The sequence below is a fragment of the Catharus ustulatus genome, chromosome W (genome assembly GCF_009819885.2).
Source record: "Catharus ustulatus isolate bCatUst1 chromosome W, bCatUst1.pri.v2, whole genome shotgun sequence".
Classification (NCBI taxonomy): domain Eukaryota; kingdom Metazoa; phylum Chordata; class Aves; order Passeriformes; family Turdidae; genus Catharus; species Catharus ustulatus.
In genome coordinates this window covers 4822-149000 of record NC_046261.2, presented here as the reverse complement: position 1 = coordinate 149000, position 144179 = coordinate 4822, and the positions used below count along the sequence as shown (strand labels likewise).

At 47.0% G+C, this 144179-nt stretch overlaps 2 protein-coding genes and 2 long non-coding RNA genes across 7 annotated transcripts; 1 reads left to right on the top strand and 3 right to left on the bottom strand.

Annotated features, from left to right (window-relative positions):
* Positions 1–50861: 50861 nt before the first annotated feature.
* LOC117005028 lies at positions 50862–52603 on the bottom strand. Its single transcript, XR_004419745.1, has 2 exons — positions 52423–52603; positions 50862–51425 (listed from the first exon to the last, which is right to left on the bottom strand). It is a non-coding gene; the product is annotated as an uncharacterized LOC117005028 (long non-coding RNA).
* A 39278-nt stretch (positions 52604–91881) lies between these two features.
* Positions 91882–96225, bottom strand: LOC117005068 (predicted GPI-anchored protein 58). The gene is made up of 2 exons (XM_033076304.1): positions 96220–96225; positions 91882–92448 (listed from the first exon to the last, which is right to left on the bottom strand). The coding sequence occupies exons 1-2, from the start codon at positions 96223–96225 to the stop codon at positions 91882–91884; spliced, it is 573 nt and encodes a 190-aa protein (XP_032932195.1).
* LOC117005026 (protein fem-1 homolog C-like) lies at positions 96016–119334 on the bottom strand. 4 transcript variants are annotated; one of them, XM_033076251.1, is made up of 3 exons: positions 119260–119334; positions 117562–118273; positions 96016–97568 (listed from the first exon to the last, which is right to left on the bottom strand). In XM_033076251.1, exons 2-3 carry the CDS (start codon positions 118103–118105, stop codon positions 96259–96261), a joined length of 1854 nt encoding a protein of 617 aa, XP_032932142.1. In that variant the 5' UTR covers positions 118106–118273; positions 119260–119334; the 3' UTR covers positions 96016–96258. The 4 variants fall into 4 exon arrangements, with proteins under 4 accessions (XP_032932142.1, XP_032932140.1, XP_032932143.1 ...); XM_033076249.1 differs by lacking the exon at positions 119260–119334 and adding an exon at positions 119104–119224; XM_033076252.1 differs by lacking the exon at positions 119260–119334 and adding an exon at positions 119143–119197.
* A 57-nt stretch (positions 119335–119391) lies between these two features.
* Positions 119392–141044, top strand: LOC117005067. Its single transcript, XR_004419763.1, has 3 exons — positions 119392–119491; positions 119577–119760; positions 140791–141044. It is a non-coding gene; the product is annotated as an uncharacterized LOC117005067 (long non-coding RNA).
* The last annotated feature ends 3135 nt before the right edge of the window (positions 141045–144179 follow it).

The following is a 144179-nucleotide window of genomic DNA, read 5'->3' as shown; positions in this document are numbered from 1 at the left end:
TCGCCCTGTCGGCGGGCCAGCCACTGCCGGCGCTGGCAGGCATACCGGCCGCCTCGCCGCTGCGCTGTTTACGTAGTCGCCCTGCCGGCGGACCAGCCACTGCCGGCGCTGGCAGGCATACCGGCCGCCTCGCCGCTGCGTTGTTTACGTAGTCGCCCTGCCGGCGGATCAGCCACTGCCGGCGCTGGCAGGCATACCGGCCGCCTCGCCGCTGCGCTGTTTACGTAGTCACCCTGCCGGCGGACCAGCCACTGCCGGCGCTGGCAGGCATACCGACCGCGTCGCCGCTGCGCTGTTTACGTAGTCGCCCTGCCGGCGGACCAGCCACTGCCGCCGCTGGCAGGCATACCGGCCGCCTCGCCGCTGCGCTGTTTACGTAGTCGCCCTGCCGGCGGACCAGCCACTGCCGGCGCTGGCAGGCATACCGGCCGCCTCGCCGCTGCGCTGTTTACGTAGTCGCCCTGCCGGCGGACCAGCCACTGCCGGCGCTGGCAGGCATACCGGCCGCCTCGCCGCTGCGCTGTTTACGTAGTCGCCCTGCCGGCGGACCAGCCACTGCCGCCGCCGCCGGGCTCGCTGGCCCCCCTCTCCCGTCAGCACCGCCCCGCTGCCGCGTTCCCTAGCCCTGCCGGCGGGCTACCGCCGCCGCCGCCCGGCTCGCCGGCCGCGCCGCGCCGCGTTCCCTAGCCCTGCCGGCGGGCTGCCGCCGCCCGGTTCACCGGCCGCGCCGCGTTCCCTAGCCCTGCCGGCGGGCTGCCGCCGCCGGGCTCGCCGGCCGCCCCCTCCCGTCTGCACCGCCGCCGCGTTTCCTCGCCCTGACCGGCACTGCAGGCCCCCGCACCGCCGGGCTCCCCCATGCTGCTGGCCCCGATTCTGCTGGGCTTCCCCCGCTGCCAGGCAGCCCCACCCGCCGGCCTTCCTGCTTCTGCCATGCTCCCCTGCACTGCTAGCCCCAGTTCTCCCAGGCTCCCCCGCCCTACTGACCCGGCTCTGCCGCCCCCCTGCCCCGCCCTGCTGGCTCAGGCTCTGCCGCCCGCCCCCCACACTGCTGGCCCCACCTCTGCCAGGCTTTCCCACCTCTGCCGGGGCCGGCCGGGCTCCAGCTTGGCTTGGGGCTGCCGCGGGCTCTCACTTCCGTGTTGGCAGCTTTTAGAATTTTGTTAATAGATTAGCCGCCCCGGAATATTAGCCGCACTTCCGGGTTTCCACCAAAATTTTGGTCAAATTGGTGCAGCTTGTATTCGTGAAATTACTGTACTCTAAAAGTCCAGTCCCACTTTTTAATGGCAGGGTCTTCTAACACATTCCTTCTTGGAATATGTGTGGAGGTTCCTCACTTGAGTGGGGACACCCCTCAAGATTATTCCTCCAGGTTGAGAAAAAGAAGTTTGGCCAGCTACCTGGTGCCAGCTTCTGGGATGGACAGAGTATGTGTATTTTCCCAAAACCTGATATGCATGGGAATGTGTACGTGTAATTTGCTGGAAACTTCAACCTGGACAAGTCAGTAAGTTTTACAGTTAAATTTTTGTCATGGTTTAAGCCCAGCTGGAAATTAGGCCTCATGCAGCCGCTCCCCTCCTCCCATTCCCTCTGGTAAGAGAGAGAGAAAAGGCAGAGTTTCCAAGTTTAGATAAGGACAATTTATTAGAAACATCAATGAGATAAGAAAAGGAACAGTAACAGCAACAATACTATTAATAAATGTATGCACAAAAGAGATTGATTTACATACAAAAAGTGCTTACTGAGGGATCCATATGACCTGACACCATGAAGATCTCCAAACAAAGACAAAATTCCACACCCCCCCCACGCTCCACATGCACCTTTTTCTTCCTGACCACAAGGCACACCCTCTTCCTTCTCAGAAGTGAGAATCCCTTACTTTCGTCCCCCAGTTGTGATGTAGATGGTATAGACTAACAACCTAGGAACACCCACATGCCTCCAAGGTCCACCCTCTCATGTCTACTGCAAGAAAATTAACTATGTCCTTGGCCAAAACAAGGACAGTTTGGCAATTAATTTACAGCTAACACCAGAAATCGCTGCATGTGCTGCATTGTATTTCTACTGTTGGCTGTAAATTAACTGCAAAAGGAAAAGGAAAATTCAGAGCTTGCAGCGGTTCAGTAAAACCTTGAAAACTTTTGAATTCTTGCAGATTCAAATCTATAGCCAGCTCATAACTTACAAATTTCAAACCAATCTGCACTAAATTAGTCCACATACACAACAATTAATGAATTTGATTCCCAGTGTTTTACTGACAGGATAATACTGATAAGATAGTTGCCAGTTAAAGAGGAAGAAACGTCATTACTTGTCTAACTTGCCTGCAGTGGACTTGCATACAAAGAATTGGGATGTTAGACCAAAGGGCTAATGTCTGGTTCATTAGGATCACCTAAAGCATTTGTAAGGAGCCAATAAATAACTTCCTTCATACAGAGGAAATCTCAGCTAGTGTGATAACAGAGCAGCCTTCTGACTTCTGATGCTAGCCATGCCCTCTTCTTCTGTTTATACCAGTGTGGAGGATGTAATAGATTTTCTGGAGAAAGGATGTGAACAAAACAGGAAGATAAGACATGGGTCTGTCAATGTCAAAGCTGCAGTTGCCCCGTGGACTTGCACTGGTATTGGGCACGGAACTCCCTACATAAAACAGATGTAACCAGCACTATCTGATGTGAAGAATCAAGGCAAAAAGTTTTATTTTAAAGAAAGTCCACACAGTATCATGACTCAAAAGGGAGAGTGACAAGGTCAAATTGGCAGGTGCACTGGTTTGAAAGCAAACTAGTGGGGGATCCCAAGTCAGAACTAAAATTTAATAGGAAAATCAAAATAAATGAAATAGTACAGAAATGCTGACTTAAACTGACAGTCAGAATACAACCTCACACCCTGTTTTTAAGGGTGGTGGTAGCAGTCTGATTAAATGGTGGTTGCAGTCCTCCTGGAGTGACAGATGTGTTTCTGTTGAGGCAGTGATCCTGGAGAAGGGTGTAGTTTTCCTCTGAAGGTCCAGTGGTGGTGTAGATGGGTTCGTTCTTCCTCTGGGAATCGAGTGGAAAAAGGCTGACCTGTTATTGGTTATATCCAGGTAGGAATGCTTGGTTCCTCCCCCTGGGTGGAGCATTTCACAATGAGATGATGTAATTTTATCAGTCATGCAGTGAGACTCGATGGCCCATTAACAGAAGATATCCCCCTGGAGGGAGGATGGGTCGAAGAGTTAAAGAACACTGCCTCACCTGGTTTAAATTGATGGTAATAGAATACATATTTTTAGTTGTATCTTGCATTGCAACCAAAGACAGCAGGTTAGAAATTGTGAGCAGTCACATTTTAAGAGGCTTAGCCTACATAGACACCTACCGCATGTGGCAGGACCTTTCACCCCCTGATACAGCAAAAGCTTATCTACTTTCCCACATGGTTAAGTCAGACTGGAATGATTTGTCATGTGATTAATTATTTGAGCTGAAAACTTCCTTAGCCAACAATAAGCATCCTGTCTTGGCATGAGAAAGGATGAATCAAAAATAAAGTGACTGACAGACAAGCATTTCCACAACTTTAAAAGACTACTGTGATTTTCATGAAATCAGAAATCTCTTATACACACTCTGAGTGTGTGGAGAGTTCTCCTTGACATAAAGATGTTCACGTCAAGTTACTTCCCAGGGGTTGAGAGAAATTAAAGAGATTCCCTGCACACCACTATCATTTGGCACCATTTGACAGCAGAAACCTGTCAAAGGGAGGGTCTTGTCTAAGGTCTCCCCTCTACTGAGAGGATAAAGAACTGGACACTGCACGTTTCAATATGAATCAAGCAAGTGCCACTTTATTATTCTCTTCTAACCCTAATATACAATTTCTCTACCCCTACACACAATCACACAAATATTCATTGGTAGAAGCCTTCTTGCACAAGGCAAACATGGGGACTTTTCTACTTTTCATTGGTTTCAGAGTTCCTTGGTATTCACCTATCACCTTCAGCTCTTCTTGTCTTGCCCCTTGTTTTCTTCTTAGACCGCAGCTGTTTTTCTTCTTATGTCTCTTTCAAGGGCAAAGCTACAGTCCTACCTCAGGCTTATAAAAACGTTCATATCCCTTTCCTGACTCATTCACTACATGTCCATTTTTCTCTAAAAACATTCCCATACTCTACCATTCATAACATTACATAGAAATACTTACTATCTCCCAAGTCTGAGCATGAGTTTCCAAGATCTCCAATATTTGAAGTCTTGTGACTCTGCCTTTGCAATTTCATTAAACAGTGAAAAGAGAAGGGCATTTTTTTGTGATGCAGCAAAGTGCATCACAAAAAAAAAAAAATTGAGGTGATACCTGTGGCTTGAGTCCTTTCTCTGACCCCAGGGGTAGCAGGTTTAAATCCCATTGCTGTTTCACTTGGCACAGGGATTTCCCACTGTGGAAGGGGGTTTCACAGTAACTTGGCACAGACATTTCCAGGGTGGATGTCTGTAGGTACTCTTAAAGATCTGCTTCATACAAAATTGCATAAATATTCACACCTAAGAGGGCAAGGGTGACTGCATAGAATGTCACTGTGTCACTGCAAACATCTGTGCCATCCTTGGGGCTATCAGGTGTGGGAAACCACCAACAGCCAGGAATGGGGCTTTATTAAGGTAAGTTTGCCAGCAGCCAACAGGAAGTTTGCCATCACTGCATGCTAGCCCAGTGATTCTAATGTAGATTTCTGAAACATCAAGGCAGATCTATTATTTGCCACAAAGTACTTAGATTTTATTTAAAGAAGGCTTGTGACTTTAGACTGTCTAAACTCACCAGTCAATGTGGTTTATATCTATGTGCCGGAGTTCATCTTTCTCAGTTGTCTGGATGGGGGAATTTGTGCAGAATGTGTTCCAGTTCCTTACTGGTTTTGTAATGCCCCATCCTGCTCAGCAGGTTTAGGGGAAGGTAGTTGGATTTACTCTGGGGAGTGCCCAGGAGAAACAACACAATTCTCAGGAGGTTCATTAACAAAAAACTTTTGTTTGCAAACTTTAGAGCATCCAGACAAGATAAGACACTTGGCAAGGCTTTGACTGGATTTTTTTTTTTTTTTTGTCCAGTTTACAATCTATTTCAAGAAGAAGAAGGTAGGAGAAGAAAGGGAAAGAAAAAGGAGAGGTAGATAGTCACCATCCTAGGATACAGCATGGTCTTGGTAGCTTTTAAATCCAGGGTAGTGGAATGCACCACGCAGCACACATCTCACCATCTGTCTTGGTTTAAAAGACAAATGTCTACCAAGGAAGGCAGGAACCTTCCTGGAATGGAAAGAAGACACCTCCCTCCAAATTATTATAACTTCAAAAATGATGGGGCTTCCAGGCAAAACCAATCCCAAATGGAGGGGAGGTTGCACCCACTCCTCAGCCAAGTCTCGGGTCAGTCCCAACACCTCTAATGGCATTATGCCGCAATTCCTGAAAAACCCCCAGTGGGAAAGCCCACCCTCCAGCTGAAACTCAAACCCTGAAAGGCCTCCATTGGAATGCCAGAGCTACCAGCCACCTCCCTTTGTGTCTTAATCACTGTCTATTCACCTAGAAAGGCACCCCCTTCCCCCCTTCCAGTGTCTCCCTGGTAAAAATGGAAAAAAAATCACTGAAAAACCTAAACCCACCACATCGTGCTTTTGTTGGCTCCAGTTGTTGCAAGATGTGGCATATATAAAACTTTCTTAAGAAAGGATGTTCTTTAATGTTTGATCTTTGCATACTTTCAAGCCTGAACAAAAAGAAGGGAGAATTAATCCATGAAACAGAGATCAGAGAACAAATTCTAAGTGATGTCCATGTGTTAAAAAAACAAATTACTTGTTGGCAGAATTACCTTGTTAAGGTTTAGGGCTGGACATGCTTCAGTGATCTCAGACCTAGGGGGAGTTTAACAAAGCTTGGGAAGAAGGATGTACCACTGATAGTGGGCACAAAGAATGCAGAACTTATGGGCCACAAGAACATTTGGTAGAACTCCCAAGAAAAGGAAGAAACTAATAAAGTCAACTCAGCAATTCTGCTGAAATCTGTTCCAACTGGGTAAAAGGTAATTCCGTCAGGGGGAGATCATGACCGCTGATGGACAGACCACTGACCCAAGAAACCCACTGACTCAAAAGAAGAGAAAGACTGAGCATGTGGGTTAATTAGCATGAGATGCAAGAGAATCATTAACCAATAGAAGACAGAATACTAGTTAATAAGAGGACTATGTAGCTTGTGACAAATGAACACCAGTTCCTTTATGTGAGAAATGACCCCTCACTTTTAAAATTTCAGAGGTTTCTTAAACCTTAACAAAATACAACAAAAAACTGAATAAATAAAAGGGAGGCACCAGGAGTGTGTGACCATCTACAAAATGGTTGCTCCACCTTTTAAACCCCTTGGGTTGTGTCAGCCAACCCTGGCCCCTCCCAAAGTCTGTCCATCGACTCTTCTTTGCCATCCATTGGTGAAGACTACTTTCTTGCAACTTGATTGGAGGTCAGGTGTTGTCATGCCACACCTCCTTAGCAACAAGCCTTCTCTATTCCCAACTGCCCCGTGCAAGGGGCACATGTACATGCCCTCCCTTTACAAGTCTTTTACAAACAAGGCTGTCTGGTGGCAACAATACCGAGGGGGGAAGGGGACTGGGAGAACAAGATATCTAAACAAGACCACGATAATGTAACCATACACACAATATTTATCCCTTAATTGCGAGAGCCAATCCATCACATTACCTATCTAAAACACTTTATTTGCTAAAATGTATAAATAGTAAAAAGTTTTGATAGTTGGGATGCTTGACTTGCAGAATACCACACCCAGACTTGCACAACTCTGAAATAAATAATCAATGTCTCTCTCAAGTGTGTAATTATTGACTTGTTGCACAACATGTAACAAAACCAATTTTGGTGAACAATAGTTTTTGGTGATTCAGATGGGACAATGTTTGGCCTTGCCGAGATCGACTTGCTGGTTACGAGTGCCAGGGGGGCAGCTCTCTGGAGTCCAGTGCTCACCAACCTTCTGATTGGGGACTCCATGAGTATTCTCCCCCTCCAGGAGTGGGCAAGCAACTCAAAGGTGCAATGCATGAAAAGAGAGTACAAAGGTACAAAAAGAGAGTACAAAGGGGGGAGGTGATATAATATTGTGGAATTTGTATTGTGTAGTGACAAGCCAGAGTGCCAGTTATAGCAGTTTATGACAGGAAATGGCAAGTACTCTGTTGGAGTTTAAATCAATCCATCATTAAATAATCTCTCTCATTGGCAACTGAATAGTTTCACAAAAATCTGTCTTTTGAAAGGGATAAAGCACTTCTTAGTATTTATAGCAGGATTAGGGTAATGACATAGAGGTGAAAGTTTTGGAACCCAAATTCCAGCTGCTGAAAACTTCCACTACTTCCATGTGCTTCACAAGAAATAGTTCTATTTCATGTTAATGCTCTTTACAATTACTCTTTATTATTTATTCCTTAAGATATATTAAGTAACCTTGGAACAGCTGCAGTACAAGTTGTGCTACTTCAAATATGAAGTCTATTACTGAAATTGTTCTAAATTTTGATTGCTTAAGTTTTTTACACTAGACCAGGTAATTAATTTTAAAAAGAAAAGAAAAATATTTGATGTTAGTTTAACAATACCAGTCCATTTTGTCCATCCTCCTATTATTCCATTACTTTTTCCTCTCCATCACACACACAGTTCTTTAATTTGTGAGGAATTAATTTGTGAACAAAAATGCTCAAAAAAAAGAACATTATAATTCAATTATTCAAAAGAGCATTATTTGTTATTCCATAAAATGAACCCACCATGACTGATTTCTTGAAGTCCTTTAGTATTGCTTGCTGTAAAAATCTTCTTGCCATGCTATTATGTGAAACTACAGAACAAAATACCCAACTTTCTAGAGCTATTATTTTTTTATCTCATTGCTTATGAACCCCATTGTAGCAAATGTGTCTTCCTTGAGGTAAAATGTTCTCTGTAGTAGTTTCACAGCAATATAAACAACCTTTTAAAGATGCAGTTCTTAACACAACTGATATTACATAGAAAAATTGAGTTAATTTTTTTCTAAGTTCAATTGTTGTCCCCTAAAGCAGAGTTCTTTAACCTAGTGTTCAAGAGCAAATCAACACACAGAGTAAAGATATTTGATTTTATTACCTTCCTGCAGAATAGGGTGCCAGATATCTAGCACAGCCAGCACACCTTTTAGGAAACAAGAACAGTCTTTTATACTGAAAGGTAATGAAGAGACAATGATACAGAAACAGGTGATCAATCACTCACGCTTATATAGCAAAATTCTAAATGTGATGGTCTTGGTCCAGTTCATTATACTATCATTTGCATATACAAATTTCCCTGGGTGTGTTTTTTAACATTATAATTTATTTACCAAAATATGAGTATTGGTCTAATACCGATACTCAACTGTGACGGACAAAAGACTCTCTAACAATTTAAAGTTAGAAAGGGTATGTTTATTCAGCGCTGGGCAGTAGTGTGGGGTAGCCCCCTAATACGCACTGTGAAATTACAGGTGGTCACAGAGTCTATTTATTGACAAAAGGTTTAAATAAATACATATTCATAATACCAGCCCCTCCCATCCCCTGCTTCCTATGGTAATTAGCTTGAATGGCTATTAAGCATGTGTGGTTGGCTTCTTGAATTAAGTCTGGGGTCGTTTTTGTGGGGAGGGGTCTTAGAAGGAGGAAGTAAGGCGAGTCTTCCTCGCCCTGACTTTTTTATTAATGACAATACAAATGGCTTTTGGGGCAACTCCAGTTTTGCAAAGAATGAGTTTCTGGTTGCAATTGTTCGTGTTCTTTGGACCTAACTACTAGTTTCATCCTTTCCCATTGCAAGCACAGCTGAACAAACATAAATTGACAGGCAATCAATTATTTAAGTTTCAGGTAACTATCTCAAGTCCAGTTTCTTTTAACTTTTAACTAAAATCTTAATTTCTTTAAGATTAGTGTTTCATAATAATCTAAAGTAACTTGAGGTTATATTTTCATTCTCTCAGCTACCACCAGGTTACTATTTAACCTTATACTTTATTGCAGTTTCTGCTTGAATCTATTTGAACAATCAGCTGTCAACAAAATAAGAGTTTATAGTATTCTGTTCCTGGGGACTCTTCACTGCTCCACTGCTCTGGCACCCTGTTGCCATGGTTTCAAGGTCAACCCATAGTTGCTGTGAAATTTTTGAGGAATTTTAACTTCATCTGATATCACAATGACTTCAGTAAAGCTCAAGGGTTTTTTTCTTTCATGTAAAGTATTGCATGTATATCTGATTTGTTATATTCACACAATCACAATACAAATATACTATTGCCCATATTTCCCATTTCATATGTTTGAGATTATCACTTTGTTCAGACTCTAAACAAAAATAATAAAAATTGCATACACTCACCACTGTGTATCTGGTTAGTCACCTACACAGAAGAGCTTTTACTTGTTGATAAGATCAGCTGTTTTCTAACCATTAAATCCTCTCACAGAAAAACTGTAGAAAGATATAAAACGTTATATTAGCTTCAGATGATAAGAAACCAGAGCAAAAAATCAACCATAAAATAACAACAGCTAGAGAAACACACCCAAGTTCTCAGGAGAGGAGGGGGAGAAATCAAGACATAGTTTGAGACTTTGATTTTAAAGTTGGAGTTTAAGAAGAACAAGAGGAGGTTTAAAAGGCATTCCTGGACACAGGAAGTCATGGGAACATCTACTGTGGTTGAAGAAAGTTTTTACTTTTAAAGGCAGCCTTGGTCACCTCTGCTAGAGAGATAAAAATGCCATTGTTTCTGCCCCATACATCAGTGATCTCAGGGTCAACAGCGCTGTCACATAGAGGTGACTTGGTACTTCCTGATACTTCAACCACAAAACCTCCTCAAGAATAAGTAGCCCAGGGACGATAATGTCCAATGGGAGGGGATTTGCCTATTGCTAGGAAGTCTGGATATCACAGCACAGTAAATACAAAAAATACACATTTCCCACTGATTGGAAAAGGATAATTATAGGTCCCATTTTAAAAAAAGAAAAATAAGGAAGACCAAGGAACTGTAGACTGGTCAGACTCACTGCAGTGCCTGGCAAGATCATGGAGATGCTCCTCCTGAAAACTATGCTGAAGTACAGTAATTTCATGATTATAAGCTGCACCATTTTGACTAAAATTTTGGTCCGAACCCAAAGTGCGGCTTATAATCAGGTGCGGTTTATATACGGACAAAGAAAGAAAAGTTACTGTTTTAGTTTGGAGGACAGGTGTCTGCTGAGAAAGGCAGGAGTTTCTCTTGGAAATGGAGAATGTAAACCCCCTCCCTCCAAATTATTATAATTTTGAAATTAAACAGCTCTCAGGCAAAGATATGGGAATTAGGAATAACAGTTCTTTACTAGGGAAATTAAAATAGAAATACAGTACTACAAAGAAACAAACTCCAAACCCTGACAAAGTCAGAGTACAACCTGACACCCCGTCAGGCAGGGTGTTGGTAGCAGTCCCATTAAATGGTGGCTGTAGTCCTTTTGTAGTGACAGATGTGATTCAATTGAAGCAGTGGTTCTGTAGAAGGTGTAGTTTCCCTCCGGAGGTCCAGTGGTGATGTGGAGAAATCCGGTTTTCCTCTTGAGTCCAGTGGAGAAAGGGGTTACCTTAGTGTCCCAAAACCTCTGTTTTTATCTTGGTAAGAAATGTTGGGCTCTTCCCCCTGGCTGGAGCATCTCCCAATGGGATGAAGTAATTTTATCAGTCACAGAGTGGGACTCAATGGGCCATTAGCAGAAAATAACTCCCTGGAAGAAGGATGGGTTGTGAAAAGATAAAGAACAATGCCCCGTCTGGTTTCAATGGATGGTCCATTAGCGGAATATCTCCCACGGAGATAAGGATCACTGCCCCCAATCCTCAACAGATGATGATAGATCTTTTATCACATCCTGTATTGTAACCCAAGACAGTTACTGACACCCGGACGTGCGTCTTATAATCAGGTGCGGCTTATATATGGACAAAGAACGAAAAGTTGCTGACACCCGGAAGTGCGGCTTATAATAAGGTCCGACTTATAATCATGAAATTACTGTATATGGAAAATAAGAAAGTGATTGGCGACAGTCAACATGGTTTCACTAAGAGCAGATCGTGCCTAACAATTTTGGTAGCTTTCTACAATGGGATTACAGCATTGGTAGATGAGGAAAGAGTGACTGATATCATCTATCTGGACTTATGCAAAGCATTTGATACTGTCCCACACAACTTCCTGGTCTATAAACATAGATTTGACAGATGGATGACTTGGTGGATAAGGAACTGGCCGGATGATTGCACTCAAAGAGTTACAGTCAACAGCTCAATGTCCAAGTGGAGACCAGTGATGAGTAGCATTTATTGGGGGTCGGTACTGGGACCAGCACTTTTTAACATCTTTGTTGGTGACATGGACAGTGGGATCAAGTGCACCCTCAACTGTCAAGATTGTCATGGGTCTAGGTCTTCAAAAGGCAAGAGGCAAGTTGTTGGTTGCTGTAAAGTTGTTTATTGTAATGGCACATCAGTCTCAAAAGACAGATTCACAAGTGTTAAAGTCCGTGCTAAAAGCTTTCGGCATAGAGTCCAAATTAGAAGTAGAAGCAGCTCTCTGGTGCAAGGTCCCGAAAAGAGTCAAAGTTGCAGCAGCAGCTCCTATCTTCTTCCAGGCAATGATGATGGCGGTGAGCAGAGAGGGAGAGAGAGAGACAGTCTCTCCCCAGTGCACGGATTCTTATCTACAAATTACCCAATGATCTAATAACACAAATCTGAAGCATTTATTTGAAACCTGTTAGAATTCTACTTCTATTATACAAAAGTGGTGTTAATCCTTATGCATAGCTTGCGCATATAACATCTGTTCTATCTGAAGAATGTAAGCAATATTCTTACTATATTTTTGTTATGTCTAGAACTATGTTTATTGATCTGTCACTGAAGCTTGTTTTTGAAGCTTTTTTTTTTTTACACCAGATTCTAAGGTTTTTGCTCTTTAAGACACTTAAAACATTTTCTTACTTAAACGTACTTACTTACTTAAACTTACACCTCTATTTAATGCATGAGTGGCCTAATATAATTTATCTAAAGGTTTTAATCCGATTTCTGCACTCTGATCTCTCTCTGAGGAACTGCTTTACACACTCCAACACTCAGCAAATTTGCCAGCAACACTAAGTTGCATGGTGTGGTCAACACGCAGGAGAGAAGGGATGGCATCCAGAGGGACCTGGACAGGCTTGAGAGGTGGACCTGTGTGAGCCTCATCAAGTTCAACAATGCCACGTGTAAGGTCCTGCACCTAGGTTGGAGCAATCCCAAACACAAGTACAGTCTGGACAGACAATGGATGGAGAGCAGTCCTGTGGAGAAGGATTTGGGTTTTTTGTGGACAAAAACCCCAACATGTCTCAGCGATGCATGCTCACAGCCCAGAAGGCCAGTCATATCCTGGACGGCATCAAGAGAGGCATGGCCAGCAGGTAACAGAGGTGATTCTGCCTGTCTACTCTGCTCTTGTGAGATCCTACCTGGAGTACTGCATTCAGTTCCGGGATCCTCAACACAAGAAAGATGTTGACCTGTTCGAACAGGTCCAGAGGAGGTCACTAAGTTGATCACAGGTTTGGAACACCTCTGCTATGAAAATAGGATGAGAGAGTTGGGGCTGCTCACCCTGGAGAAGACAAAACTCCGGGGAGATCTTTTGGCAACTTCCAGTACCTAAAGGGGAGCTACAAGAAAGCTGGAGAGGGACTTTTTGTAAGGGCACTGTTGTTGTAATGCTGCACCCTGATGCTTTTAGAATGGTATGTCCCTTTAACCCTGTAACCCCTGCAAGACCGATGGACTGACCCCCTGCGACGGGATTGGCAAGAAGTCAATATCCCCTCCCCCTTTCCTGACCCTTGAAACCCCCCCGAACTTCTTATCTCTGTCTTTTTCTCCTGCTCTGTCCTCATGGAAGCCTAAGAATTAAACTATCCTTGAGATAAAGAGCCTCTAATATCTCATCTGTTCTACATGATAGCACCCCAGGCCAGCTCTGCAGAGTATTTGAGGAACTGGGCAAGGCCAGGGTGTTGTATCACACTGTCATGGGGGGAGTGGGACCTTTAGACAAGGTTTATTACAGAAGTCCTTCTGCTGAGTCATGAGGTGCAGGGTGGGTTCTAATCTCCTTCTGAGAGGAGTCTAGGGGCATTTAGATAGAATCTCAGCCCCTGACTTTTCCAAAGGTTTAAGTAATTTCCTCCCACAGCATTAAAAGATGGAAAATCAGGTATATTTATAAATAATTGTTTACTATGAAAAATTATTAGACAAAATATCTTAATCAGAATTATTTACTACACAGCATAAAAGCTAAATCTACTAGTAGTATAGGATAGGATATGATAGTGCACTATAGCAAATCAATTACAGTAATTTCACAATTATAAGCCACACCATTTTGACTAAAGTTTTGGTCCGAACCCGGAGTGCGGCTTGTAATACGGAGCAGCTAATATGTGATAAAAAATTCTGAAATTTGCCAACCAGAAATGCACGCCGGCAGCGGCCCCGGCAGGGCAGCATCGGGTCAGGGGGAGCAAACGTGGCGGTGGCAGGACTGACAGTGTTGGGCCAGGGCCAGCCCGCCTGACGCCAGCAGTGCAGGCGGGGGTGAGTGAACCGGGCAGCGGCAGTCAGCCCCGAGTAGCCCCGTCGAGCGGCAGCGCCAAACTGGCTCACTCGGCCCTGTCGGCAGCCCCAAGCGGGCCGAGCCCGCTCCGAGCCGAACCAGTAAACCCCGTGATCCCGCAATTCTGTGCTAATTGGCAACTTTGTGAAAGTTGCACAGGGATCCTTGCTGCAAACGAAAGTGCGGCTAATAATCCGGTGCGGTTTATTTATGGACAAAAATCAAAATGTTGCCGACACCCGGACATGCGGCTTATAATCAGTGCGGCTTGTAATCGTGAAATGACTGTATATTAAAACAATTGTATTCAAGCTAGCAAAAAAAAACCAATTACTAAGTAGAGATTGATGTTACTCATCCATATCAACACTCATGGTCAGGCTCCTTTCTCTTAACCTCTAGGAGTATCCTTGGTGGGTGTTCCCTTCTGTCATGATTTGAAAGAAAGGCGTCTGCTAAGGAAGGTGGGAACCTCCCTTGGAATGGAAAATATGACCCCCCTCCCTCCAAATTATTATAACTTTAAAATTAAGGGGCTCTCAGGCAAAGATATGGGGAAAGGAATAACAGTTCTTTACTAATATGTATGTGCATGACAAGGCAAACAAACAAAACCAATGACAGCCACAACAAACAAAAGAAAGAATAAACCTGAAAACACAGTAAACAGTTTCTTCCTACTCTTTAAGCAATTTCCCCTTTAGTGTAGTTATGGTCACGGTCGACAGGGTCCCTGGAAGGCTCCCGACCAGGCAGGGCAGGTGCGATGACTCCCCCTTGACTGCAGCTATCTTTTCTCCATGTGGGCAATGGTGGATGCAGCTGACAGAAAGGGATGGAGAAGGGGCTTCCTTTACAAACCCCCAGGAACAGTTGATCCCGGTGCTCCCTCTGGATAGCAAAAAGGAGCTGCAACAGGGACCTCACCGTAGCAAGCTGGGAAGGCAGAGATGAGCATAGTCCTGGAGTGGTAGATGAGATATATCAGAAACTCGGCAGCTGTAACTGGAAACACGGGGAATCCAGGCAGGCATGGAGTGTGAGTTGTCGTGTAGCAAAGAAACTTTAGAGCAGTGACAGAGAAAATGGTGGAGGTTGGGCAATGGCCACCCGCATCCTGAACACAGCCGAGAGAGACTCCCTTGGAGGGGGAGGTAGCTTGGGGATTATTATGTTAGGTTTGTGAAAAACACATTTTGCTGTCCTGGTAAAATTTAAAAGGTTTAATAAAAAGACAATAGGAGACAAACATAAAGCAAAGGGTTAAAATGACTGGATGCTTGGTAAGTTGCCAGGAGCACAGACTGCTTTGGGAACTCACCTTTAAATATACTTTACAATACATCAACCTGTTGCATAGTCATAGTCCTTCATGCATAGTCAAACTTTTTCTGTGAACTGTTTAGCATGGTCACTCCTTGGGTTCGCCTTTTTAGAGCACGTGTGTTTCTTAGCTTGTGGTTTTAATCCTCTTCTTATCACCTTTTAATTTGGGTGGTGGTCCCGGTCATTTACAGCCAGTGAGTGTTGATAATTGTCGTGTCAACTGCAGGGTTCCCATCACATGTTCACGGGCTGTTATCTCAACTAAACAGGTAGTTTAAGCATACTATCTCTGAAAAAAACTTATTTCTAACTTTTGCTATTAGAAGAAAAGAAGTCTATATTCATACAGAAAAGCTATTTTAACATTATACATATAGTATTTATCCCAATATTTGCAAGAAACCAACAATATGTCATGCACTTATAACAATACCCCCCGTCTTTCTTTTTATATGTCATTTGGCTTGAGCATTATTCCTTGTTTTCCTTGAGTCCAATACTGAGTTGGTTCCTCTGGAATCCACCATGTCAGTGTTCCATTACTTTGTATCTCTTACAAGGAGTATTTCCTACTTCCTTATGAAAATTTTCCCCAGTGCAGCAGAGACATTCTTCCCCAATCACTGTTGAACTTAAAATCCACTCTTCTGGTCACCTTCCCCCCTTGGTATTTGTCTGGTTCCACTTAAGGAGTTCAATTCGGTCTAAGCTACTGCCTTTCCATGGCCATTCTTCTGACATCAGACCCCCCCTCCCTCCACAGTCCCAACAGTTGGTTACGTTAAGCTCCTTATTTTTTTCTCCTAACTCTAAAAATTGGTTCTTTCCCAGTCTCGAGATATCTATCTCTTTTTCCAGTTGTTTTTCAAGTCTTGCATAAAAATTTTGAAGTGAAATTGGCACAATTTTAGGCTGTGGTGCTATTTTTCCTTTTATATTTACTAACTGTTGTTTTACCAAATCTTGGGCCTTACTGTCAATAATATATGTGAAACAAATCCATTTTTCTCCTTTTGGACATTCACTTTCCAATTGGTTATCGCTTATTCTGAGATTTTCTGCAATCCAATATTTTTTGCCATTTTGTTCACAGGTACAGTAATTTCACGAATACAAGCCGCACGGACTATAAACTGCATCTCTGGGTGTTGGTAAACATTTCGTTCTTTGTCCATAAATAAACAGCACCTGAGTATAAGCCACTCTGTCATTTGCAGTGAGGACCCGCGTGCAACAAAGTTGCCAATTAGTAACAGAACCGCGGCATGGCGGGGTTTACTGGCTCGGCTCGGGCTGTGCAGGCTCGGTCCGCTCGGGGTTGCTGACAGGGTCAGGTGGCCCAGCCCGGCGCTGCCGCTCGGCGGGGCTACTCGGGGCCGGCTACCGCCTCTGGGCTCGCTCGCCCTGGCCCGGCGCTGCCCCGTGGTGGCAGGCGGGGGGGAGCCCCCCCCGCTCCCGCGGCGGCGGAGGTGGGCGGGGACGGAGCCCCCCACCTCCTCCCCGAGCCACGGCGATGGTGGCACGGGGCCCCCGCCTCCTCCCCGAGCCATGGCGATGGCGGCACGGGGCCCCCGCCGCCTCCCCGAGCTGCGGTGATGGTGGCACGGGGCCCCCGCCTCCTCCCCGAACCATGGCGATGGCGGCACGGGGCCCCCGCCTTTCCCCCGGGCCGTGGCAATGGAGGGAAGGAGAGAGCTCTCCCACATCTCTCCCCACCCCCTGTGCTGCCTGCAGGGAGCCAGGCTCCACCTGCGGCGCAACAGAGTAACAATTTGTAACAATCGCGAAATGCCGACTTTTACTGGCAGGTGCTCGGCTCGGCACCCTGGCTGGCACTTCTGAGGTTGTAAATGTCAGAAAATTATTCACATATTAGCCGCTCCTGAGTATAAACCGCATTTCTGGTGTGGGAGAAAAATTTTAGTCAAAATGGTGCAGTTTATATTCGTGAAACTACTGTACTTAATTTGGATGGGTTATAACAGTGGTTGTTGACATGGGTCTGTGTAATAAGGAAAGAACATCAGGTTCTTTCTATGTACAGCTTCCTGTAGCATCTGTAACATGGCCTTGCCGACCTCTGACAGGGAAAAGGCAAAAAATGAGTGACAGAAAAAGGAATAATAGAGGTCCGGTATGGCTTATACCTCCACCTCCCATGCCTATGGGGTTGCAGCCCACAGCAGGTGTTATGATCTTCTCAGTAGCAGATACAGAGGCCAATCCGGTCTTGTCCTCTATTTCCTTGTTACTTGCTGGTTTTGACACTCCTTAGCTGTAGATTCCTACTGTTTCCTCAGCTCAGGTATTCCCCAGTCAACAGGCATTAGAAACTTCCATGCACAAAATAAAGTCATTATTTCAGTGGTTCTTAGTTTTTATCTGGATAGGGACAAGATTTGGTATTCAGAACTTCCTATAATGAGACTGTTAATTGTATGTACTAGAACATCAGTTTTTCTACAATTTAGACCTTTACACTTAATTCAGTGAGTATGTCCAGTATTTAGGATGTGTGCCATTGATGGAAGTTGTTATTTGGGTCCTCCCAATTCGTTACCAACTGGTCCTCACTTAAGAGTCAATTTGGTGTCACCGGGTTCAGATGTTATAGTCCACTCCTTAGGTTTCTTCACAGATCTTTTGATTCTGCTAGTGTGGATCCACTCGCATTCCCTGGTCTGGATAGCAGCTTCAGTTGTCAGCAGTACCTGAAAAGGGCCTTCCCAGTGTGGGGTTAAAGATTGTTCTTTCCATGTTTTCACCAGTACCCATTCCCCTGGTTGGATATTGTGGATTTTAAAATCTAGGGGTGTGGTTTGAGGGATTATCCCTTTTGACGGCAAATTTTCAAGGGTTTTTGCAATTGTGTTGACATTAACACTCTTTTCCCCTACTTCATAGGTGGCAGTTTCATGTTGGGTGGTCAGAAAGGGTAACCCAAACATCATTTCATAAGGTGACACTCCTAGGTCAGACCTAGGTTGTGTTTGGATGCTCAATAAAGCCGAAGGTAAACATTTTACCCATGACGTGGATTTCAATCATCAATTTTGTTAGAGTTCTCTTTAAAGTCTGGTTCATCCTTTCTACCCGACCTGAACTCTGTGGTTGCCATGGGGTATGTAATTTCCACTTTATTCCCAAGGTTTGAAATATTAATTGTAGGAATTTTGATGTAAAATGTGTTCCTTTGTCCGAGTCTATTCTATAAATCATTCCATATCTGGGAATAATTTGTTCCAAAAGGGTTTTACAGACCACATTAGCTGTCGCTCTGACAGTGGGAACAGCTTCCACCCAATGAGTTAGATGGTCTGTTATTACTAATAAAAACTTCCATTTCTGTACTTGGGGAAGTTCAGTGAAGTCCACTTGAATACTTTGAAATGGTCAGAGTGCTAACTCACGGCCTCCAAAGGTTGTTTTTCTCATTACATTTTTATTTACCTTTTGACAAATTATACAGCTTTCAGTTACTTGTTTTGGTAATCCAAAAATCCCAATATACCCGTAATTCCTTAGGAAGTGATCACACAGAGTTTGAGTACCCCAATGAGTTTTTTGATGCATATTTTCTAATATTTTTCTAGTAAGTGCCTTTTTAAGTAATTGCCTGCCATCGGAAAGTTTCCATTTCCTGATTCATCTGACTTTCCCCCTATCCTACTTAATTCCTTTTCTTCTGCTTCACTGAATTTTGGATTTTCTAATTCTTCCCTTTTTGGAGTCGAAATTAGCATAATCTTCTCGACCCTATTTTCTGCTGCATCTTTATCTTCTTGATCTGCCAAGTTATTTCCCCTTATTGCTGAAGTCATTCCCTTTTGATGTCCCTTGATATGTACCACAGCTATTTCCTCAGGAAATTTTAATGCTTCTAAAACTTCCAAAATGAGGCCCTCATGTATTAATCCCTTTCCTTTTGAATTGAATAACCCCTTTTTTTCCCCAAAATTTTCCAAAATTGTATACTACCCCAAAAGCATATCTTGAGTCAGTATATAGTTCCCGTTTTATGTTTTAAATAGTCCAATGCTCTTTTTAGAGCATATAATTCACAGATTTGAGCTGACCAATTGGAAGGTAGTTGTCCTTTTTCGATAGTTTGCATATTTTTTTCCATCAATTAAAGCATATCTTGACATCCTTTTTCCTTGTAAGCATCTGGAGGAACCATCAACATATATTCTTTCCCCTTCCAAGAGGGTCTGTTCTGCCAGATCTTCTCGAATCTTTGTTTGGTATTGGATAATTTTAAAGCAATTATGTGTCAAATCACTTTTTGGTTCTCCATATAGAAATTGAGTTGTGTTTAAACTTTTATTTATCTCTAATGTTAAATCATCACTGTCTATTAAAATTGCTTCATATTTTAACATTCTAGAATCTGTTGACCATTTTTCAGCTTTCTGGTTTAACACATTTTGGACTGCATGAGCTGTACACACAATCAGTTTACTTCCAAAAGTAAACTTACAGCTTTCCTTCACCAGAATAGCAGTGGCTGCTATAGCTTGGATACATACTGACCAGCCATGGCTTACTGAATCCAACATTTTTGATAAATAGGCAACTGGTCTTTTCACTCTTCCCCATTCCTGATTCAGAACTCCATGAGCTGCCCCATTTTCCACATTCACATACAAATGAAAGGGTTTTTCCAATGAGGGTAAGCACGAAGTCAGTACTGAGGCTAATTTTAACTTCAGTTCTTCACATTTACTATTATCTTCACTAGTCCACTTTACATTATCTCCCTCAGTCAATTTTCCCTACAAAAACTTTACTGCCTGTGTGTACCCTTCAATCCATATTCTACAATAGCCCAATAATCCAAGTAGCTTTCTAATTTCCCTTTTTGAAGAGGGAGGAGGAAGAGACAAAATTCCTGCAATCCTTTCGGGGTTTAGCTTTCGGCTACCCTTGCTTATTAAATGCCCAAGATACTTTACTTCTGATTCCACAAATTGTAATTTTCCTTTTGATACTCTTAATCCCTTTTCCCTGAGAAAATTCAAAAGTTTTATAGTAGCCTCCCTAACTTTAACTTCAGCTTCCCCGGATAATAAAAGATCATCCACATATTGGATAATTTTTATTTCAGGAGGAGTGGGGAAGTTTTGTAATATTGCTTCTAAAGTTTGTCCAAATAAGTTTGGAGTTTCTGTAAAACCCTGTGGTAATTTTGTCCACCTTAGTTGCTGCTTTCTCCCAGTTTTTGGATCTTCCCATTCAAGTGCAAAAATATCCTGGATTTCTTCTGCTAATGGGCATGCCTAGAAAGCATCTTTGAGGTCCACCACACTAAACTACTGATGCTGGGGTGGGACTTTACTCAGAAGGGTATAAGGGTTTGGTACCACAGGATAATGGATCTGAGTTCTCTTGTTAACCTCCCCTAAGTCTTGTACTAATGTATATTTCCCATCAGGTTTTTTACTGGCAGAATAGGGGTATTATGAGGAGACATACAAGGTTCCAATGTCCCATCCTTTATTAGTCCCTCTATCAATGGCTTTAAGCCTTCTCGCCCTTCTAAGGATATAGGGTACTGACGTACACGTATGGGACATTCTTCTCTCTCAGTTGTGGCCCTTATGGGGTCAATATCCATCCCCCCCCATTTCCTTCCCCAGTCCACACTTCTTTATTTATTTTATCCTCATCCTCTTGGTTAAGTTTTAAAATTTTAGCTTCCATTTTCCCTTCTTCTGGTATCACCCCTATTCCTAGCTTTACCTGTAAATCCCTCCCTAATAAGTTGCTGCCTGCCCCAGGAACCAATAAGACATCTCCCAGCCAAATTTTTGTTTCCCCCTCAATTATTACATCTTTAATGATAGGCACTGTGAAATCTTCTCCTTTTGCCCTTGTTACTTGTGCAGTGTCTTTACTTATATTGCAGCCTTTTGGGGTTTTTAATAGGCAGGTTCTTTCTGCCCCTGTGTCAACCACAAATTCTAATTCCTCCCCCTGAGGACCCACTTTTAAAGTTATCACAGGTTCTAGATGGTATTTGTCCCCCAGAAAATAGAGCCTATGACTCCCCTATTCTTCTTCTGAACCCATCTCCCAGAAGATTTTAAGATTCCTTTTTTTTGTGAGGACACTCTTTCTTGTAGTGCCCCTCCTTCCCACAGTAAAAGCAGGCATTAGAATGCCCCTGAGATTTTGCTTGTACTGGGATTCTCTTTTTTCCTTTAAGACCTGATCGTTTAGGAGTGGTGTTTGGGGGCTTCAGATTTCTCTGGAAATTACTTTCTCTCATAGTGGCTACCATAACTTTTGCTTCTATTTTGGTTTTTTCTTCATTTCTCCAGATATAAACCTTTTGAACTTCCCTTAATAATTCATTTAATGATCTATCATGCCAGTATTTTATTTTCTCCAGCTTTTTTCTACTATCTGGCCAGGCATGAGTGACAAAATTAACTCTTAATAGAGCTTGTCCTGGTATTGTATCAGGATCTATTCCAGAATATTGTTTCATACTTTTCCGAAGAAGTTCCAACCATTCTGTTGGTGTTTCATCTTTTCCTTGCTGTACTTCAAAAGTTTTTTTTGACATTTTGCACTTGGGGTGCTGGTTCCTTTATTCCTTTGATTATCAAATTACGATAATCATTCATATGTTCTCTCCCTGACTCCTCATTTTGATTCCAATTAGGAGGTACTATTGTCATTTTCTGGTCCCCCGGTGGTCCTTGCTGGTTTTCCCTTTCCCAAATCTCTATTCCAGCATTTCTAATCATCTGTCTCTCATCTGGGGAAAATATTATTGTCATTATTGATTGCATCTCTTCCCAAGTAAAAATATTTGGGCCTAAAAATTGGTCTATTTGTTCAGCTGTATCTATGGGATATTCTAATAATCCTTTAATTTCCCTTTTAAATTCTCTAACTTCTGAAGAATTTAAAGGGGAGTTAACAAAACCTGTTCCACCTCCTCCCATAGGAACTTCTTGTAATGGGAATATATTAATTTTTTCTCCCCAATCTTTTTGTTTACTGTCCCTTATATCCCTCTTTTCTAGTTTCGGGGAAGTATCAGAGGAAGTCTGCCGTTTAACGGAACTTCTTGTATTTTGGTATGGCCCTTCCCCTTTAAGAGAAGAGGCGTCTTGGACATCGAGGCAATCCTTGCTAAGGGAACAGTGACAAGGGCAAGCGAGCCTGAGTCCTCTGAGGATGAGGAGGGGGTGTAGGCGGGGACTGCTACCGGAACCACCGGCGGGGCAGAGCCTTCCAGCGGAAACCAGACTGGGGCACTGACAGCCACATGGTTCTGAGCGGCGGTTTCCAGCGTGGACAAAGCAGCTGGACCGGGGACAGCCGGGAACGGGGCAGCAGGGATGGGAATGGAGCTACCAAGCTCAGGACAGGAGGGCATCTGGCTGCACTTCTCTTATCCGAGGGTTTCTCTAGGAGGGGCAAGAGATACCGTAAGATTTGGGCTTATAAAAGAAGGGGCTGTGGCAGCTGCTAGCGCTCTCTCTCGCGCTCTCTCTCTCTCTCTCGGCTTCGGAGGAGAACGGTCGGAGCTGCTGCTTAGAGGAGGGAATTCGCTGCCACCGCTGTAACCCAGCCCAGTCCTTCTTCTACCATGGGGTGAGCCTCTGCTCGTGAGAGCAGCCACTGAACTGGAACCTTAGTAACACCTACCACACTAAAGAGGGGCTTTTCACCATCTGCTCGGGTGCCTCGGGAAACCCTGGGATCCTGATCCCGCCTTTCCCTGCCCTGATCGTGGCAGGGCTGCCACTGCCCTGCCCCCGCTGCTTCTTCGGCACTGCTCTGGGTTTTCGCTACACTGTAGGCCTGCACTCCCTGCCTACTGAGACGTCCTGTGGTTCCCACTACAGCTGCAGACCTTCTGATACATCTCGTCCATCACCCGGGGTTTTTGCTCATTCCTGTTGTTTCAGCTTGCTGGTCCCAAGCGTCCTGCTGGGGCACTGGGATCCACTGCCCCAGGGGGGTTGTGAAGCAAACCTTTCTTCTATCCCTTCCCGTCCTGGTCAAGTCTGCTGTCCTGGTTTAGAGGACAGGTGTCTGATAAAAAAGGCAGAAGCCTCTCTTTGAAATGGAGACTGTAAACCCCCTCCCCCCAAATTATTATAATTTTGAAATTAAGGGACTGTCAGGCAAAGATATGGGTATTAGTAATAACAGTTCTTTACTAGGAAAATTCAAGTAGAAATACAGTACTACAAAAACCAAACCCCAAACACTGATAGAGTCAGAGTACAACCTGACACCCCATCAGTGAGGGTGTTGGTAGCTGTTGTGACCCACTACTCAAGATGTATTAAGAATGGTATGTCCCTTGACTCCTGTGACCCCTGTAATACCTATGGACTAACCCTATCTCCTCTGCTTTACCTTATTGGCAGGATACCAATCCCCCCGCCTCTTCCTGACCATAGAAAAGACCCCAGTCCTTGGGAAACTTCCTCTTTACCCCCTGGAAGCCATGAAGAAATACACCACGGAACCCCCTGGGAGAAAAGAGCCTCTGTATCTTTCACCCTTGTTCATGCTGCTCTGGTCCCAGGCTTGCCCTGCTACAGATTTACCAGGGTGTGGGGTGAGTCTCGGACAGAAGTAGCAATTGGCAGACCAACGTGGGGCTTTTCACTAGAGAGCCCACACAAGTGACTGGGAGTCCTATTACAGAAATTCAGTAAGTCCACGGGCAGGTCAATTACCCTGAAGGCAAAAAACTGCTTTTACAGTAATTTCAGCTTGCAGGGACAAAATTGCGAACTCACCTAGCCCAGGGCAAGCAATTTCTGAACGGGGACCTAATCTACAGCCAGTACCCGCTGGAGAGGGTGAGTAACCCCACGCAACAAAACACTCGCAGCTCCCTCTGTGGGGGGGGGTCACAGGTGTTCGTTTGTGTGGCAACGGAGTGCTGGGGGGAGCGAGCTCAGAGTGTGCACGGTGGCCCGGGGCCGGACCACGCGCAGAGATTGGTAGAGACACGCAGGCACAGGGCGTGTGAGCGGCCTGGAGCCAGTCCGCCATGCGGGAGGCTTTGCACACCAGGATCAGTCCCAGAAGCGGCGACAGCACCCCTGCAGCAAGCATGGTCTCCCGGCAGGGGAGGGAAAGACGGCGAACAGCGGCACCCCCTTCCTTCCTCCCTGCAACGAGCAGGAAAGACCAAAAGCCGCATTTTTCTGTGTTTTAACTGTGGATTAAGGGTAGATATTAGAGCAGATTGCTTTGAAAAATGGGCATACAACAGTCCTCTCTTCAAAAGAGCATGATTTCCCAGATTAGGGAAATCTTAAATTCTGGAGATGTTATAATCTCTAAGAAAAGATTATTTCATTTTGCTAGCTGGTTGTCTGTGGAAAAATCAGATCTTAATTTGGAAGATATGAATTCGGATCTATTTTGGAATGAAATTGGAGATTTGTTAACATTAAAAGTGGAAAACGGAGATGAAAAAGTCTCTATATTCCTCCCAATATTTTTACAAATTAGGAAACTTTTACTTCAAACAGAAAACAACAGACAGTAGCAGCAAAGCACCCCGGATTCCCCTTCCCTTTCTCCAAAACCTTCTAACCTAGAACTGGAGGGGACTCTTGGGTCACCCCGGGATTTGCAGGGCACTTGGCTAGACTGTAGCAACTCTGGGCCCCCAAGTCCTCCCCAGCACCCTGGATCTGATGATGTGTCCAGCCCTGGAAGTCAAAACCTGGAAGAAAATGATATACCATCAGCAGTTCCAGTGGTTTTTCTTGGTAGGAAAAACAGCAAGAGAAGTTACTAGTCTTTGTCCTATCAAGATAAAAAGGAAATTTGTAAAGTCCAAAGAGTTTGGCAGAAGCAGTGAGATTTTTAAGGGCATGATGCAAACAAAATTTAGTTCAAATGAGATGGTACCCAATGATACTAAGGACTTGTTCAGATGTCTGTTAACTCTCTCAGAGTATGATCTGTGGCAAAGATCTTTAAGAGTGCTTCTGCAGGAGCTTCAACAAAGCCCCAATAGTGCAAAAGATGAGGATGATAATGATATTACACATGAACACCTGTGTGCAGAAGGCGAATGGCATTGCCCAGAGAAACAAAAATGGGTATTAATCAAGTTTGTTTTGGATAAGATCTGCCTGGTAGCAGAAAAAGCCTTCAATCAATTACCTACTATTGAAGTTAAAGGTAGCTATGTTAATATTAAACAGTTTCCTTCAGAAAATTTCTTGCAGTTTCTGGACTGTCTTCGTGTGCAGGTGGAAAGACAGGTACCAGACCCAGTCGTGCAAGCTGAATTGATCAAGGAGATGATTCAGAGGAATGCTAATGAAGCCTGCCTCAGGGTCATATTTAACCTTCCCCTCGAGCCACCACATAGCTTAGCACAGATGATTGAAGCCTGCACCAGAAAAGCAGAACTGTTCAGTGCACCAGAGAGGAACCCAGGACCAGCACAACCAAAGTCGACAGCAGCTGTAACACCAGGAACAAGAAAACAACCGGTGCCGACACAGGAGCTGCAGCATGTCACCTGCTTCCAGTGCAAGAAGACAGGACATTATGCAAGAGACTGTCCAAACAACCAGAAACAGAAGAAGACCAACAAACAAAAAAACTAGGTTTACAGTGCGTGCCTGCCATAAATACAATAACGCGCAAAGATATAAATACAGCGGGCTCCACACTGGCAAAAGCCTCTCTCTTCAAAACAAAGGGGGAGGATGGGACAAATGGTGTGGGACTTCAAGATAACATAAATGTCAAATGTTGAATTAACAAGGTTTGGCAGCCTCTTGGTTGTTTCAGGCTTTTAACTACAAAATGTTTTCATTTCAGGTCAGCAGAGCGGACAATTATTACAGTGGACCCGCCTAACACTTAAGTGGACGTGACGTTATTGCATATGGAATTGGACAGTGAGTATTTTGTTATTGGGGACACAGCACATACACCCCTGGAGATTGAGTAACTACCCATGTCCTTGAAGGGAAGCATCTCCTGCCTCATTCTCCTAGCACGCTGCCCTCAACCACCATTCTACCTGGTCAAGGGGCAAATCCTCGCCCAGGCCATTCCTGTTCCAAAGGAAATCACAGTAGAAGGAAAATCACCTGAAGTCTATTAGGCAGAAGTGGTAGGTGAGAACAAACCATCTCTGGCTTGCAACCTGACCCGTGTTTCAGACCATGTCCATGTGGAGGGGGTGCTGGACACAGGGGCAGATGTGACGATCATACCCGAAAGAATGTGGCTGTCACATTGGGAATTGCAACCCGTGGTAGGCAAAATCCAAGGTTTAGGAGGAGTCAAATTGGGAAAGATATCAAAAAGCATTGTACAAATTGAGGGGTTGGATGGAAAAGTGGCTAGTGTCCGTCCATTTGTAACAGACTATAAGTGCCCCCTGTGGGGAAGAGATACCATATCCCAGTGGGGAATGAGAATGATTTTTCCTAAAACTCCCCAGGATTTTTAAAGACAACCACTGAGGAGCACCCTGCCCAAAAATTGACATGGCTGGATGATTCCCCAAGATGGGTAGCTCAATGGTCGATGAGTAAGGAGAAACTCAAGGCGCTGGAGGAGCATGTAGCAGAGCAATTGGCAAAAGGTCACATAGAAGAAACTACAAACCCTTGGAATTCCCCGGTGTTTGTAATTAAGAAACCAGGGAAGGATAAATGGAGGTTGTTACATGATCTCCAGGAAATAAACAAAATTATAGCTGACATGGGATCGCTTCAACCAGGGATGCCCTCCCCAACGATGCTTCCTCAAAATTGGAAATTGGCAGTCTTAGATATTAAGGACTGTTTCTTTCAAATCCCTTTACACCCAGCAGATGCTCCACGGTTTGCCTTCTCTGTTCCTACCATCAACAGAGAAGCCCCAATGAAGCGCTACCACTGGAAGGTACTCCACAAGGCATGAAGTGTAGCCCATTCATATGCTAGTGGTACGTGGCCTCATTGCTGTCCCCGGTGCATGCTCAGAGAAAGGAAGCTATCATCTTACATTATGTAGATGATTTGCTCGTGCGTGCCCCCAATGACTCTATACTCCAACACACACTTGACCTTGTGGTTAAGGTTTTAACCTCTGCTGGATTTCAATTGCAGGAGGATATATCCAAAGGATGCCACCTTGGAAGTACCTGGACCTGGAAATCACTGCAAGGACCATTGTCCCTCAGAAATAGGACATTAATTGTAATCCAAAGACCTTAGCAGATCTCCATTCCTTGTGTGGGTCTTTGAATTGGGTTAGGCCCTTGCTAGGTCACACTAATGAGGACCTAGAGCCCCTTTTCAATTTATTGAAGGGGGAGAGAGAGCTGGTTTCTCCCAGGGAACTGACCCCAGAGGCAAAAGCTGCAATCGAAAAGGTACAGAAAGCTCTAGCAGAGAGGCAGGCTCATCGCTACAAGCCTGAACTGCCTTTCAAATTCATAGTCCTGGGAAAACTGCCAGACTTACACGGTTTGATATTCCAGTGGATCGAGGGGCAGAAAGATTTGCTCTTAATCATAGAGTGGGTATTCCTCTCCCACCAAAGATCCAAGACCATCACAAAGCCACAAGAACTTATCGCTCAACTGATTTGGAAAGTTAGGATGAGACTGTATGAGCTGGCTGGTTGTGACTTTACATGTATTCACCTTCCAGTCAAACTCTCTGAGGAGGGAAGGAACTCCCCTGAGAGGTTGACAAAGGAGATGTTTGAGCACTTGCTCCAGAGCAATGCCAGTCTCCAGTTGTCTCTGGACAACTACAGTGGAAAAATATCAGTCCATGCCCCGTCTCACAAGCTGTTCAATGAGGAATTCCACCTCATTCCTCGTGAGGAGTCGAAGACCACTCAAAGCTCTCACAGTGTTCACAGATGCATCCGGGGCTTCCCAGAAGTCGGTGATGATTTGGAGAAATCCTCAGACTCAGCATTGGGAAGCTGATGTTGAATTTGTGAAAGGATCGCCTCAGGTAACTGAACTGGCTGCAGTGATGAGAACTTTTGAGAAGTTCTAGGAGCCAATCAACTTGGTAACCGACTCAGCCTATGTGGCAGGGGTAGTGTCCAGGGCGGAGCAGGCAGTGCTCAAAGATGTCGACAATGAGCAGCTTTTCAGGATGCTGTCAAAATTAATCTATTTGTTTTCCCATAGAGAACATCCTTTCTATGTGATGCATGTGAGGTCACACACCGATTTGTCAGGTGAGATCGCAGAAGTGAATCGTCAGGCAGACTCCCTTGCAACCCCAGCTGAAGAAGCACGCCTCCCTGACATCTTCCAACAGGCAAAGCTGAGCCACCAGCAATACCATCAGGATGTGCCAGGTCTGATCCGTCAGTTCCAGCTAACATGGAGTCAGGCTCGGGCCATTGTGGCCACCTGTCCCAGCTGCCAGCTCCAGGCCATGCCATCGCTAGGTACGGGGGTTAACCCTCAAGGCCTTGGCAGCTGTGAGGTATGGCAGACAGCCATCACACACATTCCCAGTTTTGGTCGCCTCAAATACATTCATGTAAGCATTGACATGTATTCATTTGCGATTTATGCCTCTGCCCACGCAGGAGAACGAGCTGTGCACGCCAAACAACACCTAGTGCAAGCCTTTTCAGTACTGGGCATCCCTAAGGAAATCAAAACAGATAATGGCCAAGCGTATGTGTCCACGAAGTTTCTGGAATTTGTCCAGCAGTGGGGAGTGGAACATAAGACTGGCATCCCCTACTCCCCCACAGGCCAAACTGTGATTGAGCGTGCATACCAGACGCTCAAGCATGTTCTGGCTGGACAGAGCAGTTCAACTGTGTGGATGTCTCCACAGCAGAAGCTCTATAAAGCCCTTTTCACGATCAGTTTTCTGAACTGTTCTTTTGAAAACATTAATCCACCTGTATTTCATCATTTTAACAGTGGTAAACAGTTCAAGTTGTCTCAGCATCCACCAGTTTTGATTAGGGATCCAGAAACCTGGGAAACCAAAGGTCCCTATGAGCTTGCGGACGTGGTTATGAGTGCATATCCACTCCCTCAGGCCCTCGATGGATTCCCCAGAAATGGGTGAAGCCTTTTGTCCCCAAACATCCAGCTCCAGCTGAAGGGGAAGACAAGCAAATCGCAGCTGCTTCAAAAAGAAGACGCTGCCGGAAAGAGGAAAGGGAACCTACATAGAAGACTACCTTCCAGCAGATTCAGAGACTTTTAACATGCTTTAAAAATCATTGTTTTTTTTCTAGAGAATACCTTCCTTCCACTCAACCCTGTGATGAACCCCATCCAAGTTGTCATCTTGTTAACAATGAACAGTCTGGCAGCTGCATGGATCATCCCTGAACCGTGTCAAAATGTCTGGGTGACCCTGGCAAACACACTTCAACAGGAAAACATATTCCTGTCCACTGCAGTGGCAGAAAGCCCTATGTCCACCTGCCTGGTAGGAGTTCCCTTGAAGGCTGGAGAATATTCAGCCAGTTTTGAAATAGAGATGCCAAATGAACTTCCCGAGTCACACACAATTTCATTATACAAACCTCATCGGCAGCAAGCAGTAATGAGTAAGAATCCTATAGAGGAACTGCTGCCAAGTTTGCCCAAAGCAGCTCAGGAACCTCAGGAATTAGAGTTGTTAGGTTCCTATCCAGCACAATACTGCATTCATTTTATAATCTTTCCAAAACCTTCTGACACCAAAGAATTCCACAACATAAGGCAATACAGACAGGAATTCATGGTCAAAAGGTGGTGCAATATTCTGAGTCATATTGCAGTAGACACCCCATCTCTAACAAGTCCCAAGAGCCTCCCTGAAGGGTTGTTCTTGATTTGTGGAGATCGGGCATGGGCGAGATTGTGATTCTGAAATTTTTCATTGGGCCATGTAAAAAGAATTGCTGTATCCCTGTTTCTTCCATGGGTTTCAGCAGTTGACACTATGGATGAATTGGGCCACCTAGAGTTTTGGGTAGTTAAACAGGCAAATTTGACATCCACTGCCATCAGCTCCCTACTAGAAGACGAGGAAATTACCAGGCAGGCCACACTCCAAAACCATTCTACCATAGATTTTATTCTACCGCTACATGGACATGAGTGCCAGGAATTTGAAGGACTTTGTTACATGAACCTGACCTCGAAAGCTCCTAACCTCCATGCTGCCCTCCGAAATATGAACAGCTTAATCGGACACGTGAAGCAAGAATCTGAAGATTGGTTCGATGAACTGTTCAAAGGCTGGGGACTCACTGGGTGGTGGACTTCTATAGTTAAACTATTTTGTTATTCTTTGTTGTTCTTTTCCTTGTAATAATGGCATTCAGGATCCTACGTCACTTGGTTTTCAAGGCCATTAGTGGTCTCATTCATTCTACCTCAGTAGTTAATCATATAGAGATGAAAACCCTGAAACAATCTAACTCTCCCACTAACTGCAAGTGGTGGGAAAGATCATAATTTGAATTAAGATGAACCTAGTATCCTTCCTTCATCTTTTAAACAAAAAAAGGTGAGATGTTGTAACCATGTACCCAAGATGTATTAAGAATAGTATGTCCCTTGACTCCTGTGACCCCTGTAATATCTATGGACTGACCCTATCTCCTCTGCTTTATTTTAATGGCAGGATGCCAATTCCCCCACCTCTTCCTGACCATCAAAGGACCCCAGTCCTTGGGAAACTTCCTCTTTGCCCCCTGGAAGCCATGAAGAAATACACCACGGAACCCCCTGGGAGAAAAGAGCCTCTTTGCATCTTTCACCCTTGTTCATGCTGCTCTGGTCCCAGGCTTGCCCTGCTACAGATTTACCAGGGTATGGGGTGAGTCTCGGACAGAAGTAGCAGGTAGCAGTCCCACTAAATGGTGGCTACAGTCCTCTTTAGTGACAGATGTGATTCACTTGAAGCAGTGGTCTTGTAGAAGGATGCAGTTTCCCTCCGGAGGTCCGGTGGTGATGTGGAGAAGTCCGGTTTTCCTCTGGAAGTCCAGTGGAGAAAGGGCTACCTTTGTGTCCCAAAATCTCAGTTTTTATCTTGGTAAGAAACGTTGGGTTCTTCCCCCTAGCTGGAGCAACTTCCAATGGGATGAAGTCATTTTATCAGTCATACAGTGGGACTCAATGGGCCATTAGCAGAAGATAATACCTTGGAGGAAGGATGGGTTGGGAAAAGATAAAGAACAATGCCCCACCTGGTTTCAATGGATGGTCCATAAGCAGAATATCTCCCACGGAGATAAGGATCACTGCCCCCACCCTCAACAGATGGTGATATAATAGATACCTTTGATCACATCCTGTATTGTAACCCAAGGCATCCGCCATTACCACACGGCCCCCGAGCTTGCACCAGAGCTCCCCCTGCAACCACAGGGGAATCAGCACACCTGCCCTACCCACCGGGAGCCTGCTGGCTGTGACGATCACTACACCAAAGGGAAAAGTGCCTGTTGCTGAGAAGGTTTTTACTGGATTTCTGGTTCTGTTTGTTGTTGCTGCCATAGTTGTTGTTTGTTTGCCTTGTTATACATACTAATAAGGAACCGCTATTCCTAGTCTCATATTTTTGCCTGAAAGCCCCTTAATGTCAAAGTTATAATAATTCGGAGGGAAGGGGGTTACATTTTCCATTCCAAGGGAGGTTCCTGCCTACGTTAGCAGACACTTGTCTTTCAAACCAAGACAAAGAGAAAAGTGGTAATATGTTTATTGATATAAAATAGCAATTTAATAAAGTCTGATAATGAATGTGACAGTGGTTTAACAAGATTTGATGGCAAGGTACTTAATTATTTACTGCATAGAGGACAGAGTAATACAAAACTATCAGGAAGATATCCCATTGAGAGTTGCTCCAGCCAGGGGGGAGAGCCAAGCCTTTCTTACCTAGATAAAAACTGAAATTCTAGGACACGGAGTAGCCCTTTCTCTACTGGACTCTAGAAATAAACGACATTTCTCCACATCACTACTAGACCTCTGGAAGGAAACTGTACCTTTTACAAGATCACTGCTTCAACCAAACCACATCTGTCACTGCAAGAAGACTGCAGCCACTATTTAACCAAAGTGCTACCAACACCCTGCCTGACAGGGTGTCAGGTTGTGCTCTTTGTCAGGGTTTGGAGTTTGTTTCTTTGTAGTACTGTATTTCTATTTTAATTTCCCTAGTAAAGAACTGTTATTCCTAATTCCCATATCTTTGCCGGAGAGCCCCTTGATTTCAAAATTATAATAATTTGGAGAGAGGTAGCTTACATTCTCCATTTCAAAGAGAGGCTCCTGGCTTTCTTAGCAGACACCTGTCCTCCAAACTAAGACACAAAGAGTACAACCTGACACCCCATCAGGGTGACACCTGTCAGTCAGGATGTTGGTAGCAGTCCCAATAAATGGTGGTTACAGTCCTCCTGCAGTGACAGATGTGGTTCAGTTGAAACAGTGGTCATGTAGAAGGGTGCAGCCTCCCTCCGAAGGTCCAGCAATGATATGGAAAACAAGTCCAGTTTTCCTCTGGAGTCCAGGGAAAAGAGGGCTACTTTGTGTCCCAGAATTTCAGTTTTTATCTAGGTAGGAAAGGCTGGGCTCTCCCCCCGGCTGAAGCAACTCCCAGTGGGATGAAGTAATTTTATCAGTCGCACAATGGGACTCAATAAGCCATTAGCAGAAGATAAATCCCTGGAGGAAGGATGGGGGGTGCAAAGATAAAGAACATTGCCCTACTGGTTTCAATGGATGGCCCATTAGCAGAGTATCTCCTACGGAGATAAGGATCACTCCCCACCTGGTCACAACAGATGGTGATAGATACTTTGATCACATCCTGTATTGTAACCCAAGACAGCAGGGCTGGCGTGATTGTTACTAATTGGTTACTTTGTTGCACACGGATGCTTGCTGCAAGAAAAAGTGCGTCTTATACTCCGGTGCGCCTTATATATGGACAAAGTTTGGAAATTTGCTGACACCGGGAAGTGCACCTTATACTCATGAAATTACTGTAGTTTCTTCAAACTTGGCTTGAGTTAGACCTTGACGAGCACTATGGTTAGGTGGGCACATTGCCCAGATTAGTTCTTGGCTACTGTGTTGTTATCTGTCTCCCCTGAATCCACTTTTAGTTGAATGCAGCCATCACAACCAGACACATCCATTTTGACCATCACTGGTGGTTATCAATTGAGCAGGTATTAGAGACTGGAAATATTGATATCTCTAGACATTTTGGGGTGGATGTGTGTGAGGGAAGGGGCAGGTTGGGCCTTGCTCTGGTGAGGCAGTGCATTGCCCTGTACACCCCCACTCCTAGAGTCTGTATGCCAGACCAGCAGTGTCTACCAATCATGGACACACTGGACACAGTGCTCTACACTCCCCTAACCAACTCCTGAGTGGCCAAATGACTGGAAGTCCCACCTGGGAGAAGGGCCCACGAAGGTCATGGGGGTGTCACATCACAGCTAGTCTGTAGCTGGGCAAAGAATTTGGTCATAAATAAGAAACGCAGTTCAACTAGCCTAGTTCCCTCAGCCAATCTCATTTAGCCCTAAATGCAGATGTATCATTGGTCAGAGAGCTGGGCAGTGTTAAGACTTCAACCAATCACATGTGTAAGCCCAGGAAATTCAAACCCCCTATAAAAGGAGTGGCCATAATAAACTCAGTGCTGTTAGTTGAGGACGCTTGGTGAATTCATGTTGTCTTTGTCTCCAACCTATGACCCTAACGTAATATGTGGTCACCCCAACATGATGACAGCAGCCATTGTGTGTGCACAACGGAGGAGAAAGATTAGCATGCAGGGAGAGCCACCAGAAAAAAAACAGCAAAAAAATGCTGAAGAAAAAGTTAGAGGCCTGTGGGGAGAGCCATCCAAATATATGGAGAGCAGAGTTGTTTGCAGTGGAAAGCCCCCAAAAATCTGGATTTTCCTTTGTAAATACCCCTTGTAAATAGAAAACGGTGCCAAAGACATGGGAGGATGGTTTTCGCTGGAAGAAAACCCAATTATGAAGGTATGGACTTTTTTAAAATTTCAATGGGGAGTAAAGCATGAGCAACAGGCTTTAGAAGCCAATATGGACGTTCTAAAACCCTGGAAGCTTGTTTAAAACTGACCAGAGTGGTTGAAATCCGAGCAAAACACAGGGACAGCAGTGAAGATGTCACAGACACCACATGCTGAAATGCCCTCCAATGACGCAGAGCAGAGCAAAGGGGCACATGAAAAACCAAAGGGGGAGCAGCCATTATTTGCCAGAACTCCCCCGCAGTCAACTACATGCATCCTCAGAATGCCTGGGACTGCCTATGGCACGGTTGAAAGACTAATCTTTGGGCTCCATGTCCCATACTGCCGGTAACGCCTCGGGGAGACAGACCACCAAAAAACCCCAACATGGTGGATACCATGCACTCTGGACGCATGTCACCCAAGATGGCAGACAGCACATGGAGAGAGAGTCACACACCCAAGATGTCCGTTGCCACGTGGCACAGGATTTGTCCACTCAAAATGACAGAGCACGGAAATCAGACTGGAGGGAATGAGATACCGTGCTGAACATGTGGAGGCAGAGGCTGGAATCACCTCTGTCGTGACTCCTGGGATTCCATCCAGTGCATCCACCAGACCCTGTAAGCATTACAGCGCCAGAAGCCAGAAGAGAGTTCAGCAACCAGCAGCCCCGCCACTGGGATGGCTCCAGCAGCTGCGTAGAGCCACTGGCACCCAGGACCTCAGACTGCTGCATAACACCGCACCCACAGTTGGGACTCGAAAAACCTGAGAAACACTGAGGCAGCCAGCACCACGGTCAATGCCCAAGAGGTTGGGAGACCCAGCCGATGCAGGCAGTGCCTGGGACTGCAGGACAATGCATCATGCAGACTGCGAGTGGCTCCAAATGCCAGCAGGGCAGAGTGGAGTTGCCCACCACCAACAACAGATCGCCTTGCCTGGCAACGACCACAACAACTATATCAACTACTTCTACACTGTCAGCAAATGCTTGCAAGTCTCCTGGGACTGGGGGTGGCCCTTCCTAGCAGCATGTTTCCCTCTCTGCCTGCCCTCTGCGAAAGCGGAGCTACAGCAACAGAGGTGGTCGAAGGGGGAGCATACAAAGCTGCGGGGAGCTGCAGAACAGAGTGAGGTGGTGGCAAAGGTAGTAGGAGGGGGGCTGTTGTAACCCAATACCCTACTGCTTTAAGAATGGTATGTCCCTTTAACCCTGTAACCCCTGCAAGACCAATGGACTGACCCCTGCGATGGGATTGGCCTGAAGCCAAGGCTGACCCCTCCCCTTTCCCGACCCTTAAAAACCTGAGCCCTCCATTGAAACTTTCTCTTTATCCTCCTCTCCCGCTCTGCTCACATGGAAGCCTAAGAATAAAACAGAATATCAACCCTGGGATAAGAGCCTCTAATATCTCGTCTGTTCTACATGAAACAGCACCCCAGGCTAGCTCTGCAGGATATTTGAGGTGCAGTGCAAGGCCCCCAGAGTGCTGTTTCAGTTGGCGCCCAGTCCGTGGTGTTTTTTTAAATTAAAACCCACGTGAGAGGCTGTGACCCTTGAAGGGTTAGGAAGCCGACGGGAAGTCAACTGCCCTGTGGGTGAAACTTGCTTTCTAGCAGGTCTAGCTTACAGGAGGGGAATCTACAACTCATCCAGCCCAAGGGTGAGCAGATTTCAGAACAGACTACAAAGTACAGTTTTTCAGCTCCTTGGCCCTTCGCAGAGATTGGTAAGTATAAATTTTCCTCCGTGGGGAGGGGGATTTTGAGGTGCTTTCTCTGTAACATCGAGGTGCCGGGAGCTGGGCTGCACAGCGTCCTCCCTGGGGGTTTTGGAGCTGTATGCAGCCGGAGACGCTGGTGGGGTTAGCAAGGCCGCCTTAAAACAGTTTCTGTCGTGTGTACAGTATCACGCCAGACAGCTGATTTCAAAGAGAGGCGCCGTTTTTTGCTGCAGCCTGTGATTCTCTGTGGGGGGAGGTGCCAGCTTTGCCGGCAGCTAGTAATCTTCTCTTACTGTGTTTTAACTGTGCATTGTAGTGAGATATTAGAGTAACTTGCTGTGGAAATATGGGCTCCCAGCATTCTAATTTGAAAAAGAGCATGGCTTCACAGATTAGAGAACTTTTAAAGACTGCAAATGTGAATATTACTAACAGAGAACTAGAAAGGTTTGCTAAGTGGCTGTCTATAGAGAGATCTGATCTTAATTTGGAAGATATGAATTCGGTTTTATTTTGGAATTAAATTGGAGATTTAATAACTTTAAAAGTCGAAAATGGAGATAAAAAAGCCTTAATATTCATCCCAATATTTTTGCAAATTAGAAAACTTTTACTTCAAACAGAAAATAACAACCAGCCACAACAAACTGCTTCAGAGTCAACCAGTTCTTCTATCTGTCCCTCTGCATGTAATATTCCCTCTTCACCTAAGAAATCTGACTCCTCTGTCTCTCTAACTCAGGCTATCAGCCACATGTCTCCTGCTGAAAGCAGACCCCAACATGGCTCCAGCCACATGGCTCTCAACTCTTCTTCTTCCCATAATACTCCTTCTCCCCTGCTAACACCCTCAAACCCCTCCCCAAACTCATCCTGGCCCCTGGGTATTCAGGGCAATTCCCACTCTGATCAGGTGTCTGATCAGGTGTTGAAATCCCTTCCCCCAAGCTATCAGGCAAGCACAGAGGGGGGTGGGGGTGGGTGTGGGAGTACTGGTTCTACAGGTTCTACAAGACCTCCCTCTGAGATAAGACCCTCGGCTCCGCTCATTCCTCAGGACACTGTCTCTGTAGAGGCACATAACCAACAGATAACACAACCCAGAGAAGAGGGAGGGGTAGTGCCTATCCCTAAAACCCTGGATCTGGAAACTCAGATTCTGTCTGTGGCTCCTGTCATTTATATGGGTAGGAGAAATGGCAGGAGAACATATCAGCCACTGACATACCAAGATAAAAAGGAAATTTGTAAGGTTCAAAGAGAATTTGGCAGACACAGTGAAATGTTTAAAGGATTTTTAAGAACAACATTTAGTTCTAATGAGATGGTACCCAACGATATTAAGGATTTATTCAGATGTTTGTTATCCCCTTCTGAATTTGATTTATGGGAAAGTATTTGGAAAAGATCTTTAAGAGTGCTTTTGCAAGAACTACAACAAAGCCCAGAAAGTGCAAAAGATGAGGATAATAATGATATTACACAGGAACTTCTCTTAGGTGAGGGAGAATTTGAAAACCCTGATAAACAGGCATGTTTATTAACTAAATTTGTTTTGGATAAGATCTCTCTAGCAACAGAAAAAAGCTTTCAATCAATTACCTACTGCTGAAGTTACAGGTAGTTATGTTAATATTAAACAGTTTCCTTCAGAAAGTTTCTTGCAGTTTCTGGATCGCCTCCGTGCACAGGTGGAGAGACAAGTCTCGGACCCAAAGGTGCAGGCAGAGATATTAAAGGAGATGGCTCAGAAAAACGCTAATGAATCATGTCGCAGGGTCATACTTAGTCTTCCCCTTGACCCACCACCTAGCTTAGCACAGATGATAGAAACCTGCACCAGAAAAGCAGAACTGTTCAGTGCACCAGAGAGAAATCCAGTCCCAGCACACTCACGATCTGCAGCAGCTATGACACCAGGACCAAGGAAGCAACCGGTACCACCACAGCAGCTGCAGCACATCACCTGCTTCCAGTGCAAGAAAACAGGACACTATGCAAGGGACTGCCCACACAGCCAGAAACAGAAGAAGACCAACAAACAAAAAAACTAGGTTTACAGCGCGTACCCACCATAAATATCATCACACGCAAAGATATAAATACTGCGGGTTTCACTTGGGAAAAAACCTCTCTCTTTAAAAATAAGGGGGAGGACGGGACAAATGGTGTGGGGATTAATGATAGAATTAATGTTAAATATTCAATTAGCAAGGGTTGGACGCCTTTTGGTCGTCTCAGTCTTAAGACCACTAAAGGTGTTTATTTTATGTCAACAGAGAGGACAGCAATTACAGTGGACCTGTCTAGCACTTCACTGGACCTGACGCTGTTGCATTTCGAACTGCGCTGTGAGTATTTAGTTATGGGGGACACAGCACACACACCCTTGGAGATGGAATTACTTCCATTATCCAAGAAGGAAAATGTCTCAGGTTTCGTTCTCTTAGCACGCTGCTCACAACCACCTTATTACCTGAACGAGGGGCAAATCCTCGCCCAGGCCATTCCTGTTCCAAAGGAAATCACAACAGAAGGAAAATCACCTGAAGTCTATTGGGCAGAGGTGGTGGGTGAGGAAAAACCCTCTCTGGCATGCAATCTGACCCATGGTTCAGACCATCTCCATGTGGAGGGGGTGCTGGACACAGGGACAGATGTGACGATCATACCCGAAAGGATGTGGCCGTCACAATGGGAATTGCAACCAGTGGCAGGCAAAATCCAAGGTATAGGAGGAATCAAATTGGCTAAAATATCAAAAAGCATCGTGCAAATTGAGGGGCCGGATGGAAAACTGGCTAGTGTCCGTCCATTTGTTACAGACTATAAGTGCCCCCTGTGGGGAAGAGATACCATGTCCCAGTGGGGAATGAAAATGGTAATCCCCAAAAGTCCTCAGGATTTTTAAAGGCGGCCACTGAGGAGCGCCCTGCCCACAAATTGACATGGTTAGATGATTCACCAATCTGGACAGCTCAGTGGTCGATGAGTAAAGAAAAACTTAAGGCACTGGAGGAACTTGTAGCAGAGCAATTGGCAAAAGGACACATAGAAGAAACTACAAGCCCTTGGAATTCTCCGGTATTTGTAATTAAGAAACCAGGGAAGGACAAATGGAGGTTGTTACATGATCTCCGGGAAATAAACAAAATTATAGCAGACATGGGATCACTTCAACCAGGGATGCCCTCTCCAACGATGCTCCCTCAAAATTGGAAATTGGCAGTTTTAGATATTAAGGACTGTTTCTTTCAAATCCCTTTACACCCAGCAGATGCTCCACGGTTTGCCTTCTCTGTTCCTACCATCAACAGAGAAGCCCCAATGAAGCGCTACCACTGGAAAGTGCTCCCTCAAGGGATGAAGTGTAGTCCTTTCATATGCCAGTGGTATGTGGCCTCATTGCTGCCTCCAGTGCGTGCTCAGAGAAAGGAAGCTATCATCCTACATTATGTAGATGACTTGCTTGTGTGTGCCCCCGATGACTCTATACTCGAACACACGCTTGACCTAGTGGTTAAGGTTTTAACCTCTGCTGGATTTCAATTGCAGGAGGATAAAGTTCAAAGGATGCCACCTTGGAAGTACCTGGGCCTGGAAATCACTGCAAGGACCATTGTTCCTCAGAAACTGGACATTAACTGTAATCCAAAGACCTTAGCAGATCTCCATTCCTTGTCTGGGTCTTTGAATTGGGTTAGGCTCTGGCTAGGCGTCACTAATGAGGACCTAGAGCCCCTTTTCAATTTATTGAAGGGGGAGAGAGAGCTGATTTCTCCCAGGGAACTGACCCCAGAGGCAAAAACTGCAATCGAAAAGGTACAGAAAGCTCTAGCAGAGACGCAGGCTCATCGCTACAAGCCTGAACTGCCGTTCAAATTCATAATTCTGGGAAAACTATCACACGTACACAGTTTGATATTCCAGTGGATCGAGGGGCAGAGAGATTCACTCTTAATCATAGAGTGGGTATTCCTCTCCCACCAAAGATCCAAAACCATCACTAAGCCACAAGAACTCATAGCTCAGCTGATTCGTAAGGCAAGGATGAGACTGTATGAGCTGGCAGGTTGTGACTTTACATGTATTCACCTTCCAGTCAAACTCTCTGAGGAGGGAAAGAACTCTCCTGAGAGGCTGACAAAGGAGATGTTCGAGCACTTGCTCCAGAGCAATGCCAGTCTCCAGTTGTCTCTGGAAAACTACAGTGGAAAAATATCAGTCCATGCCCCGTCTCACAAGCTGTTCAATGAGGAATTCCACCTAATTCCTCGTGAGGAGTCGGAGACCACTCAAAGCTCTCACAGTGTTCACAGACGCTTCTGGGGCTTCCCAGAAGTCGGTGATGACTTGGAGAAATCCTCAGACTCAGCATTGGGAAGCTGATGTTGAGTTTGTGGAGGGTTCGCCTCAGATAGCTGAACTGGCTGCAGTGGTAAGAGCTTTTGAGAAGTTCTCAGAGCCAATCAACTTGGTAACAGACTCAGCTTATGTAGCGGGAGTAGTGTCCAGGGTGGAGCAGGCAGTGCTCAAAGAGTTCAACAATGAGCAGCTTTTTAGGTTGCTGTCAAAACTAATCTATCTGATTTCTCATAGAGAACATCCGTTCTATGTGATGCATGTGAGGTCACACACTGATTTGCAAGGTGAGATCGCAGAAGGGAATCGTCAGGCAGACTCCCTTGCCACCCCAGCAGAACAAACACGCCTCCCAGACATCTTCCAACAGGCAAAGCTGAGCCACCAGCAATACCATCAGAATGTGCCAGGTCTGATCCATCAGTTCAAGCTAACACGGAGTCAGGCTCGGGCCATTGTGGCCACATGTCCCAGCTGCCAGCTCCAGGCCATGCCATCACTAGGTGCAGGGGTTAACCCCCGAGGCCTTGGCAGCTGTGAGGCGTGGCAGACAGACATCACACACATTCCCAGTTTTGGTCGCTTCAAATATGTTCATGTAAGCATTGACACATATTCAGGTGCGGTTTATGCCTCTGCCCATGCAGGAGAAAGAGCTGTGCATGCCAAACAACACCTAGTGCAAACTTTTTCAGTATTGGGGATCCCTAAGGAAATCAAAACAGATAATGGCCCAGCGTATGTGTCCAGGGAGTTCCTGGAATTTGTCCAGCAGTGGGGAGTGGAACATAAGACAGGCATCCCCCACTCCCCCATAGGCCAAGCTGTGATTGAGCGTGCACATCAGACGCTCAAGCATGTTCTGGCTAGACAGAGCAGTTCAACTGTGTGGATGTCTCCACAGCAGAAACTGTGTAAAGCCCTGTTCACTATCAATTTATTGAACTGTTCATTTGAAAACATGAATCCTCCTGTGGTTCGTCATTTTAACAGTGGCAAACAGTTCAAGCTGTCTGAGCATCCACCAGTTTTGATTAGGGATCCAGAAACCTGGGAAACCAAAGGTCCCTATGAGCTTGTTACCTGGGGACGTGGTTATGCGTGCGTATCCACTCCCTCAGGCCCTCAGTGGATTCCCCAGAAATGGGTGAAGCCTTTTGTCCCCAAACAGCCAGCTCCAGCTGAAGAGGAAGAGAAGCAAGTCGCAGTTGCTTCGAAAAGAAGACGCCGCCGGAGAGGAGAGAGAACCAACACAGAAGACAACCTTCCGTCAGACTCAGAGACTTTTAACATGTTTTAAAATGTTTGTTTTCCTTTTAACAACCTAATACCCTTCTCTCTTCTTTTAAACAAAAAAAGGGTGAGATGTTGTAACCCAATACCCTACTGCTTTAAGAATGGTATGTCCCTTTAACCCTGTAACCCCTGCAAGACCAATGGACTGACCCCTGCGATGGGATTGGCCTGAAGCCAAGGCTGACCCCTCCCCTTTCCCGACCCTTAAAAACCTGAGCCCTCCATTGAAACTTTCTCTTTATCCTCCTCTCCCGCTCTGCCCACATGGAAGCCTAAGAATAAAACAGAATATCAACCCTGGGATAAGAGCCTCTAATATCTCGTCTGTTCTACATGAAACAGCACCCCAGGCTAGCTCTGCAGGATATTTGAGGTGCAGTGCGAGGCCCCCAGAGCGCTGTTTCAGGGGGCCTCAGGGGCCACTACAGTACCGAGTGCATGGGTGCGAGCACATTGTCACCCCGCAGTGCCAAGTACATGGCACAGCTGTGGGACAGTGGCAGGCAGCGGCCCACCAAGTGCAGGTCCAGTGGGACGCCCATGGCTTTCTTCATGTGGGCAGTGGGAGGGCAACCCAAAAAGACTGGAGAACCAGTGGGATCGGTGCCAGCAAAGGCAATGCCGCGTCCTTGCCCCCGCACATGGCAGGATCTGCCCAGGAAGGTGTGGCTGCCATTTTGCGCACCAGTAGATCCCCAAGGGCTGTCCCAGGGTGACCCCAATGCAAGCCACTCCCACTTCTCCTGCAACAGCCCGAGCTCTGTCTGCAACAGACCCTCGTGAACTGACACTGAAACACAGCATGATGGGTAACCCATTCCTCGGGAAGACTGCAGAATTTGCACACTCTTGTGCAGAAACAACTGAAGCCTAACCATATAGTTTCTGCAGCTTAGTATATTTGTGACATTTTAGAATTCAAAGACACTGGTTGTTTTAAAGGTCCTAAAAAGAACATTCTAAGTTCATGAAAGCAAATATAGAAGTACTAATTCAGTGTAGAAGTGTTTCATTAGCAAATTTCAGTTGCAGTTTTCCATCATTTTTTGAAGGAAAATATAAACATAGCTTTTAATGTTTGGTTTTTGCAACTAAGTATGCAGATACAATAATCACAGAACTGAGGTCATTTGAAATTACAGAAAAGTTTAAACTATATATTAAAAAGTACTTACAAGAATTTCTAATTGACAAAAATAATTTATAATCCCTTTGGGTAATTTGTGTGTAAGAATCTATGCACTGAGGAAAGATTTGCTCTTGCTCCTGATTTCTCGCCTTCCTTCTCCCCTCGCTGCCATCATCATTGTCCAAAGAAGATAGGAGTTGAAGCAGCAACATCAACCCTCCCAGGACCTCAAGAGGAGCAGCTTCTAATTAGGACTTTACTTCTGTTTAAGACTCTTTACCAAAAACTTTTAGCATGGACCTTAACGCTTGTGACCCTTTGCCTTTCGAGACTGATGTGCCTTTACAATAAACAACTTTATAGCAACTAATAGTTGCTCAGCTCTTTTAAAGAAAACAACCACAACCCGACACCCAGTGTCATATATATTCTTCTAAATGTGCTGTTTTGTATGAGCCGTCATAGAATTGTAACTTGAGAAACCTTGGTAATGCATCTCTGGTCTCAGTACAGAGCAAAACAGTGTCCCCACATGCAGTAACATAGAATATACATGCTGTGATAAACACATAGTTTTGGCTTTTGCAAATATTTAAGTGGATGCCGTGCTGTGCATTATAATATAATGTTAACTTTTGCACAAGTAGCTGTAGTTGTGAAATAACACTCAATGCTTTTATTTTTGTAACAAACTGGCAATAATGAAAACTCAAGATATATTTGTGAAGTAGTTGATGTTGGTTTTGAGTACTTGTGGTTAACTTACAATAAGTGAAATAGCTAAAACTGTCTGCATGGTCAGATAACATTTGAGGAACGGATGTGATGAGGACCCCTACTACTGACACTTCGACTATCAATAACTGTCACCTGCTGAAACCACGAAACAGGGGGTTGTTGTGAGGAGGTGACACATGACCCTCAAAACCACATCCACGATTACTGCACATACTCTAAAAAGGTGGGTCAGGGACTGAACCATTCTAAAGAGTGCCTGTAAGTGAGTTCAAATAAATGTTTCAATATGTATAATATTTATTAATATGTATTTGACCCATGCAATAGAAAGGGTATATAAAGAGTTGCTATGGTTAGCCAGTGTGCCTCTGGCTACAGCTATGCACCCAGCACTGTTACTTTAGCTTTATTGATTTTGTCCCCTATTGTTCTTTTTTAATTTTTTTTTTTTTTTAATTCAACTGAGGAGTGGGGTCCATTTCTCATACAGACCATACTGACTGTTACTAATGTGGGGGTAAGGTGGCCCAAGCCTGCTTTTGGTCCATGGTAAATACATGGGTACAATGACTCATCTGACATTTATCTGGTTCACCATTGCACATGTAGATCTATAGATGAAAAATAAACAAAAATTTGAGATCCAAAATTGTGCCCCCACTACCAACAAACAGGTTACACAACTGGCATAACCATGAGTAATCTTCATGTGCATACTGATTGCTGTTCTTGATGTGTCTTCTATTTAAAGTCAATAATATTTGAGATTAGGAAGGAATGACCAAAATTCCCTGTATTGCCTACCAAAGACAGTTCTACCAAGTACTAGCTCACATAAAAAGAACAGTTGCTTATTTTCTCAGAAAAAAAATGTCTTTGAAGAGAAGCAAAGACACATAACCTGTAGATAGTCATGTTTCAGTTTCAGTTCTTTCTTGTTAACTTATATTTTATAGATGGCAACTAAAAAACTAGAAATAGACTGCAAAGGTACACACAAAACTCTGAGTATGTGACTCCCTGTATATTAATGATTCATTTATTTTGATTAGGCTCTTTAGTTTGGTGTTTATTTTGTTTGTTTTGTAAATCCTATATATTTACAGCAGGCTTAATACTTAGAAATGCCCTGTGAAGTGTGTAATACTGCTCCTAGGATGCAAGAACCTGTTCAAGGCCAAGAGCTTCCTCTACTGAGAGGTAGGCTCTATCCACTCCAGGAGCTGTTGATCTCAAACTTGAAAATGAAGATATTAATAGCAACTTATTTTCCCCCTGCCCCCTCCACTCCTTTCAATTACAGTAATTTCACAAATACAAGCTGCACTGAGTATAAGCCGCATCTCTGGGTGTTGGCAAACATTTCGTTCTTTGTCCATAAATAAACAGCACCTGAGTATAAGCCGCATTGTCCTTCGCAGCGAGGACCCGTGTGCAACAATATTGCCAATTAGTAACAGAACTGTGGCAGGGTGGGGTTTAGTGGCTCAGCTCGGGCTGTGCAGGTTCGGCCCGCTCGGGGCTGCCGACGGGGCCAGGTGGCCCAGCCCGGCGCTGCCGCTCGACGGGGCCGCTGGGGGCCAGCCGCTGCTGCCACTGGGCTCAGTCACCACGGCCCGGCGCTGCCCCGTGGTGGCAGGCAGGGGGGGAGCACCCCGCCGCCTCCCCGAGCCGCGGCAATGGCGGTGCGAGGCCCCCCCATCTCTCCCCCAGGCTGCGGCAGAGGAGGGAAGGAGAGAGCTCTCCCTCCTCTCTCCCCGCCCCCTGTTGTGCCTGCAGGGAGCCAGGTTCCACCCACGGCGCAACAGAGTAGCAATTTTTTAACAATCGCAAAATGCCGGCTTTGCAGCTACTCGGCTCGGCACTCTGGCTATCACTTCTGAGGTTGTAAATGTCAGAAAATTATTCACATATTAGCCGCTCCTGAGTATTAGTCGCATTTCCGGTTTGGGAGAAAATCTTAGTCAAAATGGTGCGGCTTGTATTTGTGAAATTACTGTACAGTAATTTCACGATTATAAGCCGCACTGAGTATAAGTCGCACTTCCGGGTGCCAGCAACTTTTCGATCTTTGTCCATATATAAGATGCACCTGATTATAAGCTGCACGTTACAATACAGAGTGTGATCAAAAGTCTCCATTCTATCACCATCTGTTGAGGGTGGGGACAGTGATCCTTATCTCAACGGCAGATATTCTGCTAATGGACCATCCATTGAAACCAGACGGGGCATTGTTCTTTATCTTTACACAACCCATCCTTCCTCCCAAGAGTAATTTTCTGATAATGGCCCATTGAGTCCCACTGTGTGACTGATAAAATTACTGCATCCCATTGGAAGTTACTCCAGCCAGGGGGAAGAGCCCAACATTTCTTACCAAGACAAAAACAGAGGTTTTGGGACACGAAGGTAGTCCTTTCTCCACTAGACTCCAGAGGAAAACCGGATTTCTCCACATCACCACTGGACCTCCGGAGGGAAACTGCACCTTCTACAGGAGCACTGCTCCAACTGAATCACATCTGTCACTGCAGGAGGATGCAGCCACCATTTAATGGGACTGCTACCAACACCCTGCCTGACGAGGTGTACTCTGACTTTGTCAGGGTTTGGAGTTTGTTTCTTTGTAGTATTTCTATTTTAATTTCCCTAGAAAAGAACTGTTATTCCTAATTCCCATATTTTTGCCTGAAAGCCCCTTGATTTCAAAATTATAATAATTTGGAGGGAGGGGGTTTACATTCTCCATTTCAAAGAGAAGTTCCTGCCTTTATTAGCAGACACCTGTCTTTCAAACCATGAACTATTTGCTTCATAAAATGTATCAAGGTCCTCATCTACAAAGCTCCCACTGCCTTAAGATATTAAATACTTGAGGTCAAACTCATCTCTTTACAGCAGCTCTTGCCAGGGGCTACAAACCTACAAACATACAAATTTCAGCTTTCAAAGGACTGAACAAGAAGTTCCCTCAGGAACAGAATTCAAACATCTGCTTTTCTTTTAAGTAAAGTCTATTTCTCTCCTGGTATGGTAGGCAAGGATGATTTTCCCTTGCCTTCTATTCAACACTTTTATGGAGAGATTTTTAAAGGTTGATGTGTTAGTTTGGCACAGCCTGGTTTTTGGTGGGGGGGGGGGGAGGGGGGTCCACAGAGCTAGCTTCTGTGAGAAGCTGCTAGAAGCTTCCACCATGTCTGACAGAGCCAATCTCTGATGGGTCTGCAGATGGACATGCTGCTGGCCCAATTAGAAAGGTTGGAAATGCTTCTGTGATGATGTATTTAAGGAAAAAAAAAAATAAAACCAGCGTGCGTGCAGTTTTTTTCCAGGCTGGCAAAGCGCTGCTGCTAGGGGTCATCCCTAGCGTGCGTGCAGTTTTTTTCCAGGGTGGCAAAGTGCTGCTGCTGGGGGCCATCCCCAGCATGGTGCATGGCAATGTGCCACCGCGACCGCCACCATCTCGGCACGGCCTGTGGCAAGCCTTGCCTGCCTGGCTGCTCCTAGCCAACCCTGCTGTGGGCAAAAAGGGCAGGGGCAGCAGTGGCTTCCCCTTCCCAGTGCCTCACATGAAGAGAGGCGTTAAAATTGTGCCAGCGCCACGGTGGCTGCCACTGCCCGTGTGATGATGGTGGGGGCTGCCTGGTTGGAGCAGAAACATGACGCGCGATTCCCTTACACAGAACCTAGATGAGATCAACTCTCGGTTCTGTGATATCCTGTAGGAATTAGTGGAACTTTTTGGCAATGGTACCTACGAGCAACAATTTTTCTTTTTGTCAGAGAAGAGGAAGAAGTGAGGACATGTGAGGGGAAACAACATGGCGGTAGCAAGGTCAGTGAAGAAAAAGGAGGGGGATGAGGTACTTCAAGTGTTGGAGCCGAGATTCCTCTCTAAACCTTGGTGAGGACTATGATGAAACAAACTGTCTCCCTGTAATGCATTAAGTCCATGGGAGATGCAGTGATCCACTCACAACCTGTGGGAAAAGCGCTCACACTGTAGCAGGTGGATGCCAGATAAAGCTGTGGTCTAGTGGAAGAACCAAATAGAGACGGTCCCTGCTTCCAGAGATAGAGGTCTTTTGCTTCCAAACTAGAGTAGCCTAGCCTTAAAAGACTGCACCCCGTGGATGAGTGACCCATGCCACAACAGTTTTGGGACGACTGTTTGCCCATGGGAAGGACCTCACGGCATAGCAATTAAAAAGAATCCTCTCCCTGAGAGAAAAGGAAAAGATCTCGAGTGACGAACTGACCAAAACCCCCATGCCCTGTCCCCCTGAGCTGTCCCTGGGAAAGAGGGAGGGGGTGGGAGAAAAAGAAGTGTTTTAAAGGTTTATTTTACTTCTCATTATCCTCCTCTGACTCTGTTAAAAATAAATTTACTTTATACCTTTAAATTTGAACCTGTTTTGCCCTTAGAGTGTTTTCTCCCAATCCTTATCTCAACTCATGAGACTTTCGTGGGTACCTAGCGTTTGGTTAGTGTCAAACCACAAAAGTAGACATAATCTTAGGATGCATTGGTTTGAAATATGCAGAATGCTTATTTAGCATTTCAATTACATTAATATCCAAATCATTCTGCAATAACATGCTTACTCTATCATATATAATTGAAGGTGACCCCCTCTTCAGGTTGCTGTAATTTCCTTTCCTTATTGCTTCATACATCCTTACATTGAATTTCATTAGCATCTAGCAACCCAGTATGCTTGATCTAAGTAGGTCATGCTGAATTTACTTACTGTCCTCCTTTTGTATAAACCCAACCTCTATGTGTCTGTAGCTATGTTGAACTGCACTTACCAAGGGAGGACCAGACTATGATCTAAACTTGAAATCACAGGTCTTACACAGGGGCTCCGTAGACCTCATAGCAAGCTATGAACACTGGCACAAAAGCCTTAAAATCCAAATAAACAACAAGTGAAATGTTTTGTACATTTGCATTTTACAAATAGGAAAACAAGGCACTAAAGATGATGCATCTATCCAATGTCCATGGCAGGGCACAGAAAGGACAGTAAATCTGCTCTAGTCCTGTAATACTTTTACAACTCAACTGTCAGGATAATTCTCTAACACAGTTTTTGATTTCCTAGTCAAATCTTCAGAGAACAGATTTGTATTTGAAAAATATTCTCTTTCTGTGCAGAATGATAACATTATCATTCTGCACAGAAATGAGGTAAAGGTTGTGGATGTATCTACCTCGACTTCAGTAAAGCCTTTGATACTGTCTCCCATAGCATTCTCCTGGAGAAGCTGGCAGTCTGTGTCTTGGACAGGTACACTCTTCGCTGGGTAAAAAATGGGCTGGATGGTCAGGCTCAGAGTGTGGTGGTGAATGGAGCTACATCCAGTTGTCAGCCGGTCACAAGTGGGGTTCCCCAGAGCTCGGTATTTGGGGCAGACCTGTTTAATATCTTTATCGATGATCTGGATGATGGAATCAAATGCACCCTCAGTAAGTTCACAGAAAACACCAAGTTGTGTGAGGGGAGGTTCAGGTTGGATATTAGGAGAAATTTCTTCACCGAAAGAGTGATTAAGTGTAGTAATAATATTGAGACTGATTTACCAAAATATGAGTATTGGTCTAATACCGATACTCAACTGTGAAGGACAAAAGACTCTCTAACAATTTAAAGTTAGAAAGGGTATGTTTATTCAGCGCTGGGCAGCAGCGTGGGGTAGCCCCCTAATACGCACTGCAAAATTACAGGTGGTCACAGAGTCTATTTATTGACAAAAGGTTCAAACAAATACATATTCATAATACCAGCCCCTCCCATCCCCTGCTTCCTATGGTAATTAGCTTGAATAGCTATTAAGCATGCGTGGTTGGCTTCTTGAATTAAGTCTGGGGTCGTTTTTGTGGGGAAGGGTCTTAAAAGGAGGAAGTAAGGCGAGTCTTCCTCACCCTGATCTTTTCTATTAATGATAATACAAATGGCTTTTGGGGCAATTTTGCAGTTTTGCAAAGAATGAGTTTCTGGTTGCAATTGTTTGTGTTCTTTGGACCTAACCACTAGTTTCATCCTTTCCCATTGCAAGCACAGCTAAGCAAACATAAATTGACAGGCAATCAATTATTTAAGTTTCAGGTAACTATCTCAAGCCCAGTTTCTTTTAACTTTTAACTAAAATCCTGATTTCTTTAAGATTAGTGTTTCATTCCCCACTTCTCCTTTGAAATGCGTAAATTCTTTTACTCAATATGGGGATTTCTCCTCTTCTATTCAAGACGCATGGTGGCAAATTTTATAAGGCCAAGCTATACGCTTTCAATAGCAATGCTAAGTTTGCTACTTGTCATGGTATCCTCCAATTCCAAACAAGTAAACTCGTTGTGGTGGTCATCCAAATAGCACATCCCACCAATGATGAGACAGGTGTTTTTGAATAAAATCCTGTTGTATGGCTTTTGCGTCATGATGTATCATGATCAAAGTCTTTTTATTGCATTAAAATTTTCCTTAATTTCTGATGTTTTAGTAGCCAAGCAATTAGGGTTCCTTTGATGATTGGATCATCTATCATTATGGTGGGACATGCTGTTCTGAGACAGACACAGTCTTGTCTTACATACACAAATGAAGTTGTCTGGTTGGTTAGATGCATTTCAAAGTGGCAAATGCTTTGTTTTGTGTTTAGGCAAATATTTTGTCATATTTTAAATTTTTTCACATATATATCTTAATTGTTTTTTCATAGAACAGGGCTCTAGGTTAATGGTTTGCTATTTTTTTTCTAATTTTTCATAATTACATTTTATGTTTAGAAGGGTAAAATACAGTTCTTTTATGATTTAGTCTTAGAGCGACTATTGGATGGATTAAGTTCACAGATGCATTGTGTATAGTTAAATTGAAAGCGGCTATCATATTTGTTACAGGGTCATAGGTAAAATTGACTAAGACTTACTAAGACTGAAGCTCTTTTTTTATTTCAGAGACATTATTCCAAACAATTTTGCAAATTTTATTAGAGAATGCTCTTTTCTTACCTTCCTTGATAACTGTGGCAGCTACTGACTGCACCTACATTTGTGCTTGAGTACATACTTAATGCTAACAAAAAAAGATTGCAAAGGCTGCTATAATTTAACTAAACTACTTTCCATCACAGTCAATTTGTTCATTAACACTTTTGAATTTATTGTATTTAAAACTTTCAATTTCGTTCTTAATATCTTAGTGAAATCTCTCTTTTTCTTAAAACTAGAGGGCCTACAGCTTTGAAGCCAAACAGTCCAATCCCTAAAAGCAGTTTTGAGAAACAGGGTACATTCTGGTCGAATGGCAGAAGCACTTACTTGCATTCTCATTTCTACTTGCTTTAGAGACAATTCTGGGTTAGTTAGCAGTCTCTGACTTCCTGTTTTTTGATAGCATATGGCTCAATTTTTGTTCTTTTTCTTCTGAAATAATTGGAGATTAAATTGTTACAGTCCTCTTTGACACTGGTGGGATTGTTTGGCTTTGATTTGTGAAACTCAATGCAGTGATGTAAAAATCAAGATCAAACCCTTTTGCTGCGCACCCTTCAATTTTAAGTCTAAATTTAGGACACGTGGTCAAGCATTTGTCACAGCATCTAGGACCAACTCAGATGAGTTCCATGGGTGGATGGTGAGCTTCATGGAACCCATTTTTTACAAATGCAAATTCACATACTTGAAACACTTTTTCCTTCCCACATACTTGCATTTGTGACCATTAGCATTCTGCTTAAAGCCCTAAGAGACTAGGGATTGTAGTTGTGGCAATGACCACAAGGGTCCCAAACGTTCACATTATGTCTATGATAATTTAAGTCCATTACTCGCTGTTCCTGGTGAATTTCAGCTTCAGGTCTCCGTCGCCTGGTGCAATTTCCCAAATTTCTTCAGGAGATTTCTTCACTTGGGAGTGATGGATCCAAGCCTTCTATTCTTTGATCTTGACTGCCATGAAGGTGGTGACGAGTACCTGGAATGGTCCTTCCCACTGTGGTTCCAAAGTTTTCTCTGCAAAAGACTTAATATATACTTAATCCCTGGGTTGTACATCATGTACCAGCTCATCTAATTATCTGCTTTGGGCCCCAGCCACATATTTTTCAATTTCTTGAAGTTGTTTATTTAGGGCCACCATATATTTCTGTAGTTTTTTCCTCTACTTGAATGGGTGTTATTCCTTCTTGGGCTGCCATACAAAATTTCAAAAGGGCTTAATTTCCTGTTTGCAATCAGTACTAATGCCAGTGGAAGAGCCTGGGGCCAAGGCAATTTTTCCTCTCGCCCCAGCCTAACAATTTGTTGTTTGATCAAATGGTTAATTTTTTCGACTTGGCCACTGGACTGAGGGTGATGTGGGGTATGCAATTCCCAATCTATTCCGAGGTGGTGACTAATTTGCTGTACAATTTTCAAGATAAAATGTGGCCCTCTATCAGAAGATATAGCGGCTGGAACTCCAAAACACAGTATTATTTCTTGTAACAGTGCCTTGGTCACTTCCCGTGCCTTAGCTGTCTGGGTAGGGAAGGCTTCTGGTCATCCTGAAAAGGTATCTGTTAACACTAATAGGTAGCAATATCCCCCTTTCCTGGGCAATTCCGTAAAATCAATTTACTATTGCTGCCCAGTTCACAACCTTTCTCAATTTGTCCAACTTTAGGCTTTGGAAAGTTTTTTGGATTAGTTCGGAGGTAAAAACTACACTGACAAGTTACTTGTGCTACTGCTCCTTATAATTTTCTAGCTAGAATTCTATCTTTTAAATAATTGTATAGGGCATCTATTTCTAAATGCGTTTTCTCATATTCTTTTAGCACTAATGACCACAATAAGTAGAAAGGTACTACAATTGTCCTCTCTGTTACGGTCCACCTCACCTAGTTATAACTTGCTTCCTCTTTTTTAAGAAGTTTCTTATCTTTTTTGTTATATACTGGTTTATCTTCAATAGAGATCTTTCCATCTGGAATTAATGCTGACTCGACCATTTCATTGGGTACCTCACCTTTGGTTGCGTCTTTTGCCTCTGTCCGTCAGCATATTTTCTTCTTCCAATTCTAAGCTCACTTTTTGGTGTGCCTTGATATGCATAATTGTGGATGATACAAGTCCTCCAAAGCCATCTTCCTCTGGCCCCTGGAACTTACTATAATAGATAAGTTTTCCTAGATACCAAGGCTGAGCCATATTCCTTAAGAATTTGGTCACTCTCTAACACTTTGGAAGATAATTAGTTAGAAATTAGTTTGTGTAATTGGTCAGTTCACCTTTAGAACTTTTGACTTAGATTGGATGCTGTTCTTTGTATAAACTTTTTATTGGCTGTAGTTTGAATTCCCCCTGAACCTATAAATATGACTGTCTCCCCTTTGTCTCGGAGAGAAGCTGCTTGACCACCCTTTGCATGAAATAAAGATTCTTGTGGAACATGTCGTGTAAAGGGCCTCCAGTCTTTCTCCGCTGGTTACTGTAAGCTCCTGAGAGATGTTGGATCGATATTAGCACTCTCAGGTCCTGGTAAAACAACTACCATTGGCAAAAAGAAAGTTTACATTGTGACACCTCGAACAGTGCCTGAAAACTCTGTTTTCACACTGATGAACAGCAGTTCTTGGGAACTGTTCCGTCTTCCAGTTGTCAGCACCCTTCAGAACCTGCTCTTTGTTGTAAAAAGAGCAGCATCTCTGAAGAAATGTCGGACAACCTCAAAAATCTGGATCTGAGACTTGACGAAGTCAGCAACAAATCAGCAGCTTGACCCTGTTGACTGAAGAATCCATTAGTATTCTCAGTCTGCCCTTTCTAACACCCGCGTGGGAAACTCTGGGTCACTTTCTGGGATTCTTGTTTTGTTTGATTTTTTTTCCTTTTTTTTTTCTGCAGGTTTGCCAAAATATAAGAAACAAACTCACAAAACCCAAGCTTTCCCATATTGAGAAAGATCTTTTCCTAAAAATCTTCAATCTGCTCTCTTCTAACAACTTTCGTGTTTCTTCTTTTATTCCCTTATTCCAACATATAGTGCATGTAGTTAAAATTCAAATTCCTCCCACTCAAAATGATCCCGCTCTGTCCCAGCCCGTTTCATTCCCCCCCCCCCTTCCCTCCCGTGTCCTGACCATGAAAAACCCCCTCCCCCCTCCCCTAGTACCCCTAAAACCACCCCTCCACCAGTACAGCCAGCTCAAACAGCCCTCTCAGCTTCCTCCGCCTCTCCTCCTCCCCCAGCTGCTGCACAACCATCCTCTACTACCCCGAACTTCAGACAGCTCCCCGCCCCCTCCTCAGTTCCCGCGCCACCTGCATCCTCCTCCCCCTGCCCCCCCTCAGCCCTCTGCCATTGCCCCAGCGCTGCCGTTCCCCTCCGCCCCTCCCCCACATGCCTCAGCCATGCTTGCCAGCCCCGCTCCCCTCAGACCCCTCGCCGCTTCCCCTGTTCTGCTCCCCGCCTAACCCGACCCCGCTCCCACCATGGTTCCTGGAGCTCCGTACGTTTCGCGGGCCCCTCACCCCCCCCCCCCCCGCCCCATACGTCCACCCCCCCACCGCACCCGCCACAGCTCCCGTCCCTGTTCCCATCCCCCCAGCAATTCCCCTCGCGCCCATCCCGCTTGCCGCAGCCCCACCGGTGCTGGGACCGCCCCTTCCCAGCACCGCTCTGCCACTCCCGTGTCCCGCCGCGCTGAGCGCATTCCCCCCCATTTCCTCTACCACGCAGGATCCCGCTGTCGTGCCATCCCTGCCCGTGCTGCCCCAACACCGTGCCGCACAGCTGCACGGAGCTGCCGCCACAATTGCTGAGACACACGCATGCACAGTGCCATCCATGCAGCCTGTGACGTCATCCTCTCTCACCCAGCCCGCTCCCTACCCTCTCGGTATCCCCCAGATGCTCGCGACAGCCCCACATCCCCCTCCCCATACCATGAGCTTTTTACCCTCCTCACCAAGCCCCTCTATCCCCCCAACACAAACCACGAGCCCCCCCAGTCTCTCCCCGCCTGCATGGCACAGCGTTGTCGCCGCTCTCCCGCACATGCGCAATGAATGCCTCCAAGACTGCCCGGGGCAGTCAATGGGTCCTAGCTTCCCTCCCCAGGCAGCGCCACCTACAGCTCAAACCATGTCACATCACCATCCTTATCCACCTCACGTCCTACAAAACACATATCCCCCTGAACACATACAACCCACTGCGCCCCCACTCAATCAAATGACAGAATCCTCTACGAGCCATGAACATTGTTGCCAACAAACCATCTCCTATTCAGAACACACCGGTTCTGAACCAAATGCTTTAAATGCAAATGGACCTGACCCATGGACTGAAGTAAAACTTCAAGCTGCCAATTCAGATCAGTAGAAATTGGCTCAAAAGATCTCTGCTTTTCCAGTTACAGTAATTTCACGACTATAAGGTGCACCAGATTATAAAGCGCACTTTCCGGGTGTCGGTAAATTTCCAAACTTCTGCCGATATATAAGGCGCACCGGACTATAAGACGGCCTTTTTTTTGCAGTGAGGATCCACTGCCAGCTCCCCCCGTGCGGTTTCAGGTTGAGGTCCCGCCTCCACCCGGCAGCCATGGCACCGCGGGCCCCCTTGCACTTGGCAGCTGCGGTCCCCTGGGCCCCCCTGCACCCAGCAGCTGTGGCCCCGCAGCCTTGCCTCCACCTGGCAAACGTGGCCCCGCATCCACCGGGCAGCCATGAGCCTGCTGGCTCCCCCCGCGGCTCGCAGCTCACACTTCCAGGTTGGCAAATTTCCAAACTTTGTCCATATATAAGGCGCACCGGACTATAAGGCACACTTCAGGGTTCGGGCCAAAATTTTAGTCAAAAGGGTACGCCTTATAGTCGTGAAATTACTGTACTTATAAGAAAAGCGGGAATCCTGGGGCTCAACAAGAATCAGAGTGGCACAATTTCAACCCAAAATATAGAAACAATTTGTCAAAATTGGCTTCAGAACACAGCAGGTCATCCCAGATTTTCAAAAATTTTCAGATACTAGCTTTTCTGGACACACCCTAATTCCACATGATCTGAAAATCCTATCCAGATGTCTCCTCACTTCAGCTGAATTCATGTTTTGGGAAAGACACTGGAGAAAACATTTATTAATATTAGTTGATAAATATCACAAAACTCTACATGGGACAAAATACACCTTTCAACAACTTGCTGGTGAAGGTGAATTTGAGACACCTTCAAAACAAATTGATACAATTCCTGAAGAGGTTCTGCAAGAAATAGTTAATGCAGCAAAAACCTCATTCCTTCTAACTCCTGACGACTCAAAACCTACCTTGCATTTCTCTACTATAAAACAAGGTGTGGATGAGAGTTTCATAAAAGTTGTGGACAGACTTAAAGATGCCCTGGAAAAACAAATTGATAGTTCCGAGGCACAGAAAGAATTTCTGCGAAAACTTGCCTTGTGCAATGCAAATTAACAATGAAAATCTATTTTAACAGCTCTGCCCATAGACACAGAGCCAACCATTGAACAGATGGTGGAAAGCTGCACAAAACACAGGTCCATCGAAAAACTTTAGCCCAGGCAGTTTCTAAAGGGATTTCACAGGGAGTCTCAGATGGTTCTGCAGTGGTGAATTCTAAAGAAAATGCTTGTTGCTTTTACTGTGGAGAATTGGACATTTTGTAAAAGACTGCCCAGAAAAATCAGCTTCCCCAAACGCTAATAATAATTTCCAGAAACCTCAGAAACAACAAAAGAACCAACTGCACCAAAAAAACTCCTCCAAGAGCGTGGCAGCAGCCCCGCACAAAGACAACAAATCAAAAGCTGTTTCCCACCCCAACCCTCCTGTGAAAAACGGGGGACAACTTCATCCCACCGACACAGGGGATTCCAGATTACATTAAGTAGATTCAGCAGACGGAGCGCTACAGATGGGAACCAGGCGCCAGCTGGTAAAAAAATTAATTTTGAACTTTACAGATAAGAACTTTTACCATGTTCCCACAGGAAAGCAAGGACCAGCCGATGGTCCCTGGGACATTTTGATTCTAGGTGACACTTTCCATGGCCCATCACAGGCTTTTGTTTTGCCTGAAATACAATCTGTTTCACCTGGATAAGAGATATTTGTTCAGCTTCGCTGTGTGGACATTCCCTTCTATCTCCCACAGAAAACTCCAGTCGCACAAGCTTTCCTGCTGCCAAAAAACTACATGGAACAGCTTCCACTCAACTCCATAACAATGTGGACACAAATCATGGGAATGAACAAACCCATCCTCGAATGCAACATTTTCTGCAAAGGAAAAAAAATCTCCTGACCAGGAATACCAGACACTGGTACTGATGTCACCATCATGGCTCACTCAGAGTGGTCAGCGAATTGGCCACTGCAACTGGTGGCAGGCATGCTCTCAGGCATTGGTGGTGTTGCTGTGTCCATTAAGAGCAAGCACAACATCATCATTGAAGGCCCTGAAAGCAACTTAGTCACCATTCGCCCATTCGTGGTAAGGGCCCCCATCACCCTATGGGGCAGGGATGCCTTGTCTCAATGGGGGGTTTCCCTTAGAGTTCATTACCGGGATTTTGAGCTGGAACAATTGTTGAACGCGCGTGTCCCGAAACTCCACCCCTCACCTGGAAAGTGATCAACCTATTTGGACAGAACAATGGTCCCTTTCTAAGGTCAAATTACACATGTTGCACACCTTGGTACAAGAACAACTTGCCAAAGGCCACATCACCAAAACCACAAGCCCTTGGAACTCTCCAGCCTTTGTTCTGCGAAAACCTGGGACCAACAGGTAGAGACTTCTGCATGATCTTCTCAAGATGAATAATATCCTCGAGGAAATGGGTCCACTTCAACCTGGTCTGCCATCACCATCGATGCTGCCTTGAAATTGGACTCTTGTTATCATTGACATCAAAGACGGTTTCTTTACCATTCCACTGCACCCTCAAGATGCACCGTGTTTCGCCTTCTCTGTTCCCTCTCTTAAGAGAGGCTCCCCTCAAATGTGCCACTGGCTTTTCCTTCCTCAAGGGCTCAAAAACTCCCCCATCATATGCCAATGGTATGTGGCTCATATCCTCTCTCCTGTCCGAGAAGTATTCCCAGATGCAATCATTTACCACTACATGGACGACATCTTGATTTGTGCATCAGACAAGAAGTACCTGGACAAAGCAGTCACCTCCACCATCGAAACCATCCAAAAAGCAGGATTTGACATTCGAGAAGACAAAGTACAATACACCAGCCCGTGGAAATACATTGGACTCCAGATCCGAGAAAGAACCATGGTTCCCCAGGAGCTCATCATTCAAGATGACCCTAAGACCCTGAGAGACCTACACAGCCTGTGCAGAACCATCAGCTGGATACGCCCCCTTCTGGGAATCACAACAGAAGAACTTGCTCCCCTCTTCAACCTCCTCCGTGGCAACCAGGACCTGGACCCTACATGCACTAACACCACGGAAGCCAGAGATGCCATCACCAAAGTCCAAGAAGCCCTGTCCTGTCATCAAGCCCATCGCTACGAGCCCAGCCTGCCTTTCCAGTTGGTCATCCTGGGAAAGGCTCCTCATTTCCATGGACTGATTTTTCAATGGGACTCTCAACTCACAGACCCTCTGCTGATCCTTGAACGGGTTTTCATAAGCAACCAGCCCACAATGACAATTACCACATTTCAAGAAATCATGGCACAACTTATCAGAAAAGCCAGAACTCACCTTTGCTCTCTTGCGGGGGGTTAGTCCACCTGCATTTACCTGCCACTCACCATGGAGATCTGGAGCACTTGCTCCAACCCAATGAAAGTCTCAAGTTTGCCCTAGATAGTTAAACAAATCAAATTTCCATCAGTTTACCAAAACACAAACTTTTCAATCTGAAGGCAGTTCTTCATTGAGTCTCAAAGTTAGTCCAAAGCAGAGCACCCCCTCAAAGCCTTGACAGTTTTAACAGATGGCTCAGGCTCTTCTCACAAATCAGTGATGACTTGGAAAGATCCTGATAAAACACCTGAGGGGAAACAGCACTCTGGGGGCCCCACACTGCACCTCAAATATCCTGCAGAGCTAGCCTGGGGTGCTGTTTCATGTAGAACAGACGAGATATTAGAGGCTCTTATCCCAGGGTTGATATTCTGTTTTATTCTTAGGTTTCCAAGTGGGCAGAGCGGGAGAGGAGGATAAAGAGGAAGTCCAAACCCGGGCACAGGATTTTCTATGGGTCAGGAAAGGGGAGGGGTCAGTCCTTGGCTTCATGCCAATCCCATCGCAGGGGTCAGTCCATTGGTCTTGCAGGGGTTACAGGGTTAAAGGGACATACCATTCTAAAACAGTAGGGTATTGGGTTACAACATCTCACCCTTTTTTTGTTTAAAAGAAGAGGAGAAAGGTATTAGGTTGTTAAAAGGAAAACAAACATTTTAAAACATGTTAAAAGTCTCTGAGTCTGCCGGAAGGTCGTCTTCTGTGTCAGTTCTCTCTCCTCTCCGGCGGCGTCTTCTTTTCGAAGCAACTGCGACTTGCTTCTCTTCCTCTTCAGCTGGAGCTGGCTGTTTGGGGACAAAAGGCTTCACCCATTTCTGGGGAATCCACCGAGGGCCTGAGGAGTGGATACGCACGCATAACCCACGTCCCCAGGTAACAAGCTCATAGGGACCTTTGGTTTCCCAGGTTTCTGGATCCTAATCAAAACTGGTGGATGCTCAGACAAGCTTGAACTGTTTGCCACTGTTAAAATGACGAACCACAGGAGGATTCATGTTTTCAAATGAACAGTTCAAGAAATTGATAGTGAACAGGGCTTTACACAGCTTCTGCTGTGGAGACATCCACACAGTTGAATTACTCTGTCTAGCCAGAACATGCTTGAGCGTCTGATGTGCATGCTCAATCACAGCTTGGCCTGTGGGGGAGTGGGGGATGCCTGTCTTATGTTCCACTCTCCACTGCTGGACAAATTCCAGGAACTCCTTGGACACATACGCTGGACCATTATCTGTTTTTGATTTCCTTAGGGATCCCCAATACTGAAAAAGCTTGCACTAGGTGTTGTTTGGCATGCACAGCTCTTTCTCCTGCATGGGCAGAGGCATAAACCGCACCTGAATATGTGTCAATGCTTACATGAACATATTTGAGGCGGACCAAAAACTGGGATGTGTGTGATGTCTGTCTGCCACACCTCACAGCTGCCAAGGGCCTCGGGGTTAACCCCTGCACCTAGCGATGGCATGGCCTGGAGCTGGCAGCTGGGACAGGTGGCCACAATGGCTCGAGCCTGACTCCTGTTAGCTTGAACTGACGGATCAGACCTGGCACATTCTGATGGTATTGCTGGTGGCTCAGCTTTGCCTGTTGGAAGAATGTCTGGGAGGCGTGCTTGTTCTGCTGGGGTGGCAAGGGAGTCTGCCTGACGATTCCCTTCTGCGATCTCACCTGGCAAATCGGTGTGTGACCTCACATGCATCACATAGAACGGATGTTCTCTATGAGAAATAGATAGATTAGTTTTGACAGCAACCTGAAAAGCTGCTCATTGTCAACCTCTTTGAGCACTGCCTGCTCCGCCCTGGACACTACCCCGCTACATAAGCTGAGTCTGTTACCAAGTTGATTGCTCTGAGAACTTCTCAAAAGCTCTTACCACTGCAGCCAGTTCAGCTACCTGAGGCGAACCCTCACAAACTCAACATCAGCTTCCCAATGCTGAGTCTGAGGATTCTCCAAGTCATCACCGAACTTGTGGGAAGCCCCAGAAGCGTCTGTGAACACTGTGAGAGCTTTGAGTGGTCTCCGATACTCTATCCTCACGAGGAATGAGGTGGAATTCCTCATTGAACAGCTTGTGAGACGGGGCATGGACTGATATTTGTCCACTGTAGCTGTCCAGAGACAACTGGAGACTGGCATTGCTCTGGAGCAAGTGCTCGAACATCTCCTTTGTCAGCCTCTCAGGAGAGTTCCTTCCCTCCTCAGAGAGTTTGACTGGAAGGTGAATACATGTGAAGTCACAACCTGCCAGCTCATACAGTCTCATCCTTGCCTTACGAATCAGCTGAGCTATGAGTTCTTGTGGCTTAGTGATGGTTTTGGATCTTTGTGGGAGAGGAAGACCCACATCTATGATTAAGAGCGAATCTCTCTGCCCCTCGATCCATTGGAATATCAAACCGTGTAAGTGTGGTAGTTTTCCCAGAATTATGAATTTGAAAGGCAAGTTCAGGCTTGTAGCGATGAGCCTGCCTCTCTGCTAGAGCTTTCTGTACCTTTTCGATTGCAGCTTTTGCCTCTGGGGTCAGTTCCCTGGGAGAAATCAGCTCTCTCTCCCCCTTCAATAAATTGAAAAGGGGCTCTAGGTCCTCATTAGTGAGGCCTAGCCAGGGCCTAACCCAATTCAAAGACCCACACAAGGAATGGAGATCTGCTAAGGTCTTTGGATTACAATTAATGTCCAATTTCTGAGGAACAATGGTCCTTGCAGTGATTTCCAGCCCAGGTACTTCCAAGGTGGCATCCTTTGGACTTTATCCTCCTGCAATTGAAATCCAGCAGAGGGTAAAACCTTAACCACTAGGTCAAGCTGTGTGTTGGAGTATAGAGTCATCGGGGGCACACACAAGCAAGTCATCTACATAATGTAGGATGATAGCTTCCTTTCTCTGAGCACGCACTGGGAGACAGCAATGAGGCCACATACCACTGGCATATGAAAGGACTACACTTCATCCCTTGAGGGAGCACTTTCCAGTGGTAGCGCTTCATTGGGGCTTCTCTGTTGATGGTAGGAACAGAGAAGGCAAACCGTGGAGCATCTGCTGGTGTGTAAAGGGAATTTGAAAGAAACAGTCCTTAATATCTAAAACTGCCAATTTCCAATTTGAGGGAGCATCGTTGGAGAGGGCATCCCTGGTTGAAGTGATCCCATGTCTGCTATAATTTTGTTTATTTCCCGGAGATCATGTAACAATCTCCATTTGTCCTTCCTGGTTCTTAATTACAATACCGGGGAATTCCAAGGACTTGTAGTTTCTTCTATGTGTCCTTTTGCCAATTGTTCTGCTACAAGCTCCTCCAGCGCCTTAAGTTTTTCTTTACTCATCGACCACTGAGCTGTCCAGATTGGAGAATCATCTAACCATGTCATTTGTGGGCAGGGCGCTCCTCAGTGGCCGCCTTTAAAAATCTCTGAGGACTTTTGGGAATTACCATTTTCATTCCCCCACTGAGACATGGTATCTCTTCCCCACAGGGGCACTTATAGTCTGTAACCAAACGGACGGACACTAGCTATTTTTCCATCCGGCCCCATCAAATTTGCACGATGCTTTTGATATTTTAGCCAATTTGATTCCTCCCTATACCTTGGATTTTGCCTGCCACGGGTTGCAATTCCCATTGTGACGGCCACATCCTTTCGGGTATGATCGTCACATCTGCCCCTGTGTCCAGCACCCCCTCCACATGGAGATGTCTGAACCATGGGTCAGATTGCATGCCAGAGAGGGTTTTTTCCTCACCCACCACCTCTGCCCAATAGACTTCAGGGGATTTTTTCTGCTGTTATTTCCTTTGAAACAGGAATGGCCTGGGCGAGGATTTGCCCCTCGTTCAGGTAATAAGGTGGTTGTGAGCACGTGCTAAGAGAACGAAACCTGAAACGTTTTCCTTCTTGGATATGGGAAGTAACTCCATCTCCAAGGGTGTGTGTGCTGTGTCCCCCATAACAAAATACCCACAGTGCAGTTTCATATGCAACAGCGTCAGGTCCAGTGAAGTGCTAGACAGGTCCACTGTAATTGCCTGTCCACTCTGTTGACATAAAACAAACACCTTTAGTGGTCTTAAGATTGAGACGACCAAAGGCGTCCAACCCTTGCTAATTGAATATTTAACATTATGCTATCATTAATCCCCATACCATTTGTCCCGTCCTCCCCCTTAGTTTTAAAGAGAGAGGTTTTTTCCCGTGTGGAACCCGCAGTATTTATATCTTTGCGTGTATGATATTTATGGCGGGTACGCGCTGTACACCTAGTTTTTTTGTTTGTTGGTCTTCTTCTGTTTCTGGCTGTGTGGGCAGTCCCTTGCATAGTGTCCTGTTTTCTTGCACTGGAAGCAGGTGATGTGCTGCAGCTGCTGTGGTGGTACCGGTTGCTTCCTTGGTCCTGGTGTCATAGCTGCTGCAGATCGTGAGTGTGCTGGGACTGGATTTCTCTCTGGTGCACTGAACAGTTCTGCTTTTCTGGTGCAGGTTTCTATCATCTGTGCTAAGCTAGGTGGTGGGTCGAGGGGAAGACTAAGTATGACCCTGCGACATGATTCATTAGCGTTTTTCTGAGCCATCTCCTTTAATATCTCTGCCTGCACCTTTGGGTCCGAGACTTGTCTCTCCACCTGTGCACGGAGGCGATCCAGAAACTGCAAGAAACTTTCTGAAGGAAACTGTTTAATATTAACATAACTACCTGTAACTTCAGCAGTAGGTAATTGATTGAAAGCTTTTTCTGTTGCTAGAGAGATCTTATCCAAAACAAATTTAGTTAATAAACATGCCTGTTTATCAGGGTTTTCAAATTCTCCCTCACCTAAGAGAAGTTCCTGTGTAATATCATTATTATCCTCATCTTTTGCACTTTCTGGGCTTTGTTGTAGTTCTTGCAAAAGCACTCTTAAAGATCTTTTCCAAATACTTTCCCATAAATCAAATTCAGAAGGGGATAACAAACATCTGAATAAATCCTTAATATCGTTGGGTACCATCTCATTAGAACTAAATGTTGTTCTTAAAATCCTTTAAACATTTCACTGTGTCTGCCAAATTCTCTTTGAACCTTACAAATTTCCTTTTTATCTTGGTATGTCAGTGGCTGATATGTTCTCCTGCCATTTCTCCTACCCATATAAATGACAGGAGCCACAGACAGAATCTGAGTTTCCAGATCCAGGGTTTTAGGGATAGGCACTACCCCTCCCTCTTCTCTGGGTTGTGTTATCTGTTGGTTATGTGCCTCTACAGAGACAGTGTCCTGAGGAATGAGCGGAGCCGAGGGTCTTATCTCAGAGGGAGGTCTTGTAGAACCTGTAGAACTAGTACTCCCACACCCACCCCCACCCCCCTCTGTGCTTGCCTGATAGCTTGGGGGAAAGGATTTCAACACCTGATCAGACACCTGATCAGAGTGGGAATTGCCCTGAATACCCAGGGGCCAGGATGAGTTTGGGGAGGGGTTTGAGGGTGTTAGCAGGGGAGAAGGAGTATTATGGGAAGAAGAAGAGTTGAGAGCCATGTGGCTGGAGCCATGTTGGGGTCTGCTTTCAGCAGGAGACATGTGGCTGATAGCCTGAGTTAGAGAGACAGAGGAGTCAGATTTCTTAGGTGAAGAGGGAATATTACATGCAGAGAGACAGATAGAAGAACTGGTTGACTCTGAAGCAGTTTGCTGTGGCTGGTTGTTATTTTCTGTTTGAAGTAAAAGTTTTCTAATTTGCAAAAATATTGGGATGAATATTAAGGCTTTTTTATCTCCATTTTTGACTTTTAAAGTTATTAAATCTCCAATTTAATTCCAAAATAAAACCGAATTCATATCTTCCAAATTAAGATCAGATCTCTCTATAGACAGCCACTTAGCAAACCTTTCTAGTTCTCTGTTAGTAATATTCACATTTGCAATCTTTAAAAGTTCTCTAATCTGTGAAGCCATGCTCTTTTTCAAATTAGAATGCTGGGAGCCCATATTTCCACAGCAAGTTACTCTAATATCTCACTACAATGCACAGTTAAAACACAGTAAGAGAAGGTTACTAGCTGCCGGCAAAGCTGGCACCTCCCCCCACAGAGACTCACAGGCTGCAGCAAAAACGGCGCCTCTCTTTGAAATCAGCTGTCTGGCGTGATACTGTACACACGACAGAAACTGTTTTAAGGCGGCCTTGCTAACCCCACCAGCGTCTCCAGCTTCATACAGCTCCAAAACCCCCAGGGAGGACGCTGTGCAGCCCAGCTCCCGGCACCTCGATGTTACAGAGAAAGCACCTCAAAATCCCCCTCCCCACGGAGGAAAATTTATACTTACCAATCTCTGCGAAGTGCCGAAGGAGCTGAAAAACTGTACTTTGTAAGTCTGTTCCGAAATCTGCTCACCCTTGGGCTGGATGAGTTGTAGATTCCCTCCCCCTGTAAGCTAGACCTGGCTAGAAAGCAAGTTTCGCCCAGCAGGGCAGTTGACTTCCCGTCGGCTTCCTAACCCTTCAAGGGTCCACAGCCTCTCACGTGGGTTTTAATTTAAAAAAACACCACCGGCTGGGCGCCAACTGAAACAGCACTCTGGGGCCTCGCACTGCTCCCCCAAATATCCTGCAGAGCTGGCCTGGTGCTGTTTCATGTAGAACAGAGCGAAGATATTAGAGGCTCTTAATCCCAGGGTTGATATTCTGTTTTATTCTTAGGCTTCCATGTGGGCAGAGCGGGAGAGGAGGATAAAGAGGAAGTCCAATCCCGGGCACAGGTTTTTCTATTGGTCAGGAAAGGGGAGGGGTCAGTCTCGGCTTCTTGCCAATCCCATCGCAGGGGTCAGTCCATTGGTCTTGCAGGGGTTACAGGGTTAAAGGGACATACCATTCTTAAAGCAGTAGGGTATTGGGTTACAACACTGAGGCTAGTCCTGCACTCTTATAACTTCGCAGAGCTAGTCTCAGATGGTATCATGTGGAACAGGATTAAGATATAACAAGGTTCTTTTCCCAGGAGTTTCCTTCTTTTATTTCTTCATGATGGATGCAGGGGACAAAGAGGAAGTTTCCCAAAGTCTGGGGTCTTTTCTAGGGTCAGGAAAAGGGAAGGAGAAACTTGGCTTCTTGCCAATAAGATAGCAGCGGGTCAGTCCATTGGTTTTACAGGGGTTACAGGGACATACCATTCTTAAAACCTCTTGGGTACATGGTTACAACATCTCACTCTTTTTTTGTTTAAAAGATGAAAGAAAGATATTAGGTTATTCTGGATTCAAACTCCCACTTGGAGTTAGTGGGAGAGTTAGATTTTTTCAAGGTTTTCATCTCTATGTGATCAACCACTGAGAGAGAAGGAATGAGACCACTAATGACCTTGAAAACTAAGTGACGAAAGATTCCGAACGCCATTATTACAAGGAAAAGAATAACAAAGAATAACAAAATAGTTTTAACTATAGAAGTCCACCACTCAGTGAATCCCCAGCCCTTGAACAGTTTGTTGAACCAATCTTCAGGATCTTGCTTCACTTGTCCGATCAAGCTGTTCATGTTTCACAGGGTAGCATGGATGTTAGGAGTTTTCGAGGTCAGGTTCATGCAGCAAAGTCCTTCAAATTCCTGGCGCTCATGTCCATGTAGCAGCAGGAGAAAATCTATGGCAGCACGGTTTTGGAGTGTGGCCTGTCTAGTAATTTCCTCGTCTTCTAGGAGGGAACTGATGGCAGTGGATGTCAAATTTGCCTGTTTGACTACCAAACACTCTAGGTGGCCCAATTCACCCAGAGCTTTGGCTGCTTAAACCCATGGAAGAAACACGGATAGACCAATTCTTTTTGACTTGGCCCAATGGAAAATTTCAGTCACAATCTCGGTCCAAATTGTCTGCAGTCCTTTTTTGGATTTTATCAACCGATTTGTTTTTATGAGTCCAAACCTTAATTAAGGTTTCGTTGGGTGCCAACAGAGACAACCACTCAAAGGTACATGGTCCTCCTAAAAGCCGCGAGAGAATTCCCGCCCATGCCCGACCTCCACAAACCAAGAACAACCCTTCAGGGAGGCTCTTGGGACTTGTTAGAGATGGGGTGTCTGCTGCAATATGACTCAGAATATTTCACCACCTTTTGGCCATGAATTCCGGTCTGCATTGCTTTATGTTGTGAAATTCTTTGGAGTCAGAAAGCTTTGGAAAGATTACAAAATGAATGCAGTATTGTGCTGGATAGGAACCTAACAACTCTAATTCCTGGGGTTCCTGAGCTGCTTTTGGCAAACTTGGCAGCAGTTCCTCTATAGGATTCTTACTCATTACTGCTTGCTGCCTACGAGGTTTGTATAATGAAATGGTGTATGACTCGGGAAGTTCATTTGGCATCTCTATTTAAAAAGTGGTTGAATATTCTCCAGCCTTGAAGGGAACTCCTGCCAGGCATGTGGACATAGGATTTTCTGCTGCTACCGTGGACAGACATATGTTTTCCTGTTCGAATGTCTTTGCCCGGGTCACCCAGACGTTTTGACGCGGCTCAGGGACGATCCATGCAGCTGCTTGACGGTTCACTGTTAACAAGATGACAACTTGGATGGTGTTCATCACGGGCTTGAGTGGAAGGAAGGTAATCTCTACAAAGAAAACAAACATTTTTAAAGCATGTTAAAAGTCTCTGAATTTGCCGGGAGGTAGTTTTCTATGTAGGTTTTCTTTCCTCTTTCCGGCAGTTTCTTCTTTTTGAAGCAACTGCGACTTGCTTCTCGTCCCCTTCAACTGTAGCTGGATGTTTGGGGACAAAAGGCTTCACCCATTTCTGGGGAATCCATCGAGGGCCTGAGGGAGTGGATACGCACGCATAACCACATCCCCAGGTAACAAGCTCATAGGGACCTTTGATTTCCCATGTTTCTGGATCCCTAATCAAAACTTGTGGATGCTGAGACAACTTGAACTGTTTACCATTGTTAAAATGACGAACCACAGGCGGATTCATGTTTTCAAATGAAAAGTTCAGAAAACTGAGCGTGAACAGGGATTTACAGAGCTTCTGCTGTGGAGACATCCACACAGTTGAACTACTCTGTCTAGCCAGAACCTGTTTGAGTGTCCGGTGTGCATGCTCAATCACAGCTTGGCCTGTGGGGGAGTGGGGGATGACAGTCTTATGTTCCACTCCCCACTGCTGGACAAATTCCAGGAACTACTTGGACACATATGCCGGGCCATTATCTGTTTTGATTTCCTTAGGGATCCCCAATACTGAAAAGGTTTGCACTTGTTGTTGTTTGGTAGGCCCAGTTCTTTCACCTACGTGAGCAGAGGCATAACCTGCACCTGAATATGTGTCAATGCTTACATGAACATATTTGAGGCGACCAAAACTGGGAATTTCTGTGATGTCTGTCTGCAACATCTCACAGCTGCCAAGGCCTCGGGGGTTAACCCCTGCACCTAGCGATGGCATGGCCTGGAGCTGGTAGCTGGGACAAGTGGCCACAATGGCTCGAGCCTGACTCCGTGTTAGCTGGAACTGACGGATCAGACCTGGCACATTCTGATGGTATTGCTGGTGGCTCAGTTTTGTCTTTTGGAAGATGTCTGGGAGGCGTGCTTGTTCAGCTGGGGTGGCAAGGGAGTCTGCCTGACGATTCACTTCTGCGATCTCACCTGGCAAATCGGTGTGTGACCTCACACGCATCACATAGAACGGATGTTCTCTATGGGAAATTAGATAGATTAGTTTTGCCAGCAACCTGAAAAACTGCTCATTGTCGACATCTTTGAGCACTGCCTGCTCCACCCTGGACACTACCCCCGCCACATAGGCTGAGTCGGTTACCAAGTTGATTGGTTCCGAGAACTTCTCAAAAACTTTTACCACTACAGCCAGTTCAGCTACCTGAGGTGATCCCTCCACAAACTCAACATCAGCTTCCCAATGCTGAGTCTGAGGATTTCTCCAAGTCATCACAGACTTGTGGGAAGCCCCAGAAGCGTCTGTGAACACTGTGAGAGCTTTGAGTGGTCTCCGACTCCTCATGAGGAATGAGGTGGAATTCCTCATTGAACAGCTTGTGAGACGGGGCATGGACTGATATTTTTCCACTGTAGCTGTTCAGAGACAACTGGAGACTGGCATTGCTCTGGAGCAAGTGCTTGAACATCTCCTTTGTCAACCTCTCAGGAGAGTTCTTTCCGTCCTCAGAGAGTTTGACTGGAAGGTGAATACATGTAAAGTCACAACCTGCCAGCTCATACAGTCTCATTCTTGCTTTCCAAATAAGCTGAGCTATAAGTTCTTGTGGCTTTGTGATGGTCTTGGATCTTTGGTGGGAGAGGAATACCCACTCTATGATTAAGAGCGAATCTCGCTGCCCCTCGATCCACTGGAACATCAGACCATGTAAGTGTGGTAGTTTTCCCAGAATTATGAATTTGAAAGGCAGTTCAGGCTTGTAGCGATGAGCCTGCCTCTCTGCTAGAGCTTTCTGTACCTTTTTCATTGCAGTTTTTGCCTCTGGAATCAGTTCTCTTGGAGAAATCAACTCTCTCTCCCCCTTCAATAAATTGAAAAGGGGCTCTAGGTCCTCATTAGTGAGGCCTAGCCAGGGCCTAACCCAATTCAAAGACCCAGACAAGGAATGGAGATCTGCTAAGGTCTTTGGATTACAATTGATTTCCAATTTCTGAGGAACAATGGTCCTTGCAGTGATTTCCAAGCCCAGGTACTTCCAAGGTGGCATCCTTTGGACTTTATCCTCCTTCAATTGAAATTCAACAGAGGTTAAAACCTTAACCACTAGGACAAGCGTGTGTTGGAGTATAGAGTCATTGGGGGCACGCACGAGCAAATCATCTACATAATGTAGGATGATAGCTTCCTTTCTCTGAGCACTCACCGGGGACAGCAATGAGGTCACGTACCACTGGCATATGAATGGACTGCACTTCATCCCTTGTGGAGTACCTTCCAGTGGTAGCGCTTCATTGGGGCTTCTCTGTTGATAGTAGGAACACAGAAGGCAAACCCTGGAGCATCTTCTGGGTGTAAAGGGATTTGAAAGAAACAGTCCTTAATATCTAAGACTGCCAATTTCCAATTTTGAGGAAGCATCGTTGGGGAGGGCATCCCTGGTTGAAGCGATCCCATGTCAGCTATAATTTTGTTTATTTCCTGGAGATCATGTAACAACCTCCATTTGTCCTTCCCTGGTTTCTTAATTACAAACACCAGGGAATTCCAAGGGCTTGTAGTTTCTTCTATGTGACCTTTTGCCAATTGCTCTGCTACATGCTCCTCCAGCGCCTTGAGTTTCTCCTTACTCATTGACCACTGAGCTGTCCATCTTGGATTATTGTCCAGCCATGTCAATTTGTGGGCAGGGCACTCCTCAGTGGCCGCCTTTAAAAATCCTGGGAAGTTTTAGGGAAAACTATTCTCATTCCCCACTGGGACATGGTATCTCTTCCCCACAGGGGGCACTTATAGTCTGTAACAAACGGACGGACACTAGCTATTTTTCCATCTGACCCCTCAATTTGCACAATGCTTTTTGATATTTTTGCCAATTTGACTCCTCCTAAACCTTGGATTTTGCCTACCACGGATTGCAATTCCCAATGTGACAACCACATCCTTTCGGGTATGATCGTCACATCCGCCCCTGTTTCCAGCACTCCCTCCACATGGAGATGGTCTGAACCATGGGTCAGATTGCATGCTAGAGATGGTTTGTTCTCACCCACCACATCTGCCCAATAGACTTCAGGGGATTTTCCTTCTGCTGTGATTTCCTTTGGAACAGGAATGGCCTGGGCGAGGATTTGCCCCTCGTTCAGGTAAAATGGTGGTTGAGAGCCACATGCTAGCAGAATGAGGCAGGAGCTGCTTCCCTTCAAGGACATGGGAAGCAACTCAATCTCCAGGGGTGTGGGTGCATTGTCCCCCATAACAAAATACCCACAGTGCAGTTTCATATGCAACAACGTCACGTCCAGTGAAGTGTTAGACAGGTCCACTGTAATAATTGTCCTCTCTGTTGACCTAAAATGAAAACATTTTGTAGTCATAAGGTTGAAACGACCAAGAGGTTTCCAACCCTTGTTAACTGAACATTTGACATTTATGTTATCTTGAAGTCCCACACCATTTGTCCCATCCTCCCGCTTTGTTTTGAAGAGACAGGTTTTTGCCAGTGTGGAGCCCACTGTATTTATATCTTTGCGCGTTATTGTATTTATGGTGGGCACGCGCTGTACACCTAGTTTTTTTGTTTGTTGTTTTTCTGTTTCTGGTTGTGTGGGCAGTCTCTTGCATAGTGCCCTGTCTTCTTGCGCTGGAAGCAGGAGATATGCTGCAGCTGTTGTGGTGACACCGTTTGCTTCCTTGGCCTTGGTGTTACAGCTTTTGCAGACTTTGGTTGTGTTGGTCCTGGATTCCTCTCTGGTGCACTGAACAGTTCTGCTTTTCTGGTGCAGGCTTCTATCATCTGTGCTAGTCTAGGTGCTGGCTCGAGGGGAAGGCTAAGAATGACCCTGTGGTAGGTTTCATTAGCATTCCTCTGAGCCATCTCCTTTATTAACTCAGCTTGCACCACTGGATCTGGTACCTGTCTTTTCACCTGCACTCGAAGACGGTCCAGACGCTGCAAGAAATTTTCTGAAGGAAACTGTTTAATATTAACATAACTACCTTTAACTTCAACAGTAGGTAATTGATTGAAGGCTTTTTCTGCTACTCGGCAGATGTTATCCAAAACAAACTTGGTTAATACCAGTGTTTGATTTTCTGGGCAATGCCATTCACCTTCTCCACACATGTTCCTGTGTAATATCATTATTATCGTCATCTTTTGCACTATTTGGGCTTTGTTTAAGTTCCTGCAAGAGCACTCTTAAAGATCTTTTCCACATACTTTCCCATAGATCATACTCTGAGGGAGTTAACAGACATCTGAACAAATCCTTAATATCATTGGGTACCATCTCATTTGAACTAAATGTAGCTTTTAAAAACCCTTTAAATATCTCACTGTTTCTGCCAAACTGTCTTTGAACCTTACAAATTTCCTTTTTATCTTGATAGGATAAAGGTTGATAAGTTCTTTTTCCATTTCTCCTACCAAGATAAACCACAGGAGCTACCAATGGGATATCATTTTCTTCTAGGTTTTGACTTTCAGGGTTGGGCAATATCCCCCCACCAGGCCCTGTAGTTTGTGTACCTTCCCTCACTGCAGGGACACTGTCTGTCCTACAGAAGCTATGAGCTGGGCCTTGGCCACTCCCCCACCCCCCTCCTCCACTACTCTGGTAGCTTGGGGGAGAGGAACGTGTAACCTGAGCCGGGGAGGGGTAGCCATGGAGACCAGGGTTACACATAGGGACAGGGTTGCAGGATAGGGGCAGGAATGGATTTAGGGCTTGACCCACAGGGAAAAATGGGTTATGGGGTGAAGAATGAGGGCCATGTGACTGCTAATATCTGCAGACCCCCGGGAACAAGCCATGTGGCTGGAGCCATCTTGGATCTTCCCCCCAGGCCCCTTAGGATCAGCCACGTGGCCAGTGCCCTGAAGGGAAGGGGAGTCTGAACTCTGCTCTGAAGGGAAAACAATAGAGAGAAAATGATATAGGGAAGAACTGCTGACCATTTTTGAAAAATCATCACATCCTAGACATTGGGTAGGACTTGGGGGCCCATGAGTCTCCTCCAGCCCCAGATTAGTGGATTTTAAAGAAAGTGAAAGGGAATCCGAGGTACTTTGCTGTTGCTGTCTGTTGTTTTCTGTTTGAAGCAAAAGTTTCCTAATTTGTAAAAATATTGGGAGGAATACAGAGACTTTTTCATCTCCATTTTCCACTTTTAATGTTAATAAATCTCCAATTTCATTCCAAAATAGAACCGAATTCATATCTTCCAAATTAAGATGTGATTTTTGCACAGCCAGCCAATTTGCAAAATGTACTAATCTTTTGTTAGAGATTATAACATCTCCAGAATTCAGGATTTCCCTAATCTGGGAAATCATGCTCTTTTGAAGAGAAGATTACTGTAAACCCATCTTTATCAATTTACTCTTGTTATAGATAATAACCGAATCAAGTCGAATTAAATAGCAAAACAGCAATTTTTATTTTTGCGACCGAAAATACGGTCCTGGGAAGCCACAAGCGAAAACACGACAGCGCCGAGCCGGGGTCGGCACTGGGTGGACACACACGCTGATCTGATCTCTACCGCATCAGATCCCCCTGTGTTCACACCCTGCCATCTCAGAGTCCAGCTTTATACAGTTTTTCCTGGCCTGAGGCGAGAATTTCCTTTGTTCCTGCTGCAGATTCTCATATTTAGATTAAATCTTTTTCTGGTGCTGCCCTGGACAAAGGTCCTTCCTGCGTGTTGATGAAGGCTGTGTTTGCTCTGCATTGATGTGTAATTTTCCTTGGGAGTGCTTACGGGAACCAGCGGAGGTGATCAGCTGTCTGATATGTGGTACTTAACAGGTCCTCTTCCAGTCCGTTGTGGAGATCGCCGGGCTAGGTCTGTTGATATGCTAATTACGGCCGTTGTCTATGGCCCCGGGTGCTTGATGTTTTAAGGTTCTTTCTACTTTATTTTATTTCATACAATCCTTTTATATAAACACGAATTATAACATATATCACACTCTTATATCTACCTTAATCCACAGTTAAAACACAGAAAAATGCGGGTTGTTTTTTTTCCCGTCGCTGCAGGGAGGAGGGAGAAAGCTGCTGGCGTTTGTCTTTCCCTGCCCCCACTGGAGACCACGCTGGCTGCAGGGGTGGACCACACGCCCCTCCCCCCACCCTCTTCCCCCCCTCCCCCCACCCTCCTCCTCCGCCTACTCGTCTCCCGAGCTCTGCACAGCTCCGAGCCCCTGGCTGGCCGCAAGTGCAATTCGAACTCCCCCCTCGGCACCCTGCTATTACACAAACACTCGTAGCTACTTACCATTCTCCAGCGAATGCCTGGGGCTGTAAAAACTGTGGATTTTTGGTCCACGTTCAGAAACCGTTCGCCTTTTGGGCTAAGGCGAATTCCCAGCTTTGTCCCTGTAAGCTGAAACTACTGTAAAAGCAGTTTTTTTGTTTTGCTTTCAGAGTAACTGCAATCCTTTGGTTTTCTGAACCCTGTAAATAGGATTCATAGCCTCTCACGTGGACTCTAATGAAAAAGAACCCAAGTTGGAGCACCAGTTGATACAACACCTGAGGCTAGTCCTGCACTCTTATAACTTTGCAGAGCTAGTCTGAGATGGTATCATGTGGAACAGGATTAAGATATAACAAGGCTCTTTTTCCAGGGGTTTTCTTCTTTTATTTCTTCATGATGGATGCAGGGGACAAAGAGGAAGTTTCCCAAAGTCTGGGGTCTTTTCTAGGGTCAGGAAAAGGGAAGGAGAAACTTGGCTTCTTGCCAATAAGATAGCAGTGGGTCAGTCCATTGGTTTTACAGGAGTTACAGGGGTTACAGGGACATACTATTCTTAAAACATCTTGGGTACATGGTTACAACAAGATCCCAAAACCCAGAAATGGGAATCTGATGTCCAGATAGTGAACGGGTCCCCACAAATTGCCGAGCTAGCTGCTGTTGTCAGAGCCTTTGAAAAATTCAATGAACCCTTCAATCTGGTCACAGATTCTGCCTATGTTGCTGGTAAAACCATGAGAGCAGAACATGCTTTCATCAAGAAAGTTTCCAATCCCAAATTACAACAATTGATTTCTGAATTGACTCAATCAGTGTCTAGCAGAAAACAACCCTACCATGTGATGCATGTGAGATCACACACTGATCTCCCCGGTTTCATCACAGAAGGAAACTGGAAAGTAGACGCACTGGCCATGCCAGCACAATCTGCAAATGTTCCTGACATCTTTGCCTAGGCAAAGCAGTCACATGCATTCTTTCACCAAAATGTACCTACTCTCATTAGGATATTCAAACTCTCAGAAGATCAGGCAAAAGCTAGTGTGGCAACATGCCCAAACTGCCAAAATTACCAGACACCCTCTATGGGTACAGGAGTCAATCCCAGAGGCAAGAGCAGCTGCCAACTGTGGCAAACTGATGTGACCCATTTCCCATGCTTTGGGAAGTCAAAATATGTGCATGTGTCAGTTGTCACATTTTCTGGAGCAATTTTTACATCAGCTCATACAGGGGAAAAGGCCACTCATGTTATCAAGCATTTCCTCCTTGCATTCACTACTCTGGGAGTTCCAAAAAAGATAAAAACTGATAATGGTCCTGTCTGCAAATCCCAAGAACTAAAAAGGTTCCTCAATGAATGGGGAATTGAACACACTAGGGGCATTCCAGAAAACCCCACAGAACAATCCATTGTGGAAAGAACCCACCAAACTCTCAAAAGAGTCCTCAACCAGCAGCACAGAGACAAAGAAATTTTGTCTCCAGTTGAAAGACTCGTCAAAGCTCTCTATGTCATCAATTTCCTCAATTGCACAGTGTCGGAGTCTGATCCACCTATCCTCCAACACTGTGCAAACTGAACACAAGCTAAGCTCACAGAAAAAACACCATTGTTGGTAAAAGATCCCCTAACTTGGCAGAAGGGGTCCAAAGAGTAGTTTTTAGGGTTTAAAGTGTAACGCAGTATGGTAATGTAATGATTCTTATAGGTTGCATGTAAATGCTATAGGATTTGTATCTTGTATTAGATTGGTTAGTGGAAATTACAATATTCAACACAGAAGAAGATTTATTGTATTGTAACGGGAACCTCACTCTCTTAACCCTCTTGGTTTTCCCTCCCACCTCTCTCTTCTACCACTCTCTTAGCTCTCTGTACTCTTTATCTTACCTCTACTCTCTTACTTCCCTCCATCGAGCTGCGACTGGCAGCTCCCAGCAGGGCCCTTTTACCCACACCCCTTTGCAATAAACCACAAGTTCCAAGACCTGGATTTAGAGATCTCTTCGTCTGTCCAGACCGTCCTGCCCACCATCGCCTCCTACAGTCTCCTACAGTAGGGGATTATTTTTTCCAGGCTTTTACCTCCTCCTTCCACTTCAGGTTTGGCATGTCACCTTTTGAAAATGTTCATTTCCCTTTGGATGTTAAAGATGCCATATTTTTGTTGTTAATTCTGTTAACTCTCCTTCATGTAGCCTACAGCATGTTTAGAATCAGGGCTGATATTTCCAGAGAGGTTGTCCAGAGATCTGCCCCAGTGGTGGAAAATCCTGAGTGGCATGGGTGTTATGAATCGAGTGAGAGTGTTAGATAAGATCTGCCTTAGGTTCTGATTTTTGGCAGCAGCTTAAATTCGGATGACCTGTACCTAAACCACTCTCGCTTGCAAGTTCTTAAGAATGGCCAATCAGGTCTATTATAAAATGAGTTATTTGTTCAGTAGACAGAAGGTAACAGACAAAAGATTTTACAGTTACTTACTACACAGGATAAAACAAAGAATTAGTAAATTACATAAAACAGTGCATGACATAAAGGTACCTATATTATAGCTAGCAAAGAAATAGTATGGATTAGGAGTCAATGTAACTTACCACCAATTGATGATGGGGTACACAAAGTCCTTCACTCAACCCTCGAGAGAGTAATCACAAAACAGTGTCCCAACTTTGGGGAAAAGACCCCACACATTTCAGGGAATTTACACAAGTCTTTTGCTTTATGAAAGCTTGTGTAGCTTTTATAGTTTGTAAAGTGAAGTGTCCGTCAGTCAGAAATTCAAGCTTATCTTCCTACTATCTTGCTTTCAAGGCATGATGTTTATTGTCAGCTGGGAGTCACCTCCATGGCACCAAAATAATTCACTACCAGACAAGACGTCCTGATTGAGTTATTTCACCAATTAGCAAATTCATGTGAGGGGGAAGATGCCTTGAGTTATCGCACCAGCTGATAGACAGAACAGATAAACTTTCTTGTGGTAGGGGAAAGTCCTGCTACAGTGGGATGTGGGAGGATATAGGTCAAGCCCTGAAGGAATACTCTGCTCTGATAGTTTGGAATTTTTCCCTTGAACAAATTCAGAACCCAGCTGAGGTAGGAAAATATCTGAAAGAAAATCGCAATGACAGCTCCAAAGTGAAGTAGCTCACTGCACTGTGCTGGGCCCTGGCTAATGCTTATTGCACACTGTTCGATACCGTACAGCAGCAGCTACAGCCAGAGGGGCAGAAGAACAAATCAGCAGACACCTCAGTCACTCAGACTGCAGTAAAACCAGAAAGGCAGCCTAAGCCAATAGCAGTTGCCCCTGTCCAGAGGAGGAAATATAAGACCAAATCCATTTGCCGGGTGGATGATGATGGGGAGGCAGGACCCTCACAACCAGCAGAAGAATCAGAACCAGAAATAATCACTGAGTCTTTGTCCTTAGGAAGTCTCTGCAATCTGAGAAAAGACCTTACTCAATGATCTGACGAGTCTGTATTGAGCTGGTTGATCCAAGTCTGGGACACTGCAGGTGATGATACAGTTTTGGACAGTACTGAAGCGAGGCACTTGGGATCTCTGTCGCACAATGTGAGTATTGACCAGGGGATCATGGGGAGGCTGGAGCCCCTCAACCTCTGGACACAACTGTGAAGGAGAGATACCTTTGCCCAGAGGATCTCAAACTACAGCAAAGCCCTTGGAAGACCATGGAGCAAGGAATCCAATGCTTATGGGAACTGGCCACAATAGAGATCTATTTGTGAAATGACAACCAAACCACTAAGAGACCAGACCTGGTAAAATGTATGGCAGTGATGTGGCTCAAACTCGCATGACTTGGGACCTAAGCATATGCCCATACTGAAGCAGTGCTGCAGTGGAATGAGGGAAACGAGACAGTAGGTGCTATGACAAGAAGACTCCGGACATATGAAAATACTGTCCATGCCCTGACACAAGCCCAAATCTCAGCTGTGGAAACAGACCTGATGGTGCATATGCAGAAATTGGAAGACAGGGTTGGAGAGACCCATCAGAAACTCAGCAAGGAGCTTAAAGAGGGCCTTCTCGAAATCTTGTTGGTAAAGACATGAGCCCCTGTTATCAGAAGCCTGACATCTCCTAGCTAGGGAGGGGGGGGTGCACCTCACGAGCTGACCCGTGGTTCTTCCTGTGTGAGCTTGAGGAAGATATGAGAAGATGGGATGGAAAATCCACTTATGTCCTGGTAGCATGGATGCATAAACTAAAAGTGGAAACTACTAACAGGGGGAGTTCCATCAGAATGAATGTAGCTCCAGTTTCCTGTGATTGAACTGCTAGGTATAACAGAAGGGAGGATGACATGTCTGATCACCTTGAAGGGGTCTCCAGGATCTATGCCCAGGGAGGAAACAATAGCCAGAACTAGAGGCCCTGCCTCTAGCCAGGTAGTGGCCAGGGGAAATCGGGTCTATTGAAGCATGTGGATCCAATGGCCTGGCACATAGAACCACAAAAATACAAACTTTGGTTGACACAGGTGCACAATTTACTTAATACCATTGGGACATGGGGGCAAGATCTGTTTCCATTGCTGCGGTGACAGAGGGGTTGCAGCAGTTGACTGCGTGAAGTTGAGGTGAACTTGACTGGGAAGGAGTGCAGGAAACACCAAATTCTGACTGGTCCAGAGGACTCATGCATCCTTGGCCTAGATTACCTCAGGAGTGGTTATTTCAATGACCCAAAAGCACATTGGTGGGCTGTAGAAGCAGCAGCTTCCTGGTCTGCTCGACCTTAACAGCAATCCTTTTCCTATGGGAAAGTGCATACCAAAGGATCATCTCCAACCATAAATACCTATGTGAGAAGGCTGTGTGTAAAGTGTGAACGTTTTTTGATAAGAGCAAGAAACATCTGCTCTGTTTACGTACTGCTTCCTCTCCTACTCACTGGCTGCATAGTTTGATCCTAAACTCGTACACAGAAAAAACATATAAATACTCATGTGCTTAATAAAGCAATTCTGTTGACTCAGACCAGGGTCCATGTTTTCAGTCTCTACAGTGGGCTTTTGGGATAGCTACTGTGGAGACAGAAGGCATTAGACAGTTAAAAACCTTGCCTGATCTCTCAGAGGACCCTTCTGCAGTAGGACTCCTGAGGGTGGAAGAACAACAAGTACTGATCGCCACCACAACAGTACATCGTTGGCAATATGGCATCAACTGGGACTCCATGATTGCTACCTAGATGATCTGTGTACTGGAGAGCCAGGGAGTGGTCAGTAAGACTTGCTTATCCTTCAGTAGTCCTGTATGGTCTGTGCATTAGTCTAATGGAGTATGGAGACTAACAGTGGACTATTGTGGCCTGAATGAAGACACGCCATCACTGAGTGCTGCTGGGCCAGACATGCTGGAACTTCAGTACAAACTGGAGTCCAAGGCAGCAAAGTGGTGCCACCATTGACACTGCTAACACATTTTTCTCCATTTCTTTAGCAGAAGAGTTCAGGTCCCAGTTTACTTTCACCTGGATGTCACTGATATTCACCGAAAAGTGGTCAAATAAAACTCCTTACCACCAATGTAGCATTAAGGAGTGCATTGTTTATTATAGGCCTGGTTGCACAGGGGATAGCTCCACCTTGCGTGCACACCAACTCTAAGTGCGTTGCTTATAGAAAGTTACCACATGCATATTATAAATGCTCATTACCATAAGACCCTCCCCAGGTTCCCAGATTCAGTTTTTCAGGGTTATTTTTAGTCTTGTTTTGGCTGTATCTGCATTCCTAAGCCAGATGTCTTCCCCTTATCTTCCTTCTGTCCTTTCTGAGAAAGCAGATCCTGCATACCTTGTTTCTTTGCTAAAAGTACACAGACACAATAGAAATTGGATTAACCTTTTTGGTATCAGAGGGGCATGCAGTACACCTGGAACCAACTGCCCCAAGGGATGGAAGCACAGTCCCACCATTTGCCATGGATTGATTCAGATGGCACTGGAAAAGGGTGAGGGTCCAGAACATTTGCAGTACATTTATGACATAACTGTATGGGGGAACACGGCAGAGGAGGCTTTTGAGAAAGGGGAGAAAATAATCCACATTCTTCTGAAAGTGAGTTTTGCCATTAAACAAAGTAAGGTCTAGGGGTCTGCCCAGTAAATTCAGTTCCTAGGGGTGAAGTGAAAAGATGGACAGAAATTCCAACAGAAGTGATCAATAAGATAGCTGCTATGTCCCCATCGACCAGCAAGAAGGATACACAGGCTTTCCTATGTGTTGTGGGTTTTTGGAGGATGCACATCCCAGAGTACAGCCAGATTGTAATTCCTCTCTACCTTGTGACATGAAAGAAAAGCAATTTCAAGTTGGGTCTTGAATAACAGCAAACCTTTGAGCACATCAAACAGGAGATTTCCCCGGCAGTAGCCCATGGGCCAGTCAGGACATGACAGGATGTGAAGAATGTGCTCTACACCACAGATGGAAAGAATGTTCCATCCTGGAGCCTCTGGTAGAAGGTGCCTGGGGAGATTCAAGAACGATAGTCAGGCATACAGAGGATGAGGTCAGCTACACTCCAACTGAGAAAGAGATCATAGCAGCCTATAAAGGGGTTTGAACTGCCTGGTGCCTTAAAGAACCCAGAAATAAAACAACACACTTTGAAGATATTAGTATAGGGGGTAATATAAAGGCTGGTCTTTATTGGAAGCCTCCAAGGGCAGATATGGAAAATGTCCACAAAATGCCCATCCCCACATGGGGTGAATACAGTTTTATAAGTTTAGCAAATTAGTATATTTGACAAAAACCACCAATTAGAGACATAAGAGGTGAGATAATTTCCCCTGGTTCAACCCTCTTTAAATCCTTCTCCCTCAGATGGAAACTAAATTTTATTTATGAAAACATGTCTTGAAGAACTGTTTTTTGGCCTTGGTTCCCAGAAAGAACCAAAATAGGATAGGGGCATTGCACCCCTCTGGGCTTGGAGCTCTGGAATGTTTTGTCTTTTTGGCTAGGGAAAAGGTAGCGAAAAGTACTGGGACTAGCTACTAATACAATAATAGGCTACAAATATATGTGTAAAGAGTACAGAGAATATATTATAGGAAAAAGGCAAAATTAATTCAGCATCAGCCTCAGAAGTGATTGGCACAGAAGCATAGTTTCTTCTGGCACTATCAGTGCTGGGTTGGATGTTTAAAGGAAAAGTCCCTGTAATGCATCAGGCCACTGATGCTACCTGGAATAAGTGTACTGCCCTCATTGCACAGTAAACTCAAAAAATCCAAATCACCCTGGGATCTTGGAAGTTATCACAAACTGGCCTGAAGTTGAGAGTTTTGGATTATCATTAGAAGAGGAAGAAGAACTGGTGACATGTGCTGAGGAGGTTCCACCATATAACCAGCTACCAGAGTGAGAGGCAATACAGTCTCTTCACTGACAGATCTTGCCATATCATAGGAACCATTAGGAAATGAAAAGCAGCCGTATGGAGCCCTATACGTTGAGTCACAGAAGCTACTGAAGGACAAGCTGGATCCGGTCAGAGTTGAAAGCTGTCCAGCTGGCTTTGGGAATAGCTGAGTGAGAGAGGTGACCAACAATCTACCTCTACACTGACTCATGGATGGTAGTAAATGCTCTGTGGGGGTGGCTGGGAAGGTGGAAAAAGACCAGTTGGCAGCATAGAGGAAAATTGATTTGGGCTGCCGAAGAGTGACCAGACATTGCTACCTGGGTAGAGAAGATGACAGTTAAAGTCTGTCATGTGGATGCCCATGTGCCCAAGAGTTGGGCTAATGATGAGCACCACAACAATGAACAGGTGGATTGGGTTGTCAAAGCCAAGGTGTCGCAGGTAGATTTGGATTGGCAACATAAGGGTGGAGTTGTTTCTAGCTAGGTGGGCCCTTGATGCCTTAGGTCATCTGTTGCTACCGGGCTAGGAAAGCGGTGAAAAGAATCTAGCAACACCTTTCTTCTGAGGCAGAAGAGAAGCAAAAAACCCTTTATTAAAGAAACAAACCACACTTTTATAGACTAGATCGTGGAACTGAGGATATACTTGATTTCATTGATGTAAGGAAGGTAATATCCTTTGTCATGTCTCTCATGCACCCCGAAGGTGCTTATTTCTATTATTAATTGTTTCTTTTATGTTTTCCTTTGAGCAGCTTGAGAAAATCCAAGCTGCTTTTTCCGTCTTTCACCAGTATCCCACAGTCATCAGGGAAGAGATGCAACATACTGATGGGCTAGTGACAGTGTCAGAGAATGGAAAAGATTGATGTCTCGAGACATTTTGGGATGCCTGTGTGTGTGTGGTGGGAGGAGCAGGTCAGACCTTGCCCAGGTGAGGCAGTGAATATCCCCACCCCACAGCCCAGAGCTGGAGCACCTCAACCCCACAGTGTCTTGTCATGGCACCCATGAGAGAATTGAGTCAGACAACAGGACTCATTTCAAGAACAGCCTTGTAAACATCTGGGCTAGAGAGCATGGTATTGAGTGGATGTATCATATTCTTTATCATGCACCAGCTGCTGGGAAAGTTGAGCAGTGCAGTGGACTGTTAAAACAACACTGAAGGCAATGAGTGGTGGGACCTTCAAGCAGTAGGATCTGCATTTAGCCAAGGTTACATGGTTAGTCAACATCAGAGGTTCTACTAATCGAGCTGGCCCTGCCCAATCTGAACCCCTGCATACAGCAGGCAGAGATAAAGTCCCCGTGGTGCATATGAGAGGTATGTTAGCAAAGACTGGATTAATTCTGCCTTGAGCAAAGGCAAACTCATCCATGGGACTGTTTTAGCTCAAGGATCTGGTTACCCTTGGTGGGTAATGCAGAGGGATGGGGAAATACGTTGTGTACCTCAGGGGGATTTGATTTTGGGTGAGAACAGGTTGAAATGTTGTAATGCCTATGTACCACTGGTTGCTGAATGTCACTGTCACTACATATTGTAATTACCATGGACATTGAGAATGGACTGCTCCCTGTTTTACCAGTCATGGAGCAAATGAAGTCAATCTATGTCCTAGGGGATGGTCAGAGGCTACTGAAATAATTGTATTTTTATATAGTTATATGTATATATGTGTAGATGTATATGATATTGCAGTAATTTCACGAGTATAAGCCGCACCCTTTTGACTAAAATTTTGGTCCCAACCCGGAAGTGAGGCTTATACTCCAGAGCGGCCAATATATGGTAAAGTTCTGAAATTTGCCAACCCAGAAGTGCGAGTCGTGGGCCGAGTCAAGTTCACGAATTGAGCACCTGCCAGTAAAACCCTCGATCGCGCGATTGTTACAAATTGGTTAATCTGTTGCGCGGCGGGTGGAGGTGGGTTCCTGCCAGCACCACGGAGGAAGGCGGGCTCCCTCCCGCCGGCAGCGGGCTGGGCTCCCTCCTGTGCAGGGGAAGGTGGGCTGGGCTCCCTCCCACCAGCAACCGGCTGGGCTCCCTCCCGCTGGCAGCGTGGGGGAAGTCGGGCTCCCGTGGGTGCCGCGGGGGAAGCGGAGCTCACAAATTGAGCATCTGCCAGTAAAACCCACGATTGCGTGATTGTTACAAATTGGTTACTTGTCGAGCAAGCATCCTCGCTGCGAACGAAAGTGCAGCTTATAATCTGTGTGGCTTATATATGGACAAAGAACGAAACGTTGCCGACACCCGGAAGTGCGGCTTATAATCAAGTGCGGCTTATAATCGTGGAATTACTGTAATTTGTGCATGATTCGATTATACGGAATAACGGGTGGAAATGTCCTGAGGTGATTCATGTTATTGTATTCCATATCCATCTGTGCCCAAAACCTGTTACTGTATCTTTAGACCCTACAAACGAGAACCTTGTGGGGAGGGGGTGTTATCATGGGCACTTTTAAAATTGTCTGTCACAGGAAGTTTCCGGGGTCTTTGACACATGGTATTTTTGTTTCACTGGCTATTTGGTCTTTGCTTCCACAAAGGCTTTATTCTTTTTGGGCTCTCTTTTCATGCTCTTTTTTCTTCTTTGTTCTCATCTCAGAGAGGGTGCCTTGGGGTGAATTCCACAGGCACTTGCCTGTTGCTGCCAAGCAGGGCAGTCTGGCTCCAGCCCAAACTGCTCCAACTCTCCAATGGCACCTGGCCAAGGAGAGAAGACCATGAGTCATGCCGCAGCCCAGCCACTTTGCCTTGCCTGTCCTGTTGCTTCCTGCCAAAAGGAAGGTGAAGTCCCTCCCGAGTTCTAGCTCTTGATCTGAAGAATGCCAGTTGGAGTTCCAGCTGCCAGACAGATAAGCAGAGCAGTGGGGAAGTGGAGGGAAGATTGACACCACCTTTCCCCTTATCCTTCGAACCACATGCTCAGCTGCAGAGTGCCATTTTGGGGTGGAGGGCTGTCACCAGCATTTTTGGGTCTCTGTTCTGGGGAGTCTGCAAGATTTAGCAATTTTGTATCTAGCAGTTATTTACTGTATTTTTTGCCTGTTGCTGTTCCACTTAACAGTAAACTGCTATTTTTTCACATATATCTACTCATATTCATTCCTTATTGGTGGAAAAGGATTGGTTGAACCTATAAAAGGAGGCAGTTCATTCCAGTGTTTTTTTTAAATTATCTCAAACCAAGACAAAGTGCAATGCAAAGGCAAGATTGGATAGGCAGGAATGGACAGCTGAGTTCAGTGGGGGTGAAGGCAAATGAAGTAAATTTCTTCCTTGGTAAAAAGAAAAATATTATTTTTTGAAGGCTCTGCAGAGGGATTTGGACAGACTGGATCAATGGGCTGAGGTCAAGGGTACAAAGGTCAATAAGGCAAAGTGCCGAGTCCTGCACTTGGGTCATAACAACCTCATGCAGTGCTACAGGCTGGGGGCAGTGGCTGGAAAGCTACCCATTGGAAAAGGACCTGGAGATGTTGGTCGACAGTCATCTGAATGTTAGCTAGCAGTGTGCCCAGATGGCCAAGAAGGCCAAAGGCATCATGGCTTGTAAAAGAAATAGTGTGACCAGCAGGACCAGGGCAGTGACTCTTTCCCTGTACTCGGCACTGGTGACACCACACCACACCTCAAATCCTGTGTTCAGTTTTGGGCACAAGTCTTATGGAGCAGCTGAGAGAGCTGGGAGTTTTTAGTCCAGAGAAAAGGAAGGGTTGAGAGGAGACCTAACCACTCTCTACAACTACTTTAAACAAGGTTGTAGTGAGGGGGTTGTTGGTCTCTTCTCCCTAGTAACAAACAGTAGGACAAGAGGAAATGGTCTCAACTTGTGCCAGGGGAGGTCTAGATTGGATATTAGGAAAAATGTCTTTACTGAAAGTTGTCAAGCATTTAACAGGTTGCCCAGGGACATGGCTGAGTCACCATCTCTAGAGGTATTCAAAAGATGTGTTGATGTGGCACTTAGGGACATGAAACACGATAGTATGTTTCAGTTACAATAACAAACAACAATAAGATCAAAGCCTAAATCTGCAACATTCACATTTAGCTATTCATACTCAACTGAAAAAGAGATTCAACAACCAGTATTACAGTAACCCTAAAGAAAAGATATATGGAGTCAGACGGGTGTTATCCAGAGTATATTTTTAATGTAATTTTGTCTTGGTTTGAAAGACAGGTATTTGCCAAGAAAGGCAGGAGCTTTTTTTTGAGATGGAGAGTGCAGACTTCCCTCTTCCCTCCAAATTATTATAATTTTTGGAATTAGGGCTTTTAGGCAAAGATATGGGAATAGGAATAACAGTTTTTTACTAATATGTTTAACAAGACAAACAAAAACAACAACAGCTATGAAAATTAACAACAGAACAGAACAGTATAACCTGGTTTCATATCTTTTTGGCTGCAGACACTTTTTTCTTGCGCTTAGTTACCGGTGGTGGGGGCAGGGCAGGTTTTGTGCAGCTGCAGAGGGCTGGGATGATGGCGGCGGAGTCCCAGGTGTGAGAGGGATGGAGGGGGGACTCCCCCGGTTACTGTGTTGGTTTCGGTGCTTGGCTGGGTGCTTGGAGGTAGCAGGCTGATGCTGGGAGGCAGCAGTGCAGTGTCCGACAGCAGAGAACGTGGCTCCCGGTGTTGGGATGGCGGGGGGGTGGTAGGTAGTAGCACCGGCTGTGTTTTTTTTTACTCTACCAGCAAGAGAAAGAGAGTGCGCGCAGCTGCCCTTACTTTTTTACCTGCCCCGCCCCGCCCCCCCCCCCCCCCCCCCCTCAGTCTCGTGGTGTTTTTCTTCTTCCTTCCCCCACCCTTCTCTCCCTGCCTCCCCGCCCTGTGAGAGAAAACTTTTAGTAAGGGACAAGGGAGTCTCTCCCTCCCCCTGTTGCTAGCCATTTTTTTAACATGCCAATAGGAAGAAATTCCAGACAGAAAGCGGGAGAAAATAAAAACTAACTTTCAACATTATCCACCTCAAATTTTTTCTCATGCTAACATGCTACATTAAATTAAAACTTTTAAATTATATACATACATGCATTTAGAGATACAGGTACAGTATTATAGGTAGTTTACTCTAAAACAAGGTCTTTTTAGGGTATGCATCGGGTTTTTCCATCCTTCTGCATTACCCACCAGGTGTAACCTGGTCTTTGAGCGAAAACAACTTTATGGACGGGATTGCCTTTGCTGGAGGCAGAGTATACTTAAACAGTTTTTTTAGCATATTTTTATGTATACCACTGGAACTTAATTTGACGTTTTTAAGGGCTGAGATTGGGCAGGGCCTGCTTGGTTAGTGGAACCTCAGGTGTTCCCTAATCATGTGGCTTTTGGTAGAATAATCTTTTAGTTTTCAAAAGTTCTCCTACTCAGTGTTTTTAAGGTGGTTTTAAGCAGGTCATTGCATCGTTCAACTTTTTCAGCTACTGGTGCAGGATAGGGGATATGGTACACCTACTTAATGCCGTGTTTTTAGCCTAGGTGTTTAATAAGGCTGTTTTTGAAATGAATTTTGTTGTTTGACTTAATTTTCTTAGGGTACTATGCTTTTAAAGGACTTGTTTTTTGAGGGTAAGATGGTGTTTTGAGCAGTGGTATGAGGCACAGGGTAGGTTTTTAACTATTTAGTGGTGTTTTTTACTACGGTTAGCACATAGCGCTTGCTTTGCAGTGTTTGTGGCAGTGTGATGGAGTTAATCTGCCATGCTTCTCTGTATTTATATTTGGACTATTGCTTTTTATATCAGAGGGGCTTTACCTGCTTGGGTTGCTTGATGGCAGCACATGTTTTACAGTTATGGATAACTTGAGAAATACTGTTTATGGTTAGCTCTACTTTTTGATCTTGTGCCTACTTATAGGTGGTGTTTCTACCCTGATGACCTGAGGCATTATGGGCCCATTGAGCTAGGAATAACTTTTTTTTGTGTTGCTAATTTAAGTTTATTTGTGACATCTTTATTTTTGTAGCTTGATTTACTTGCTTGTTGTGTCAGTGTTTTGTATTAGCTGGACTTTTGGGGACATGGGCATTTATATGACGTATTTTTACAGGTAGCTTTTTTACTCGGGTGGCAATGTCTTTTTACCTATTAGCTGTTCAGATTGGTTTTTGTTTATGTTGCCAGTTAGCCTTTTTCCACCTTTACAGCCAACTCCACAGAGGATTGTTTACTATTCATGAATTAGTGTAAAGGTAGAGCTTTGGTTGGTTTTTTTATTTGGCAGTGTCCAGGGCCAGCTGAATGGCTTTGAGTTTAGCAAGTTGACTTGATTTACTTTTTTTTTGGTAGTTTGTGCAACTTGTCGGGTGGGGTTCTATATGGCTGTTTTTTACTTCCTGTTCATTCCTATGATGCAGCAGGAACTGTTGATGAAGAGTGTAGTGTGCTTCATTCACCGGCAGTTGGTTTTATGGTGGGCCTTTGTTAGCCTGGGTTACTTGTTTTTACTCTTTTTGGTCAGGGATACCAAAATTTTCACTTTTTGGTTAGTTTGTAATTATTTTTAAAATTTCAGGATGATTTGGGTTTTTAATATTGGTACGTTGCATGATGAGGGCAATTTACTTGCTCTATGTGGCATCGGTGGTGTGGTGGGTAGAGGGACCCTAGCCCTGCCCGCCGCCGCCCGGCTCGCCGGCCGCGCCGTGCCGCGTTCCCTAGCCCTGCCGGCGGGCTGCCGCCGCCGCCGCCCGGCTCGCCGGCCACGCCGCGCCGCGTTCCCTAGCCCTGCCCGCCGCCGCCCGGCTCGCCGGCCGCGCCGCGCCGCGTTCCCTAGCCCTGCCCGCCGCCGCCCGGCTCGCCGGCCGCGCCGCGCCGCGTTCCCTAGCCCTGCCGGCAGGCTGCCGCCGCCGCCGCCTGGCTCGCCGGCCGCGCCGCGCCGCGTTCCCTAGCCCTGCCCGCCGCCGCCCGGCTCGCCGGCCGCGCCGCGTTCCCTAGCCCTGCCGGCGGGCTGCCGCCGCCCGGCTCGCCGGCCGCGCCGCGTTCCCTAGCCCTGCCCGCCGCCGCCCGGCTCGCCGGCCGCGCCGCGCCGCGTTCCCTAGCCCTGCCGGCGGGCTGCCGCCGCCGCCGCCCGGCTCGCCGGCCACGCCGCGCCGCGTTTCCCTAGCCCTGCCCGCCGCCGCCCGGCTCGCCGGCCGCGCCGCGTTCCCTAGCCCTGCCCGCCGCCCGCCCGGCTCGCCGGCCGCGCCGCGCCGCGTTCCCTAGCCCTGCCGGCGGGCTGCCGCCGCCGCCGCCTGGCTCGCCGGCCGCGCCGCGCCGCGTTCCCTAGCCCTGCCCGCCGCCGCCCGGCTCGCCGGCCGCGCCGCGTTCCCCTAGCCCTGCCGGCGGGCTGCCGCCGCCCGGCTCGCTGGCCGCGCCGCGTTCCCTAGCCCTGCCCGCCGCCCGCCCGGCTCGCCAGCCGCGCCGCGCCGCGTTCCCTAGCCCTGCCGGCGGGCTGCTGCCGCCGCCGCCCGGCTCGCCGGCCGCGCCGCGCCGCGTTCCCTAGCCCTGCCGGCGGGCTGCCGCCGCCGGGCTCGCCGGCCGCCCCCTCCCGTCTGCACCGCTGCCGCGTTTCCTCGCCCTGGCCGGCACTGCAGGCCCCCGCACCGCCGGGCTCCCCCATGCTGCTGGCCCCGATTTCTGCTGGGCTTCCCCCGCTGCCAGGCAGCCCCACCCGCCGGCCTTCCTGCTTCTGCCATGCTCCCCTGCACTGCTAGCCCCAGTTCTCCCAGGCTCCCCCGCCCTACTGACCCGGCTCTGCCGCCCCCCTGCCCCGCCCTGCTGGCTCAGGCTCTGCCGCCCGCCCCCCACACTGCTGGCCCCGCCTCTGCCAGGCTTTCCCACCTCAGCCGGGGCTGGCCGGGCTCCAGCTTGGCTTGGGGCTGCCGCGGGCTCTCACTTCCGTGTTGGCAGCTTTTAGAATTTTGTTAATGTATTAGCCGCCCCAGAATATTAGCCGCACTTCCGGGTTTCCACCAAAATTTTGGTCAAATTGGTGCGGCTTGTATTCGTGAAATTACTGTACTTCTCAGGTAGCTTGAACTTCTTCATAGGCAGCCAAGATTTTTTTTTTTTTGTTGGAGTATAGTTAGTTTCGGACTTTTTGTAACTTTGGCTTTAGAATTCCAGACGCTGGCTTTGAGTTTCTCCAAGTCCCATTTGCATAACCAGGGTAAGCTGGACACCATGATGCCACCTAACAAAAAAACTTAGGTAACTCAAGAACTGTTATTCCTTTTTCACCCTCCTCTCAATGCCCTCAGGCCCCACGTTGGGTGCCAAAATCTGTCTTGGTTTGAAAGACAGGTATTTGCCAAGAAAGACAGGAGCTCTTCTCTAAGACTGAGAGTGCAGACCTCCTCTCTCCCTCCAAATTATTATAATTTTGAAATCAAGGGCTCTCAGGCAAAGATATGGGAATAGGAATAACAGTTCGTTACTAATATATTTAACACAACAAACATAAACAACAACAGGTATGAAAATTAAAAACAAAATAGAACAGTATAACTCAGTTCCAGTTCTTTTCAGCTGCAGACACCTTTTCCCTGTGCTCAGTTACTGTTGGTGGGGGCAGGGCAGGTCCTGCACAACTGTAGAGGGCTGGGGTGATGGTGATGGTGTCCCAGGTGTGAGAGGAATGGAGGGGGGACTCTCCTGCTTACTGTGTCGGTCGTGGTGCTTGGCTGAGTGCTTGGAGGTAGTAGGCTGAAGCGGGGAGACAGCAGTGCAGTGTCCAACAGCAGAGAACCTGCCTCCCGGAGTTGGGATAGTGGGGGGAAGGGGGGGAGGGTTGGTGGTGGTAGGTAGCAGCACCAACCGTCTTCTTCCCCACTCCATCAGTGAGTCTTTCCCTCCCCCTGTTGCTAGCCATTTTTAAACATGTCAATAGGAAGAAATTGCAGACAGGAAAGCGGGAGGAAAAAAAAAAGGAAAAAACAACCCACAACAAAACTGCATTTAGAGCCTAAAAGGGTAAGAGTGGAGAAATATCTTTGTTAGTCCTTTTTTTTTACATTATCATTGAAACTAATTTTAAAAAGAAAATGCAGTATTTCAATACATGGAATTGATACATTTGAGTTTATAATTCAAATATTTCAATCACATGAAATTTCTCTGCACAGGAAGTCTGTAATACAATGGAACACAAAGAGTTAGTTAAAACCAAATTAACAATAACTTTTCATTCTGCTCACTGAAGGTTCAACAGTTACTTTCATCCTCATAGCAAAAAGATTTGAACAATGTAAAATAAACTATATTTAAGTCTAGCACGTCTTCATCACATCCCTCAAAGTTACTTTGAAGCATTAAATAACACTTCATTGTAGTCACAGAACACAGAAATTAGTGTTATGTCTTTTGTACTCAGATTATCAATATTTGAGAGTATAAAGGCACTCCACTCTATAATTCAAAGCATGAGGAAGCTATTATTTCCAGAGTACAGTAATTTCACGATTACAAGCTGCACCTGATTATAAGCCGCACCTCCGGGTGTCGGCAACGTTTAGGTATTTTTCCATATATAAGCCGCACCGGATTATAAGCCGCACTTTCATTTGCAGTGAGGATCCGCGTGCAATTTTCACAAAGTTGCCAATTAGTAACAGAATCGTGGGTTTACTGGCTCGGGCCCGCTCAGGGCTGGGTGGCCCCGTCCCCACTTGGGGCGGCCGCCAGAGAGCGGCCCCGTCCCTGCTCGCCGCTACTGCCGGGGAGCGATGCCCCCGGCCACTGCTGCTGGGAAGCGGCATCCCCAGCCACTGCCGCTGGGAAGCGGGGGAGTGGCGTGCCTGGCCGCTGCCGCCGGGAAGTGGGGGAGCGCTCCTGGCCGCTGCCCCGCCGGCCGTGGCCGAGGAGCGCTGCCGCTGCCCCGCCACCAGGGCCGGGCGGGTTCCGGCTTGGCTCGGGGCTGCTGTGGGCTCACATTTCCGGGTTGGCAAATTTCTGAAATTTCCATATATTGGCTGCTCCAGATTACTAGCCACACTTTCGGGTTGGGACCAAAACTTTAGTCAAAATGCTGCGGCTTATAATCGTGAAATTACTGTAGTCATATCCTGCCACTATTAACTTGCAGTTGACATAAAACTGAGAAGAGGCATATGTCTTTTCTATTAAGGTTTTTATTCTTTTTTAATACCTCAGTAAGAATTTTGCTATAGCATTCCATTCCTTCTATAAGATAGTGTTTTGTAAAAGTGAAAAGACTTTAATTTCAACCAGTTTCAAAAGAAATGGTAAAAGAGAATTTTTGGTATTTAGGTAATATATAAAAATACCTCCTATCCAAGGACTGTTGCAGAATATGCATGGGAAAAATAACCACACTGTTGCCTTGCATTTTAAAAAGTGCTTTCTACCGTGTGCTTAACAATCAGAACCTCAGAGATACTACAGACAGCTGGAATCTTGTTACTGACATAAGCAATATAAAAACAGGAATATAATTTCAGAATTTGACAAGAACAGCTTTTTAGTTTTTTTTTTAAGCACAATAATTTTCATCTTCCTGGCTGAAGTATTTTAGTGGAAGCCCAGGAAGAATGCTTTGAGTATTTTTTTTTTTTTTTTAAAAATCCAATTTCAGATGTTTTAACAAGCAAGGGGGTATCAATATCCTTGTCTTTAAAAATACATATCTGGAAATTATTTAATCAATTTTTATATTTCACCCTCCAAAAGCATACAATTTTTTTCTCAATGTTCTCAATATCTTTATGGGTTGACAACTTGGGTGCAATGTAGCTTAATCATTACAAATCAGAAAAAAAATCAGCAATCAGCCAATTTAATACAAGTTTACTGCTGCAGATTTGCAAGAGAAACAAATAGGATTTTCTTATACACAGAATTTCATATAGTATAGATATACCATGGGACAAACACATGAAAGTGGTTTCAAAATGAGTTTGAAAGTGTCAATATACAAACAGCATTACTTTCAACATATCTTTGCTTAAAACTATTACATATTTTCCCCAAGAATGGCTAAACTTTTTGGCTCCACACTGAATACTAAGAGAAAACCCAAAACAATCAAGAAGTGAGGATGGACTTCTTTTTTATGGATACTCTTTTATACTCTCAAGACATTCTTCATCAACTTAACACAAAAGAAAAATACTCCAACATCAAATTTTTAAAAAGTCTCCTAAATAATTTTCCTTTTTATCTACACTAATTTCACAACTATAAAGCGCACCCTTTTGACTAAAATTTCGGCCCAACCGGGAAGTGAGCCTTATAGTCCGGTGCGCCTTATATATGGACAAAGTTCGGAAATTTGCCAACCCGGAAGTGTGAGCCGCATACCACAAGAGGAGCTGGCAGGGCTGCGTCTACCGGGTGGAGATGGGCCTGCGGGGCCGCGTCTGCCGGGTGGAGGTGGGCCCGTGAGGCCGCAGTGCCGCGGCAGCCAGGTGAAGGTAGGCCCGCGGGGCCAGTGGTGCCATGGCAGCCGGGTGGAGGCGGGCACGCGGGGCCACGCCAGCTGGGTAGGAGCGGGCCCACAGGGCCATGGCAGCCAGGTGGGGGCGAGCCCACGGGGCCAGTGGTGCCATGGCAGCCGGGTGGAGGCGGGCACGCGGGGCCGCGCCAGCTGGGTAGGAGCGGGCCCACAGGGCCATGGCAGCCAGGTGGGGGCGAGCCCGCCGGGCAGCGGCAGCTGGGTGGGGGTGGGCCCATGGGGTTGCGGTGCCGCAGCAGCCGGGTGAAGGCGGGCCCACGGGGCCACGGTACCACGTCTGCCGGGTGGAGGCGGGCCTGCAGGGCTGCGGCAGCTGGGTGGGGGCGGGCCCATGGTGCCGCAGCAGACGGGTGGGGGCGGGCCCACGGGGTTGCGGCAGCTGGGTGGAGGCGGGGCCACAGCCAGCAACTGCACAGAGGGAGCCGGCAGCGGATCCTTGCTGCAAAGAAAAAGTGCGCCTTATAGTCCGGTGCACCTTATATATGGGCAAAAGTTCAGAAATTTGCCGACACCCAGAAGTGCGCCTTATTATCCGGTGCGCCTTATAGTCGTGAAATTACTGTACTTAATTTGCTTTAAATACCTCTATCACAATAAAAGCCTAAATCACCTTGTTGAGTTTCTGGAGCAAGAAACCCATTTACTGCCCATCACTGAAATGAAACACCAAGTCAACAATATTCAGTATGCTGGAATGCTAAATTTGCAGGTAAACTGTATTCTATTCAACACAAATTAATTTCACTTAGACATTTGCAGGGCTAATGTGCCGTAATAAATTCCACTATTGATCAACATTTAAGTGCTGAATTATATTAAATACCTGAATCTCACTATTCTTTATGAAATTCTTTTATAGATTCTTATCAAATCAGACGAGCCCTTTCTGTTGTAAAAGTTAATCTATTATGCAATTATTATAAAAATAGGTAAGTTTAATTGGGGACTATATATTCACACAACAAACTGCTTTTTCTTAAGTACAGCTGACATAATAAGAGATAGTAAAAACATGCATTTATAAAGATATTTAAAATTAAAAAGAGGAGACATTGCTATAAAATTTCTATTACTCTGTCATACAGACATTTAGTATGTTATAATGATACTGGTGATGTCTATATTTCTGGACTGATAAGCATCACATCACCAATGTGCTTTAGTTTATTTTGCAGCTAAAGAAGTTGATTTGTAAATTTAAACTATGACATACACTCTAATGAGAAACAGACGAAAGGTATAATTAAGTTTCTGGTTCAACTTTTAACAAGCTTTATATCTAGTTACATAACCAATACAAGCAAGACATTAGTGAAAAAGGGAAGCTGTCAGTTGTAAGATGAGTACAGTAATTTGACTATTACAAGCCGTACCTGATTATAAGCCACACCTCCGGGTGTCTGCAACGTTTAGGTCTTTGTCCGTGTATAAGTTGCACAGGACTATAAGCCGCACTCTCGTTCGCAGCGAGGACCCGCATGCAACAAAGTAACTACAGTAATTTCAACGACTATAAGGCGCACCCTTTTGACTAAAATTTTCCCCGAACCCGGAAGTGCGCCTTATAGCCCGGTGCACCTTACATAATGTACAAAGTTGCAAAACTTGCCAAACCGGAAGTATGAGCTGCAAAGGGGGGTCGGTGCCGTGGGAGTGCCAAGTCGCAAGGGGAGGAGGGAGCGGGCGGCCGCAGCCGGCAGGAGCCACGCGGGGAGGGAGGAAGCTGCCGTCGGCCCTGGCATGGGGGGAAGAAGAAGCCGGGTGGCGCCGGGCGCGGGAGGAACAAGAAGCCAGGCAGCGCCCAGGTGCAGGGGGAACAAGAAGCCGGGCAGTGCCAGCCCTGGCCCGGGCGCAGGAGGAAGAAGAGGCCAAGCTACGCCAGCCAGTGTCAGGCGGGAGTGCCTGGGCCTGCAGCAGCTGTGGCTGCTGGGCAGGGGAAGCGCAGTGGAAGCCAGGAGCTGCGAGCCGCGATAGCCAAAGCCGGGGGCGGGCAGGAGTGCGGGGGCCCGCAGCACGGGGAGGGCACCTGAGGCTGCATTTAAAGGCTACGCCAGTCTGTGAAAAATGTTTGCAAACTGCCAGTAATTCGTTACTTTGTTGCATGCGGCGCAGCTCCTCGCTGCAAAAAAAAAGTGAGAGCCGTGAGCCGAACCGTGAGGGAGGGCAGTGCCACGGGAGCGCCAAGCCATAAGGGGGGGCAGGAGCGGGCAGCCCCCGGCCAGTGGCAGCCGCCACAGGGAGAGAGGGAAGTGGGCAGCCCCCAGCCAGCAGCGGCCGCGTGGGCTGGGCGGCACCGCCCAGGCCCCGGTCCCAGCCCCCGGCAGCCATGTAGGCTGAGAGGGACCGCCCGGCCCCCGGTCCCGGCCCCCGGTCCCAAGCCCCGGCGGCTGCGCGGGCTGAGCAGAATCGCCCAGCCCCCGGCTAGCGGCAGCCGCACAGGGAGAGAGGGAGCAGGTAGCCCCTGGCCAGCAGAAGCCGCACAGGGAGAGAGGGAGCAGGCAGCACCGCGCCGCCCCGAGCCGCGGATGGTCCCGAGCCGCCCTGAACCGCAGCAACCTCGAGGTGTGAGTCGTGGCTGCTCTGAACTGTGGCGGCCGCAAGCTGCGGCCACCCTGAGCCCCGCCTCGCCAGCCGGGGGTGGGCGGGAGTGCTGAGCCCTGTGCACGGGGAGGGCGCTTGGGGCTGCGTTTAAAGGCTACACCAATCTGTGAAAAATGTTTGCAAATTCAGCACCTGCCAGTAAACTCCACGATCGTGGGATTCCGTTACTTAGTAGTTACTTTGTTGCACGTGGCACAGATCTTCGCGGCAAAAAAAAAGTGCGCTTTATAGTCCGGTGCGCCTTATATGATCTACAAAGTTGCGAAATTTGCCGACTCCCGGGGGGTGCACCTTATAGTCCAGTGCGCCTTATGGTTGTGAAATTATTGTAATTAGTAACAGAATCACGGGATTGCGGAGTTTACTGGCTCAGCTTGGGCCAGGTGGGCTCGGCCCGCTCAGGGCTTCCGACGGGGCTGGGTGGCCCAGCTCGCCACTGCCGCCCCTGGGCTCGCTCGCCCCCACCCGCTACCTGCACTGCCGCTGCTGGGCTCCCTCGCCCCAGCCCTGCCCCACGGTGCCGGCGGGAGCCCCCCTGCACCCGTGGTGGCGGCAGGAGGCAGGGATGGAGCCCGCTCGCACCCACGGCAGCGGTGGGAGGGAGGCACGGAGCCCCCCGCCTTCCCCCCTGCCGCAGGGCCAGCAGGATTCCGCCTCCACCCATCGCGCAAAAGAGTAACCAATTTGTAACAATCGCGCAATCCTGGGTTTTACTGGAAGGTGCTCGGCTCGGTACCTTGGCTTGTACTTCTGGGTTGGGAAATTTCAGAACTTTGTTCATATATTGGCCACTCCTCAGTGTAAGCCGCATTTCCGGGTTGGGATCAAAATTATAGTCAAAATGGTGCGGCTTATAATTGTGAAATTACTGTACTCTTTTCCTAACTGCATGATGTGAGAGAGCAATTATCAGATTAAAAGTTCAAGTGGATTAACATGAGAACAAGATATTTTTTTCTCCCAAACTTAGCACTGACTTCCAGAGGATCAACAGGAAAGCAACATCAGCTACAGCTAGAATAAAAAAGTTAAACCTCAGTTCAGAAAGGTGATATGTAGGTCCAGAATTTGTAATGCTATGAAGGCAGCATTCTCAAAAAGAGCTCCAAACAAAACTGCAAATCAAAATGGGCATTTAAGTTGAAATTGTCCAACTGCTGCATAGAAATGTTCATCACAAGCAGTCACATTCAAGTCAGTGCATAGAGAAGATGAAAAGCACTTACGGTAGTTGCAAATGTTAACAAGTACATAGAAAAAGAACAGAGTAAAAGTGGAAATGCTCAAGCAAAACCAAAAAAAGATGACTCTCCAACTGTATAAAATTCACACAACAGTTGTAGTAAAAAGAAATCAGTGGAAAATATTCAACTCAGTCCTAAACACCTGCCAGGAAAAAAAGACCAGAATAGACAAACCTATGGCAAACAATTTTAAGAGTCTAAATATAACACTATATTTCTAAATAATACACACAATATAACATATGGCATACTCAAATATTGGTTAACCAACTCTGCAGATGCAATTCTAACACTGCTTTAGAAAATGAGAGCAAACTAAAGGAATACTGATATAGTGCAACAGTGCACAAGAAAAACATTGTCACCGTCATGCTTCAACAACAGCACCCTGTGCCTGCACACTATTATCTATGAAGCAAAACAAATTTCTGTAGCTTTTCGGGGATGTGCCCTGCATAGCATATGTTATGATTCACTATAACACGAGCAGCAAGACATTGCAACGTAGTATGATTTATAGGATGGATTGAGTTTTTTGCTATTTTCTTCTCATTCAGTAGATCGCTAGCTGTTTGTTTATGCAAGTTGGTGGCATCAAAGTGTGAACCTGACTTGATAAGAAAATTCATGATGCCTGGATGGTTGTTCATTGCAGCAATATGTAAAGGACTATTGTTATCAGAGTCTCTGACATTTATATTAGCACCACATTCCACCAGGATAGCAGTAACTTGTAGAGAGGGGAATTTACAAACTGGGTAGCGACCCACACATGTAGTATTCTTGTCAACAGCAAGGTGAAGTGGACTGAAGTTATTCTTCCCTCTAGGCTGAAGCTTAAGAAACTTATATATAGTCTGTTTCTTAAAATGCTCCTGTTCTGAGGTGCAAGGTACTTTTTCCAACAAGCAAATTAAATGCAAAATGATAGAAAGTGCTTTGTTCAGCTGTATTGGATCAGGAGGACACTGGATTTGTTTCATGGCCCGCTCTATTTCGAGAACACTTTTGCATAGTATACCCATTAGATCATCAAATGTGACAGTAGTGCCTAGCAGGCCTTTTGCTTTGTCCTGCAGCATGAAGGAGAAGAGTTCAGCAAATGATAGTAAACTGCTGGTTGTCATAGGGCTCAATGGATCTAGATTGCTCTGCTGCATGTCCAAAGCATATTTCCATAAGTTGATGCATCGTTTAAAGTTTCCAGAGTCTGCATAGACAGCACCTCTGTATCTAATATAGTAGGATGTATCTGGGTGAGAAGGACCAAGAATACGTTCTCTAATTAATAGCGCCTGCATTCTCATCTCATCGGGATCTGCAATAAGATTTTCTAGCTCTTCTAAGCTGTTTACCTCTCTAGCATAATCATAGGCCATAATTAGTGTTTGTGGCACAGGTTTGTGCAGGATACTAATCCTATCATTGTATCTCATTTCCATAGCTCGCTTCCAGTATTTCAAAGCACCAAGCAGATCTCTCTTTTTGTCCACAAATGTTGCTCCTAGAAGTTCCAGAGCATTTATACATTCTGTCTTACTAGTCTGTTCATGTTTGGTCAGGAAGTCCACAATATTTGTGTGGCCTGTCACACTGGCTGACAGAAGAGGAGTCATTCCATAGCCATCCTTTTCCATCTTAGCACAATACTTGAGAAGCATCTTCATGATCTCTAAACTTCCAGATTCTGCACAGTCATGTAATGCAGTGTTTCCTAGCAAAAGAAGAAAAACAATTACAGTAATTTCACGAATACAAGCCGCCGCAATTAGAGCAAAATTTTGGTGGAAACCCGGAAGTGCGGCTAATACTCAGGGGCGGCTAATTTATGGACAAAAATGTGATATCTGCCCTTACCTAGTATCATGCCAGTCCAGTCTCGAGCCAAAACAGTTTGAAATCCATGGTTTCCCGTTGTTCCGACGATGAACCAATCAGAGAACAGCTTATTGCCTGCCTGTGGATGACGGCTTTACTGAGGGGTGGGGGTTGTTATCGGGGTGAGTTACCTCGGCGAGTTACCTCGGCAGTTCGATAAAAGTGTGTGATATTTCTCTGTACTTTTTAAAGTGTTTTCAGTCTTGTGCGGCTGCGCGGCTGGCTGGGCTCACAGGGAGAGGGGTGGGGGAGGCGCTCGGCTCGCAGGGAGAGGGGTGGGGGAGGGCTCGGCTCGCAGGGAGAGGGGTAGAGCGGGCGTTCTCCCTGCAGGGAGAGGGGTGGGGGAGCCGCTCGGCTCGCAGGGAGACGGGTAGAGTGGGCGCTCGCCCCGCAGGGAGAGGGGTGGGGGAGCCGCTCGGCTCGTAGGGAGAGGGGTAGAGCGGGCGCTCGCCCCGCAGGGAGAGGGGTAGAGTGGGCGCTCGCCCCGCAGGGAGAGGGGTGGGGGAGCCACTCGGCTCACAGGGAGAGGGGTACAGCGGGCGCTCTCCCCGCAGGGAGAGGGGTGGGGGAGCCGCTCGGCTCGCAGGGAGAGGGGTAGAGCGGGCGCTCGGCCCGCAGGGAGAGGGTGGGGGAGCCGCTCGGCCCACAGGGAGAGGGGTAGAGCGGGCGCTTGCCCGCGGGGCTAAGCGGGGTGGCTGTGCCAGCACGGAGATGTGGCTCCGCTCGGAGCTCGGCTGCCCGCCCGCGTGGCTGAGTGGCTGTTTAAAGGCAACGCGGATCCATTGGGAATGCTCGCAAAATGACCACACTATTGTTCGTGTCTTTTTTGGCTTGTAAATAAAGGGTGCTACCGCAGCTATTGTCTGTGTCTTTTTTCACTTGGAAACAATGTTTCCAAGGTCGGCAGTAAGCCGGTAAGCCCTGGCGATCCCGTGATTGTGTTACTAAATGATGACTTTGTGAAAGTTCGCCGCGAACTAAAGTGCGGCTAATATTCGGGGTGCGGCTTATTTATTGACAAAGATATCAACGTTACCAACACACCGGAAATGCGGCTTATACTCCATGCGGCTTGTATTCGTGAATTTACTGTACAGTAATTTTACGAATACAAGCCGCACGGACTATAATCCGCATCTCCGGGTGTTGGCAAACATTTTGTTCTTTGTCCATAAATAAGCCGCACCTGATTATAAGCCGCTCTGTCATTCGCAGCGAGGACCCGCGTGCAACAAAGTTGCCAAATAGTAACAGAATCGCGGCATGGCGGGGTTTACTGGCTCGGCTCGGGCTGTGCAGGCTCGGCCCGCTCGGGGCTGCCGACGGGGCCAGGTGGCCCAGCTCGGTGGGGCCGCTCGGCGGGGCTGCTCGGGGCCGGCCGCTGCTGCCACTGGGCTCGCTCACCCCGGCCCGGCGCTGCCCTGTGGTGGCAGGCAGGGACGGAGCCCGCTGGTACCCACGGCGGTGGGCAGGGACGGAGCCTGCCTGCTCCTGACATGGCAGGCGGGAGCAGGAGCCCCCCGCTTACCCCATGGGCCGCGGGGATGGCAGCACGGAGCCCCCGCCTCCTCCCCGAGCCGTGGGGATGTCAGCACAGAGCCCCCCACCTCTCCCCCCCCGAAAGAGGGAGCTCCCCTGCCTCCCTCCCCCGCCCCCCGCACTTCTGGCACTGAGTCGGCCCCACCCGCCGCGCAACACAGTAACCAATTTGTAACAATCACAAAATCCTGGGTTTTACTGGCAGGTGCTCGGCTCGGCACCCTGACTGGCACTTCCGGGGTTGTAAATGTCAGAAAATTATTCACATATTAGCCGTTCCTGAATGTAAGTTGCATTTCCGGTGTGGGAGCAAAATTTTAGTCAAAATGGTGCGGCTTGTATTCGTGAAATGACTGTACATAAATCATAATAAATTATAGTCCAAATATTACCTCACTAATAGGTAAAAAAAAAAAAGTTTTGACACCTACAAACTATGAAAGGCTTAAATGACAAATTAAAAACATTCAAGATCTGATTAAAACATCAAGGCTACCACACAGTTATACAAACCAAAATGCTTGACATTACCCAAAAGAATTAAACAGATTTTAAGGACATGTCTCATTATTCAAAACTTAAACCAGAATTTTCTACCACATGAGAAATTTTGTACCTGTTTTCAAGTATAAAACAGAAACCTAAGCTTGCCAACTTAAGTGGTTATATTTTACCCTCTTCCCTTGTCAAATTTCCTTCATCCCTACCTCCATCAATAAAAAAAAAAAATCTGTATAAAAATTAAAGCTGTGCTAACTCAACATTGGCCTTGCTCACCTCTGTACTGTACCTCTTCCTCTCTCTTTCATCCAAAGCCTTTAAATAAAGTGTTCCAAGGTAATAATTGTACATAAAGGCTCATTACAGCAGGCGTTCATATCAGCTGGGGCCACAGAGACTGCCAGAATATTCTGAGGGACTGATTTATTTTATCAAGCCTATGTATACACACAGACAAACTATTTCTAGTACTTTATTAGGTCTTTATTCTGAAGTCCCACATAAACCCCTCTTCTGCTCAGGATTCCCAAAAGCTAAAAAGAAACCCCAAGCCCCCAAACCCAAACAATGCCTTAAACAGACAACATGCAGACATTTGTCTTATAAGTCTTATCGTTTACATTAAGATTATTCCTCATGAAGAGAACATGCAATGTCATGCTAAAGGCATTCACGTGGAACTCATACTATCTGGTGAAATTTCCAGCAAGCAGTAATGGCAACTGACTGAAAAACATTTGTAGCAAACTAAAAAGAAAACATTGGACACCACAGATAAATATCAAACTACTATGCTTCAAGTAGAACAAAGTTTTGCTTAAGACCATACAAGAGTAGTTCACTGGGGGAGTCAGGAAGATGGACAACCAATAACTCTCTCCATCCTCCCCAACATAATAAAGCCTCTTTGGGGGTTTATTGCTTTTAAAACTACACAGTTTAAACCTAGCTTCTTTTTCATATATACTACAGATTCAGGCATACCAACTTTTTAACCTCCCACTAAATTAACATGAAAATAATTAATATCACACCCATCTAAGAATCCCACCATCTCACTCCCCAATTAAAATGTTTTATACCACTAGCCTTGCAAATTCTGGTTTACTGGCTATCAGATCATTAGTATCTGTTATGTCACCAGCAAGTTTCCACATTCTCAAGTCAGAGAACCCTTTTCCAAGGATTCTGTGCATTCATAGTCATCTGATTTGGCTTTTAAAAAGTTCAGAGAGAAAGTTTCATAAAACTTTCTCATTTGCATTTTTGGCAGGCATTTTTCTATGACAAGAAGACACTGATTTGAAGTAGCCTTTTTGGATTTTTAGATGTATAAACAGAACTGAAGTAGGTAGAGAAAGAAATCAATAGGGCTGAAATCTTCAGCTGATGTTTGGGAAAAGTGCATTTTGTAGGTATACAGTCTCCTAATTTCAACAACTTAGCTTAGACTTACCTTACTACATTTTCCTAATGTACTCCCCCCCCTCCCCCAGGCTGTTATGTCTAGAATGCAGAGTTTAAGTTTTACATTAGAGCGTTTAGCCAGTAAAACTCAAATTGGTCCCTAAAGTGTGCCTGAGATTTGTCTTAAAAGCTGAACAGGGCATTGAAATAAACTGAAAAGCTGAGAAAGACTCCACACAAAGCAGTACCCAAAATTATCTGCTAAATCAATACTCATGAAACTAAAACCAGGTCTTAATAGGAAGTGATTTTCAGTCTCAAATACCCTAGGCAATCTTTGTCACTAATGAAGAATTAAATCAGTGACAGGAGCTTGATCAACAGATGGGTCTGGTCAAACTACAGTTTCTACAGAGACGAACAAAACCACCAATCACAGGAACAGATATTTTTTCCAAATTTATGTGTATTCAGTTTGGTTTGTCAACTAGAATTTATTAACTAAAATTCTTTCTTTTTTTTTTTTAATTATGCAAAACTGTTCATACCTCCAGACTGACAAGCATGAGATCTTTAAATTCCTAAGATGAAAAGAGAACAAAAGCAGACAAATACACATAACTAGCTTGCCAATATACGGACATTATAAAAGTCATCTTGCTGTGCAGGAAAAAGCCTAGTAAAAACTGTACCATAGCTGTCAACCCAGAAGCAAATATTGACTGGCTCCTCAGGCCATCTGCACTTCTGAAACACTTGCTGATAAAGCCAAAACCATATCCATTTGGGTGTAGGCTAAGCCACCAGTTACTGCAGCTAGTTTAGGGTATATTCAAGTCCATGCTACCTCACAGCAGAGCTCTGAAACACTAGAAAGTTCTTTTGGAGGCTGCCAATTCCAATGCCAATCTAGACATGGCCTGGGATGAAAAGGATTCAGAACTAAAGTGGTTTTACAATACATGTCAGAATGTTGTGTTAGCTGGGCAAATTAAACATTTAAATTTCAAAATATTTATATGCATATTTTAAGTTGTATTTGAGGTGTCAGGGGATTAAAAAAAATACAACCTCACAAAAATGTTTTATTGCATACCATATTGCACTTGTTGAAATATTATCGTCATCCTTAGGTCACAACTATTTCATCTTTACATATTATCATTCATGATCCTTTATTTCTACCTTTGAGTCAATATTTTTAAGATATTAAGTCATAACAAATGCATATTACAGACAAACATATAAAAATGCACTAGTACCAAAATTCTTTCAATTATTTAACAACTATTGATATACATATTGCTATTTTGACAATATGATCAATGGCAACTATTCATATTACACATTGTAGATCCATCACCACATACGTATGCCCTTAATGCTCTTTTATCAGTTACCATAAATGTATACCATGACACACTAATAGTGCAAGAAGTCGTACAAATTAGGCTTAGCCACTGCCTACATAATTCAAGAACAAACCAACAGTTTATATGGGAATTATTTACAATAAAGCTATGCATAACACATGGAAATATTCCTACATCACCAAGGATTTTCAGTATTCTCTCCATCTGGATCTACTTTATTAAGAGATTTGCTTTTTTCTTACTATCATAGTTATTTACTCAAAGAGTGGTTACTGAAAACATCAGGAATAGGGTAATTTCTAGCTACTTATATTGTAATAGGCCTTGGAGACAACAATTACAGTAATTTCACGACTATAAGGCGCACCCTTTTGACTAAAATTTCCCCCCGAACCCGGAAGTGCGCCTCATAGTCCGGTGCGCCTTATATACTGTACAAAGTTGCGAAACTTGCCAACCCGGAAGTGTGAGTCGCAATGGGGGGGCGGTGACACGGGAGCGCCGAGTTGCGAGGGGGGCGGGAGCGGGTGGCCACAGCCGGCAGGAGCCGCGCGGGGAGGGAGGGAGCTGCCGCCAGCCCTGGCCTCGACTGCCACGCGGGGAGGGAGGGAGCCAGCGCCAGCCCCGGCCTCTGCCCCCGTGTGGGGAGGCAGGGAGCCAGCGCTGGCCTCGGCTTCGGGGCGGGGGGAAGAAGAAGCCGGGTGGCGCGGGGCACGGGGGGAACGAGAAGCCAAGCTGTGCCAGCCAGCGTCGGGCAGGAGTGCCTGGGCAGCTGCGGCCATCAGGCAGGGGAAGCCGGGACCCACGGCCGCGCGGTGGTAGCCAGGAGCCGCGAGCCGCCCCAGCCGGTGCCAGGGACAGGCAGGAGTGTGGGGGCCCGCGGCACGGGTAGGGCACCTGGGGCTGCATTTAAAGGTTACGCCAATCTGTGAAAACTGTTTGCAAATTGAGCACCTGCCAGTAATTCGTTACTTTGTTGCATGCGGCACAGCTCCTCGCTGCAAAAAAAAAAGTGTGAGCCGTGAGCCGAACCGTGAGTGGGGGCGGGGGTACGGGAGCGCCGAGCCACGAGGAGGGGTGGGAGTGGCCAGCCCCCGGTCAGCAGGATCCGGACAGGGAGAGAGGGAGCGGGCAGCTCCCGGCCAGTAGCAGCCGTACAGGGAGAGAGGGAGCGGGTAGCCCTCAGCCAGCGGCGGTCGTGCGGGCTGAGATGGAGCGGGCAGCCTCCGGCCAGCAGCGGCCACACAGGGAGAGAGGGAGTGGGCGGCGCCACGCCGCCCCGAGCCGCGGATGGTCCCAAGCCGCAGACGGCCCCAAGCCGCCTTGAACTACAGCAACCCCGAGGTGTGAGTCGTGGCCGCCCCGAACCGCGGCAGCCATGAGCCGAGGTCGCCCCGAGCCCTGCCTCGCCAGCCGGGGGCAGGTGGGTGGGCGTGCCAGGCCCCGCTCACGGGGAGGACACTTGGGGCTGCGTTTAAAGGCTACACCAATCTGTGAAAAATGTTTGCAAATTCAGCACCTGCCAGTAAACTCCACGATCACGGGATTCCGTTACTAATTAGTTACTTTGTTGCGTGCGGCACGGATCTTCGTGGCAAAAAAAAAAGTGCGCCTTATAGACCAGTGCGCCTTATATAATGTACAAAGTTGCGAAATTTGCCGACTCCCGGAGGTGCACCTTATATAATGTACAAAGTTGCGAAATTTGCCGACTCCCGGAGGTGCACCTTATAGTCCGGTGCGCCTTATGGTCGTGAAATTACTGTACTTCAACCAATGCACAAAATAATAAATGAAAGTGATCACCACTAATTTTTAGTGTCTGCACTTCAGTTTGACTGGATGGAACAGCAGCAGGAAGGAAATATAAGAATACAAGCTTCAATAAAACAAAAGTGGACATGGGCAGATTGATGGGTATAGAATTGCCAAATTAAAAGAAAGAAACACACACACCTCCACACCCCAACCTTAAGAATTAACAAGAATTCCAGACATCTACTTAGTAATTATCAAGTGTTCAATTTGAGAGGACATGGCAGTTAGCTTTGATATCTAACTCAAGGTCTATGTTCCACAATTTACCCATTTAAAATAAACTGTATTATCTATAGAGACAGGAATAAACAGTTCTTGATCATATGAATGCAATTCTGCAGCTAAGTAAATCCAATTTTTGTACCAATTTCTTTAGTAAAAAATTAAAATCAACATTATATCTACTGCTGTATTAAAGAGGAAGTACTTTCACATTTCTTTCTAGTCCTACTTTAACACGGATAATATGAACATAATATAAATGCTTCGTGCATCACAGAACGAATCCCCCAACTATCCAGTCGTGCAACCAAAAAAAAAAAACAACCCAAATGAAAACAGACATAAACCAACCAAAAAACCCCCAACAGGCAGCTCATCAAGGGAGGTGCGTCTAATGAGGTTGTGTCAAAAGCTAATTATTCTCAAAATAGGCTGATAGTTTGTGACATGGGGAAGAAACTGATTTGACTTGATTTGCAACCAATATTAACTACATCTAATTACAGTAATTTCACTATTACAAGCCGCACTGACTATAAGCCGCATCTCCGGGTGTCGGCAACATTTCGTTCTTTGTCCATACATAAGTCGCACCTGATTATAAGCCGCTCTGTCGTTTGCAGCGAGGACCCACGTGCAACAAAGTTGCCAATTCCTAACAGAATAGCAGGATCACGGGGTTTACTGGTTCGGCTCGGGTTGTGCGGGCTCGGCCCGCTCGGGGCTGCCGACGGGGCCTGGTAGCCCAGCTCGGCACAGCTGCTCGGTGGGGCCACTTGGGGCTGGCTGCCACTGCCGGCAGGCTCGCTCGCCCCGGCCCGGCGCTGCCCCACGGTGGCAGACGGGGACGGAGTCCGCCGGCACCCGCGGCGGCAGGCAGGGATGGAGCCTGCCTGCTCCTGCGGTGGCAGGTGGGGGCGGGAGCCCCCCGCCTCTCCCCCGGGCTGTGGGGTCAGAAGGAGGGAGCCCCCACCTACCCCCCGAGTCACAGGGATGGCAGTACGGAGCCCCCCGCCTCTGCCCTGGGACGCGGAGCCGGCAGGAGGGAGCCCCCCGCCTCTCCCCCAGGTTGCACTGCCTGAAGGAGGGATACTCCGCCTCCACCCCCCACGCTGCCAGCACAGAGCTTGCCTCCACCTGCCGCACAAGAGAGTTACCAATTTGTAACAATCGCGCAATCCCAGGTTTTACTGGCAGGTGCTCGGCTCGGCACCTTAGTTGCACTTCCGGGGTTGGAAATTTCAGAAAATTTTTCACATATTAGCCACTCCTGAGTGTAAACCGCATTTCCGGGGTGGGAATAAAATTTTAGTCAAAATGGTGTGGTTTATAATCGTGAAATTACTGTACTTAAATTTGCAAAATGCTTAATCAAATTTCTGGTAAGTAAAATTTTTTAAATAAAAATACTGTTCTTAAAGTATGATAGCAATGTGGTATCAAACTAAAGATCTCTTACTGAAAATACACACAGTTGTTGAACTTTACACACTGGTCAATCTTTCTAATTACAGTGATTTCACGAATACAAGCCGCACTGAGTATAAGCCGCATCCCTGGGTGTTGGTAAATATTTCGTTCTTTGTCCATAAATAAGCCGCACCTGAATATAAGCCGCTCTGTCATTCCCAGCGAGGACCCACATGCAACAAAGTTGCCAAATAGTAACAGAACCGCGGCAGGGTGGGATTTACTGGTTCAGCTGAGGCTGTGCAGGTTCGGCCCGCTCGGGGCTGTCGATGGGGCCAGGTGGCCCAGCTCGGTTGGGCCGCTCAGCAGGGCCGCTCCAGGCTGGCCGCCGCCTGTGGGGTTGTTTGCCCCGGCCCCGCTCCCGCCGCGGCGGTGGCAGGCAGGCACGGAGCACACGCCCCGGTCCCACCGCGGTGGCGGCGGGCGAGCACGGAGCACACTCTGCGCTCCCGCGGCGAGTGGGCACGGAGTACCCCATGTTCCCGCCGCGGTGGCGGACGGCGGGGGCGGAGCACACGCCCCGCTCCCGCGGCGAGTGGGCACAGAGTACACACCCCGCTCCCGCGGCGAGCGGGCACGGATTGCCCCCTGCTCCCGTCGCGGCGGCGGAGCCCTCCGCCTCCTCCCCGAGCCGTGGGGATGTCAGCACAGAGTCCCCTGCCTCTCCCCCGCCTGAAGTAGGGAACTCCCCTGCCTCCCTCCCTCCCGCCACACTGCCGGCGCTGAGCTGGTCCCACCCGCTGCACAACACAGTAACCAATTTGTAACAATAGCGAAATCCTGGGTTTTACTGGCAGGTGCTCGGCTCGGCACCCTGGCTGGCACTTCTGGGGTTGTAAATGTCAGAAAATTATTCACATATTAGCCGCTCCTGAGTATTAGCCGCATTTCCAGTTTGAGAGTAAAATCTAAGTCAAAATGGTGCGGTTTGTATTCGTGAAATTACTGTAAATAATTTTTTCTTCATATGTTTAAAATAAACTGAATGCATATTTTTGCAGCCTCATAGATGAAATTACAGTAGTTTCACGAATACAAGCCGCACGGATTATAAGCCGCACTTCCGGTGCCTCAACAATGTTGCTGTCTTTGTCAATAGATAAGTCGCACCCCGAATATTAGCCGCACTTTCGTTCGTCGCGAGAATCCGTGCGCAGCTTTCACAAATTGGCCAATTAGTAACAGGATCGCGGCATAGAGGGCTTTACTGGCTCGGGGCGGGGCCAGGAAGGCTCGGCCCGCTCATGGTTGCTGACGGGGCCGGCCGGGTGGTGCTGCAGCCGCCGCCGGGCTCACTGGCCCCCCTCTCCCATCAGCACCGCCTCGCCGCTGCATTTACGTACTCGCCCTGCCGGCGGGCCAGCCACTGCCGCCGCTGGCAGGCATGCCGGCCGCCTCGCCGCTGCGTTGTTTACGTACTCGCCCTGCCGGCGGGCCAGCCACTGCCGCCGCTGGCAGGTATGCCGGCCGCCTCGCCGCTGCGTTGTTTACGTACTCGCCCTGCCGGCGGACCAGCCACTGCCGCCGTTGGCAGGCATGCCGGCTGCCTCGCCGCTGCGTTGTTTACGTACTCGCCCTGCCGGCGGGCCAGCCACTGCCGCCGCTGGCAGGCATACTGGCCACCTCGCCGCTGCGCTGTTTACGTACTCGCCCTATCGGCGGGCCAGCCACTGCCGCCGCTGGCAGGCATGCCGGCCGCCTCGCCGCTGCGCTGTTTACGTACTCGCCCTGCCGGCGGACCAGCCACTGCCGCCGCTGGCAGGCATGCCGGCCGCCTCGCCGTTGCGTTGTTTACGTACTCGCCCTGCCGGCGGGCCAGCCACTGCCGCCGCTGGCAGGCATGCCGGCCGTCTCGCCGCTGCGTTGTTTACGTACTCGCCCTGCCGGCGGGCCAGCCACTGCCGCCGCTGGCAGGCATGCCGGCCGCCTCGCCGCTGCGTTGTTTACGTACTCGCCCTGCCGGCGGGCCAGCCACTGCCGCCGCTGGCAGGCATGCCGGCCGTCTCGCCGCTGCGTTGTTTACGTACTCGCCCTGCCGGCGGGCCAGCCACTGCCGCCGCTGGCAGGCATGCCGGCCGCCTCGCCGCTGCGTTGTTTACGTACTCGCCCTGCCGGCGGGCCAGCCACTGCCGCCGCTGGCAGGTATGCCGGCCGCCTCGCCGCTGCGTTGTTTACGTACTCGCCCTGCCGGCGGACCAGCCACTGCCGCCGTTGGCAGGCATGCCGGCTGCCTCGCCGCTGCGTTGTTTACGTACTCGCCCTGCCGGCGGGCCAGCCACTGCCGCCGCTGGCAGGCATACTGGCCACCTCGCCGCTGCGCTGTTTACGTACTCGCCCTATCGGCGGGCCAGCCACTGCCGCCGCTGGCAGGCATGCCGGCCGCCTCGCCGCTGCGCTGTTTACGTACTCGCCCTGCCGGCGGACCAGCCACTGCCGCCGCTGGCAGGCATGCCGGCCGCCTCGCCGTTGCGTTGTTTACGTACTCGCCCTGCCGGCGGGCCAGCCACTGCCGCCGCTGGCAGGCATGCCGGCCGTCTCGCCGCTGCGTTGTTTACGTACTCGCCCTGCCGGCGGGCCAGCCACTGCCGCCGCTGGCAGGCATGCCGGCCGCCTCGCCGCTGCGTTGTTTACGTACTCGCCCTGCCGGCGGGCCAGCCACTGCCGCCGCTGGCAGGCATGCCGGCCGTCTCGCCGCTGCGTTGTTTACGTACTCGCCCTGCCGGCGGGCCAGCCACTGCCGCCGCTGGCAGGCATGCCGGCCGCCTCGCCGCTGCGTTGTTTACGTACTCGCCCTGCCGGCGGGCCAGCCACTGCCGCCGCCGCCGGGCTCGCTGGCCCCCCTCTCCCGTCAGCACCGCCCCGCTGCCGCGTTCCCTAGCCCTGCTCGCCGCCGCCCGGCTCGCCGGCCGCGCCGCGTTCCCTAGCCCTGCCGGCGGGCTGCCGCCGCCCGGCTCGCCGGCCACGCCGCGTTCCCTAGCCCTGCCCGCCGCCGCCCGGCTCGCCGGCCGCGCCGCGTTCCCTAGCCCTGCCGGCGGGCTGCTGCTGCCCGGCTCGCCGGCCGCGCCGCGTTCCCTAGCCCTGCCCGCCGCCGCCCGGCTCGCCGGCCGCGCCGCGTTCCCTAGCCCTGCCGGCGGGCTGCCGCCGCCCGGCTCGCCGGCCGCGCCGCGTTCCCGAGCCCTGCCGGCGGACTGCCGCCGCCGCCGCCCGGCTCGCCGGCCGCGCCGCGCCGCGTTCCCTAGCCCTGCCGGCGGGCTGCCGCCGCCGGGCTCGCCGGCCGCCCCCTCCCGTCTGCACCGCCGCCGCGTTTCCTCGCCCTGGCCGGCACTGCAGGCCCCCGCACCGCCGGGCTCCCCCATGCTGCTGGTCCCGATTCTGCTGGGCTTCCCCCGCTGCCAGGCAGCCCCACCCGCCGGCCTTCCTGCTTCTGCCATGCTCCCCTGCACTGCTAGCCCCAGTTCTCCCAGGCTCCCCCGCCCTACTGACCCGGCTCTGCCGCCCCCCTGCCCCGCCCTGCTGGCTCAGGCTCTGCCGCCCGCCCCCCACACTGCTGGCCCCGCCTCTGCCAGGCTTTCCCACCTCTGCTGGGGCCGGCCGGGCTCCAGCTTGGCTTGGGGCTGCCGCGGGCTCTCACTTCCGTGTTGGCAGCTTTTAGAATTTTGTTAATGTATTAGCCGCCCCGGAATATTAGCCGCACTTCCGGGTTTCCACCAAAATTTTGGTCAAATTGGTGCGGCTTGTATTCGTGAAATTACTGTAACCACCTTCAGAAAATGAAATTGTTCATAAAACTTTTTTTTTAAAGTCCTCTAGTAGCTTTATTGACTTTTGAAGAAAAAATTATTGATACATACATACATACAAACGTAGACAATGCAAAACAAAACTGTTTTACATGTCTATACTCAGTATACTTGACAAAGGAAAATTAAAGGTCTGTCTTCCTTTTAAAAAGAAAGTAAAAATTGCAGAGTTATTAACCTCAAGTTATTCTATGTTCTGTAATGGAATAACTGTTTCCTTAGTACCAAAAGTACTTATTGATAACTCATATTACCAAGATTAATAATACAAAGTGGCAGTAACGTATAAAATGTTGTAAATCATTGACTTCCAACAGGAACTATTTTTTTGCATCTGAACCATGCTTCCTCGAGCTTCAGGAATAGAAGCGAATCGCTATACTTACAGCTGCAATTTTTAAATTAAAAAAAATAGAACGCTCATCTGAAAGCCTAAATGGGAAATGAAAAATTGAAAACAACTAATTTCTAAACAGATGATTCGGGCACACTGATGTCGTGTGCCTTTTTTTTTTTTTTTAAGCTTCCTATGTCCATACAAGTTCAAATCTAAGGAGGTAAGGAGCCAAATTTTTCTTCATAAAAAAGACCCATCTTTCAGTCTATGTAACTCATCTCATTTTCAGTGAGGTTGGTTTTACTCTTTTATTGCAGGCTACTTGTACTTCCTATCTCATGTAATAGGTTAGTAGTGCTAATCAACTCTTCCCTACTTTCTTGAATTGCAAACAGCTAGTCAGAATGAGAAATAGCTTCAAACATTAAGTGAATTCCAGAAACATACATTAATTAAAAGGATACTGATGCCCCTTGTAAAAAACTGATGAAGTGACAATTCCAGCACCTGCATAGTCAGTTCAAACATCACATATAAGTGTGGTTATGAAATGGTACCACCTAGCATTCACCTTCAGAGTTTAGCATATTCAATCACTTTGTGAAAGAGTTTAATATACAGTAAAAAGTAATAAATATCCTATCAATCACTGCAGGACTGTTGAAAGCAGAACAAAAAAAAAAAACCCAAAAAAATCTGGGAAAACCTGCCTCAACTGACAACAGAACTAAATAAACGTGGCCCTTTTCCAAAGTCAAAAGTTTCCATGTTTACGTCAAGAGTTGAAGCTTTACCTTGAAGAAAGTCACTTAAGTGTAGATCAGAAAGTCCTCATGATGCGTCAGAGAGTTCCAACTGATGACCATAGAAAGTTTATCCTAGGATCTCTTATATTTGAGAAAAGACATTTCTGTTTATGTGACTTTTATGATTAACCTTTAATGGGAAGAGTCATAGCTTCTACTACTACTTCTTCCCCTTCAGGATTCATAGGCATTCCTCGGGTTCCTAGTGTGATAATTGATAAAAGTGTCGTGTTAATCATAAAAGTATTGAGGTTTGTATAAACCAGAATACTAAGGCCTGAAGTGACACTTAACAGAGGAAAGATGTGATTAAATCATTCTGTTTTAAATCCCCTGTTATGAATATTATGTTTCTAAATAATTTGTATCTACTACAAGTTTTTAAAATCAGACTTTCCAATAGTCTGATAGATTTTGCAAAATCAGACTTCCTGCCTTTGTTTTATCAATGACTGCCTATCTACGAAGACCAGAACTTCCCGATTTCTGCCAGTTTTATCTACCAAGACCAGATGGTTATCTATGAGACTGACTCCCAGAGACTTTCACATGGATGTTTATTTCGGCCACCACTGCTTGCCTGGTAAAATTATGACAGCAAGAAAATAAACTGTATTGATTATCACGACAGATCACACTACAAGAAGTTGCAAACCAAGATTCGACAGAGCATGGAGTAGGCGGTGACCACTCATGCATCCCCAGCACTGCTTTGTTTGTCTATATAAAAATAAAGCAATCTAAATTTTGTTAAAAATTGGAGTTTTTGTTTCTCATTTATAACACTAGGCATGGGTTCCAATTACACTGAATCACTGCAGCAGCTATATAAGAAGCCTATCACAAAGGCTGTTTATCATGATTCTAAACTTCATGGTTTGAGTTTTGATACCTGTGCTGGTCTAAAACACAGCTGAAAAATTAATCCCCATTTAAACTGCTCTCTTCATGCCATCCCTCCCGGTGAAAGGGAGACTAAAAGCAGAAATTCCAAATTAAGAACCATTTACTTGAAAAAAAAACAGCAATGAAATAAGAAAAATGAACAGTAATAGCAACAAGATTAATACACAAGTACACAATAAGATGATTAGCATACTAAAAGGCGTTCACTGACCAAGGTCTCATGGCCCAAAAATAAAGACAAAAATGGCGCCTGCCCCCCTCCCCCTGCAGTGGACTACGCGGTACATGGAAAGCTAGTTAGTCCGAACAGGAGTTATGCTGCAAAAACAGTGGCTCTCTCGGTTGCAGCGGCGGTCCCGATGCAGGGGGCTCCCTCCCCCCGGGGTGGTAGCGGTCCTGGCGGCAGCCCTGGTGGGCACCGTGTCTTGTGGTGGGGGTTCTTGGCAGCTGCAGCGGTAGCAGCAGTTGCGTCATTCTTTGCCTTCGGTAGCGCTTACCCCTTTTTGCAGCTTTAGCAACAAATACCACTTGGCGTGTGCTTAAGGAACCAGTCTACCCTTTTCCCCAACCGAGGTAAACCTGCACGAACTTCCAGCGGCTCGCTGTTTTCTGATGAAAACACACCCCCGTCATGATGTAGCTGGTATGGAATTAAACAGTGCTACAAACTCCACCCTTCCTTTATTCTGTACTGAGGACAATACCACAGCAAAAGAGAAAATGTCAGAGAACAGTCTGTTTTGTCCATGACAGAAATCAGTGACTGATCTCTACCCATCCTTGCCTCAATTTGTGAACCTTTGTTCTATTTCCTCTCCCTTGTCCAGCTGAGGAATGACAGAGTGGTTTTGGTGGGTGCCTGGCATCCAGCCAGGGTCAAACCACCACACACAGTAGTCCAAACTATTCTTTATTTTAAGAGGAAAACAAACAAAAAACCCAATCAAACAAAAAATAACCCCACACAAACTAATTTGCTGTTTAAGATCTCTGTTTCATATCAGTGAACCTGATCAAGCCCAGATAGTTGTAACCTGCAGTTTCTCAAAGACTAATGTACTGGAAAAGCCTCTGAATTAGAACGACAATGCCAAATTAACTCACATTAGAAGCATTGCTTTAACTACTTTCTGCTTTTCTAAAAACGTCTTGAATTCTACAGGTATCTTTGCTATTTTCCACAATTCTGAATGAAAAACAAAAGAGTTTTCTTATCCTGTTTAACATCACCACCACCCCCCCACCCCACACTGTTCAAGTTAAGAAAATCCTTTGATTCCATCTCTGTGGCTCAAATGTTCTTCATAAAAGTTTGAGGAAACTGTAAAAGTCAGATCAATAAAACAGTGGCAAGAAGAAAAGCAACTAAATGTTCATATTTTAAATTCAAAACTATTGACCATCTGGTGCAGATTAGCCCTTATCTAACCCCAAACATCTTGTTACCTCCTCCTTCACCATCATGTCCTGTTAGATGGTACTAAACCTATATTTTACCTCAGTGTAGTATCCTACCTGAATCAGAAATCATATCCTAGCTGTTGAAAGGAGCTAAACAAAGAATTTTGAATTTTTGCCTACTTTGGTAGTTTGTTTCTGCTTGTTTTTGTAGTTTGCCTAAACATTGTAACTTTCATGTTATAATTTAGCTTTACTTGATTTTGCTTAAACTTTTTAACTTGCAATCTATAGCTTAGTTTTACCATATAACCGCCATTCATAGCTTTATTTTAATTGCTATTTAGACTATTAGCTCATTGTAGAACATTGATAACAAGGGACTGAGAGAATGAGCAAACCTCCCCAGTTGTGGCTTGATTACAGAGCCCTAAGACCTTAAGAACACTAAATAAGTAGAAATCTGTCAAGATTAAAGACTCATAAGTTTTGCCTTGCTGAGGTTAATTGCATGAGTCTCACCTTATCAAGATAAGAGGTGAACAAGTCAGCACAGATGGACAGCACATACGCAAGCATAGAAGTTCAAGCAGAGGACATGATAAGGAAAATGCTGGAATCATATAAAACACCCCAAAACCCCCAAAATAAAGAATTCAGTTCCAACCAACAGTCAGTAGAAGACAATCTTGCTCTGCAAAAATATAAAGGACCAAAAATCCAAGAAATTTTGAATTACAGTAATTTCACGACTATAAGGTGCACCCTTTTGACTAATATTTTCCCCTGAACCCAGAAGTGCGCCTTATAGTCCGGTGCGCCTTATATGATGTACAAAGTTGCGACATTTGCCACCCCGGAAGTGTGAGTCATGAGGGGAGCCGGCAGTGCCATGGCAGCCAGGTGGAGGTGGGCCCGGGGGCCCATGGTTGCTGGGTGGGGGCGGGCCCAGGGGCCCGCAGTACCGCCCCTCCTGGGGTTCAGGTGGGCCCCAGGGCCCACGGCGCCACCAATGTCAGGTCCGGGCGGGCCCGGGGGCCCATGGCTGCCGAGTAGGGGCGGGCCCGCGGCACCCCCCCTGCCGGGTGGAGGCGCGCCCAGGGGTCCATGGTTGCCAGGTTGAGGCAGGGCCTCAGCCAGCAACCATGCAGGGAGAGCTGTGGGCAGAGCCTCACTGCAAAAAAAATGTGCGCCCTATAGTCCGGTGCACCTTATGTGATCTACAAAGTTGTGAATTTTGCCGACTCCCGGGGGGTGCGCCTTATAGTCCGGTGCGCCTTATGGTCGTGAAATTACTGTACATACCAAGGGGGGCAGACTTTGGGTGCAGCTTGGGGAATTCTTTGAATATTGCAATGTATATAAACACAAGGGAACAATGCCCGAGCGGGTGTGCTTATGGAAAGGGACACCCCCAGTACATTCCTGGTACTGAATAAAGGGAATGCTTTCTTAACAGGCTATGCCGTTAAGTGATTTTCTTTATGCCTCGATGCCTTTTCTTGATGCCTTAAGTTCTAAGTTTTTCTGTTTTGCTTGGGTGTGCTTTTTCCATTGTGCTTGGGTGGTGAAAACAAAACAGTCCTATTCCAGATAGGGGCTCAAGGACAATTTCTTCAAACTTCAGGCCCTAAGCATAAAAAAAAACGTGAAAAGAGGAGGGCGGGCCAGCAAGGAAGTAAGGAGGATGAAACTTCACTATTTGAGACTATTAATTGGACAGTTGACCCCTTCATGCAAATTGACTAAAACCTATAAAGATGTGAGATCTTGTGACCAAGCTCTCTTTTGCTTCCATCTTGGAGCCATCCAGGCAGGGCCAAGATTGGTACTGCCAGGGTGTGGCCTTTGAAGGCCTCTCAATAAATACCCATTTTATTCCCCTTAACTCTGTGTGGCCTCTGTTCCAGCTCCTCTAGGCATCAGAACCACTGTACTTTTGCACTTCCACAACTTTACTTCCAAAACATCTGCATTCTGAATGTTAGTAGTCCAAACCACAGGTGGATTATGTCTGTATTGTAGAAGCGAGAGTTAACTGCATGCTTTTAAACGACTCTTTTATCTCCCTGTCTCAATTGTCATCCTGGTTTTTAGACCTCTGTGACTTTACCTATCTTGTCATCTCCAAGTATTTGAAGTTTTCCTAAGAAGTGTCAACTCTTGAAAACATTTTCACATTTCTCTCAGCTCTAGAATTGTCCCTGGTTTTTAAATGCAAATAAAGTCCTATCTCACAATAAGAAAACCTACTGGAAAAGCCTAAGGGATAGTTGGAGTTATTTTGCCCTCTCACTTTCCGTGCTGTGACAACAAAAGATAATTGGGTCTTCTTGGGCATTCTCTGCACCCCCACACCCTCCTCCTACCGTCTCTGTTAGGCAATGCGATTTGTCCTAAGAACACCAGGTGGGAATTGCAAGGAGGAACTGTCTGAATGCTTGCACAATTAATGTGTTCGAGAGATGAGGGATCTGTGATGATTACGACTGACTTTGGTCTATATCGGCCTGCAAAAGAGTTTAAAATGCTGCTGGAGAACAGACCAACTGGTCTCCCGGGATTGCAGGCAGCTTCTGGGTGGATCCCTCCCCCCCTGCCCAGCAGGGACACCTGCAAGGTACATCCAGCCCAAAAGATGGGGAACACTCACTTTTGGATGGGTGAGTAAAAGTACAAAGATCTGGTACGTATGCATATAAAATCCTAAAGTAGTTCCATAGATGCTTTGTTGCTTTGTAATTGTGCATTCTGCAAGGCCAAAGACTCTAAACCTGTATGTTTCTAGCTGAACCTGCTGATATTTTAACCCTTTATATCTGCTTATACTGCATTGGCAATATTTAGATACTGTATTAGTAATAAATCTAATCATAATCAGCCACATAATCAATGTCATACTTCTTGCACCTGACCGAGAGTCTTCTCTCTACTACTCTGCCACAGTTGGTTTCAAAAATACCTGAAAGAGAACCTCTAGTAAACTCCTATAACAGCATTTCATATTTAGTTTGTTATTCCAAGTGCCCAGTCTAGAAACATGACAATTTATCCCACCACAAGTCCGTGATTTATAGGCAACCTGAAATCCTTCCAAAGGAAGATTTATTTTGCTCTGCCCACCTTTATGAGAAATTTTTTTTTTAGCTTTCTTTATATTAAACCCACATAACTCCATGACTTGCAGAAAAAAGGCATATTTAATAGAACAGCTTTTTCAAAGAGATTACTCTCATATTTAGTATTTAATATTTAAAAATATTGTGCAGTAACCAAGGACCTACAGGTATTTCTGTGAAAATATACTTGAAGTATATGATACTGTTAAAATTGTAATTAGCCGGAAAAGGGTAACTGAAGTATTATGCTACAGAACGTTTTATTAGGAGATATATTATTAATAAACATATTTAAAAAAATAATAACCTGCTGAGACACAATCCTGGCTCAATGAGTTAAAAAAGTTAACCATAACCTGCAATAATCAACATGCTTTTTAGGTCAATATCATATTCATGTATAAGTTTGAGATGTAAGAAAAGCCAGCAATTAGAATAAGAGGTCCACATAAATATGATCACAGCAAAAAGGACATAACTCTTCACTTTCAACGTGTCAGGATAATTGTATACCAATGCAAAGATATTCTTTGTGATCTGTGCACCGCTGTAAGTCATTCTGTTGCAATCACAGTCACGTGAATCTTCATCTCCACAATTCTAAAATACATTTTTGTCTACTAACATTGAAAAAAGGTCCAAAAGGTTTCAGGAATTTGAGGGAGAGGAGGAGTACAGAGGAAAGTGATTATTCATTTCCAAAGTAGAAAATAATTATTCTCCTTTATGCATCTTTGCCTATTCTAGTCTTAGTGGTACAGGTAAATTTTACATACAGCATATTTGGTTTGGTAAGAAACAGTATGAAAAACATCCTAAATTCTACACAATGTATGCTCACATTATTATTACTGTACAAACCTACTAGAAATAGTTCTTTGCAAAAGTCAATTAACTCTGTATCTGTATAAATGCAAAGCCTTTAGGTTAAAGTGTATCAATTTAGAATTATATTTTCTAGCCACTATTAAATGAGTATGCTGAAAAAAAAGTAAAAACAGCTAAATACACTTCATCTCTTACTGGAAAATACATTCACATTGTGAGACTAGAGGAATATTTTTGAATGTCATCCTCTTCAAGAATGAGTAACTTCACTCCTGTTTACTACAAGAAAAATAAAACAAACTTACCTTTAACACTTTTTCTGTTAACATCAGCTCCTTTTTCAAGTAAATACTGAGCAATTTCTTTGTGGCCTTTGTAACATGAGATCATCAAGCATGTATGCCCGTGACGGTTTGATACTTCCAAGTCTGCTTTGTGCTCCACAAGGTATTTTACTATTTCCAAGTGACCATCAAAGCAGGCTGCTCTAAGCGGAGTTGAATTTGTTAGAGTTGTGTTGTTGACAGATGCACCATGATCCAACAGACACTGAACCACCTTTAAGTGTCCAGCAGCTGATGCTGCCCATAATGGTGGAGCTCCCTCAATGATCTCACCATCAAAATTAACCGAACCACCAATCTCTACAGAAGCAGAGCAATAATCCAACAAGTATTCCACCATCTCAACGTGCCCATAACGAGCTGCTATCAAAAGTGGTGTGGCACCGTTGGTTTTTTCTGACATTAGTAAGGTCACCTCTTCTCTGGTTTTACTTGCCAGTAACTTGGAAAGGAGACGCAGCATGCCATCACGAGCTGCGTTGAACACTGCTGTCTTTAGATCCATTTAGTCTGTACCTCTATTTCTTGAAGGATACACACCTGCCCTTTTCAGAGTCACAAACAAAAGCTTATTGGAAACACACAGCACCAACTTTTTCTCAGATCAGACAGATGGGAAAACATGGAGATGCTGAATGAGGTCCTGACAAAGCAGAGGCTGCACTTGATAACTCTGCAAAAGAAAAAATTCGGGATGCTTTTACCTTCTACTTCTCAAATAAGTATGTACAGTTACATTTTTTTACAGCTATACTCAAACAAACCACTCGATGTGGTGCACCAACATCCAGCTGTCCTTCATGGGACTTCCTTGGACCACACAGTATCTCTTACAGGAAGATATTGATCAGGAGGCCAGATCCTAGCAGTGCGCTATGCATACAATTTGCAGGAAAACACTTTCCCCACACAACAAAACAAACCGTGCACTTGTATCGACTTCTGCTTTTAAGCACAGCTTAAGAACCATGATCCCCACCCCCTCAGGTCCTCTGCGAAGCCCCATGCTCACAAATACGCGCGTCCCCGTGCTACCTCCACCCTACTGGCAAGGGAGCAATTTCAGAGCCTGATCGGAAAAACAAAACAAGTCCTTGCCACAGTCGAGTGATTTAGTATCAGACACTGCCGAAACCATGAACTTGCCCTTCCATTACAAACACCCTCAGCCTGCCCAAAGCCCCTCGCCTCCCCCAGCCTACAAACCTCCTTCAAGACGATGCTATATTTGCCTCCCACTCCAAAGTTGCCTACCCCCCGCCCCCCCCATTACCCCATGCCTCGCTTCAGGTAGTCCCTCTATTTTCTACCTCTAGTCCTACAACCACTCGCCACCCAAACCACCCTAGAGTCCCCAAAAACCCCTTCCCAGTTCCCTCAGAACCGCTCCTCACATGACCGCTGGGAAAGGGCGGCCTCCACCGTCTGCCCGGAGAGGCGGCAGCAGTGGCACCGCCGCACCGCCCACAAAGAGGTGGGGAAGGACCCAAGGGTGAGGGCTACCTTCCCAGGACGCCACCGGCTCTCTCCCACCTCAGCCACCTTCACACGGAAGCGTCCGCCGCCTCCCACACTCCATCCAGCTTCTCCACGACAGACCAATCCCCACAGCGACGAGCATCTACCACCAACCCTAAACTCCAAAACAGAGAAACCTACCAAGCACATCCCGGCCGCCGCCAGGCCCAATGAGAAACACGCCTGAGCGCCGCTAGCCACTCGGAGCAGGGCGGGAGGTGGGACTACGCCGTCGCTCAATCTACGCTAAGAGTGGGGCGGTGCTGGCGGACGGTGGCGATGCGGTAGCTGTCCTCTAGCGGGGGCGGTGCTGGCCCCTCTCACCGCCCCCCACTATAGCACGTGCGGGCTGGCAGAACGCAGCGGGAAGGAAGTAGGTTTTGATTAGCTGGGGTATGTGGGGATCAGATACGGGGGGTTCTTTTTCCCTAGCCTGTGTCTTCTTTTCCTTTCTCTAGAATAAAACAAAGGGCAAGGCAGCGCTAGAGCAGAGCGTGCCCCGGCGGGGAGGAATGTCACAGGGGTGAGGGGACAGCGGAGGTGCACGGTACCTGGAGAGGGGCGCTTCCGTGGAGAAGAGCAAAAACCCGCAGGGCTGCAGGAGGAAATCCCTCACGGCTGACCATGTGTGGATCTGCTCAGGTACTCCGGGCAATAAATCCATCCCGTGCAGCGGGACATAAAACTTTCCCTGTCTGGAGAAAGAAAAGTGTAGGTTTCCTCCTCAGAAATAGATCGGTTTACTGCTGAATTGAAGCGGGGGGTGATTCGATGCTCCATTTAGTGGGAGAGGCGACCATGAAGGCCTGCAGAGCCTGCAGTTTGTAGGCAGACCTTCCCTGGCCACCCGTAATGTAGGCCAGGGTGAGAGGCTGGTGTGGGGGCTTCAGTGCCCTGCTGTGCCTGTGGGGAGGGATGGGAGACCCAATGCCCTCATCACAAAAATTTGCAACTGGCCTGTGCTGACTGAGAGAAAACAGGACACAAAGTATAGAATTACAAGGGTAAATATTTCTTCCTATGCATGAGGTGTCCCAGACAAATTTGGGCATCTCGAATGTGGTTTTACATAGGATTCTTATACCTTTCAGACATTCAGATACAACACAATTTGACAAATCACTAACATACACACATACACACTGCTCATTATTAATCATAGTAAAATTTTGTAAAGCAACTATATTTTTGCAACATTCTTGCTGCTTGTCTCTTGACTCAGATGTCCCTGGAGTCAGTCTAGCTAGTTACTTAGCTATGATGCCAGACAATGCTGGTAGGGGTTCAGACACACATTAGAGGGGCTAGGGTGCTGGCAGTATCTTGATAGTCCAGGGGTATCCTTTATCCTTCATGCACAGCTCTAAGCTTCCAAAAAGCAAAGTCTTTATTTCCAGGGCCAGACTGTCCTTAAGACTGTTTTATTTAAACATGAACAATATTGAAGTCTCCAGTAAAATTCCACCACTGCATTACAGTGTATAATGTGAACTAGAATATATATTTGTAGCAAACAAAGTGTTGCAGAGACTCAGGAGCCATGCAAGAAACCACGGGGTGTCTGGGTGTCAGAGTAAAATGTAACAAGAAGCTCTGAAGCAGTGGCAGAGAACAGCAGGGCTGGGCCTGGAATTGCTCCCCTGGGTTGCTCACTGGAGATGGCTGGTACTGGAGTCAGGCTGCACAGAGGGGGCAGCCCCGGCGGGGAATGGGGTGCTCCTGGGTCTGGGCGCAGCACACACTGGCTCTGGGCTCCTGAGCAGCAGAGAAGCAAGCCAGTAACCTCCAGTCACAGTGCCAAAGGAAACAAAAAGAAATGGGCAAAAGCCATATGGCAACAGTATTGTCAAAGGGATTGTGCTGCATGGCTGTGGACACAAAATCGCCCCACCAGAAGGAAGCAACCCCCCTCGCCCCCAACTCTTGCAGGTAATCCCAGGCTTGCTCTCACCCATCCTGATACACCTGCAGGCAGGGGGGTGGGGGGGCAAAAACCACAAAACAAAACAAAAATGCATATGGGATAAAAAAACTATCCCTAAGACAATATCAAGTATATTTTAACAGAAATATGTGTAGGTCCTGGAAGTCAACTTTACCATCAAAAAGAGCAAAATCAAAGGACCTGCCCAAGAGATCCAGTTCCTAGGAGTAAAGTGGCAAGACGGACAGTGTCAGATATCCACTGAGGTCATCAGTAAGATCACAGTGATGTCTCCACCAACCAGCAAGAAGGAAACACAAGCTTTCCTAAGTGCCATAGGTTTCTGGAGAATGCACATCCCTGTGTACAACCAGACTGTGAGCTCTCTTTACCAGATAACCCACAAGAAGAACGATTTCCACTGGCACCCTGAACAGCAACAAGCCTTTGCCCAGATCAAGCAGGAGATTGGTCATGTGGTAGCCCTTGGCACAGTCAAGACAGGACTAGAGGTGAAGAATGTGCTTTACTCTGCAACCGGGAGCAATGGTCTGTCCAGGAGCCTTTGGCAGAAAGTGCCTGGGGAGACTCGGGGTTGATCACTTGGATTCTGGAGCCAAAGTTTCAGAGGGTCCAAAGCCAACTACACTCCAACAGAGAAGGAAATCCTGGCAGCCTTTGAAGAAGTTCAAGCCACCTCAGGTGATTGGCACAGAAGCACAACTCCTCCTGGCACCCTGACTACCAGTGCTGGGGTGGATGTTTAAAGGAAAGGTTCCCTCCACCCACCATGCCACTGATGCCACATGGAGCAAATGGTTTGCCCTCATCACACAGTGCGCCCGTACTGGAAACCCGAATTGCCCTGGGATCTTGGAATTACAGATTGGCCCAAAGGTAAAAATTTTGGTCTAACTGACGAGGAAGAGCAGGAACAGGTGACCAGGAAACTCCACCATACAACCAACTGCCACAAGAAGGAACACACTATGCTTTTTTCACTGATGGTTCCTGTCGCATTGTAGGTGTTATGAATGCATGTGGGGATTTAGATAAGCCCTTGCCTTTTGCCCAGGCCTCTGGCAGCCAGCAGTAGCTTTATTGAGATGGCCAGCACCTCAAAACCCCCTCTCGTTCACAAGTTCTTTAATAATGTCTGATTTGGTCTAATACAGAATGAATTATTTATTTAATAGACAGAAAACTAACAGACATAAGACTTAAACTAATACTACACAGGAATAAGGACAAAAGAGACTACTAGTAGATATATAGAGCACGAGATTAAAGGTACCTCTTAATGTTACAGCTTGCAAAGAAAAAAAATAACTTAGGATTCAATGTATCTTACCATCCAATTGTTGGTAGAACACATATCGAGATCCTTTGCTTCAATCCCCAGGGAAGTAACGACGAGATTTGCGTCCAAACTCCAGAGAGGTCTCGAACACTTCAGGGTGTGTGTGTAAGAGGCTTCAGCCTCTGTGATAACTTGTGTGTCTTATAGTTTGTAAAACAGTGTCTCTCGGTGAAGAATATTTCTTTAATCTCTTCCCACATCTACTCTCCAGACTAAGATGTTGATTCATAGCTGAGACCTGAGCCCTTTTGGTGCCAGAGATGATCCCTTGCTAGGCCTTTAAGCCCTGGTTATCTCTTCATGCACCAACTATCTGAGGGGGGGGGCAGGGATGGTAGACATCCTGCCAAAGTAGGGACAAATCGAAAATGGAAAGAAGCTGTATGGAGCCCCACACAAAAGGTCGCAGAAGCTACTGAAAGAAAAGGTGGATCAAGTAAACTTGCGTAACTTCATTTAGTGAGACTGGCAAGTATAACTGCTGGATAAATGAGATGTACTGTTAGTACGAAGTGAGTGGGGCGCTTGGATCCGCGGTTCTGTTTTTTGGGCAACCGAAATGGCCGGAGAAAGGCGAAGCGCTTGTCATTCTATAATAAAGATTTTGGGTTGTTCGTATGAGTGCAATTTTGTGCTTGAGCTGTAGACCCAGGTGCGAGCCTTGGGTTTGGTGTGAGTGTAAAAACTGTCATAAGAGGTGGTGTTGCACCGCTACTTGCAAGAGTGCCTGGTGCTGGGAGTGTGGAAGAGCAGAATTAAGAACCTGATATTGGACATTAAATTTCTTAATTTCTGTAGGACATGAGGAAGTAGACAGCCCAAGGATAGGAAAAGCTTAGAGGGAGGCAGAGGCTGAGTCACAACAGGCAGAAATAATTAAAGTAGTGTGTGGAAGACGATATTTGTTTCCCAGAAGTTAAAGTATATCTGAGGAGAACTGGGAAAATACCTGTGAAGAGTGTAGAGTTAGATTTGTGTGGAAAAAAGAGTAACAAAAGGGGTTGTCCGGGAGGTGTTTGGATAAACTGATAAAATTGGGACACAAAACAATCAGGGAGAAAGTCCCCAGGGGAAGGGCAAGATGGAAAGCATGGACAGATATACCTCCCAATAGACCCTTGGGAATAAAATTGGCACAGTGGACACATAACACAAAGAATAAAATTTAGATCAAAATGATACATTACTATATGATAGAATGGACTAAAGGAGAGATCAGACCATTTATTCTGGCCTCTATATGGTTCCTGTGAGAAGGGGATGTGCCAAGCTTTGAATATTTATGTGAATGCCAAAGAAGCAGTCAGAAAAGAAGAAAAGGATTACTCCAATTGATGGAGGGGGGGAAACCTCTCTGGGGGAAGTGAATGCATTTAAATTAGAAGAAAGAAAAAACTGGGACACCTTAGATTACCTGTCCCCTCCATATCTGCCAGCACCTAATGCACCCCCTCTACACCCTGACAGACCTAGCCAAAATACCAGGAGAAGAACAGTCCAACGAGAGTGATTGAAAAATTAAGACCAAGCAGTACTGCTATACCCTCTCCGGGAAGTAGCATTGGGAGGGGAAAAGGGAGGAATTGGGATTGTTACAGTTCCACTTAATTCCTCCAAAGTAAGAACATTTAAAAAAGAATTAAAAGGTCTCCTAGAAGATCCAATTAGACTAAGTAAACAAGCAGATCAATTTTGTGACTTACTGTTTACACCTGGGACAAAATACAATCCATATTAAAACTTTTGTTTATACCTGAAAAAAGTCAAATGATCCAAGCAGCAGGGATACAGATATGGGAAAGGGAACATGCAAATGGACCCCCTGGGGAGTAGAAAATGCCCATACAAAGACATAACTGGGATCACAATAACCCTGGGGGAAGGCACAATATGGAGGATTATAGAACCTTGATAGTCAGAGGTATTAAAGTAGCTGTGCCATGAGCTCAGAATGCTTACAAGGCATTTGCTGAACAACAAAAGAAGGAAGAAACTCCAACTAAATGGTTGGAGAGGATAAGAAAAAATATGAGAAAATAGTGTAGTATTGTTGGGGGTTGGGGGAGAGGGGTTTACTCTATCCCTCGGTGGAGAATTTTTCCAATTATCATGCTAAGGAAGCTGGCCAACGCAGCTCCCTTAGCTTTTAATTGCCCAAGAAAAAAGGGATGGGTGGGGGCTGTCTCGCTGGCTCAGTCGCTGGGTTTGAGGGGTCTAGGTGGATGGTCGTTTGTTCTTTTTTTCTTTTTTCCTTCCGGGGGGACACTCTCTCACTGGTCGGAACACCAAGGAGAGAGGTTTCTCTGCAGTTGGATCTGCCCTTCAGCCCTGCACTGCTAGAGCCTCCTGCTTCTGGGAACAGCGCTGAGAACCCGGACCCAAACGGTGAGCGGAGTCTTCCTTCACCCTTCTCCCACCTGGGACACGGACCTGCTGCTGCCGCCTCGCCTCCCTGCTCCCATCTGCTACTGCCGCAGCTGTAAGGGGCCCTCCCCGCTCTCCACCGGGACCGTGCAGAAAAGAGTCTCTATGACTGTAAAAGGTACTGGGAGTAAGTTTTGTTCTGTTTTGTTGCTGATTTTTTTCATAGCTGATGTTGTGCTAGTTTGTCTTGTAGATATATCAGTAAAGAACTGTTATTCCTAAACCCATATCATTGCCTGAGACCCCCCCTGAATTTCCAAATTATAATAAATTGGAGGGAGGGGATTTTCACTCTTCCTTTCAAGAGGTGCTCCTGCCTTTTTTCTGGCAGTACCTGTCCCCTAAACCAGGACCGATTTTGGCGCTCAATGTGGGGCACTGAGGGCATTGAAAAAAGGAATAACAATTCTTCAGTTGCCTAAGTGACCTGGTTTAAAGAGACAGTATTGCCAGGAAATGGAAATTCAGGAACTCTCAGGCAAAAAGGTATGGGTTTGGAATAACAGTTCTTTACTGATATATTTACTAGACAAACAAAAACAGCATCAACTATATGAAAGAGAACAAAAAAAAAACCAGTGACAGAACAGAACGGAACTCAGTTTCAGTCCCTTTTTTTAGTCACCGATGCCACTCCTCATCCGCACAGTCGCGATGGAGCAGGGCAGGCAGCCTATCAGTCGCAGCTGCTGCAGGAGCAGGGAGAGCGAGGCGGCACCGGCCGTCCCAGGTGGGAGAAGGGTGAGGAAAACACTCTGCTCACCGTGGGCGTCCCCGTTCTCAGCGTTGTTCAGAGGAAACAGGAAGCTTTAGCAGTCCGAGTCTAAAGGAGCTTGATCTCACCACGGAGAAAGCAACCTCTCTCCTCGAGTTTGACCGACGAGCTGCCAGTGTCCCCCCACTCCCAGTGTCCCCCCACTCGCCGAAGGACAAAAGCAGCACTCCACTTTCGGCAATTAAGAAAATCAGGACTCGCCCAACTATTCCTTTGAGCACTTAAACGGCTAAAAGGGGAGCCACCCCGGCTAGCTTAACATAATAATGGGAAAAATTTCTAAACCTCCCCCAGCCCACAACATTATCCACCCCAAATTTTTTCCATGCTAACATACTACATCAAATTAGAACTTTTAAATTACAGTAAATTCACGAATACAAGCCGCACTGATTATAAGCCGCATCTCTGGGTGTTGGCAAATATTTTGGTTTTTGTCCATAGATAAGCCGCACCCGAATATAAGCCGCTTTGTCGCTCGCAGCGAGGACCCGCGTGCAATTAGTAACAGAACCGCGGGAGGGCGGGGTTTACTGGCTGAGCTAAGGCTGTGCAGGCTCGGCCCGCTAGGGGCCGCTGACGGGGTCAGGTGGGCCAGCACGGTGCTGCAGCTCGGGGCTGGCCGCCGCTGCCACTGGTCTCGGTCACCCCGGGTCGGCGCTGCCCCGCGGTGGCAGGCAGGGACGGAGCTTCCCCCGCTCCTATGGCAGCGGCGGCGGGCGGGGACGGAGCTTTCCCGCGCCCGTGGCGCCGGCGGCGGGCAGGGACGGAGTTTCCCCGCTCCTGCCGCGGCGGCGGCGGGCGGGGACAAAGCACCCCGTCGGCTCCCCGAGCCACGGCAATGGCTGCGCGGGGCTCCCGTCGGCTCCCCGGGCCACAGCAATGGCTTGTGCGGGGCTCCTGTCGGCTCCCCGAGCCGCAGCAATGGCGGCGCGGGCTTCTTTCCCCCTCCCCAGGCCACAGCAATGGCTTGCGCGGAGCTCCTGTCGGCTCCCCGAGCCGCAGCAATGGCGGCGCGGGCTTCTCCCCCCCTCCCCGGGCCGCAGCAATGGCGGCGCGGGCTTCCCCCCCCCTCCCCGGGCCGCGGTAGGGGCGGCCCGGGTCCCCCCTCTCCTCCCCGAGCTGCAGCAATGGCGGTGCCCCCCCCCCCCGTCTCTCCCCTGGGCTGTGGCAGAGGAGGAAAGAGAGCTCTCCCGCCTCTCTCCCCGCCCCCCGTGCTGCCTGCAGGGAGCCAGGCTCCACCCGCGGTGCAACAGAGTAGCGATTTGTAACAATCGCAAAATGCCGACTTTGCAGCTGCTCGGCTCAGCACTCTGGCAGGCACTTCTGAGGTTGTATTAGCCGCTCCTGATTATTAGCCGCATTTCCGGTTTAGGAGCAAAATGTTAGTCAAATTGGTGCGGCTTGTATTCGTGAAATTACTGTACATACATACATGCAGTTACTGACACAGTATCATAGATAGTTCACTCTAGAACAAGGTCTCCTTGGGGTATGCATCGGGTTTCTCCATCCTTTTGCATTACCCACCAGGTACAACCTGGTCCTTGAGCAAAAACCACTTCACAGACAGGATTGTCTTTGCTGGAGGCAGAGTTTACCCAAAAAGTTTTCTCTAGCATACTTCTCATGTGTACTACTGGAACTTTATCTTTATCTGGTGTTTTTAAGAGCTCAGATTGGGCAGGGCCTGCTTGGTTAGTGGAACTTCGGGTATTCACTAACTATGTGACCTTTGGTAGATTACTTTCTCAGTTCTTGAAAGTCTCTTCACCAAGTGCTTTCAAGGTGGTTTTAAGCAGACCATTGCACCGATCGACCTTCTCAGCTGCTGGTGCATGGTAGGGGATGTGGTACACCTACTCAATGCCGTGTTTCCTAGCCTAACTGTTTATGAGGCTGTTTTTGAAATGAGTCTCATTGTCTGACTCAATTCTCTCAGGGGTACCATGCCTCCAAAGGACTTGCTTCTTAAGGCCCAGGATGGTGTTTCGGGCAGTGGCATGGGGCACAGGGTAGGTCTCTAACCATCCAGTGGTGACTTCCACCATGGTCAGCACGTAGTGCTTGCCTTGGTGGGTCTGAGGCAGTGTGATGTAGTTAATTTGCCAGGCCTCTCCGTACTTATATTTGGACTAACGCCTACCATATCAGAGGGGCTTCACCCGCTTGGCTTGTTTGATGGCAGTGCACGTCTTACAGTCATGGATAACTTGAGAGATACTGTCCATGGTTAGAACTACACTTCAGTCTCGTGCTTACTTATACGTGGCATCTCTGCCCTGATGACCTGAGGCGTCATGGGCTCATTGAGTCAGGAACAATTCTTTCTTGTGTTGCCAATCCAAGTTTATTTTTGACACCTCTATCTTTGAGGCCTGATCAACCTGCTTGTTGTGTCGGTGCTCCTCATTAGCTCGACTCTTGAGGACATGGGCATCTACGTGACGAACTTTTACAGGTAGCTTCTCTACCCGGGTGGCAATGTCTTTTCACTCATGAGCAACTCAGATTGGTTTTCCCCTACGTTGCCAGTTTGCCTTTTTCCACCTTTTAAGCTAACTCTACAGAGCATTGGCTACCATCCACGAGTCAGTATAAAGGTAGAGCTTTGGCCACTTCCCTCTTTCAGCAATGTCCAGGGCTAGCTGAACAACTTTGAGTTCAGCAAATTGACTGGATCCACCTTCTCCTTTGGTAGCTTGTGCAACCTGTCATGTGGGGCTCCATATGGCTGCTTTCTACTTCCGGTTCATCCCCACGATGCAGCAGGAGCCGTCGGTGAAAAGAGCGTAGCATGTTTCATCTGCTGGCAGTTGGTTATATGGTGGGACTTCCTCAGCGCGGCTCTCTTGTTCTTGCTCCTCGTTATCAGCGAGACCAAAATTTTCACTTTCTGACCAGTTCGTAATTATCTCCAAAATCTCAGGGCGATTTGGGTTTCCGATGCGGGCGCGTTGCGTGATGAGGGCAATCTACTTGCTCCATGTGGCATCGGTGGCGTGGTGGGTAGAGGGAACCTTTCTTTTGAACATCCACCCCAGCACTGGTAGTCGGGGTGCCGGGAGGAGTTGTGCTTCCGTCTCAGTCACCTCTGAGACAGCTTGGACTCCTTCATAGGCAGCCAAGATCTCCCTCTCTGTGGGAGTGTAATTGGCTTCAGACACTCTGTAACTCCGGCTCCAGAATCTCAGAGATCGTCCTCGAGTTTTCCCAGGCACCTTCTGCCAAAGGCTCCAAGACAAGCCATTGTTCTCGGCTGCAGAATAAAGCACATTCTTCACCTCTGATCCCGTCCTGACTGGGCCAAGGGCTACTGCATGAGCGATCTCCTGCTTGATCTGGGCAAAGGCTTGCTGCTGCTCAGCACCCCAGTGGAAATCGTTCTTCTTACGGGTGACCAGGTAGAGAGGACTCACAATCTGGTTGTACTCAGGAATGTGCATTCTCCAAAAGCCTATGGCACCTAGCAAAACTTGTGTTTCGTTTTTGCTGATTGGTGGAGACATTGTGGTGATCTTATTGATGACCTCAGTGGGGATCTGGCGCCGTCTATCTTGCCATTTTACTCCCAGGAACTGGATTTCTCCGGCAGGTCCTTTGACTTTGCTCTTTTTAATGGCAAAGCCGGCTCTCAGCAGAATCTGTATGATCTTTTCTCCTTTCTCAAATACTTCTACTGCCGTGTTTCCTCACACAATGATGTCATCGATGTATTGAAGGTGTTCTGGAGCCTCACCCTTTTTCAGTGCAACCTGGATCAGTCCATGACAGATGGTGAGGCTGTGTTTCCACCCCTGGGGCAGACGATTCCACGTGTACTGCACGCTCCTCCATGTGAAAGCAAACTGAGGCCTGCACTCTGCTGCCAGGGGAATGGAGAAAAATGCTTTGGCAATGTTAATGGTGGCATACCACCTTGCTGCCTTGGAGTCTAACTCGTACTGGAGCTCCAGCATGTCTGGCACGGCAGCGCTCAGTGGTGGTGTCACTTCGTTCAACGCACGATAGTCTACAGTCAATCTTTATTTTCCATCAGACTTGCGCACGGGCCAGATGGGGCTGTTGAAGGGTGAGTGGGTTTTGCTGACCACTCCTTGGCTCTCCAACTCACGGATCATCTTGTGGATGGGGATAACGGTATCTCGATTCGTCCGGTACTGCCGGCGGTGCACTGTTGAGGTGGCAATTGGCATTCGTTGCTCTTCCACCTTCAGGAGTCTCACTGCAGATGGGTTTTCTGACAGTCCAGGCAAGGTGTTCGACTGCTTAATGCCTTCTACCGCTACAGCAACTATTCTAAAAACCCATCTGTATTCTTTTGGGTCTTTGTAAGAGCTACTCTTGAGAAAGTTTATGCCTAGAATGTGTGGAGCCTCTGGGCCAGTTACAATCGGATGTTTCTGCCACCCCTCCCCTGTCAGGCTCACTTCAACTTCCAGCAAAGACAATTCCTGTGATCCCCCCGTCACCCCAACAATGGAAACACGCTCTTCCCCCACATGTTCTGATGGTATTAGGGTGCATTGTGAACTAGTATCAACTAATACCTTATATTTTTGTGGTTCTGATGTGCCAGGCTATCGGACCCACACCATCTAATAGACTCTGTTATCCCGTGCCTCTCCCTGGCTTGAGGCAGGGCCCCTCTAGCCCTGGCTATTATTCCTTTCCTGAACATACATAGTGGAGGTTCCTTCAAGTGGGTCTGACAGATCATCCTCCCTTCTGTAATGCCCAGCCCCTTGGTCATGGGAGGTTGAGGCTACCTTCACTTTAGTGTAGCTCCCTCGGTTAGCATTTCCCTCCCTGAGTTGACGCACCCGTGTTGCCAGGACAGAAGTGGGTTTCCCATCCCATTTTCCCATGTCTTCCCCATGGTCACGCAGAAAAAGCCATAGGTCAGCCCGCTGGGGTTTACCCTCTGTCCCTAGCTGGGGGGCGTTGGGCTGTAACTTTGGGGTATGAGGCTCGCACTGGTGCTGCCTTGATCTTCCTGATCTCCTCCCTCATCTCACTTATGTTACCTCTCATCCCCTTCACCTCCTTCATCTCCTCCCTTATTCCCCTTACCTCCTGGACCACGGAAGAAACTTGGGCCTGCACTACGCCATTCATCATACTGTGAAAATCCTTAAGCTTGTTAGCAACAGAGCTCACTCTTTCTCGGTGCTTATCAGCATTAATCATTGCAATGAAGGTGGTGTATTGAGATGGCCCTCGGTTTGCCAGGTTCCACAGCATGTGCCCTGTGCCCCTGACCTTGTCAGGGTCATTGTCATGCTGTCCATCCCTCCTAAAGAGTACCTCCAGTACTGCTACTTCTCTCAGCTGTTGGATCCCTTTCTCAATGGTCTTCCAATGCATTTTATTGTGGTACTCCTGCATTCTTTCTCTGTTGACAAACCTCTCTCTTACACTCATTAAAAACCGCTCTCAGATGGGAAGTAGGCCTGGTTCCCTTATGAATATCTGGTCCACACCTGAGTTCTGGGACAAGGATCCCAAATTTCTTGCCTCTGTACCATCCAAGTGCACACCTGTACCCGTGAGGTCTCAGAACTGAAGTAATCAAGTTGTCAGAGCCTCCCGACCCTGTCGTGCAATATTTTTCCGCAGATTGCGGAGATTTTTATAAGACAGGGACTCAGTGATGATTTCAACCTCTGGCTTCTATGCTGGTTGTGAGGGCCTTCTCTGGTCCTCTTTGTCTAGGTGCTTTGTTTTCATTTTAGACTTCCTAGTTTCTACAGGGGCGACTGCTGCTGGCTGTGAGTGCCCTTGAAATTCAGCTGGACCCTGGGCAGATGTAACACCTATGGGTTCCACTACAGCATTACTGGATTCTCCCCCTTTATGACAGGGCTTCTCACCAGCTGGGGAGAGGTACTCCTCCATCATCTGGCTCATCTTACTCATCTGCTTCACTAGAACCCCCACCCACTCCGGGTGGTTTCTTTCTGAGGTGGGCTGTGGGGCCGGGTCAGGCTCTGGGGCAGCATCCCTAGTCTCTGGGGCAGGGTCAGGCTCTGTGGCAGCATCCCTAGTCTCTGGGGCAGGGTCAATGTCTGCAGCACCATCCCTATTTTCTGGAGTAGGTATCAGAGTTGTTATCCAGCTCAATCCCCCCTTATCTCTTAATGTTAAATAGGACAAGCCTATCAGTAACACCAGCCACTGTATGATATCATTAGCATTCAGAGGAAATCTGAACCTTTCAAAAACTGGTGGGGTAGATCCAAAAATTTGGGTGAGGTTTTGGGAGAAAATTTCCTTTGGTGTTATTCCCTCACAGTAGGTGCCATTATTAAAGTAATTTCAAAAACATGCAGTTAGTGTGTGGTATCCCTGAATCCATGTACCCGCCGTCCAAAGGAAGTTAAAAATCCATGAATTCCTCACCTTATCAACCCATAAAGCAAGTTCGATAACAGTCACAGTAGCCTTAGTTACAGGGCCCATGTTTATGTAAGGGTTCGCAAATGGGAGATATACATGTATGAACACGTGCAGCCCAAACCAGATTAAACGGGACCACATGTTGCTGGACCACATGTTACTAGCACACAAAAAGACAATCTCAGGCAACTGAAGAACTGTTATTCCTTAACTTCGAGCCCCACGGTGGGCACCAAGATCTGTCCTGGTTTAAAGGGACAGTATTGCCAGGAAATGGAAATTCAGGAACTCTCAGGCAAAAAAGGTATGGGATTGGAATAACAGTTCTTTACTGATATATTTACTAGACAAACAAAACCAGCATCAGCTATATGAAAGAGAACAAAAAGAAACCAGTGACAGAACAGAACGGAACTCAGTTTCAGTCCCTTTTTTTAGTCACCGATGCCACTCCTCGTCCGCACAGTCGCGATGGAGCAGGGCAGGCAGCCTATCAGTCGCAACTGCTGCAGGAGCAGGGAGAGCGAGGTGGCACCGGCCGTCCCAGGTGGGAGAAGGGTGAGGAAAACACTCTGCTCACCGTGGGCGTCCCCGTTCTCAGCGTTGTTCAGAGGAAACAGGAAGCTTTAGCAGTCCGAGTCTAAAGGAGCTTGATCTCACCACGGAGAAAGCAACCTCTCTCCTCGAGTTCGGCCGGCGAGCTACCAGTGTCCCCCCACCTGCCGAAGGACAAAAGCAGCACTCCACTTTCAACAATCAAGAAAATCAGGGCTCGCCCAACTATTCCTTTGACCACTTAAACGGCTAAAAGGGGAGCCACCCCGACTAGCTTAACATAATAATGGGAAAAATTTCTAAACCTCCCCCAGCCCACAACACCTAAGGTTGTTTTTTATTTTAATGTGTGCTAGCAACATGTGGTCCGGTTTAACCTGGTTTGGGCTGCACCTGATCACATATACAGTAATTTCACGAATACAAACCGCACCATTTTGACTTAGATTTTACTCTCAAACCGGAAGTGCGACCAATATTCAGGAGCGGCTAATATGTGAATAATTTTCTGACATTTACAACCCCAGAAGTGCCAGCCAGGGTGCCGAGCCGAGCGCCTGTAGTAAAACCCAGGGTTTCGCGATTGTTACAAATTGGATACTGTGTTGCGCGGCAGGTGGAGCCAGCACAGCGCCGGCAGCGTTGGGGGAGAGAGGGAGGCAGGGGAGTTCCCTACTTCAGGCTGGGGAGAGGCTGTGCTGACATCCCCACGGCTCAGGGAGGAGGCGGAGGGCTCCGCCCTCGCTCCCCGCCACCGCGGCGGGAGCAGGGGGCGCTCCGCGCTCGCCCACCGCCACCACGCCCGCCCGCCGCCACCGCGGCGGGAGCGAGGCGAACTCCGCGCTCGCCCGCCGCCACCACGGCGGCAGCGGGCTGGGGCGAGCGACCCCAGAGGCGGCGGCCAACCTCGAGAGGCCCCGCCGAGCGGCCTCACCGAGCTGGGCCACCTGGCCCCGTCAGCAGCCCTTAGCGGGCCGAACCTGCACAGCCCGAGCCGAACCAGTAAACCCCGCCCTGCTGCAGTTCCGTTAGTATTTGGAAACTTTGTTGCACGCGGGTCCTCGCTGCGAAAGACAGAGCAACTTATATTCAGGTGCGGCTTATTTATGGACAAAAAACGAAATATTTGCCAACACCCAGAGATGCGGCTTATACTCAGTGTGGCTTGTATTCGTGAAATCACTGTATATCTCTCCCATTTGCAAGTCCTTGTCTAAACATGGACCCTATAACTATGACTACTGTGGCTGTTATCCAGCTTGTTTTATGGGTCAGTAAGGTGAGGAATTCATGGATTTTTAACTTCCTTTGGAAGGCGGGTACATGGATTCAAGACTGTCACACACTAACTGTATGTTTTTGGGTTTACTTTAATAATGGTACCTACTGTGAGGGAATGGCACCAGAGGAAATTTTCTCCCAACCCTTCACCCAGATTTTTGGGTCTACCCCACCAGTTTTTTAAGGGTTCAAATCTCCTCTAAGTGCTAATAATATCATTCAGTGGCTGGCATTGCTGATATCCCTGTTAAAACTGTTCTACTTAGCATTTAGAGATAAAGGGGGATTGATCTGGATAACAACCCTGATACCTACTCCAGGAAATACGGATGGTGTAGCAGACATTGACCCCGCACCAGGGACTAGGGATGCTGCCCCAGAACCTGACCCTGCCCCACAACCAACCTCAGAAAGGAACTGAAACACTAATCTTGAAGAAATTAGAATTTTAGTTAAAAGAAACTGAGCTTGAGATAGTTACCTGAAACTTAAATAATTGATTGCCTGTCAATTTATGTTTGTTCAGCTGTGCTTGCAATGGGAAAGGATGAAACTAGTAGTTAGGTCCAAAGAACACGAACAATTGCAACCAGAAACTCATTCTTTGCAAAACTGGAGTTGCCCCAAAAACCATTTGTATTGTCATTAATAGAAAAGGTCAGGGCGAGGAAGACTTGCCTTACTTCCTCCTTCTAAGACCCCTCCCCACAAAAACGACCCCAGACTTAATTCAAGAAGCCAACCACGCATGCTTAATAGCTATTCAAGCTAATTACCATAGGAAGCAGGGGATGGCAGGGGCTGCTATTATGAATATGTATTTGTTTAAACCTTTTGTCAATAAATAGACTCTGTGACCACCTGTAATTTTGCAGTGCGTATTAGGGGGCTACCCCACGCTGCTGCCCAGCGCTGAATAAACATACCCTTTCTAACTTTAAATTGTTAGAGAGTCTTTTGTCTGTCACAGTTGAGTATCGGTATTAGACCAATACTCATATTTTGGTAAATTGGAACCACGCAGAGTGGGTGGGTTTCCTAGTGAAGGAAATGAGCCAGATGATGAAGGACTACCTTTCCCCAGCTGGTCAGAAACCCTGCCTTAAAGGGGGAGAATCCAGTGATGCTGCAGTGGAACCCATAGATGTTACATCTGCCCAGGTTCTAGCTGAATTGCAAGGGCACACACAGTCAGCAGCAGTCGCCCCTTAGGAAACTAGAAAATCTAAGTTGAAAACAAGGCACCTAGACAAGGAGGACCAGAGAGGAGGGTCCTCCCAACCAGCATGGGAACCAGGGCTTGAAATCATCACCGACTCCTTGTCATATGAAAATCTCTGTAATCTGCGGAAAGATATTGCACGATGGGGCTGGGAGGCTTTTACAACTAGGTTACTTCGGGTCTGGGACCTTATGGGCACAGGTGTGTACTTGGATGGAACAGAGTCAAGGAATTTGGGATCCTTGTCCCAGGACTCAGGTGTAGAGCAGATATTCGTAAGGGAGCCAGGCCCCCTTCTCCTCTGGGAACGACTTTTAATGAGTGTAAGAGAGAGGTTTGTCAACAAAGAAAGAATGCAGGAGCACCACAATAGAATACACTGGAAGACCCTTAAGGAAGGGATCCAACATCTGAGAGAAGTGGCAGTATTGCAGGTACTCTTTGGGAGGGATGGACAGCATGACAATGACCCTGACAAGGTCAGGTGCACAGGGCAGATGCTCTGGAATCTGGCAAACCTAGGGCCATCTCAATATACTACCTTTATTGCAATGATTAATGCTGATGAACACCGAGAAACAGTGAGCTCTGTTGCTAACAAGCTTAGGGATTTTCACAGTATGATGAATGGCACAATGCAGGCCCACGTTTCTTCCGTGGTCCAGGATTGCATACAGGCAGGGATAAGGGAGGAGATGAAGGAGATAAGGGAAGAGGTGAGGAAGATGAATGGAGCATCGGTGTGAGTGTCAGACCTCAAAGTTACAGCCCAACGCCCCCCAGCTAGGGAGACAGGGTACACCCCACGAGCTGATCTATGGTTTTTTCTGCGTGACCATGGGGAAGACATGGGAAAATGGGATGGGAAACCAACTTGTGTCCTGTCAACACGGGTCCGTCAACTCAGGGAGGGAAATGCTAACCGAGGGAGCTACACTAAAGTGAAGGTAGCCTCAACCTCCCATGACCAAGGTGCTGGGCATTACAGAAGGGAGGATGATCGGTCAGACCCACTTGAAGGAACCTCTACCATGTATGCCCAGGAAAGGAATAACAGCCAAGGCTAGAGGGGCCCTGCCTCTAGCCAGGGAGAGGCATGGTATAACAGGGTCTATTGGACAGCGTGTATCCACTGGCCTGGCACATCAGAGCCACAGAAATATAGAGTATTAGTTGATACTGGTTCACAATGCACCCTAATACCATCAGAACATGTGGGGGAAGAGCGTGTTTCCATTGTTGGGGTGACTGGGGGATCAGAGGAATTGTCTTTGCTGGAAGCTGAGGTGAGCCTGACAGGGGAGGGGTGGCAGAACCATCCAATTGTAACTGGGCCACAGGCATCGTGCATTTTAGGCATAGACTTTCTCAGGAGTGGCTATTACAAAGACCCAGAGGGATTCAGGTGGGCTTTTGGAATAGCTGCTTTAGCAGTAGAGGGCATTAAGCAGTTAAACACTTTGCCTGGACTGTCAGAAAACCCATCTGCAGTGGGACTCCTGAAGGTGGAAGAGCAACAAGTGTCAATTGCCACCTCAACAGTGCACCGCTGGCAGTACCGGACGAATCGAGATACCGTGATCCCCATCCACAAGATGATCCGTGAGCTGGAGAGCCAAGGAGTGGTCAGCAAAACCCACTCACCCTTCAACAGCCCCATCTGGCCTGTGCACAAGTCTGATGGAGAATGGAGAGTGACTGTGGACTATCGTGCGTTGAACGAAGTGACTCCATCACTGAGTGCTGCTGTGCTGGACATGCTGGAACTCCAGTATGAGTTAGAGTCCAAGGAAGCAAGGTGGTATGGCGCCATTGACATTGCCAACGCATTTTTCTCCATTCTTCTGGCAGCAGAGTGCAGGCCTCAGTTTGCTTTCACCTGGAGGGGAGTGCAGTACACGTGGAATCGTCTGCCCCAGGGGTGGAAATACAGCCTCACCATCTGCCATGGACTGATCCAGGCTGCACTGGAAAAGGGTGAAGCTCCAGAACACCTGCAATACATGGATGACATTATTGTGTGGGGAAACACAGCAGTGGAGGTATTTGAGAAAATAGAGATCATCCAGATTTTGCTGGGAGCCGGTTTTGCCATCAAGAAAAGCAAAGTCAAAGAACCTGCCGGAGAGATCCAGTTCCTGGGAGTAAAGTGGCAAGACGGACAATGACAGATCCCCACTGAAGTCATCAATAAGATCACTGCGATGTCTCCACCGACCAGCGAGAAGGAAACACAAACTTTCCTACGTGCCATAAGCTTTTGGAGAATGCACATTCCTGAGTACAGCCAGATTGTGAGTCCTCTCTACCTGGTCACCCGTAAGAAGAACGATTTCCACTGGGGTGCTGAGCAGCAGCAAACCTTTTCCCAGATCAAGCAGGAGATCGCTCATGCAATAGCCCTTGGCCCAGTAAAGATGGGACCAGAGGTGAAGAACGTGCTTTACACTGCAGCCGGGAACCATGGCCTGTCCTGAAGCCTTTGGCAGAAGGTGCCTGGTGAAACTTGAGGTCGGCTACTGGGATTCTGGAGCCAAAGCTACAGAGGGTCTGAAGCCAATTACAGTAAATTCACGAATACAAGCCGCACTGACTATAAACCGCATCTCTGGGTGTTGGCAAATATTTTGGTTTTTGTCCATAGATAAGCCGCACACGAATATAAGCCGCTCTGTCGTTCGCAGCGAGGACCCGCGTGCAATTAGTAACAGAACCGCGGGAGGGCGGGGTTTGCTGGCTGAGCTAAGGCTGTGCAGGCTCAGCCCGCTAGGGGCCGCTGACGGGGCCAGGTGGCCCAGCACGGTGCTGCAGCTCGGGGCCGGCCGCCGCTGCCACTGGGCTCGGTCACCCCGGGTCGGCGCTGCCCCGCGGTGGCAGGCAGGGACGGAGCTTCCCCTGCTCCTACGGCAGCGGCGGCGGGCGGGGACGGAGCTTTCCCGCGCCTGTGGCGCCGGCGGCGGGCAGGGACGGAGTTTCCCCGCTCCTGCCGCGGCGGCGGCGGGCGGGGACAAAGCACCCCGTCGGCTCCCCGAGCCGCGGCAATGGCTGCGCGGGGCTCCCGTCGGCTCCCCGGGCCGCAGCAATGGCTTGCGCGGGGCTCCTGTCGGCTCCCCGAGCCGCAGCAATGGCGGCGGGCGCTTCCCCCCCCCTCCCTGGGCCGCAGCAATGGCGGCGCCGGCTTCCCCCCCCCTCCCCGGGCCGCAGCAATGGCGGCACGCGCTCCCCCCCCCCTCCCCGGGCCGCAGCAATGGTGGTGCGGGCTTCCCCCCCCCTCCCCGGGCCGCGGTAGGGGCAGCCCGGGTCCCCCCTCTCCTCCCCGGGCCGCGGCAATGGCGGCGCGGGCTTCCCCCCCCCTCCCCGGGCCGTGGTAGGGGCAGCCCGGGTCCCCCCTCTCCTCCCCGGGCCGCGGCAATGGCGGCGCCGGGCCCCCCCCGTCTCTCCCCTGGGCTGTGGCAGAGGAGGAAAGAGAGCTCTCCCGCCTCTCTCCCCGCCCCCCGTGCTGCCTACAGGGAGCCAGGCTCCACCCGCGGTGCAACAAAGTAGCGATTTGTAACAATCGCAAAATGCCGACTTTGCAGCTGCTCGGCTCAGCACTCTGGCAGGCACTTCTGAGGTTGTATTAGCCGCTCCTGATTATTAGCCGCATTTCCGGTTTAGGAGCAAAATCTTAGTCAAATTGGTGCGGCTTGTATTCGTGAAATTACTGTACATCCCCACAAAGAAGGAGATCCTGGCTGCCTATGAAGGAGTTCAAGCTGCCTCACAAGTGATTGGCACGGAAGCCCAACTCCTCCTGGCACCCCGACTGCCAGTGCTGGGGTGGATGTTCAAAGGAAAGGTTCCCTCTACCCACCACGCCACCGATGCCACAGGGAGCAAGTGGATTGCCCTCATCACGCAACACGCCCGTATTGGAAACCCGAATCGCCCTGAGATTTTGGAGATAATTACGAACAGGCCAGAAGGCGAAAATTTTGGTCTCACCAACAACGAGGAGCAAGAACAAGTGACCTGGGTTGAAGAAGCTCCACTGTATAACCAACTGCCAGCAGATGAAATACGCTATGCTCTTTTCACTGATGGCTCCTGCCGCATTGTGGGAATGAATCGTAAGCAGAAAGCAGCCGTATGGAGCCCCACACGACAGGTTCCACAAGCTACCGAAGGAGAAGGTGGATCCAGTCAACTTGCTGAACTCAAAGCTGTTCAGCTGGCCTTGGACATTGCTGAGAGAGAGAAGAGGTCAAAGATGTAACTTTACACTGATTCACGGATGGTAGCCGATGCTCTGTGGGGTTGGCTGGAAAGGTGGAAAAAGGCAAACTGGCAATGTAGGGGAAAACCAAGCTTAGCCGCTGATGAGTGTAAAGACATTGCCACTCGGGTAGAGAAGCTACCTGTGAAAGTCCGTCATGTGGATGCCCATGTACCAAAGAGTCGCGCTAATAAGGAACACCAGCACAACAAGCAGGTGGATCAGGCTGCACAGATAGAGGTGTCAAAGATAGACTTAGATTGGCAACACAAGGGCGAATTCTTCCTTGCTCGATGGGCCCATGATGCCTCAGGTCATCAGGGCAGAGACGCCACATATAAGTAAGCACGAGACCGAGGGGTGGATCTAACCATGGGCAGTATTTCTCAGGTTATCCATGACTGTGAGACATGCGCTGCCATCAAACAGGCCAAGTGAGTGAAGCCCCTCTGGTATGGGGGGCGATGGTCCAAATATAAATACGGGGAGGCCTGGAAGATTGACTACATCACACTGCCTCAGACCCACCAAGGCAAGCACTACGTCCTGACCATGTTGGAAACCACCACCGGCTGGTTGGAGACCTAACCTGTGCCTCACACCACTGCTCGGAACACCATCCTGGGCCTTGAGAAATAAGTCCTTTGCAGACATGGTACACCTGAGATAATTGAGTCAGACAATGAAACTCATTTTAAGAACAGCCTTATAAACAGCTGGGCTAGGGAACACGGCATTGAGTATGTGTACCATATCCCCTACCATGCACCAGCAGCTGGAAAAGTCAAACAGTGGAATGACCTGCTTAAAACCACCTTGAAGGCACTTGGTGGGGGGACTTTCAAGAACTGGGAGAGTAATCTACCAAAGGCCACATGGTTAGTGAATACCCGAGGTTCCACTAACCGAGCAGGCCCTGCCCAATCTGAGCCCTTGGGAACACCAGATGGAGGTAAGGTTCCAGTGGTCCACATGAGAGGTATGCTAGGAAAAACTGTTTGGGTGCACGCCTCCTCCAGTAAAGACAGTCCTGTCCATGGGGTGGTTTGCATTCAATGACCAGGTTGTACCTGGTGAGTGATGCAAAGGGATGGAGAAATGTGATGCATACCCCAAGGAGACCTTGTTCTAGTGGGAACTATTAATGATACTGTGTCTACAACTGCATGTATGTATATAATTTAAAGGTTCCAATTTGATGTAGTATGTTAGCATGGGAAAAATTCGGGGTGGATAATGTTGGGGGTTCGGGGGGGTTTTTACTCTTTCCGTCAGTGGAGAATTTTTCTAATTATCATGCTAAAGAAGCTGGCCAACGCAGTTCCCTTAGCTTTTAATTGCCCAAGAAAAAAGGGATGGGTGGGGGCTGTCTCGCTGGCTCAATCGCTGGGTTTGAAGGGTCTAGGTGGATGGTCGTTTGTTCTTTTTTTCTTTTTTCCTTCCGGGGGGACACTCTCTCGTCGGTCGGAACACCAAGGAGAGAGGTTTCTCTGCGGTCGGATCTGCCCTTCAGCCCTGCACTGCTAGAGCCTCCTGCTTCTGGGAACAGCGCTGAGAACCCGGACCCAAACGGTGAGCGGAGTCTTCCTTCACCCTTCTCCCACCTGGGACACGGACCTGCTTCTGCCGCCTCGTCTCCTTGCTCCCATCTGCTGCTGCCGCAGCTGTAAGGGGCCCTCCCCGCTCTCCACCGGGACCGTGCAAAAAAGAGTCTCTATGACTGTAAAAGGTACTGGGAGTAAGTTTTGTTCTGTTTTGTTGCTGATTTTTTTCATAGCTGATGTTGTGCTAGTTTGTCTTGTAGATATATCAGTAAAGAACTGTTATTCCTAAACCCATACCTTTGCCTGAGAGTCCCTTAATTTACAAATCATAGTAAACTGGGAGGGAGGGGATTTTCACTCTCCATTTTAGGAAAAACTCCTGCCTTTTTTCTGGCAGTATCTGTCCCCTAAACCAGGACAGGTATAGATCCTAAAACGGTAGCAGGACAAGTTTTATTAAAAATTTCCTTTGTTGCTCATGTTTGGCCAGATATAAGCAAAAAGCTAGAGAGATTGGAAGATTGGCAAGACAGAGGTTTGAATGACCTGTTAAAAGAAATCCAAAAAGTATATGTACAGAGGGATGAAGAGAAAGCAAAAGCAAAACTAAAGTAATGGCAGCGGCTATTGCCAAAGGAAACCACTGTGCAACAACCCACTCCTATAAGGATGTGAGGCCTCAGTCAGGCAAAAACAAGGGGGACCAGCAGGAGGTTAAGGGGAACAGAACTCCCTGGGAAAGAGGCCCTAAAAAGGAAAAAAGGGAATTTAATAACCGGAGCCCAATCTGTCATTATTGCAAGGAAATTGGACACTTAAGGCGAAGCTGCCCAGACAGAGAAAAAGATCTGAAAGTTTTTAGGGAGGTTCGAGAAACAGACGAATAGTGGGGTCAGGGGCTCTATCTCCTGGGGTCAAAATATCAGCAGGAGCCCTTGATAACTTTACAAGTAAGTCCCCAGGAGGAAGAATTTGAAATTTTAGCAGATACAGGGGCAGAGAGGACATGTGTTTGTAGAATTCCAAAAGGATGCCAGAAAAGCTAAATACTATTCAAGTAGTAGGGGCAAAAGAGGAAGGATTTAAAGCACCAGTTATGAAAAGTGATATTTGAAGGAACAAACAAAATAGGAATTGGGGATGTTTTATTTCTACCAAGGCCGGATGTAATTTTCTGGAGAGGGATTTACAAGAGCAGTTAGGCATCAGGGTGCTTCCAGAAGGGGATAAAATGGTAGTCAAACTCCTCCAGTTAAAAGAACAGGATGAAAAGCAAATTAAAGAAGTAGTCTAGGCCAAGCCTGGAAATAAGGGCAAGTTAAACATAGCTCCTATAGTAATTAAAATAACCAACAGAGATTGCCTGAGTCAGGTACGGCCATACCCACTCTCTTTTGAAGGGAGAAAAGAGTTGAAAGCAGTAATTCAAGAATTAATTAAAGATGGAACTTAAGAACTGTGTATGTCTCCCCACAATACCTCTATATTACCTGTAAAAATATCAAATGGGACATACAAGTTCATCCAAGACCTGAGAGAAATAAACAAAAGAACTATAGATCCAGTAGTTCCCAATCCCTACACATTATTAAGTAAAATTTCTACATCACATGAGTGGTTTAGTGTGATAGACCTCAAAGATGCTTTTTGAGCCTGCCCCACTGGAGAAGAGAGGAGAGATATATTGGCTTTCAAATTGGAAGATCCTGATACGGGGAGACAGCAACAATTTAAATTACCAAATTACAGTAATTTCACGACTATAAGGCGCACCCTTTTGACTAAAATTTTCACCCGAACCCAGAAGTGCGCCTTATAGTCCGGTGCACCTTATATAATGGAAAAAGTTGCGAAATTTGCCAACCCGGAAGTGCGAGCCCGCAACAGTCCCCAGCCAAGCAGAGCCCGCCCGGAGGCGGCATTGGGCCAGCGCCAGGACGGGGCGAGCCCGACGGCATCGGGGCAGCGGCGGTGCGGGGCGGGCCTGACAGCATCGGGGCAGCGCCGGCGCGGGGAAAAAGCTGGCGGCGGCAGAGCAGCCTGGGCGTGGGGGGGAAAGAGCGGTGGCGCAGCCCGGGCGGGAGGGGGGGAAGCCGCTGGCATTGGGGCAGCGGCGGTGTGGGGCGAGCCCACCAGCATCGGGGCAGCGGTGGCAAGGGGCGAACCCGCCGGCATCGGGGCACCCGGAGTGCCAGGGGACTCCCAGAGCGCCTGGGGAGCGTGGGGTTCCCGGAGTGCCACGGGACTCCCAGAGCACCCGGGCAGCGTGGGTTTCCCAGAGCACCAGGGAGGCGCGGGACACTCGGAGCGCCAGGGAACTCCCGGAGCAGTGGGGCCCCGGGGACGCTGCACAGAGCAGCGGCGGGCATAGCCCGGACCCTGGGACACTGCACGGAGCAGTGGCGGGCATAGCCCAGCCCCGTCGGGTACAGGCGGGCCCAGGGGCCCATGGCTGCCGCGTTGAGGCAGGGCCTCGGCCAGTAACCGCGCGGGGGGAGCTGGGGGCGTATCCTCGCTGCAAAAAAAAAAGTGCATCTTATAGTCTGGTGTGCCTTGTATGATCTACAAAGTTGCAAAATTTGCCCACTCCTGGGGGGTGCGCCTTATAGTCCGGTGCACCTTATGGTCGTGAAATTACTGTACCCCAAGGATTTACTGAATCCCCTAACTTATTTGGGCAAGCCTTGGAAGAAGTACTACAACTTTTTCCTATTGTACCAGAGGTAAAACTTATTCAATATGTTCATGATTTACTTCTCTCAGGGAAAGATGAAGAAAAAGTCAGAGAATTCACCGTATCATTACTAAATTTCTTGGGAAATCATGGGCTTCGGGTATCAAAAGAAAAACTCCAATTTGTAGAGAATGAAGTAAAATACTTAGGGCCTATAATAAGCCAAGGGAGTCAGCGATTAAATCCTGAAAGGATTATAGGAATAACCTCACTCACCTAGCCAAAAACTTAAAAGAAAATCAGAAAACATTTGGGCTTGTTAAAATATTGTAGGATATGGATAGAAGGGTACACCTAGGCTGTTAAATTCCTTTATGAAAAATTAATTAAGGATGAAATTACATGGGAAAAATAAAATGAACAGAGATTTGAAATTCTAAAACAAAAATTGATTAGTGCCCCTGCTCTAAGTCTCCCTGCTTTAGATAAACCATTTTTTCTTATTTGTAGATGTGGAAAATGGGGTAACCCTTGGAGTCCTAGCCCAAGAATGGGGGGGAGGGCTAAAAAACCAGTGGCTTACCTGTCAAAATTGTTAGACCCTGTTAGGGAGTGGCCCACCTGTACACAGGCGGTAGCTGCCGCTGC

Excerpts from the sequence above, each read along its gene's own strand:
- LOC117005026 (XM_033076251.1), bottom strand. The coding sequence starts at position 118,105 with ATGGATCTAAAGACAGCAGTGTTCAACGCAGCTCGTGATGGCATGCTG. Across the intron at positions 97,569-117,561 it reads TAACAGAAAAAGTGTTAAAG|GAAACACTGCATTACATGAC; the intron begins GTAAGTTTGTTT and ends TTCTTTTGCTAG.